This window comes from Schistocerca gregaria, chromosome 7 (genome assembly GCF_023897955.1).
Source record: "Schistocerca gregaria isolate iqSchGreg1 chromosome 7, iqSchGreg1.2, whole genome shotgun sequence".
Classification (NCBI taxonomy): domain Eukaryota; kingdom Metazoa; phylum Arthropoda; class Insecta; order Orthoptera; family Acrididae; genus Schistocerca; species Schistocerca gregaria.
In genome coordinates this window covers 537,414,894-537,559,072 of record NC_064926.1, presented here as the reverse complement: position 1 = coordinate 537,559,072, position 144,179 = coordinate 537,414,894, and the positions used below count along the sequence as shown (strand labels likewise).

The 144,179-nt window shown below is 41.9% G+C and overlaps 1 protein-coding gene across 1 annotated transcript; it reads left to right on the top strand.

Moving 5' to 3' along the window:
- The first annotated feature begins 61,772 nt into the window (after positions 1-61,772).
- LOC126281511 (transmembrane protein 184C) lies at positions 61,773-142,656 on the top strand. Its single transcript, XM_049980534.1, has 8 exons — positions 61,773-62,164; positions 67,811-67,847; positions 78,211-78,413; positions 88,483-88,557; positions 92,914-93,120; positions 103,184-103,286; positions 127,398-127,572; positions 139,337-142,656. Exons 1-8 carry the CDS (start codon positions 61,902-61,904, stop codon positions 139,624-139,626), a joined length of 1,353 nt encoding a protein of 450 aa, XP_049836491.1. The 5' UTR covers positions 61,773-61,901; the 3' UTR covers positions 139,627-142,656.
- The last annotated feature ends 1,523 nt before the right edge of the window (positions 142,657-144,179 follow it).

Here is a 144,179-nt window from a genome sequence, read left to right as displayed (position 1 = left end):
AACCATTTTCCTTCTCACACCTGGAATTCTCAGGAAATTTTTTCTCCGGCCTTTGTTGCCACCCTGTTCCTGGACAGGGGCTTCCGAGCATTGCGCATGGTAGTAGCAAAAAACCGCATGAAATCGGCAGAAGAAATCACTCGTTGAGTTCCACAGTGTCTCCAACAATAAAGCTAGCACAAAGAGTGTGCGCAGGGAATTATAAAGATTGCGGTGCAGCTGTCGAGCAGGTCTCCATAAGCCACAGACTTCACTGGTCAACGCTAACAACACTAGAAGTGGGATCCCAAGTGGCGAATAACGTTGTAACATACTGCTGTCCGACGGAAGTGTTTGAGATTTGTGAATGCCTGGAGAACGTTACCTGCCATCCAGTATGGTGCCATCAGTGAAGTATGGAGGAGTTGGTTTCGGGGTTATGGTGTACTCCACTTACTGACCCAAAGGAAACACTAAATTCGGGAGAATATGAACACTCTCACAGCATTGTGAACTGAGTATAGCAGACAAACAGTTTGGAAACGATGAGTCTTTGAATCATCATGACAATGTATGCAGTGACAAAGCAAACATCTGTGAGTCAATGGTTTGAGGACAATAACATTCCTGAAATGGTTTGGGCTGCCCAGAGTCCTGACCTAAGTTCAATGGTACACATTTACAATGAGTTAGAACGTCGGCTTCGTTGCAGACCCGAGGCTCTGGTTTCGGCTTTCGATACAGAATAGTCTGCCATCCTTCCACACACATTCAGACATTTCACTGAGAGCGTTCCCAGCACACAGAGTGTGAGCACATCCTAAAATACTAAGGCTGTTATGAAAGTAAGGTCCAATCGATTTCGAAATGGAAACCACAGTGAAAATCCGATGTAGCTTTGCATAAATGTGGTCAAAGGTGTCTCTAGTATGTCCAGCGATCGCGTCGTGTCGCTCTTTCCAGTTCTGAGCTCACAGTGAGCATGTAAACATGCCTAGAAAATAGTCTCTTCCGCCAAGTACGAATGCTTGTGAGAGATTTCGCCTGATTTCATGCAGCCCGCACAACGTACCTGTCATGCATTTTCTTCTTCATGACAATTCTCGGCCACACACTACGGGGGCAATGAGGCTGCTCGTGCACCGTTTTTAATGGGAAAAGTTTGATAACCCACAATACACCGCAGATTTTCTCCTATGCTCACATGATTCGCTGGCTATGAAGAAAACATTATGGCACAGACAACAAACTGCAGATCAGCGTAGAGAACTGGCAGAAAGCATCGGCGGCTGCCTTCTCTGCAGTGGATATTGGAAAGTTGGTACGACGCTACGAGAAATGTCTCATCTGAGCACCGACTATGTAGAGAAGTAGCTGGAGGGTGTAGCTAACTGTTGCAAATACAACAGTTTTGAGATTCACTGTGGTTTCTGTTTCACGACCAATCGGACCTTACCTTCTGAACAGCCCCTACACTACCCAATAATAGATGTCCATGTACTTTTAATCAGATACATAGCGCTGTCGAGATATTCTTGCTCACATAGCATATTCCAAGTATAGACTGTAGACGTGTCTCGGTCACTAGCTTCGTTCCTACTGTTCAGTGGCAGCTAACAACTTGCTGGTGTACGCCAGCTATTTTTTTACTCAAGGTCCGGTCGGTCGCGAAATGGAAACCACAGTGAAAATGAAAAATGTACTGATCATTTTTATTTGGGATGGAGCCAGTGTCATGGCAAAATTTTTGAACGATACTGCCGCCATTTGACTGTAATATTTTTTCATTTTATTGTTATATGATCCAGATTTCAGCCTTTGGCCATTCTCAGGTACAAAAACTTATTTACATGTCAAAAGGCGTCAGACTGGAATGAAGGACTTTTATTTCGTACTAGTCTGATGTCTTTTGACATATAAATAAGTTTTTGTACCTGAAATCTGGATTGCATAGCAATAAAATAAAAATTATTACAGTCAATTTGCGGCAGCATAATTAAAAATATTTTGTTTGCTAACGTCTAGCTACACTTTCCAGGTAATTCTCTGTATAGTCGCTGCTCCCATTTAGACATTAATGTGTTACTAACTTTGCAATACCTGCATCATAGAAGGCAGCTGTCTGTGATTTCCACCAATTGCCTATACTGGTATGCAGATCGTTCTCTTTCCCAATATACTGTCTTCAAACCAGCGGTTCATGTGAGCAGAGATGAACATCGGAAGGAGCCATCAAACACTTCCACCGAAAGCATTGTAATAGCATCCGTGTTGCACCTGCAATGTGCGAATAAGAACTGTCATGAAGAATGAAATGCATGGCAGTTATGTTACGTGGGCTGCATGAAATCAGGCGAAACCCCTCAGCACGACTTCACACTCGGCGGGAGACGCTATTGTTCTAGGCCTCTATCTTTATGTGGCCACTGTGCACTCAGAGCTGAAAATTGCGATGTGACGCGATAGATGTGATGCTTTATGCGCTGTTATGCGGCATCGCGTGAGTTCATTACCTTGTCGGTGTTCGTCAGGGGGCGGCGGCCGGCGCAGCTCCATCCAGCTCGCCATCTCCGAAGCAACTCTTTCCTAACTTCTCCTTACTGCAATTTACCGAAGTTGGTTTAAAAAAAAACTGTATGGCTGTGTATTCATCTGACCAATCAGGGTCTCAATGTTAACCTTAAGCTCCGCCTACAAAAATTCTGTCCATCCAATGAGAAACGTTATACTTTTTGTGGTGGGGCAATGTTTTTAAAGTTTGCAACGTAACAGAGACGCGAAAGTCTCACGCTAAAACTTGCAGCTGGTGTGGCCCATTTACTGTTATCGTAAGATCTATACTGTTCTTCAGGAGGGCTCTATCTTTTAACATGGGCTGGGGGGGGGGGGGGGGTCCTGTCGGTTACTTTTAGTGGTGGGGCAATGTTTTAACGTTTGCAACCTAACTGAGACCCGAAAAAGTCTCACACTAAAACTTGCGGGTGGTGTGGCCCTTTTAGTGGTATCGTAAGATCTATACTGTTCTTCTGGAGGGCTCTAGCTTTTAACATGGTAGTCCTGTTGGTTAGCTGGAAACGTGGGTGTCCGTCCCTTATCGTAGGGCCTTCTTGCTTAACACGGTTCTGCTCTCGGCTTCTGTTCTCGTTTCTCTCCTCGGAACTGAGTCTGTCTCAGGGTGGGAAGGTACGACATGCATTTAGGCATTCTTGTGTTAGTCTGTGGTATTCGATTTGCTCACTCGTTACTCGTATTACTTTGGTTAATTTAATGTCACGATTTATTCGGAGCTATGTGACATGCTACTGGATTTGCTTATCGTGTCAGGGTTTTCACGGAAGGTGTTGGATTTGCCTGACACGTTACAAAGTATGGACGTACTCAGCCCGCGTTACTGCACTGGGAACACCGTCAGCTTAATTACAACGACCCGGTATTTGGCGCGTGTAGCCCGGCCGTCGGGGAGCAGTGGCATCCGTCGCGGAGCTGGCAGCGAGTATTGCGCGCGGTGCTGGGCTGTGCGGGATTCATCGGCGTGGCCAGCGGACTGGAGCCCGCAGATAGCCCAGCGGGCCGGCAGATCTGCTGCGCCGCGACGCGCGCCCGCGAGCCGGCGAGGCGGCGAGCGCATACTCAGCGCCGCCGCCGGCCCTAAATCACGGCTAATGGGGCGCGCGGCCGGCGCCCTATTGCCGCGCACTCCAGCGCTGCTGATGCCGCCAGCGGCCGCAGCCGCGCGAGCTGACGAGGGCGTCCAGCCAGAGATGAATGGCAGGCGGCGCCGGGCCGGGATAGGGCCGGCAGCAGCGGCAGCGCGCCGCCGACACAGCTGGCAGTGCGCGGTGCGTCGGGACGTGAGAGCTGGCACACGGCGGGGTCAAGCCCCTACCACGCCGCACCGGAGAAACGAGGCAACTGTCCCCCAATTGAAGCAGCTGATCGCCGCCATTCGCAGGGATGAATCCTAGTACTGGGGTTGTGAATGAGACGCAACAAGAGAAAATTGAAGCACAGATTAAACACATGTTTGTTTAAAAAAGTACTGAGTATTCGAGTCTATTTCAAAAGTATACTTAAATGAAGTCCGCAGCTCGTGGTCGTGCGGTAGCGTTCTTGCTTCCCGCGCCCGCGTTCCCGGGTTCGATTCCCGGCGGGGTCAGGGATTTTTCTCTGCCTCGTAATGACTGGATGTTGTGATGTCCTGAGGTTAGTTATGTTTACGTAGTTCTAAGTTCGAGGGGAATGATGACCATAGATGTTAAGTCCCATACTGCTCAAAGGCATTTGAACCATTTTTTGAACTTAAATGAATGAAGTTTCCTAATTTCCGAAATACGTCTGCATAGAGACGCGAAACTTAAGAATGTGAGGCTCTTTTCTGACAAGGTGCAGCGAGTTTACATCGAGTGATTTGAATTAGATAATTACATGAAACTTTTAAAGTAGCAGACAGTATGATTATTATTTAATTCACGTAATTTTCCTGTCAGGTCCTGATTGCTTTTTGCCGACTACTGTGTACATTTTTGCACGCCTACTTTTGTTTAGCACAGTATTGCCTACACTCGAATTTTGGTATGATTAATTGTAATAACCCATATCACTTTAAAAAGCGTAGGAATTTCATTCGCACATTAGTTTTTAACACTGATAGCACCTCTGAAAGTGGTTGAGTTTGCAACGTTTGATCAAATATTTGACCATTTACGAAGTGTAATCACCACCTGACAACACATGTTAAGTATCTAAACGCAATTATTTGACCTACCTCTGATTCATACTTAATATATATTTGATTGCCTGGAAAAGGAACGTTCAAAATTATACACACCGACAGTATTTCCACGCTGTTTAACCCAGGCCTATATTGCACGATTTCCAGGACACTATACCGTTTTCAAATGAGTTGGAAATCCAAATACTGTCGGTATAGCACCATCCTTCAGTTGACGTCTGTTTACATAATTTTCCATGTAACAATTCTCTCAATAAAGAGAGCACAGCAAATGATTTGCTGTCAGTTGGAATTTCTCTCTCCGAGTAGCAACTACCATTTCCGATTTAGAAAATCATTTGTAAGGGGAGACCTAAACAAAAACAAACGCTCATGATGTATTATTTATCCATGAAAATACTATATACAAGTAATATTAAGTAACAAACAACCTGAAATGACGGAGCTGTGAAATGTAACATTGTTTCCGTCTTCGTCTTTGCTTCCATTATACTGTTACAATTAAAAGCAGCACACGAACGAACCATGTTTACGCACTGTTTCCCTGCAAATGGCGGCATCTATCACGTTCGGGACGCGACACTAGCGCCAATGCGCGGTCTAGTTTTTATTTAATAAGTCTATGGGTGGGATAGGGGGAGGTGGAGGGGGAACGCCTAGCAAACAGACCTGCCGCTGCGTCGTTCCTCAGCGCCAGTCTTCCATCGGCCTGGGAGAGGCTTCATCGCTGGGATTGCTTCTGGCTACAAGCAGCAAGTCACACGCTAAACTGTTGAACATTTTTAGAAGGTCACTACTAACAGCCGTCAAGTAATGTATAAAATGTATATGTAACACCCCACCCGTTGCTTGTCTCATTTTTGCCTCTGTTCGTCCCAGACAAACAACTTACAGAGAAACTTCCTGGCAGATTAAAACTATATGCCGGACCGAGACTCGAACTGAGGACCTTTGCCTTTCGCGGGCAAGTGCGCTAGCGACTGAACTACCCAAGCACAACTCACGCCCCGTCCTCACAGCTTTAATTCCGCCAGTACCTCGTCTCCTACCTTCCAAACTTCACAGAAGCTCTCCTGCGAACCTTGCAGAACTAGCACTCCTGGAAGAAAGCCCGCAGGCTGTGGTTAAGCCATGTCTCGCCATATCCTTTCTTCCAGGAGTGCTAGTTCTGCAAGGTTCGCAGGAGAGCTTCTGTGAAGTTTGGAAGGTAGGAGACGAGATACTGGCGGAATTAAAGCTGTGAGGACGGGACGTGAGTCGTGCATGGGTAACCCAGCCGGTAGAGCACTCGCCCGCGAAAGGCAAAGATCCCGAGTTCGGGTCTCGGTCCGGCACACAGTTTTAATCTACCAGGAAGTTTCATATCAGCGCACACTCCGCTGCAAAGTGAAAATCTCATTCTGGAAACATCCCCGAGGCTGTGGCTAAGCCATGTCTCCCCATATCCTTTCTTCCAGGAGTGCTAGTTCTGCAAGATTCGCAGGAGAGCTTCTGTGAAGTTTGGAAGGTAGGAGACGAGGTACTGGCGGAATTAAAGCTGTGAGGGCGGGACGTGAGTCATGCATGGGTAACCCAGCCGGTAGAGCACTCGCCCGCGAAAGGCAAAGATCCCGAGTTCGGGTCTCGGTCCGGCACACAGTTTTAATCTACCAGGAAGTTTCATATCAGCGCACGCTCTGCTGTAGAGTGAAAATTTCATTCTAGGAACTTACAGAGAAATTGGGAGTGGAACTGTACGCAAACGGTTCAAATGGCTCTGAGCACTATGCAGCTTAATTTCTGAGGTCATCACTCGCCTAGAACTATTTAAAGCTAACTAACCTAAGGACATCACACACATCCATGCCCGAGGCACGATTCCAACCTGCAACCGTAGCGGTCGCGCGGTTCCAGACTGAGGCGCCTAGAACCGCACGGCCACTCCGGCCATGCGAACTGTACGCAAAAATGGATAACGCTAGATTTAAATGTAGCACTGTCACCCCTTATTAATCTGCGGTGGTAGCGTTGACGATGAATCACACCTGTTTTTACTTCCAAACGTGAATGATCGTGAACGCTTAGAGTGTTCAATGACATCAAACACATACACAAAAATAATATAACGCGAAAGGCTGAATTCAGGATCAACTACTGAAAGGAAAGGCTCTACTGAATCACAATAATTTTATTAAAATCTTCAGATCAATGTTGAATAAATCACAATGAACAATTTACAAATTATCCTCCTTGCCAGTGAACTAAGTTAAAATTGGCACAAAACGCGACCTCTTATAACTTTCCTGACCGACTGATATCGACACAAAACGTAAAACACGAAGAACCACTACACCCCGAAGTACCGTGAAACCTCTGCGAAAACAGTAATTGCACGTGATCCAACTATTTAACGTTACTCCTAACACAGGCCGAAGCGGGAGCGATCTCACCGTAATGTTCCTGTTGCAGCGGCGGTCTCCGACGGCGACGGCGCGGCTGTGCGGTTGCCTTGTGGCGTCTCGGAAAGTACTCTCCTACATTACTCGGACAACAGACCGCTCTCCGTAAACTTCTCTATTTGCAACGACCTTCCCGGCAGCAAAGAGCTGGCGCGGCTAACGTCCACTCAGAACGAAAAACCAAGACGGGAGACGACTTGGCTAACGTTCTCTCAGTACGGGAGCCCAGAACGGAAGCCCATTATCGAGCGTCCAGCAAGGTCGCTCTTCACCTTTGTTTTCTCCCATCAACTTTTACCGAGCGATTCACATCACTAGAAGCTCTCAAAATACCCAGTTTGCCAGTGCTGACCAATGTATGGCCTGGGAACAGAACTCTTTTCCTCCATTCTTCTATTTATACAAAATTTCACAAGTAAACTCTGCCCTCGCACGCTCGGAAGGAAAACAGCTGTGGACAATAACACGTTTACTGGAAGTTTTCTCTCAACAGACCACTCGAGGTTTTCCCGGAATGATTCCCCGTCGCAGCGAACACAGATTCTTGTATTGAAAGTTTGTTATTCGGAACTCCTGTCCTGCCCCACTTGAGTTACTCGAAGGCGTAAAATTAGTGGGACATAGGCGAGAGCTGCGCGGTGTGGGATCCTTACCAGGTGGGATTGACGGAGGACATCGAGAGGGTGCAAAGAAGGGCAGCTCGTTTTGTATTATCGCGTTATAGGGGAGAGAGTGTGGCAGATATGATACACGAGTTGGGATGGAAGTCATTACAGCATAGACGTTTTTCGTCGCGGCGAGACCTTTTTACGAAATTTCAGTCACCAACTTTCTCTTCCGAATGCGAAAATATTTTGTTGAGCCCAACCTACATAGGTAGGAATGATCATCAAAATAAAATAAGAGAAATCAGAGCTCGAACAGAAAGGTTTAGGTGTTCGTTTTTCCCGCTCGCTGTTCGGGAGTGGAATAGTAGAGAGATAGTATGATTGTGGTTCGATGAACCCTCTGCCAAGCACTTAAATGTGAATTGCAGAGTAGTCATGTAGATGTAGATGCAGAGGAAAGCCCGTCCAGCTATCCACTGCTGTGTTTTGGTAAACACTTGAACACCCGCAGCCTGTGATGGTACTTGAATTACGCAACCATTACGGCACCTCACCTGAACCTCTCGATACCAGCAATATTCTACTGTATTTCTGTAAAGTAGTTGACATATTTCTGAGACAACATTCAGATCTGATTTCATTAATGTAGAGGTACTTTGATACATCGATATGTTTATGTTGCAATGATATTATTCTTATGTGATTTCTTTCTTTTGTCACTATGGTCTTTGACGTACTTGTAACTCTGATTTTTGGGCGCGTAATCGATTATTAGTTAGTAGACAGAGAGTCGGACCTTGAAAAGGTCAAGTCTTGGACGTCATGTAAGAAAGACGCATAACGTAGTCAGCTTATAAAATGTGAACTTTAACAGTGAAGAAGATGTTTTCAAGTATGTTTTGTATTGTGAAGTGATGTTTTGTGTGTTACGTGATATTGCAGCGAAAGTAATAAAAAGAGAAGTGTAACTTAAATTCGGAGTGCTGATTATTTTTTACATCACCATTGTGCTAACTTTGAAAGGTTTAATCTTCAAGAATGGTTTGTCAAGCGCATCTACAAAATTTTTGAATATAGCAAAATAAAATCTAGGCCTCATTGCATCCGAGCTTGGAGTCATCACCACCTAGATTTTTGACGATTGAGCCGTGATTTTACAACGAGACCAGCGTGGGAAACACGAAAAGATGAGTGTCTAGTTTATTCATTACTACATGAAATGACTTTATTAACTGTGCTCTAATGACACCTGTCACATAATAACTTTGTTGTTGCCCGCAAAAGCAGTGTTTAGCAGCGTGATCAACACCACAATCATTATTAAATGTTGATCTTTGTTGTCGTAGGATTGTTAGAAGCCGCACGCCCTTCAGAGGTTGGCGACCGCCGTGGCCTCTCTACACGGATTACAGAAATGCCCCAGTTCACCATTCATACCGTTAGGCTGTGGCCTTCGGCGGCTAGGCGGAGAGGTAGCCGATCTCTGTCTCTTATACTGCCTTTCCGCAAAATCTTATAATTACAAAATCGCGGAATTCACGCGTCCCGATGCGTTTCCACATAGATTTCCTACACCATAATTTAGAGTATAACTCCAACAAAACCTAAAGTGTCACGTTAAATGGACTCATGTAAGGTGCAAGGCCGTTGCCACCTTACACATATTTGACCATCAGAAGCTTACTTGATAAAAAATTTTTGGGTTTGTGACCGCATTGTCAATTTGTAAAACTACCGACGTTTCGGTCACTGTTGCAAGGTATTTCAGGGTATTTTGTTTACTGCTGATGGAGAAAACTTTGTTCAGCCGTTGTGGCTGACGCTAGGGTGTTCTACTTGCTTCTCCTGATATCGATATTCGGCTGTCTCGCTATCTTTGACTGCTCCCCCTGGCGGGTTTTCCAGGTGAACGTGTGGCGGAAGTGTCACCGGTCGACATTCATCGAGCCAACTTGTGTTGAAAACAAGCCGGCGTCCCTAAAGCCGTCGGCACACGGACTGTGCTGTCGAACGATAACGTTGAGCGTACCGAAGTCAACGTGCTGCTGAACGCTCAGGAATGATGCGACTTGTGCATACGGTACGTGGGCCCCAACTTGATCGCAGCGCAGTTGAGGGATGTTTCTAGTTCGTAAAGCATACTGTTTACTCAACGGGCGCGCGTAAAACTCCCACGTTAGCTCTATAAAAAAGCACATTTCTTCCATCTTCCACGAAAATGAAAGTACCATATCCGATCAATAAGGACACAGGTTTATAAAAGTTCCATTACAAACAGTGCGGTACAAATTTGGAATACTTCTCCGCATAAGATGAACACTATTTCATCATTCCCACATTTTAGTAAAACCCCAACGTCAGTCTTACTTGATCACTGTTCCTACCCAGTAGCAGAATCTTTGCAACATGTGAATTACGGAACGTAAAAGAAAAAGGAGCAAAATATCTTTATACAAGTAGCGCAAACTGTCCTGTAGATTAAGCCAATCGAACAGTCACCCTTCAAAAAAGGTGAACTTATATTTACATGTTGTTGTGGTGTTCAGTCCTGAAACTGGTTTGATGCAGCTCTCCATGCTACTCTATCCTGTGCAAGCTGCTTCATCTCCCAGTACCTACTGCAACCTACATCCTTCTGAATCTGCTTAGTGTAGTCATCTCTTGGTCTCCCTCTACGATTTTTACCCTCCACGCTGCCCTCCAATACTAAATTGGTGATCCCTTGATGCTTCAGAACATGTCCTACCAACCGATCCCTTCTTCTAGACAAGTTGTGCCACAAACTTCTCTTCTCCACAATCCTATTCAATACTTCCTTATTAGTTATGTGATCTACCCATCTAATCTTCAGCATTCTTCTGTAGCACCACATTTCGAAAGCTGCTATTCTCTACTTGTCCAAACTATTTATCGTCCATGATTCACTTCCATACATGGCTACACACCATACAAATACTTTCAGAAATAACTTCCTGACACTTAAATCTATACTCGATGTTAACAAACTTCTCTTCTTCAGAAACGCTTTCCTTGCCATAGCCAGTCTACATTTTATATCCTCTCTACTTCGACCATCATCAGTTACTTTGCTCCCCAAATAGCAAAACTCCTTTACTACTTTAAGTGTCTCACTTCCTAATCTAATTCCCTCAGCATCACCCGACTTAATTCGACTACATTCCATTATCCTCGTTTTGCTTTTGTTGATATTCATCTTATATACTCCTCTCAAGACACTGTCCATTCCATTCAACTGCTCTTCCAAGTCCTTTGCCGTCTCTGACAGAATTACGATGTCATCGGCGAACCTCAAAGTTTTTATTTCTTCTCCATGGACTTTAATACCTACTCAGAATTTTTCTTTTGTTTCCTTCACTGCTTGCTCAATATACAGATTGAATAACATCGGGGATAGACTACAGCCCTGTCTCACTCCCTTCCCAACCACTGCTTCCCTTTCATGTCCCTCGACTCTTATAACTGCCATTTGGTTTCTGTACAAATTGTAAATAGCCTTTCGCTCCTTGTGTTTTACCCCTGCCACATTCAGAATTTGAAAGAGAGTATTCCAGTCAACATTGTCAAAAGCTTTCTCTGAGTCTACAAATGCTAGAAACGTAGGTTTGCCCTTCCTTAATCTAGCTTCTAAGATAAGTCGTAGGGTCAGTATTGCCTCACGTGTTCCAACATTTCTACGGAATCAAAACTGATCTTCCCCGAGGTCAGCTTCTACTAGTTTTTCCATTCGTCTGTAAAGAACTCGAGTTAGTGTTTTGCAGCTGTGACTTATTAAACTGATAGTTCGGTAATTTTCACATCTGTCAACACCTGCTTTCTTTGGGATTGGAATTATTATATTCTTCTTGAAGTCTGACGGTATTTCGCCTGTCTTATACATCTTGCTCACCAGATGGTAGAGTTTTGTCAGGACTGGCTCTCCCAAGGCCGTCAGTAGTTCCAATGGAATGTTGTCTATTCCAGGGGCCTTGTTTCAACTCAGGTCTTTCAGTGCTCTGTCAAACTCTTCACGCAGTATCGTATCTCCCATTTTATCTTCATCTACATCCTCTTCCATTTCCATAATATTGTCCTTAAGTACATCGCCCTTGTATAGACCCTCTATATACTCCTTCCACCTTTCTGCTTTCCCCTCTTTGCTTAGAACTGGGTTTCCATCTGAGCTCTTGATAGTCATACAAGTGGCACTCTTTTCTCCAAAGGTCTCTCTAATTTTCCTGTAGGCTGTATCTATCTTACCCCTAGTGAGATAAGCCTTTACATCCTTACATTTGTCCTCTATCCATCCCTGCTTAGCCATTTTGCACTTCCTGTCGATGTCATTTTTGAGACGTTTGTATTCCTTTTTGCCTGCTTCATTTACTGCATTTTTATATTTTCTCCTTTCATCAATTAAATTCAATATTTCTTCTGTTATCCAAGGATTTCTACTAGCCCTCATCTTTTTACCTACTTGATCCTCTGCTGCCTTCACTACTTCATCCCTCAAAGCTACCCATTTTTCTTCTATTGTATTTCTTTCCCCCATTCCTGTCAATTGCTCCCTTATGCTCTCCTTGAAACTCCGTACAACCTCTGGTTCTTTTAGTTTATCCATGTCTCATCTTCTTAAATTCCCACCTTTTTGCAGTTTCTTCAGTTTTAATCTACAGGTCATAACCAACAGATTGTGGTCAGAGTCCACATCTGCCCCTGGAAATGTCTTACAATTTAAAACATGGTTCCTAAATCTCTGTCGTACCATTATATAATCTATCTGAAACTTGTCAGTATCTCCAGGCTTCTTCCATGTATACAGCCTTCTTTTATGATTCTTGAACCAAGTGTTACCTATATTAAGTTGTGCTCTGTGCAAAATTCTACCAGGCGGCTTCCTCTTTCATTTCTTTGCCCCAGTCCATATTCACCTACTACGTTTCCTTCTCTCCCTTTTCCTACTACTGAATTCTAGTCACCCATGACTATTAAATTTTCGTCACCCTTCACTATCTGAATAATTTCTTTTATTTGATCATACATTTCTTCAATTTCTTCGTCATCTGCAGAGCTAGTTGGCATATAAACTTGTACTACTGTAGTAGACGTGGGCTTCGTATCTATCTTGGCCACAATAATGAGTTCACTATGCTGTTTGTAGTAGCTTACCCGCATTCCTATTTTCCTATTCAATATTAAAGCTACTCAGGCATTACCCCTATTTGATTTTGTGTTTATAATCCTGTAGTCACCTGACCAGAAGTCTTGTTCCTCCTGCCACCGAACTTCACTAATTCCCACTATATCTAACTTTAACCTATCCATTTCCCTTTTTAAATTTTCTAACCTACCTGCCCGATTAAGGGATCTGACATTCCAAGCTCCGATCCGTAGAACGCCAGTTTTCTTTCTCCTGATAACGACATCCTCTTGTGTAGCCCCCGCCCGGAGATCCGAATGGGGGACTATTTTACCTCCGGAATATTTTACCCAAGAGGACGCCATCATCATTTAATCATACAGTAAAGCTGCATGCCCTCGGGAAAGATTACGGCCGTAGTTTCCCCTTGCTTTCAGCCGTTCGCAGTACTAGCACAGCAAGGCCGTTTTGGTTAGTGTTACAAGGCCAAATCAGTCAATCATCCAGACTGTTGCCCCTGCAACTACTGAAAAGGCTGCTGCCCCTCTTCAGGAACCACACGTTTGTCTGGCCTCTCAACAGATACCCCTCCGTTGTGGTTGCACCTACGGTACGGCTATCTGTATCGCTGAGGCACGCAAGCCTCCCCACCAACGGCAATGTCCATGGTTCATGGGGGGTATATTTACATAACATCAAATATTATAGTATATACTTATATTAAACTAATAATAAAGTATCAGAACCTAATAAAAACGCGAATGTTAGGGAAAAAAATTAGGAACCACCACTCCACCATACAGCTCAACACAAGATTGTGACGCTACTCGTTACGCTACACCAACAACACAGCCCTTGCCTCTAACAGTATTATGTTACCCCTTGCTAAAAACCTTAATCATAGATATGTTACTAATTAAAATTTAATTATAACAAATTCTACCAAGAACAATGCTTTTTTGGTGGGTCTTCAGTGTGTCGCTGCCTTCAAATAACCTACTCTCATAATACACAAGTTACAATAATTCTTTTGCCACTAACATGATGTTTCTCAGTATTTTATTGGAGCGAATCACACAGTCAGCAACGCGTTTTCTAGTGATTCTCAATTTGCTGGTGCTCAGAAACGGCATATATACAGGGTGTTTCAAAAATGACCGGTATATTTGAAACGGCAATACAAACTAAACAAGCAGCGATAGAAATACACCGTTTGTTGCAATATGCTTTTGACAACAGTACATTTTCAGGCAGACAAACTTTCGAAATTACAGTAGTTACAATTGTCAACAACAGATGGCGCTGCGGTCTGGGAAACACTATAGTACGATATTTTCCACATATCCACCATGCGTAGCAATAATATGGCGTAGTCTCTGAATGAAATTACTTGAAATCTTTGACAACGTGTCTGGCGGAATGGCTTCACATGCAGATGAGATGTACTGCTTCAGCTGTTCAATTGTTTCTGGATTCTGGCGATACACCTGGTCTTTCAAGTGTCCCCACAGAAAGAAGTCACAGGGGTTCATGTCTGGCGAATAGGGAGGCCAATCCACGCCGCCTCCTGTATGTTTCGGATGGCCCAAAGCAACCACACGATCATCGAAATATTCATTCAGGAAATTAAAGAGGTCGGCCATGCGATGTGGCCGGGCACCATCTTGCATAAACCACGAGGTGTTCGCAGTGTCGTCTAAGGCAGTTTGTACCGCCACAAATTCACGAAGAATGTCCAGATAGCGTGATGCAGTAATCGTTTCGGATCTGAAAAATGGGCCAATGATTCCTTTGGAAGAAATGGCGGCCCAGACCAGTACTTTTTGAGGATGCAGGGACGATGGGACTGCAACATGGGGCTTTTCGGTTCTCCATATGCGCCAGTTCTGTTTATTGACGAAGCCGTCCAGGTAAAAATAAGCTTCGTCAGTAAACCAAATGCCGCCCACATGGATATCGCCGTCATCAATCCTGTGCACTATATCGTTAGCGAATGTCTCTCGTGCAGGAATGGTAGCGGCGCTGAGGGGTTGCCGCGTTTGAATTTTGTATGGATAGAGGTGTAAACTCTGGCGCATGAGACGATACGTGGACGTTGGCGTCATTTGGACCACAGCTGCAACATGGCGAACGGAAACCCGAGGCCGCTGTTGGATCACCTGCTGCACTAGCTGCGCGTTGCTCTCTGTGGTTGCCGTACGCGGTCGCCCTACCTTTCCAGCACGTTCATCCGTCACGTTCCCAGTCCGTTGAAATTTTTCAAACAGATCCTTTATTGTATCGCTTTTCGGTCCTTTGGTTACATTAAACCTCCGTTGAAAACTTCGTCTTGTTGCAACAACACTGTGTTGTAGGCGGTGGAATTCCAACACCAGAAAAAGCCTCTGTTCTAAGGAATAAACCATGTTGTCCACAGTACACTTGCACGTAGTGAACAGCACACGCTTACAGCAGAAAGACGACGTACAGAATGGCGCACCCACAGACTGCGTTGTCTTCTATATCTTTCACATCACTTGCAGCGCCATCTGTTGTTGAAAATTGTAACTACTGTAATTTCGAAAGTTTGTCCGCCTGAAAATGTACTGTTGTCCCAAGCATATTGCAACAAACGGTGTATTTCTATCGCTGCTCGTTTAGTTTTTATTGCCGTTTCCAATATACCGGTCATTTTTGAAACACCCTGTACATATAGGCTTGAAATGAATGCCAATATGGCGCCTCACAACTCTGTACTGAAGGGAGCCGGCGTGCGTGTCACGTAGGTGGCGTTGTGCCATCTCATTGGTTAACGCTCAGACTGAAGCTCGGAACATCTGACATGCTAGATATTCCTCTGCATGGTCGCAAAGACTCCCGAACGTGCTGTTCCACGCTCTGACGTCAGAATCTCGGCACGCTCAACGCTCAACGTTCGGATGCACGCTCCGTGTGCCGACGGCTTAACCGTGGTGCACGGGCCTCGCCGCGCTCGCCATCTCTGTCTTTTGTCGCGCCGGATGTACCATGCCGATCACTGGGCGCCTTGACGTGCAAAATTGTGGTGGGTTCGTCATCTCACGCTGAACAGCTTCCGAGCTCGTAATTTGCAAGCTCCAAGCTATTCTTTGTTTAACTAAGAAGATTGTTGAAACTTATTGTGGCATGCGTAGCTGCCGGAGATTTTTCTCAACTTGGTTCCACAGTGGCTATTTTAAGGAGGCTGATGTTCCTCATTTCTGGAGTGTGTGTTTTAAGTGGTTTTCATGCAAGTTTTAACTTGTTTTAGGACATATTGAGCGCTTGGGGACTGGTTGCCGTTGTGCACGCTCCCGGCAGCCCTAGGGTTAATGGTTTAATCATTTGTCACGGTAGGATTTGGTATATTTATTTAATGTTGAAAGTGCATTAAGGCAACTGCAAGTGATCTCCAAGTTTCGTGCTAGTTTACTGGGAGACGGGTACTGTTAGAGTATTGCTCCATAACAATTTGGGGGATGGTTATTATATATTCCAGTGTGGCTGTGATTTGACTCGTTTTCATTGCAATCTATTTTTGCTGCAGGCCATTTGTTAAGCCTGCTCGTTTCCTGGCGTCGGTGCAGTTATGGATTCTTGTGAAGACTGCTCATTGTGAGGCCAGTCGGACTATATATAAATATATACCGCCTGCTTGTGAGCCTGAGCACAAGCCGTGGGGAGTTAACTCTCTTATTCCCTGCCGGCCGTAGCGTTATTGCCTCCAAATACTGCCGTGGGCCTTATCGTGGTTCTCTAAAGTTAAGTGAGGCCACTTTGTTATTATTAGCGTTTCTGTAAGTTATTTTACTGGTTCAACGCTTGTTAGTCATTTGTGTATCTTTAATGAATGTGCAACTTGTTATTTTTCCTGTGTGCCAGTTTTGGCCCACTTTGCATTTTTGTATAAGCATGTTTCACCGTGGACCTTATGTCGGCAGTTCAGTTTTATTAAGCTTTAAGATCTTGTTTTTTTTTTAACGAAGTTGTTCTATTTTGTGGCTGTGTAACTTTGGGTTGGAAGTGTATAGTGTTACTAGACTTTTGATATATGGTTAAACAAAACGATTCTTTATGATTGATTATTCACCGTGCCTACTAATCTATGTGTTTGGTTGCGGATGCAAAATATGATCCTTATTCGTGTTTATGTTGAAAGGCCTCTGTTGGATTCCTTTCATGTTAATTTCTTAAATCTGTTGTCATTTACAGCATAAATTTCTCTTCTAAATTTACTATGGTGTTTCTGACTATCTGGGAGGAGACTGAGCAGTGAAACGTGTTACTTTTACACATAAACAAGAACGATCTGTCGCACTACTACACTTTAAAACACAGTTTATATGTAATTCATGTCACACACTCTCATACGGAACCTACATCCGCTTTCTTTTATATACTGTATATGATAAGATACTGTCATCCCCCTTCCCTTCTGTGTGAGAGGATGAATGAGCAAATGTATTTCTAGTTGCATGCTGGATGGTAGCAGACAAGCCTGTCTGCTAGAGAACAGTAGGACCAACGTCGGAACAGGTAGCTACGCTTTCTAAAAGCAAAGAGGTTTCTATCCTTAGTATGGTCCTGTCCGTCCCGTGTCATGTTGGTATAGGGAGCTGCCTCTCTGGTCACTTCCGTTTGTATTTGGGAAGCACGCTCGGTAGGAGCGCAGGTGAGTCTGTCCGCGGCGAGCGTCTCAAGTGGTAAGATCTCCGGCTAAGCGCGTGTCTGCTAAGTCCGTAGGACAATGGATTTCTTAAGTTCAGCCTAACTGAAAATTTAATCACCTTTATTTCAGGTTTAGCTTTAAAATATCTAATGTTATTTTACCATGCAACGCAGTGTATTTCGAGTGTGAAGTTCAGAATATCTTCCAGTAGTTGCTTTGCCACTACTTTGTGAGTAAAGTGGAACCACGTGATGATCAGTAACTCTAACTAAGATCATCAATCTTAAATGCGAATGTGCGTGAGATTATAACGTCTCGTCTTGACAATATTTCTCAATATAGCAACTTTTCTTTATGTTCAATTCACGTGGGATGTACTTTGTGAGACCAGTACCACGTGCTTATACAATTGTTTGACCCATCAGGTTAATGGTAAGACGATAGTAACCAGTGCGAGGTTTTTCTTTTGTAAATTGCATTTCGATGTAATTTATTTTAATTATCAGAGTTATTGTGGAGTTACACTCTTTGTGTAAACCAAGTTGACCACGTGAAGCATGTGGTGTAAGCAACAAAGTAGCCCTCAGCTATTCTTTTCGGGAAGATTTCACAGAGAGATAGTATGAATTTAGTATACCAGTGTGTGGTAATTCCATGATGGACAGGATTGCGCTACGAACGTAACTTCTTTGGGTGAAAATTGAATCGGTTGGTTGTGGTTAATTTCCTCTTGCATATGTTTCAACGTTCTTCGTGTGTTATTTTATGAATGCAGTGTTGTATGCAGTCTCGCAATCTTGGCTCCATATTTGAAGTACTCCGTAAGATTACAAACTCACATTTTCACAATCCTAAATAAGGCACCAGTTTAGTTATGAATCATGACATTTCAATGATCAATGTTAAAAGAAATTTCCAAAGATAAACTGATTTATTTCTTTTTATTTAAATTGTCTTTATATATATATCACCGGTTGTCGTAAGATGAGTACTAAAAGATTATAATTGATGTTAGTCTGGTTGGGAATTTGGTAGCTAGACTGGATACCTGGTGAAACAGTTGCGCAGTAATGCAAGGTTAACTTCCTCAGATAGCTCACAGCTTCTAACCCACGGTGATGGTCTTGAACATCAGCACCGCTTTCAGAGCAAATTAAAGCAACAGCCTTACAATGTAATTCAATTAAAGTGAAAATTTGTGTATTGCATCAGTAAGAGAGCAAATGTCCGAATTGAAGTTATAATAAAGACTGTTTTGAGTCAAATTAAAATTTTAAAAAAATCACCAGCTTTTCCATCACCAGTGATACTGAGCTTCCTATTTTCTTTAAATAACTGTGGTGAGATTGTAATTTTGATTTTCTAAAGAATTGAGTAGTACCACGGTTCATTTGTTTCTTATATATGTTGTTGTTGTTGTTGTCTTCAGTCCTGAGACTGGTTTGATGCAGCTCTCCATGCTACTCTATCCTGTGCAAGCTGCTTCATCTCCCAGTACCTACTGCAACCTACATCCTTCTGAATCTGCTTAGTGTACTCATCTCTCGGTCTCCCTCTACGATTTTTACCCTCCACACTGCCCTCCAATGCTAAATTTGTGATCCCTTGATGCCTCAAAACATGTCCTACCAACCGATCCCTTCTTCTAGTCAAGTTGTGCCACAAACTTCTCTTCTCCCCAATCCTATTCAATACCTCCTCATTAGTTACGTGATCTATCCACCTTATCTTCAGTATTCTTCTGTAGCACCACATTTCGAAAGCTTCTATTCTCTTCTTGTCCAAACTAGTTATCGTCCATGTTTCACTTCCATACATGGCTTCACTCCAAACAAATACTTTCAGAAAGGACTTCCTGATACATAAATCTATATTCGATGTTAACAAATTTCTCTTCTTCAGAAACGCTTTCCTTGCCATTGCCAGTCTACATTTTATATCCTCTCTACTTCGACCATCATCAGTTATTTTACTTCCTAAATAGCAAAACTCCTTTACTACTTTAAGTGTCTCATTTCCTAATCTAATTCCCTCAGCATCACCCGATTTAATTTGACTACATTCCATTATCCTCGTTTTGCTTTTGTTAATGTTCATCTTATATCCTCCTTTCAAGACACTGTCCATTCCGTTCAACTGCTCTTCCAAGTCCTTTGCCGTCTCTGACAGAATTACAATGTCATCGGCGAACCTCAAAGTTTTTACTTCGTCTCCATGAATTTTAATACCTACTCCAAATTTTTCTTTTGTTTCCTTTACTGCTTGCTCAATATACAGATTGAATAACATCGGGGAGAGGCTACAACCCTGTCTCACTCCTTTCCCAACCACTGCTTCCCTTTCATGCCCCTCGACTCTTATTACTGCCATCTGGTTTCTGTACAAATTATAAATAGCCTTTCGCTCCCTGTATTTTACCCCTGCCACCTTTAGAATTTGAAAAAGAGTATTCCAGTCAACATTGTCAAAAGCTTTCTCTAAGTCTACAAATGCTAGAAACGTAGGTTTGCCTTTTCTTAATCTTTCTTCTAAGATAAGTCGTAGGGTCATTATTAACTCACGTGTTCCAAATATTTCTATGGAATCCAAATTGGTCTTCCCCGAGGTCTGCATCTACCAGTTTTTCCATTCGTCTGTAAAGAATTCGCGTTAGTATTTTGCAGTCGTGGCTTATTAAACTGATAGTTCGGTAATTTTCACATCTGTCAGCACCTGCTTTCTTTGGGATTGGAATTATTATATTCTTCTTGAAGTCTGAGGGTATTTCGCCTGTCTCATACATCTTGCTCACCAGCTGGTAGAGTTTTGTCATTACTGGCTCTCCCAAGGCCGTCAGTAGTTCTAATGGAATGTTGTCTACTCCGGGGGCCTTGTTTCGACTCAGGTCTTTCAGTGCTCTGTCAAACTCTTCACGCAGTATCGTATCTCCCATTTCGTCTTCATCTACATCCTCTTCTATTTCCATAATATTGTCCTCAAGTACATCGCCCTTGTATAAACCTTCTATATACTCCTTCCACCTTTCTGCCTTCCCTTCTTTGCTTAGAACTGGGCTGCCATCTGAGCTCTTGATATTCATACACGTGGTTCTCTTCTCTCCAAAGGTCTCTTTAATTTTCCTGTAGGCTGTATCTATCTTACCCCTAGTGAGATAAGCTTCTACATCCTTACATTTGTCCTCTAGCCATCCCTGCTTAGCCATTTTGCACTTCCTGTCGATCTCATTTTTGAGACGTTTGTATTCCTTTTCGCCTGCTTCATTTACTCCATTTTTATATTTTCTCCTTTCATCAATTAAATTCAATATTTCTTCTCTTACCCAAGGATTTCTAGCAGCCCTCGTCTTTGTACCTACTTTATCCTCTGCTGCCTTCACTACTACATCCCTCAGAGCTACCCATTCTTCTTCTACTGTATTTCTTTCCCCTATTCCTGTCAATTGTTCCCTTATGCTCTCTGTGAAACTCTGTACAACCTCTGGTTCTTTCAGTTTATCCAGATCCCATCTCCTTAATTTCCCACATTTTTGCAGTTTCTTCAGTTTTAATCAACAGGTCATAACCAATAGATTGTCGTCAGAGTCCACATCTGCCCCTGGAAATGTCTTACAATTTAAAACCTGGTTCCTAAATCTCTGTCTTACCATTATATAATCTATCTGATACCTTTTAGTATCTCCAGGGTTCTTCCACGTATACAACCTTCTTTCGTGATTCTTAAACCAAGTGTTAGCTATGATTAAGTTGTGCTCTGTGCAAAATTCTACCAGGCGGCTTCCTCTTTCATTTCTTAGCCCCAATCCATATTCACCTACTATGTTTCCTTCTCTCCCTTTTCCTACACTCGAATTCCAGTCACCCATTACTATTAAATTTTCGTCTCCCTTCACTATCTGAATAATTTCTTTTATTTCATCGTACATTTCTTCAATTTCTTCATCATCTGCAGAGCTAGTTGGCATATAAACTTGTACTACTGTAGTAGGTGTGGGCTTCGTATCTATCTTGGCCACAATAATGCGTTCACTATGCTGTTTGTAGTAGCTTACCTGCATTCCTATTTTCCTATTCATTATTAAACCTACTCCTGCATTACCCCTATTTGATTTTGTGTTTATAACCCTGTAGTCACCTGACCAGAAGTCTTGTTCCTCCTGCCACCGAACTTCACTAATTCCCACTATATCTAACTTTAACCTATCCATTTCCCTTTTTAAATTTTCTAACCTACCTGCCCGATTAATGGATCTGACATTCCACGCTCCGATCCGTAGAACGCCAGTTTTCTTTCTCCTGATAACGACATCTCCTGAGTAGTCCCCGCCCGGAGATCCGAATGGGGGACTATTTTACCTCCGGAATATTTTACCCAAGAGGATGCCATCATCATTTAATCATACAGTAAAGCTGCATGTCCTCGGGAAAAATTACGGCTGTAGTTTCCCCTTGCTTTCAGCCGTTCGCAGTACCAGCACAGCAAAGCCGTTTTGGTTAATGTTGCAAGGCCAGATCAGTCAATCATCCAGACTGCTGCCCCTGCAACTACTGAAAAGGCTGCTGCCCCTCTTCAGGAACCACACGTTTGTCTGGCCTCTCAACAGATACCCCTCCGTTGTGGTTGCACCTACGGTACGGCCATCTGTATCGCTGAGGCACGCAAGCCTCCCCACCAACGGCAAGGTCCATGGTTCATGGGGGGAGGTTCTTATATATAGGGGTAGACAAAATAATGTGAACTCCTGTACTTACTTGGGAATCGTTTATTAATAATGGGTTGGACCGCCATTTGCCCGTAATACAGCTGTGATTCTTCTTGGAATACTGGCGTATTGTATGGTCTCCAGTGGAACGTTATGGCACTCTTCGATCAGAACCTCTGCTAACTCCTGTAGTGACGAGGGAGGCGGCAATCTGCTCCGGAATCTGCTCTCCAATACCGCCCACGAGGGTTCGATATTGTTGAAGCCCACGGACTGTGCTGGCCAGGGAAGACGCTGCAGTTCATTTGCATGCTCCTCATACCACGATTGTACTGTCCTGGCTGTGTGACTGGCTGCGTTATCGTCCTGAAATGCGGCATCACTTTTGGGGAACAACATTTGAATCATGGGGTGAACTTAATCACCTAAAATGTTCACGTAGTCGTTGCCTGTGACACGGTCTTTGAGAGTAATGATACCATGACGTGGCTGCCCTTACCATCACACTTGACCTCGATGATTAGCAGTTGGAATCAAGCAGTCGGGATTGTAGCCTTCTTTCGCGTTCTCCAGACGTAAACCCGGCCCAATTTTGGAAATAACGAAAACGTTGAGTCATCGAACCATATGATGTGTTTCTACTGATTAGCCGTCCAGGGTTTATGCTCCTGACACCATGTTTTAAGCTTCTCTGCGTTTGTTGTCGTCACTAATGGTTTCGGTATAACAGCTCGTCGTTGAATATTCACTTTCTGGAGTTCTCAATGGACAGTGCCAATAGATAGATGGTCTCCAAGATGGATATTGAGCTCTGCAGTCACTTAAGCCGGCGTAGTTTTGTGCTGTTTTGACACAAATTGTGTTAGCGTACGACGATCTGTGTCATTTAGTTTTGACTTGCGCCCACTATTACGATCATGTCTCCCATATTTTGTGTAGGCTGTCATGACTCTTCAAACAATCGCTCTTGAAACTTTCAGTAAGTTGAGTGTCTTGGTTTCTGATGCTTCATCTAACAGGACCTCCACAATCTGCCCTGTTCGGAACTCTGTTAGGTCTTTCGTAGTACGTCGACATCGGCCTCAGAATGCAAATACTCGTAAACAACCTACACTGATGCCTTGTACGTACTGAACATGCACAGTCCAGCGCGACGTGTGCCTTATCTGCGTTGTCTGACCGTCAGACATAACCATCACTGCTCACATTATTCTGCCTATCCCATGTACCTGCAGACGTGGCTGTTATCCAATTCTGATTGGCTGTTAAGGATGAAGGGGAGGGATTTTAGAAGTTCTTTGTTGGTGTTATTGTTATTTCTTTTCATTGGCGGAAACCCAACGTTTTGATTGGTGTTTGCATTACTGCTTGTGACTGGTGGAAATCGGCGAATGGAAAACCAGGCGCCGTCCAGTCTGCCCGAGCGGTTCTAGGCGCTTCAGTCTGTAACCACGCAACCGCTACGGCCGTTGGTTCCAATCCTGCCTCGGGCATGGATATGTGTGATGTCCATAGGTTTAAGTAGTTCTAAGATCTAGGGAACTGATGACCTCCGATGTCAAGTCCCATAGTGCTCAGAGCCATTTTCTTTTTTTAAACCAGGCGGCAGTTGTGACGTGACGTGGCGTTGTCTTCCTGCTTTCCTGCGCCGGCTGAGGCTCCCCAGTACTCTTGTGTACCTGCGGCCGCTGCGGTCTTCCGCGCGCCTCTGTGTATTGCTTCACGTGAGCTGCCAGTCCGTTACTGCTGGCAGCCAAGACGTCGGAAGTCGGTACTCGTCTTCTCTGTTCATATTGGAGGGTCGCTTGTTGACTTCTATTGCCTTTCTAATCTTCCTCCGGAAAATAAGAGGCTGATTGCTCAGTACTTGAGCTTCACCAAAATCAATCTGTATGCCGCACTCATCCTGGTGTTCTGCGACCACTTGGTGTGTTGTCTTAGTAGGATATATCTTTGGTGTTCAGGTATCATTGCACGTGCTGATGGCTGGCTCCCTCTCGCCTACACGCACTAATCCACATTCGCTCCTGATTTCGTGAACTCCAGCAGCATGCAGTTTGTCAACTGCACCTTACGTTGTGCGAAGAACATCTTTCATTTTATTGACAATGCAGTCGCAAACACAGAAAAATTTTGTTGACTGTGACAATTGTCGCGGAAGCCTACGTTTACATCAGCTGCTTTTTTTTTTTAATTTAAAAGCCAAATATTGACCTATGTCAGTCAAAGACTATCGTAACCGTTTAGGGTTAAAACAGTTTAGACCACAACATCACATCTGTCATTACTTAAAAATGACCACGTCTCATATGTAGAGTATGTCATGAATTCCAGTACAACACACAGGTCTTATAAAGGTAAACGTACTAATAATATGTGTAAACAGAGCAGTTCTAAAGAGAAGATCAGAGGTATACGGATCTGTTTACGCATCTCATTGGCATGTTTACCTTTAAAAGTACTGTGTGTTAATCTGGAATTCATGACATGCTCTACATATCAGACGTGGACATTATTTAAGTGATGAGAGCTATGATATTCTGACCTATACTGTTTTAACCTTCTAGGACCCACAACAATTAATATTAATTTTAGGAAGTTCTTAGCAGAGTACTATTTACAGTTACCAATATGCTGGAGGACAAATGTACAACTTTTAGCTTTTTTTCATTTTGAGTCCTATTTTACAATGCTTTACACATATCTAACATTGGGATTCAAGATAACGGTATCGGCATGGGTAAGATAATGGTATAATTACAGTTTTGCGTTCTGAATCGGTTTATTACAAAAGCTAACATAATAATGTAACAATAAAAGTATTTACATACACTTCTTTTAGTAGTGGAATCTTCTGAAGCAGTTTCTGTCTTTGGTGAAGCACAGAAAAACTTTGCACTTTTGGCACTGAACAAAAATATTCTCTTTCTTGCAAAATTGTTCAAATGGCTCTGAGCACTGAGGTCATCAGTCCCCTAGAAGTAGAACTACTTAAACGTAACTAACCTAAGGACATCACACACATCCATGCCCGAGGCAGGTTTAGAACCTGCGACCGCAGCAGCAGGGCGGTTCCGGACTGAAGCGTCTAGAACCGCTCGGCCACAACAGGCAGGCTCCTTTTCTTGCAAATTTTGCAGCTTCCTCTTGTGTTATTCCACTGAGGAAAGTGGTCAATTTCGTCCTTTAGGAGTTCTAGCTCTGGAGTCACTGTAGCAGCACGTTTCTTGAATTTTTTGGACAATCGTCAGTACTTGGACGTCCTCTCTTGAATTTTCGTTCTACAGTAGGTATCAATGCACTTCCAAGGAAAGCTTGAAACAGTCTGAGGCAAACATGTTTTCCAGACAGGGCCTTGCAGCCTTCTCTGTATTTCAGCCAGCTATTGACAACAGCTATTGTGTGCCAGAAAATATACAAATACCATCTTCTGGATTTTATGGAATATTTGTATAGCGATTTCAACATATCATGAAGATCTGCTCCTCCCATATTACAATTGTACATTTGAACAATGGACGGTCTTGGGACAAGAATACGTTCTTTCTTAGTCCTATCCCATCTTTTTGCCATATCCTTTGGCTCTACACCTGTTAGAGAAGATAACAGTGTAACACATTTGTTATCATACCATTTCAGAACGATGAACTTGCCCGTTGTGTCAACGTGTGAAGCTATAGTACCGCGTCCTTGCGCTTTCATCTGCTTTTCGTCGGGTAGAGTACATTGCTTGAATCTTCCAGCTCTTATTGTGGCTGTATAATAAATACCCCTCTTCAGTAGTCTCTCAGCAACATGATACGATTGGAAGAAATTGTCTACATAAGCCCTAAATAGAGGGTTGTCTTCAAATGCTACCGTTAGCTTCATCACAACATTGTAACTAAGATCTTTTCCAGGTACATGCTTTGTTACCTTAGAAGCTGCACCTTGGTAAACGTCAAAATCATACAAATATCCTGAGGAAGCAGCTCTAGCCCACATTTTGAATCCCTATCTGGTTGGCTTGTTTTTTTATATTTTGTCGAAGACTACTGCGTCCCTTGAAGGAGATAATTAATTCGTCAACACACTGATTCTGTTCAGGCACTTTTCTCAAGCAAGCTTGCGAGAACAAAAGTAATCCAAGGTCGAATTTTCCGCGATTCGAAATGTCAGAACTGTGTAGTAAGTAGCGGCAGGAACACCACCTCAAAATTACGTAGTACTAACACTCCAAACCATCGACTCTCGGAGAGAGATTTTAACGCTGGTCAACCTAATGGTAAAGTATCGAACTATTTTTCTCCGAAAAAATGCAGTGAGAACAATTACTTTTGGAAGCCTTTTATCAGACAAAGCCTGTTATAACAATAAACTGTTTCGCTTAATAAAACGGCCGCCAGCCCAAATCGGACACAGTGTCTACACAAAAAGATGAAGTCAATTTTCGACACTGAATAAATAACTACTTTCACTTGCTACGTAATTTAAACTCAACCACTTAATTTCCATTTACTACGGTCACTTGGCAGTAAGTACTATTAATCCCACTTTCTGTTACTTATGGAATTTATCACTATACTTCAGTAATTATTTAAAGAAGACACTCATATGTTTCAACAAGGATACAAAAAAATATTAAACTTATAGCTATCATTCATATGACCAAAACTATTATTTAACACGACTAAATTTCATTTTTTTAGGACAGTTATTTAACGTTTTACTAACACCAATATTTGTCTGGCTTTCTTTGACATGGAGAAGCAACACGAAAAATTACTGTTAAGATCGTTGCAGTTAAACAATTGCGTTACTTTATTTTCAGAAATGCTATTGAAAATTTATCCTCATGGTCCTGCAAAGCGCTGGCCCTTAAACTGATACATACAGAATTTAGTATTTAATAATGATTTTCAGAATTTACTACCAAATTAGTACTATTGCCAGTAATTTACTATTATTGAAGCTTCAATAAACATCAGGATGCTCGGAATAAATCCGTTTAGGTAAGGACCCTACTGAGGTAAATGAAATAGGAAAATTACGGTTAAACACATAGGTAGATTTAACACTTATATTCCACTGATTGAAGATGGATGGTTCATACTGTGATTCACTTCTAAATAAAGTACTTTGGCTGTTTCTGACGTCGAAGGTGGCGTGAGGCGGTGGCGTAGTAACATTGCGCAGGTACGGCTCTTGATGTACTTAGCTCTGTCCTCCTCTTGATGGCGACGATAAAATTGCAAATTTCTGAGCTATTAATTTATTGCCGTACTGTGCCAATCATGTAGAACACGTCCGAGGCCAAAACCCAGTGTTGCAGGTAAATCCGGGGCCTCTAGTGCTTGACCAACGTTATGCGTGCTCACCACTTGCAGGGCTGCTACCGACTGTCAGCCACTTGCGCGCCAATTCTCACTCGCGCGCCTCACCACCTTTTCCATTCCACCACAGAACGGAGTTCCGTTCTACCTATAATCCCTACACCTTTTCAATTTACACTTCTGCTTACAAAAACCCTAAGTATGAACCACCTACAATTTCATGACAGCATATACATACAAAATTGACATAATTAATTACAGTTGTACTTGAAATATTACATAATTATTTACAAAATACGTTTTAATAGATTTATTTTACAGATAAACTACTCGCAACAAAAGCTTACTCTCGTTATAGTATTTGCTTAATTTTTCAAAATTATTACGGAACAAAAAAATTTTAAAATATGCAGGTTAATGGCAGTATTATATTTACAATTGCATTACAAGGTGGCTTGCAGTTGTCAGCAGTTGTCTTCGTTTACTACCGCAACTCCTATGCAAGTGCAGTAGAATATCTCCCATAGCACAGTACTGCTCCTATCAGACCGTTTCCAGCCGCCGTTCGATGACGATGTTTGTGGAGACGACCATCAACCTAGTGTAGCAAAAATGTGATTCACCCAAATAGTCGACACGTTTCCATTGATCAACGGTCGAATCCTGATCGTTCCGTGCCCACTGCGGTCGTAACTGACTATGTCGTTGGGTCAATATGTGAACGCGTTGGGATGGTCTGATGCGAGGACCCACGTTCAACAATGCACGATGAATGTTGTACTCCGAAACACTTGAGCGTCCACCAGCAACGTAATCTTGCGGCAGAGATGCAACAGATCACCATCTATCCTACTACCTACAGACAAGTCTCCGAACTATAAGTTCTGTGAAGAGTCGTGAAAGACCAACAATTTAGCGCCTTTTGGTCGTTTCACTGTCCTTCTACCCCTTCCCGTATATGCTCACGACAGCAGCACGTGAACATTTGACCAGCCTCGCCGTTTTCGAGATACTCATTCACAGGCTCTGCGTAATAATACCCTGTCCTTTATCAAGGTCGCTTCTCTCAATAGATATCCCCATTTGCATTCCGCATCTTCGCTACACCGATCCCCCGTCCGTGTCTGTTCCCCTCACATACTTCTGTTACTGCGACAAGTGCCTGCAATGGCACCAGGTGGTATCCCACGACGCGGTGGACACTGTGTAAAGACAGTACTTTCCCCGTAAGTCGATAATTTTTTTTTTCTTTTGTGCATTACCTTGTCACAGTACGCATGTATCATTTATTTCAACTATTCTTTATTTGTTAATACGTAACATTGTTTCTTCATTCATTTTGCTACTGTTTAATATTTTATATTGTACGAATATGAATGTTCCGGTTTTATATGCTTTGTAAATCTTTGGTTAGGCTAGGAGAAGTACTGTGTCAGAGAGAGAGAGCGAAGGACTATCGATAGAGAGCGTGCGAGTTGTTGAGGATATCGTGGCCGTTCGCGGGTGGAGAAACGTTGCAAAGTTCGGCGTGAAAGACGGTGATACGCGGAGGAACAATTAATTACAGTGCGTCCCCTGTGTTAATAGGAGATCATACATTATTAAGTGAACAGTAAAACCTGAAAAGTCTATCGTGTGTTTGCAGTGACGATTTTACATACTGTGTGAACTTGTGACAATTAGCTGTGAACCACACACCATTGACGTGTGGAGACATTAACTGTTAGAATTGCGTGAAAGTGGAACAAACCAAACTGTTAAGTAAAAGAACAGTGCTGTGATTTGATCAAGAAACATTTATTATATCATCCAAACTCTCTTAAACGACGACGTAAATTGAACTGATGTTTAACGGACTGTTATAATGATAAACACATGTGACTGTTTTCCTGTGTCAACACGGTGAAAGAACTGTACGAAGTATTGGCATTAACCGGCCACATATCGTAAATACTAAAGACATTGCATAATTCCTACCTACCCGCACCGCTTGATTAATAAACTTTTAATAATAAAACGTCGCTCGCGCAACGACAACGCACACACTGGAACTATTATTACCGCGCCAGTGCTGCCATCTGATTCGACTACAGTAGAGACGTGAACCGCCGCCGTAACTGAAATATTAATGAAACAGGACGATCCATCATTATCTTCACGCCACGAACCAAGATTAACTTCACACATCGTCCGCGCGAACCACCACTGACGTCATCTCACTGCCTGCAGCTACAGTTAAGACATTAAAAGAAAATTATTACGCTCTCTCCCATTTAAAAATCAAAGACAATTGTAGTTAAATTATCAATTTTAAAAATATTGTCACAGTATCAAGGTTCAATTTTGTTTAGTTCCAATAAATATTCTTTCCATTATTTCGTCTTGTTGACAGTGTTGAAAGCCCGCCAAATTAAAGTTCAATTAATAATTCTATTTCAAAATTCTTCTCGGACATTTTGCTGCTCATCATAATTTTATTTTAATGTTTGTGTGTAACTTCTTTTGGAGGGAGTACATATTTTATTTTTTGTGCAGTGAAATAAGCTACCATAAAATTACGTATATTACCAGCTGATGCTGTCCGCCATTACTGCTTGAAAACTGACCAATAGTATTTTTGCACCTATTTTCTCACTGGCTGTCAGCTTCAAAACAAAATTACGTATTTCGTGGGCATCTAGCAGATGCGTGATATATATATATATATATATATATATATATATATATATATATATATATATATATATATTACTTTTGAAGTTTTACTGGAATTATATTGACTTTAATTGTTCATTTGGCCCCCGTTAAAGTGATTTATCGCATCTATATAATAATTGTACTGAATTACATAATTTTTTTTACAAAAACATTGGCATACCAAATTTAGATTAAAATTTGAAACGTCCCCTTAGAAAAATTATACAGGACTCTGCTTAAACTGACACACAATATTTTTAACGCAACGCAATCTGACTTTAAATAATCCCTACAAAAGAATGGCCCTGACTAACATTAACCTATACCTTTCACAAATCACTTACCTCACCAAAAATCTTCGTTACTCGGACAACTGCAATACAGCGAGCGCCACTACTGCCAGCTAAATAAAAGATTCAAACTACCGAAGGCACTAACTACTGATAGGTATAGTTAGCGAATGAAAGATTTTAATAGAGAACAAACAATGTATTTACCTCAATAGTGTTCAAAAGTCATAACGTATACAGCAGTTCATGACATCCACTCTTACAAATTTCAAAACTCCGCCATCTCTCTCCCCATATCCACCACTGCTGGCGGCTCACCTCCGACTGCGCAACGCTACGCGCTGTTAACAGCCAACAGCCCAACACTACAATGGCAGACAACAATGCAAACTAGCCACAGACTGCACACAGCACTGCCAGTGATTTTTCATACAGAGCGCTACGGGCGTTACCAATAAGAAAATCTAAACAGCCTACTTACAAACTGACGTCGTATTGGCCCCACATAAGATTCTGCACTTTCTGACGAAGACTACGCCAATCTTTTTTTTTGTCCATGACTAACAGAGGTAGTCAGATTCCTTGCATAGGTCGTGTTTTATTACTTAAAAGGGGCTTTTTTAAAGTAGAGAACCAGTTTCTTTACAAGTGGTCATAATGTTTTGGTTCTTCAGTTCAAGTCAGTGCGTGAGAAACAGTGTCCTGTAATCGAGTTTCGAAATCGATGAGTTCGTCTACACATGGAGCACCCCTCCTTCAGCATGGCGATGTCAGACCACACACGAGCGCTGCGACATCTGCAAAAGTCAGGCGCCTCGGTTTCACTGTCACCGACCATCCTCCACATAGTCCCGACTTGGCCCCATCCGAGTTTCATCTTATCCAAAATTTAAACATCTTCGAGGACTTTACTCTGACAGTGATGAAGCGGTGCAACCAGAGGAGAGGCTGCGCCTCCGCCAAGAAAGTCAGGCGCTCTACATACAGTATCTGTGTCAACAAAATGGTCTCTCGTCGGCAATAGTGTGTTCGTTGCCATGGTGATTATTTGAGAAATATGTATGTAGACATAAAGAAAAAGGTGCAGACTGTTAATAACCTAAGCTTTATTTAAAAAGAGTTAACACCACAAAAAAATTCGGAGGCGTTACTTTTCAGCCCACCCTAGTGTTATGCTCGATGCTGAGATGCAATTATAAATATTTTTTTAGGTCAGACTTGACGCTCTCCTACAGTCCCACAGTGCCACTGGGTCAGTACACAAACAGGGATATTGCAGTTCTTTCTCGGGACTGAAGGCGTTCTTGCTGAACTTGCTTCAGCTGGTGGGGGAGCGGGCGTTTCATTTATCCAGCTAACGCAGCGGAGGCTAGGCAAGCACCAGGAACGAAGAGAGGGGACAAACTTGCTGGTGAGGGGAGGGTTGGGGACGCCGCTTATACTTTTGTGGGTTTCACGGCAGACCGAAACAAGCGTAAGTTTTGCGTGTGACGCTGCCCCGCCCGAGAACAAGAGTTCCTCTTAAGGAGGGAACTTTGTCGGATATATGGAAAGTTCTCTGCTCCCCCCCCCCCCCTCCCCCCAGCCGCCCTGCTAGCAACTTTGGCTACAGCGGCATAAGTATTAATTCTGCAAGGAAAATTCCCCTGAAGATTTGCAACAAACTTAAACTTGTCGCACGCATGATAAAAGCTCTAACTGTTTCCTTTAGCTCTAAATCGCTGTGAGATCATTTATGCTACCATCAAAATATGACTAGAGAGACCGGCGTAGACGCAAAACGACCAGTGGGTGCCACTTGAGAGATGTTTGATAGCTAACCATCCGGATCCCTACACGACCAAACAATTTCTTGAATTTCGCGTCTTGTCAAGTTATTTGGCAGTTTATTATTTTTACTCGTTTACTTATTATATATTTTCCTTACACACTATTTACATTTTCAAAGGGCGAGTACTGTCCCCTGGTAAGGCTAGCAGTACCGTTTCTCTTTTGAGTGGGGTAAGGACGTCAAAAGTTTAAAAAAATCGAATTTTCAAAAATATGCTTATTTTGTAGCGCACATCTTCCTGAATAATTTGATGTGTAAGATATATATATCTGAGGAGTTATAAGGTACGTAATTTGGTCTTGAGTGTATGAAGGTGCAGTGCCACGCCCCTCTGCACAGCATTCTTCTGTCATACCTAAGTGTATTTCGCTCTGTAAAATTCGAATGTAATATTTGTGCTGAAGATAGTCATACGTAAAACAAAAGACTATCGATATCGATACTTTCTCTGCTGCTGTCGGCATGCATTGCTTTGATCGCTGGTTTTGTTTGCTCTATGTTTTGAAAGGCGTGCAGTGTGATGCTGTGGTATTCGACACAATTTTCATTTTGCTGTGTTGTTTTGTGTTCGTTTGTGGCGTATTATCGCACAGGATGCCTAGAATTCGTTGCTTCAACCGTAAACAACGTCACCACGGCAACAGATACACAGTTAAGGGTGTTACAACAAATGTTACACTAGTGGCTCAAGACTGCAACCTCTCAGAGCCAGTAAACAATTCACCACCGAGTGTTTCTAGAAGGAAACTTGTTTTTAGTGCTAATGGAAATGGAGACTGTGAATCCGAAGGTTCATGTAATATTATTGTTGATGTTAACATACTGTCACAATTAATACTGGACAATGTTGTGTGCAAGCATTGCTTTGGTGTTCAGTGTGTTTCTTTGGTGGAAGATAAGAGGGCCAGGAAAGGCTTTGCTACGAACTTATCTGTGATATGCAGCAAATGCAACGTTGGGGCGTCTTGCACGACATCTAAAATCGCAAACAAAGGTTATGATGTGAATTTGAGGGTAGCATATGGCTTGCACTGTATTGGTAGGGGACAGAAGGCAGCAAGAACACTTTGTGTAGTGATGAATCTTCCTCCCCCTCCAGCAAAGTTTGAGAGTATTATGGCTCACTGATTGAGGCTGTAAAAGAAGTTGCAGAATCTTCGATGAAAAATGGTCGAATTTCACATTTAAAACAAATTGCTTTTGTTGTGTTGTTCAACATTCACTGCTATCATTGTGAATTCTGAATACTTCTTGGTCATACTGATAAATTTTTATGAATTTATTTGTAAAAGTATAAACAGTGGAAATTAAAATATTCTGTGGTGCCTCTCCTGCTATAAGTCGGCCCGTTTGACTTCCTACCCCCCTTAAGGCGGTAGAAGCCTCTCGCTGGCTGTCTCCATTCCCTGCTGCCCTCTTTCGACGTTATTGTATATTAATACTACCGCTTAGCGTCACCTTTTTGCCGCTAGATGGCTCGCGCTAACTGCCTCCAGCTATCGTATTGTAGCGTCACAGTCTGTTGTGTTTCCTGTGGAAACTGGTTCTGCCTCGGTGCCACTGATGGCCATGTGTTGATTAGAAGGAGCGGAGGCCAGTTGATGGCCTGCAGCCGAGCTGTCTGCGTGCTACACACACTGTACCTACACCTGGACTCATCGTTTGGAATGCGATTTCGTATGACAGCAGGAAAATCACTCTTGCGGTTATCCCTCGAAGTCTGACTACAAATCTGTACATCAGTCTGGTGATCCGACCTGTTGTGCTGCCATACATTTACTGCATTTCAGGGAGTGTCTTCCAACAGGACATCTCACACACACATTCCGCTTTTGTAACCCAACCTGCGCTCTACAGAGTGTTGTTGACATGTTGCCTTGGCCTCGGCGATCACCAGATCCTTCTCCAGTCGAGCACATATGGGACATCATATGATGATAACTCCAGTGTCATCCTCAAATACCATTAACTGTCCCTGTTCTGACCGGCCAAATGGAACATGCACGTAACTCAATCCCATGAACTGACATCCAACACCTGTACAACACAATGCATGCACAGTTGTATGCTAGCATTCAACATTGTGGTGACTATAACGGTTATTAATGTACAGCAGTTCATATTTTCAGTGGCTTATCTCGCTCTTACGTTAACCTGTGGAATTGCAATGTTAATCACTTAAATATGGTACTCAGATATTTCTGAAATTTCATTACTGTACGTTTATTAATTTCTGGTGTTGCAATTTTTTTCCGTCAGTGTACATCACACATGCTTAAATACGACAATGCTTTCGCTGAGTTGTACGTAGTTCTTGCGACAGACCAGAAAATGCTTCATTACTCATTTTCCAACAATAAATGAACTACTGACAGGACAACACAATAGGAAAAATGTAATGGTTCAAATGGCTCTGAGTACTATGGGATTTAACATCTGAGGTCATCAGTCCCCTAGAACTTAGAACTACTTAAACCTAAGTAATCTAAGGACAGCACAGACAGCCATGCCCGAGGCAGGATTCAAACCTGCGACTGTAGCGGTCGCGCGGTTCCAGACTGAAACACCTAGAACCGCTTGGCCACACCGGCCAGCAAATGTAATGGCTACTACAATGCCGTAGGGCCTACACATTATTATTATTATTATTATTATTATTATTATTATTATTATTATTATTATTTTTATTATTTGAGTCAGTGGTTCGACACAAAGCTTTGGCCATCTGAAGTCCTGACATTTCCGCCATTTTCGAACTAACAAGTCCAGCAATCAAATGATTTACAAATTCAGTACAGTGCACACATTTTAACGAAGTCAATTTTAAACGAGGCTACACTGTGAATGAGAAAGTGTCGCCAAGGGCAGGGGTGCTGCAAACGAAGCATGTTTTGTGATAAGTGTCTATTGGGCCGGCCGGGGTGACCGAGCAGTTCTAGGTGCTACAGTCTGGAACTGCGCATCCGCTATGATCGCAGGTATGAATCCTGCCTCGGGAATGGATGTGTGTGATGTCCTTAGGTTAGTTAGGTTTAAGTAGTACTAAGTTCTGAGGGACTGATGACCTTAGAAGTTAAGTCCCATTTTTCATAAGTGTCTATTCTCAGTGCGGATACTTACTTTTCTTCTGAGGAGGACTTGAAGGTAGCAATTGCGGTGCACTGAGAATTGCTTCATCGTTCTATATCATTTGGCAAGACGAAGTGATAATTCAGCAATAGCAGGAAGTAATCTGGTCAAGTGACTGGGTAAAGAAAATTATAAGCTACAGTCACACTCCGATTAAAGCAGTGCGCGATGTTATATGTGTGTCGCAGTGCGACCTTGGAAGGTGAGTGCGGAAACTGTCCTTGAGGGCAGCCGCGATTAAATTGGTTGAAGAGAGGGGATTTATCATACCGGCGGAGAAGATGACTGGACGTACAACCAGAATGTTTAAGTTGAGCCAGTGGATGGTTTGCAAATTGCGGAGGGAGCACGATTAACATCTTTACGAATGGAGTTGAGTATACTGGTACAGACTTGAGTGCTTCCAAAACTGCCATTGCCTCCGCTGTAAAAGCTGAAGCGCTTTTAGGGAGCTTCAAGGCTTTGCTGAGTTTGGGTTTGACGGTGCAGAGAAGCACGTCCAGTCCACTCCTCATGGGGAGTTTTGGACCTCTCTCTGTACATAAAAGGAAATGTCCTGGCTGACTCGTCATCGCTCAGCCCGAACCGCTCACGACAGAAACATGAAATTTGGGGAGGGTGTGGAGCTTCTACTGTAGGCACCGTTTAAGAAAGGGTTTTTCGAAAGGGAAGGAAAACAAAGCCGATCAGAGTGCACTTAAATTTTCTATGACATAATGCTTACAGTATGTATTCCAGTGATATGGATAAATTGGGTACCAAGGACAAGCTACAACAATTCTTGGCCAGCTTGGTTCAGGAGAGAATACAATGGCTTTACTACACTTTCCAACAGAATCAGCGCATGCGTCCAGTTTAAAGGCCTGCAACGTCATACTGTTAAGCGGGCTAATATTGCCAAGTTCTCTGTAAACACAACTATTTTATAATTTCCGAATCTGTTGCTCATTCTATTTTTGTTACTTCGCTATGTTTTAATGATAATTTGTATTGCGTGCTTGATAATGGCGCAACGTCGGAATTGAAATTACGGAATAAGAACTTTCGCAGTCATAGTCGGAAAATTACACTGATCAGCCAAATCATTATGACCACTGCCCGCCACGACGTTGGATGCCCCCTGGTGGCGTTGCGATCACAGGCTGTGGTAACAAATGAATGCAAGCGAAGCAGACACGAGTGGGGGATCACCCTAATGATGTTATAGGCTGCAAGAGGGGAAATCCATTGAGACAAGCGACGCAGAGCCTGTGAACGAGTATCTCGAAACCGGCGAATCTGGTCGAACATTCACGTAGCACAGTCGTGAGCATCTAGGAAAAGAGATGGGAAGACAGCGAAACTACCACTAGGCGCTAAATGGTTGGACGTTCACGACTCTTGACAGAACGTGGGGTTAGCAGCCTTGCCTGCTCTGTAAAATAGAATAGATGGTGATTCGTAGCACCTCTACCGCAAGAGCACAATACTCGTGCACGTACAAGTGTTTCGGAACACATCGCACATCTACATTAATACGCCGCAAGCCACCCATGGGTGTGTGGCAGAGGGCATTTTACGCAAAGTACCCAAGGGTGTGTGGCGGAGGGTACTTTATGTGCCACTGTAATTACCTCCGTTTCTTGTTTCAGTCGTGTATGGTTCGCGGGAAGAACGACTGCCGGAAAGCCTCCGTGCGCGCTCGAATCTAATTTTACATTCGTGATCTCGGGAGGTATAAGTAGGGGGAAGCAATATATTCGATACCTCATCCAGAAACGCACCCTCTCGAAACCTGAACAGCAAGCTACACCGCGATGCAGAGCACCTCTCTTGCAGAGTCTGCCACTTGAGTTTGCTAGACATCTCCTTAACGCTATCACGCTTGCCAAATAACCCTGTGACGAAACGAGCCACTCTTCTTTGGATCTTTTCTATCTCCTCCGTCAACCCGATTTGGTACGGATTCCACACACACTGATGAACAATACTCAAGAGTGTTTTGTAAGCCACCTCCTTTGTTGATGGACTACATTTTCTAAGGACTCTCCCAAAGAAACTCAACCTGGCACCCGCCTTACCAACAATTAATTTTATATGATCATTCCACTTCAAATCGTTCTGTACAAATACTCCCAGATATTTTACAGAAGTAACTGCTACCAGTGTTTTTTCCGCTAACCTATAATCATACAATAAAGGATCCGCCTTTCTATGTATTAGCAATGCATTACATTTGTCCATGTTAAGGGTCAGTTGCCACTCTCTACAGTCTGGAACCGCGTGACCGCTACAGTCGCAGGTTCGGGCAAGGATGTGTGTGCTGTCCTTACGTTAGTTAGGTTTAAGTAGTTCTAAGTTCTAGGGGACTGATGACCACAGCAGTTACGTCCCATAGTGCTCAGAGCCATTTGAACCATTTGAATCAGTTGCCCCCCCCCCCCCCCCCCTGCACCAAGTGCCTATCCGCTGCAGATTTTCCTGCATATCGCTGCAATTTTCTAATGATGCAACTTCTTTGTGTACTACAGCATCATCCGCGCAGGAATAGCCGAGCGGTCATGGACTGTGCGGCTGGTCCCGGTGGAGGTTCGAGTCCTCCCTCGGGCATGGGTGTGTGTGTTTGTCCTTAGGATAATTTAGGTTTAGTAGTGTGTAAGCTTAGGGACTGGTGACCTTAGCTGTTAAGTCCCATAAGATTTCACACACATCGGAACATTTGAAAAGCAATGGTCCCATAACACTCCCCTGTGGCTCCCCAGAGGTTACTTTAACGTCTGTAGACGACTCTCCATTGAGAACAACATGCTGTGTTCTGTTTGCTAAAAAACTCTTCAATCCAGCCCCACAGCTGGTCTGCTATTCCGTAGGCTCTTACTTAGTTTATCAGGCGACAGCGCGGAACTGTATCCAACGCCTTCCGGAAGTCAAGGAAAATGGCGTCTACCTGGGAGCCTGTATCTAATATTTTCTGGGTCTCATAAATAAATAAAGCGAGTCGTGTCTCACATGATCGCTGTTTTCGGAATCCATGTTGATTCCTACAGCGTAGATTGTGGGTTTCCAGAAATGACATGATATGCGAGCAAAAAACTTGTTCTAAAATTCTACAACAGATCGACGTCAGAGATAAAGTCCTATAGTTTTGCGCATCTGCTCGACGACTCTTCTTGAAAACTGGAACTACCTGTGCTCTTTCCCAATCATTTGGAACCTTCCGTTCCTCTAGAAACTTTCGGTACACGGCTGTTAGGAGGGTGCACGTTCTTTCGCGTGCTCTGTGTAGAATCGAATTGTAGAACATGGAGCTCCAGAGCAGACTACCCCCACGTGTTCACCCCAACGACATCCTCAAATACTATTGCATTATGCACGGGACCAAAGGATTCGACCGCCGATCAACGGAAACTTGTCGGCTACTCTCTTAAATCACATTTGTTCTACAATAGATCGATGATCGTCTTCACAAACGCCGTCATCAAGGTTAACGGTGGCTCGAAACGTGCAGCGCGCTACCGACACAGGCTCGTGGGAGTGGTAGTATACTATGGGAGACATTCTCCTGCGCTTGCATGGGACCTGTGGTAGTAATCGAAGTCACGCTGACAGCTGCGAACCACCTGCATCCCTTCCTGCTTGATGTCTTGCCCGGCGGCAGTGTCAATTTTCAGCAGTATAAATGTCCGTGTCTCGTGGCCGGAACCTTGCTACAGTGATTTCAGGAGAATTATAGCAAATTCACATTGATATAAGCTTTAGAGTAAACTCACGTTGATATCTCGGCGACCAAATTCGTCTAATGAAAATCCTATGGAACCCATAGGATTGGGGCGCCATCATCGTGTACGCAAATCAACGGTCCGTTATTTACACGATTTATATGAACTACGCGTAGCCAACTGATGCCACATACCTCCATAAACCTACCAACAAACAGTCGGATCCCTGATACGCAAAATAAGTGATGTACCGGATGATCAAAAAGTCAGTATAAATTTGAAAACTGAATAAATCACGGAATGGACAGCAAAACGTCAGTGACTGCGCATGACAATCCTGTATAAAAGGAGCTGTAATGAGAGAGAAAATCAGATGCGCCAGCAGTCGCAGCATGTTGACATTACCTGAAAAGGCGCTTTTAGTGAACCTATATTATGAGAATGGGGAATGTGCTAATTCAGCGTTACGATCCTATCGCCATAGGAAGGGGTTTCGAACGGGTAAAGGTCCGTTGATAAATGCAGCTGCGGCGAGAATGATTTCGAAGTTCGAAGCCACAGGTTGTTTAGATGATATACCCCGTAGTGGCCGACCGAGCACAAGGCGTAATGCTGCTGAGACAGTTCAGGATGAAATGGAGACTGTAGCGGGTTCGTCTACGCAAGGGGAAGTCAGCGTTCGTGCAGTCGCACGTCGCTCCGGCATTCCATACACTACTGTTTGGTTGGCACTGGGGTGTACCCTCAGATGCTATCCGTACAAAATCCATCGGCATCGTGAACTGTTACCTGGCGATTTAGTGAAGCGGAGGGCACTTGCGGTGTGGGCGTTCCAAAAGATGGCGGAAGATGACGATTGGTTGAGTAACGTCTTGTGGACCGACGAAGCTCATTTCACGCTCCGAGGGTCTGTCAACGCCCACAACTACAGAATTTGGGCTACCGAAAATCCTAGAACTGTCGTGGAAACTCCATTGCACGACGAGAAAGTCACGGTATGGGTTGGATTTACCACATCTACCGTTATCGGGCCTTTTTTCTTCGAAGAAATGTGTAATTCTGGTTTTGTAACTGCTACCGTGACGGGTGAGAGGTACGCCGATATGTTACAGAATCACATCACCCCAGCCTGACTGATAAACACCTTCTGGAACGTCCGGTGTTTATGCAGGATGGCTCTCCACCCCATATTGCTAGACGCGTGGAAGACCTCTTGCGCGCGATGTTTGGTGATGATCGTGTGCTCAGCCGCCACTTTTGTCATGCTTGGCCCTTTCAGGTCCCCAGACCTCAGTCGGTGCGATTATTGGCTTTGGGGTTACCTGAAGTCGCAAGTGTATCGTAATCGACCGACATCTATAGGGATGCTGAAAGACAACATCCGACGCCAATTCCTCACCATAACTCCGAACATGCTTTACAGTGCTGCTCACAACATTATTCCTCGACTACAGCTATTGTTGAAGAATGATGGTGTACATATTGAGAATTTCCTGTAAAGAACATCATCATTGCTTTGTCTTAGTTTGTTATGCTAATTACTGCTATTCTAATCAGATGAAGCGCCATCTGTCGGTCAGTTTTTGAACTTTTGTATTTTTTTGTTTCTAATAAAACCCCATGTCATTCCAAGGATGTGTGTCAATTTTTACCTCTCTCTATACATTATTCCGTGATTTATTCAGTTTTCAAATTTATACTTTTTGACCACCCGGTATTTCGATCCAAAGACGGACAAACAAGCTGTTCAGTGGGTGGTCATAATGTTTTGGCTCATCAGAGCATGTCTTTCAAACAATAGGCCGCGGACCTATATCACAAGATATTAAAAACTTTATTAGTCGACTATTTTTGGGTGTAGTCCATCATTATCGGGAAAAAATGTTATCCAACTGGTATGAAATTTCGGAATTGTAACAGACAGGACACTTGTCCCATTTATCGAGGGATTTTCATTCCCCTCCCTCCTCGCGCTGTAGGGAAACGCTCTACATCCCTTTGTTTTTATTTTGAAGCCTGCATTTCTTGTTTTCGGCTCTATTGAGTGCAGTGGACTGTCGATGTGTGCACTTGCTCACCCTGAAAGCAGTATACTGGCGCACACTTGTTTGTGGCAACAGAATAAGATAAGAATATTACTAAATTAAAATGAAACTACTGTTCTATAAACAATGAATGTCTCTGGTACGCTGGATAATGTGCATCATTGACCGGGCGCGACCGCAGAGCCAAAGATACTGTACAGCTTTGTTGGAGTAAGAGAGCGCTGAGCGCACAGTCGTAGGTAGCTAGCTGTCTGTGGCGGAAAGACGATGGAGTAGGCAGTTTCTGTGGTGTGTTGTGTGAAGCCACCAAGAGTTAGATTAACGTAGGTATGTCAGTATTGTTGAACGTGAAAGCAGAAGTCTTCATGCAACCACGGTAAAAAATATTAAATAATTATGATTTCTGTTTTTGCCAGCTTGATAGTATAGGTGAGTTGGTTAATAATTTGTAATTGTTGAGTAACCCCAGAATGTACGTAAACGGTTTTGACAAAAAGGCTAGTTAGATGTTTCATTTTTGTAATGCTTTGAAGATTTATTAACAGAGCTATATGTAATTTGATGATTTGCATTTATGTTGGATTAATGAAGTTAGATAATACTTGCTATTTAAATCTCATTGTTTGTGAATCAATTTTGAGTAATGTAACATCAGTTGTCAGATGTTTTTGAAAAGTCGAACCTAACTTGCAATGTTCAAAGTACTTACGGGCATTCAGCCAGGTTGAATTTTCGACAACTGCCGATATTTCGGCGGATGCACACTCCGCCATTTTCAAGGCTTAACTGCAACGACCAGACGAAGTGCAGAAAACACGAGAGCTCGGTTCTGCGAGTCTAACAATCCGTCTGGTCGTTGCAGTTAAGCCTTGAAAATGGCGGATTGTGCATCCGCCGAAATATCGGCAGTTGTCGAAAATTCAACCTGGCTGAATGCCCGTAAGTACTTTGAACATAGTTTACGCCAGGAGAAGCTCAGGTATCACTTAACTTGCAATATTATTTTGCTGTAAAAAATTGAGTGTTAGTAATTCACCATAATCAGTACCGCCTCCCAGTCCAGGTCATTTATTTTTTAAGGAAGTTGAGTTTTCTTAACTGTTCTCATCTATCAGACAAATGAATTTCATGTGCATTTCAAGTATTACGGCCAGCTTTGCACACTGATGAGCCGGTAGCTAGCATTCATATTAATTGTGAGAGACCAGAATATATCGCGCTATTCCGTTGCTGCTCCAGAGGTAAGATCATTTAATTTATTTGTTATCTGCACAGGGACCAAAGTTGCCAGTTTTGAACAGGGCCAGATGATCCAGTGCCTAAGGAACTGAATGTATTTTGTAGTGGCTCTATTTCGTTATTGTTGTTGGGTGTTTCTTGCCCAATCAATTCGTGTAAAGTTTTGCTAACAATAACACAGAGTAAGCACGCCACTTGCAGTTACAACAAGCAACACCACAATTTGAGTTTTGTATCCATCCCACAGTTCAGACTCACCGGATTAAAACCCAGTCAAGAATCTGCGGAACATCAGAATGCTCATACCATGGATCCTCAGCCGAGAAACACGCGCTGGCTAGTCGGAATGGCTCCACATCCCTGTTGGTATCGTCCAAAACTTCAGTGACTCCCTCCCTGCACGTTTTGTAGTAATGCACGCTGGAAAAGGTGCTTATTCAGGCTTTTCACAGGTGCTGGCATTAATGTGTCTGGAAGGTGTGTAAGTGAAGCCGAGATGAATATGGAAACGTTCTAGCAGCAATATGGGCTGAAGATGGGGTAATCCACTGAGCTATGGACCAAATGATATGGGCAATGACATCCTCAGTCACGTCAATTGGTCCTGGATCACCGAGATTGGACTGGGATCAATCAGAAAGTGTAGCCTCATCAGATGAATCGTATGTTATACAAGAGCGATAGCTGTGTGCAGATCCGCCTTCATTCAGGAGAACAGCTGCTTGAAACATGCTCCGCGCCTTGGCTGTAGGCTTTTGGAGGCATTATTATGTTATGGTAGACATTCACCTTATCGTCCTGGGACTTGTGATAGTAATCGAATGCAGTATGACAACTGAGGGCTACAAGAACATTACTGTATACAACTGAATCCCTTCATGCTTGATTTCTTCCCCTATGGCATTGGCGAATCCCAGCAGGATAACTACCCATCACACATGGACAGAATCTTACTACTTTGGTTTTAGAAGCATGATAATGATGTCTTAGCCAACGAATTCTACTGATCTGAACCCAACGAAACACGTCTGCGACGCCATCGGCGCCAGCTTCACACCCACAGCCCGTAATTGACGGAAACTGCGTGGCCTGTGCGTACACATCTGTTGCCAATAAGGATTATACGATATTGCGGTGCCTGTGCTATTCTGACTACGATGCAAAGTTCCTTTGCACATGTGTGCATGTCCAAAGGTATGGGCACTGCGGTGGCCACAACCGTTACGAAACACAGCAAATGAATTCGCATTTGCCAATAAGCTGTAGAATGGAATGGCAACAACGAACATGTATGCCGGATCGGGACTCGAACCCTGAATTCCCGCTGATCGCGAGCGCTCGCCTAACCATTTGGCTGTCTGTGCATGACTCTCAGCTAGACTCAGACATCTATACGTTGTCAACCATGCGCTGGTTGGCCTTCGACTCAGAGTTCCGATTTTCAGAGTGTCTCTCTACAGCTTTAGATAACTTTTGCAAACATCCGTGGAAGTTGCTTATACAGCGCTTGGCTGGTCGATTGATTTGTGGCAGGTGACCAAACAGGGAGGTCGTCGGTATCATCGGATTAGGGAAGGATGGACAAGGAAGTCGGTCATGCCCTTTCAAAGGGACCGTCCCGGCATTTGCGTGAAGCGATTTAGGGAAATTACAGAAAACTTAAATTTGGATAGTCGGACGTGGGGTTTGAACCATCGTCCTCCTGAATGCGAGCCCAGTCTGCTAAATCTATGAAAATTTGTATCCTTCTCTGTTAGAAATAAAAAATACGTATTCTGTTGTTTTTGGAAATTAAACGTGTAAGGGGAGATAAAAAAATTTAAGAAAGTCTTTTGTTGTAAAAATGTTTAAGAAAATATTTTGTTACATAAAAAAAAATTTTGGAACTAAAACTTTTGAAATTTGTGTGTCAGTTCTCGACTTGAAATAAGAAAATATATGTTAGGGGATGAAATTTTCCGTGGTAACATCTCCACAAGAACGCGAAAGGCATGATTAACCCTTAACGTCCCAGCTGCGGCCTCGCAGACCGCTAGCATTTATTGTTACTCTGCTGTTAATGCAAAAGGGGGAAGGGCGGGGGGTGGCGCTATGCTATTACTGCTTCTTCTGTGTTAGCGGTCTCTGAGGCCGCACCTGGGACTTTGTGTTGTGGGTTCATTAGCCACGTCATCGTCTACTGTTCGTTTTGCGGACCCTGGCTTTGAGGACACCGTTTTCAAACGGTGTGACAACAGTTTAGGAAGTGATGTTGGATCAGATGTCGACAACGCAACTGAAAGCGAACATAATTCAGATCAGGAACAATAAGCAAATGAAGACGAACTTGTTTTGCCAGTTGTGAATTCCTCGAATTAAACAAGTGATCATAGTGATGTAGACAGAAGTTCAGGAAGTGAACCATTAGCTAAACGTTCAGCTAGAAATACTTTCGGTCGAAACCAGTATCGCTGGTCGTCGGGGCCTCTTCCAACGACGGCCAGTGGCTTTATTTTTCTGCATGTTGGACATTAGTGGGATTTTTTAGTTTTCATAGCAGTAATATTATCGTGTGATGTTATGTTCATTTTGTGCAGTTGTCTGTTTAGATGCGTTTTTTTTATAAAAACAAAATTTAAAATTTATTTAAATATATTTTTGTGTGGTATTGACGTAACCTTATACACAAAAAACTGAGTTTCCACTGACGTTTCTGAAAGCAATGCTTATGGCTATTTGAATACGGCGGTCTGTCATACCGCATCTGGAACAGATGGTGGCAGGTGGCAAAACACAATGACATGGGAAGCTAAGGGTTAATCCAAAACCTTGTACTCCAGCTACCAGAATCGCTTTTTGATCACAAGTACATTCAAAGAAGATCACCCTTCTATGGCCTTAATTAGCGTGAAAAGTTTATAAGGTGATGTAATTTGTGAACAACATAAAATTCGATTAAAGAAAAACAGAAAGCAAAATCTGTGTAGACCATACATACTACGCAAGCGAGGCAGTAGGCGCTAAGCTAGTCATTGTAACGTAGAAATAGACTCCCAAAGCAATAGGTCCGCTATTACACTGAAGAGCCAAAGAAACTGGTACACCTCCCTAATATCGCGTAGGGTCCTCTCAACTACGCAGAAGTGCCGCAACACGACGTGGCGTGGACTCGACTAATGTCTGAAGTCGTGCTAGAGGGAACTGACACCATTAATCCTGCAGGACTGTCCATAAATCCGTAAGAGTACGAGGGGTTGAAGATCTGAACAGCACGTTTCAAGGCATCCCAGATATGCTCAATAATGTTCAGATCTGGGAAGTTTGGTGGCCAGCGGAAGTGTTTAAACTCAGAAGAGTGTTCCTGGAGCCACTCTGTAGCTATTCTGGACGTGTGTGGTGTCGCTTTTTACTGCTGCAATTTCCCAAGTCCGTCGGAATGCACAATGGACATAAATCGCTGCAAATAATCAGACAGGAGACTTATGTGTCACCCGTCAGAGTCATATTTAGACGTATCAAGGATCCCATATCACTCCAGCGGTAGACGCCCCACACTATTACAGAGTCTCCACCAGCTTGAACAGACCCCTACCGACATGCAAGGTCCATGGATGATGAGTTTGTCTCCATACCCATACACGTCCATCCGCTCTATACAATTTGAAACGAGACTCGTCCCACCAGAAAACATGTTTCCAGTCAAAAACTGCCCAATGTCAGTGTCGAGGGACCCAGGTGAAGTGTAAAGCTTTGTGTCGTGCAGTCATCGAGGGTAGACGGATGGGTCTTCGGCTCCGAAAACCCATATCGATAATGTTTCTTTGAATGGTTCGCATGCTGACATTTGTTGATGGTCCAGCATTCAAATCTGCAGCCATTTGCAGAAGGGTTGCACTTCTGTCACTTTGAACGATTCTGTTCAATCGCCGTTGGTCACGTTCTTGCAGGATCTTTTTCCGGCCGCAGCGATGTCGAAGATTTTATGTTTTACCTGAGTCCTAATAATGGCTCTGAGCACTATGGGACTTAACATCTGTGGTCATCAGTCCCCTAGAACTTAGAACTACTTAAACCTAACTAACCTAAGGACATCACACAACACCCAGCCATCACGAGGCAGAGAAAATCGCTGACCCCGCCAGGAATCGAACCCGGGAACCCGGGCGTGGGAAGCGAGAACGCTACCGCACGACCACGAGATGCGGGCTATTTCTAATACTGATGGTATTCTTGTGAAATGGTCGGACGGGAAAATCTCTTCATCACTACCTCGCAGATGCTTTGTCTCGTCTCTCGAGCGCCTACTATAACACCACTTTCAAACGCACTTAAATCTTGATAATCTGCCATTGTAGCAACAGTAACCGATCTAACAACTGCGCCAGACACTTGTTGTTATAGGCGTTGCTGAGCGCAGCACGGTATTCTGCCTGTTTACACATCCCTGTATTTGAATAAGCATGCCTATACCAGTTTCTTTGTCACTTCAGTGATTGCCTCGGAGGCGTGGCTTCCTGCTCTGTATCCACGCCCAGAAGGCACTGGAACCTGAGTTACAGTCTCACTCCGCTCTCAGGGAAGCACTAATCTCACTAAAGCTGGCAGCCACGGGGCGGCCTAGGCAGCGATTTTAATTGTTTCCTGCTGCGCCCTTAAACCTCAGTTCTCGAGCGTTCTTTACGGCTGTTTCTTCCAGCTACCCGACGAGGCCGTAGAACATGGAGTCTAGTGCGCTTCGGTGGCGCAAGAGGACGTCGTCTTCTGCTAGCAAGTCCCTCCTGCGTAATTTACCGTCTTTAATGAAATACTCCGTACAGCCGGCGAAGGCGCGCCGTTTTAATTAAGATAACGTTCCTCGAGTCGCTACTGACTCTCAAAAGGCGGCGGCAGCGCAGAGGTGTCCTTCGTTCGACTGTCTTCTTTTGTCTAATTACTTCGGATGGAAATTCGTTCGTTAGGGCGTAATGAGTACAGCCGAGGCCCGCGAAGAATACAAATCCGCTGCAAGTGTTTTATCGCTGATCAGAAGAGAGGACGCACGCGCTGCCTTTCATCGTTTCGAATTCATTACCGCCCTCGTGTAATTGCTTGGAGATTATGAAGGTTCTCCTTCCTGTAGCAGATTAAAAGGTCCGCTTCCCGCATCTTCTCACCAGCTGCTGTTTCACGAGTCACAAAGGTCAGATCCGCAGAGGACGGTTGGTAATAGAACAAATTTTCGACCTCGCTTCCAGAGCTCAAGTCCCCTTGTAGGAGACAAAATTGAGCTCTCACTTACGTGTTTCACCAGCCATACTACTGTCCTCACTTACTCTGAATATCTCGCGAGGATCATTACTATTCTTTTGCTTTCTTCTTTCGTTCCGGTCATTCGCTGATCACGTTATTTCTCCTGTGTCTTTTCCTTTCCCTTAAGTTGCACCCAGTACTCTCGTATTCATTTCCTGTTACCCTTCTCTCTCTTTGTCTCGCAGTCTCGCACGAAATGTTGTCATAAGGTTAATTATTATGGCGCAAAAATAGTTTTTCTTGCTTTTGGACTCTAGAATTTTTATTCTGTTTAGCCATCTGAACACATGTTTACATGGTATACTTCATTGTATGGAGAAAATACATGAATACGTTTTTAAACTGTTTACAGCTCTTTAGGTAGTTTCTTGCAACCTCGTACCGAAGCCTCTCGATCCTTGTATAAACCCAGGTTCTTCTTATTTTTAAATTTCCTTTTCTCTGCTGGGCCCGCAGCATGTATGAGATCAAAATACGAAATTTTTATATAAATTGAATCCCAGTTAACAGCAAAATATCTTATTTAGCTTGTGCTAGTCATATTTCTTGCCTACAAGCTTGGTTAGACTAGTATGCCACTGTCAAATGTACCTGCCAATGTTACAGTTAATGTAGATCACTTATGTCTATGAGTTTTTCATACAAAGTTGTTTTATAATTTTACTTACACCTAGGTAGAATGACGTTCTTAATGCATCTTGGAGTGGATGCTTGTCTGGTGTAAAGCTGTACGTATCAAGTAATTTCGTCTGTATAGTATACTATTTTTGACGATAAAATGACAGTTCTTGCTCCTTCGATGCTCTATGTTCACAGAGTAACTCGTATCTCTGAAGGTCAGGTATCGTGGTTAGATAATAGACATTAGAATTTTGTTGTTGACTGCTCTTGAAGATTGTCTATTGTTTTTGTGTATCATGTGGTTTGTATTAGTTTTCTTTTTGGAAAATTTCAAACCGATTTGAAACACAAAAATTAGATTGAAAACTTTATTGAAATATTAGAGACAGTGAAACGAATAAAAACCACCTGTAGGGGTATGATCTACTCTGTAACCACACAGTAATGTACGTCTGTGTGTAAGCATGGAGTATCATGTAAGCGTCAGAACTGTTATTTGATCAGTCAGACACAGTATTCTATACTACCAACATTACGTGATTCAAACAACTTCTCACCAGACTAATATCCGCTCCAAGATGCATTATGAAAGTCATTCCACCTAGACGTAAGTAAAATAGTAAACCAACCAACTTTATATGAGACATACATAGACGTAACTAAGCTCTATAAATTGTAACATCAAAACGTACAATTGATAATGGCATACTAACCGAAACAAGCTTATAGTGAAGAAATACGACCACAACAAGCTAAATAAAATATTTTGCAGCCAACTGGGAATCCGTTTATACAAAAATGTCAAATTTCTTCGTTTCATATTCTCGTCCATTTGATTTTTCCATTCTGCACAGGGTCTTCCTTAGTTAGGTTTAAGTAGTTCTAAGTTCTATGGGACTGATGACCTTAGAAGTTATGTCCCATAGTGCTCAGAGCCATTTGAACCAACCGACGTGTAGGAAGATTTCACCACGGTTCTGGTCAAAACAGGAGTCAGCATTCAAATACTGCCGACTGATGGTTGAAATACAGCAGACAGAAATCTGGTCCCTGAATGCTAGTCCCTATTTTGACCAGAACCGTGGTGGAATCTTCCTACACGTCGGTCAGGGGCTTGAAGATGGCGTAGTAAATCGCCGAAACTTGTATCATCATCATCATCATCATCGTCATCATCATCATCATTTATGACTGATTATGCCTTTCAGAGTTCAGTCTGGAGCATAGCTTCCTTATAAAATTCCTTCAGGATCCCCTATTCAGTGCTAATATTGGTGCCTCTTCTGATGTTAAACCTATTACTTCAAAATCTAAAATAAGCTTGGAAAGTTAGACGACTGAAAGCTGTCTGATTTAATATCCTGCAGGTCAAGACATGGTGGAAACCGAAGCCGTGGTGCGGGTCGGGGACCCACTGGCAGGCGACGACAGTTAGGCTGTTGGCGCATGCGCTGCCGACAAGGACACAGGACACAAAACAGCTGATCTGAGAACTGTAAAAGATGTTATTCTGGAATGAGAAAAAGCATCAAGGATATAGAAAAGTACATCCGGAAACAAGAGGCAACTGAGTTGCGAAAGGCGGATGTATTAAGTGCGACTGAAAAAGCCGCAGTATTAAAACAGAATCACGATTCTCCCACGGGAGGACACCAGGGCATAGGAAGAACCTATGGGCGAATAAAGAAGTACCGAGTATGGAACGGTATGAAGAAATACGTACAGAAGAATATATCCAGAAATGCGAAAGTTGTCAAAAGAATAATCGCACTAGGAAACATGAAAATGCTTCTAGAGATCACGAAGAAGCGTGGCCACGTTTTTTAAAATCGTGACATTGACATAGTAGATCAAACCAGATGGTCAGAGGGAACGAGTATATTCTCACGTTTCAGGATGCGCTTATGTCAGCTGAAGCCATTGAAAGGCAAGATGCCGACACAGTAGCGAGAGTGCTAGTTGAGATCATTATACTGAGGTATGGAATACCAACAGTATTGTTAAGTGACATGGGAAATAATTTTATGAGGGAGACTACGAACAGAGTATGTAAACTACTGCGTATCGAAAAGATTCAGACAACAAGTTACCACCCTGAAACAAACGGAGCGTTAGAGATGTATCGAACATTAACGGAGATGTTGTGACGCTAAGTAGAAACAGCACATAAAAATTGCAACAGTTGGGTTCCATTCGCGGTTTTTGTGTATAATACAACACCACATACAGCAACAGATTATATATTCCACGGATACTAGAGAAAGGTACAGTGAGATATATTTTTGATGATTACGTGGCAGGGCTAAAGGAGCGCATGCAAGAAATGCACCGATGTACAAGAACGCAGAATGTACAGTGTGAGATAAAAAATAAGGAATATTATAATAGGACCCAGAATCCAAAGGAAATATGTTGTGGGGATAAGATTGTGTTGTTTGATATGAGACTTACGACGAGGCAGATCACGTACCTTATATGCACAATAGCGAGGTCCGTACACGACGGTACGAACAAAGGGGTCTAATGTTGTAATGTATATAAAACGTAATGAATATCTCGCAGTTCACGCAAACACGATGAAGGAATTTTTCTAATTGCAAATGTCGGCGTAATACTGCATAGTAGGTGTTGTCGTATGCTCATTGGGTTATGAGTACAACATACAAGAACCGTACGTGCAAGAAACGAAGTTCCAGTCGTCACTGGGACTGAATTATGACAATATGGGTCCAGTAAACATTTACAGTGTAACGTGGACAATAGTAAGTTATTTTAACTTAATGGAACTGAGAGAGGAATTTGAGCACAGTGAGCTTCTCACGAGGCGAGCAGTCGAATATTGTAAAGACAGCTTGGCATTACTGAATATGAGGGCAACAGTGCCTAACTTGCATTCAAATGGTACGCAGGAAAAATAGAAAAAGGTGGATCTGACTGGGCAATTGGTACGGCATGAATCCTTATAAGGTAATGACGAATTTTAAACTTTGTGTGCGAAGTCAGTAAGATTCTGTTCGGAACCATAGACGAAGATGACGATACGTACGCCAAGACGAAGACAGATGTCGTAGAAGGAGAACAGGAACGGCTACTCCGACTTTCGAAGGAGCAAGTGACAATAGTTAAAGTAACCTTGACTAGTTTTAATCAAACGGTAAGCTCCATTGTGAAAAATGAAGAAATTATCACGCACGGAATGATGCAATTAAGCCGGCAAATAGTAGAATTTGAGAACAGCACTGACAAACGGTGACAGCAGGCCAGAATTTTTATAACCATTAACGAACAGCTGAGACAACTGACTGACATTTTCAATGAGCTGGAATGGGAATACCATATGTTAAAACCAGTGATTGTCAACGCTCAAGAAGTTATTCTGGAGCCACACCTGATCAGTGCAGTTCAGGTCATAAGGTATCTAGACTAATAGAAGATGACAACGAAGACAGGTGGTTCCTTGTCGACCTTAAGGTAGACTTACGATAACAATTAATCAGAATCATTGATCTGGTTGTTTCATCTTAAGTAATGCGTTAAATGTCCCTCTAGTAGAGAACGACGCTTATAACCTGTACAAAATACTGCCATTACCGTGAGAAGTGGAAGAAACGAGACATTTCTTTACATATAATGCTCCAGGGAGAGAATTACAGCTAATTGAGGACGTAAAACGTCAGTATGCGAACTTAAATAACGAGCAGTTACAGTGTAAGATGGTGGATCAGAACCTCAGAATGTGCCAGCAGGTATTTACACTCTTGTTCACGTAAGTATTGGAACAAAACAGATTCTGACCCACCCTGCATTGTTGCCAGATGTATCCAAGATGGCGGCGATGACGTCATCCAAAATGGCGGCGTGTAGACTTGGCAACAGCACATGACGTTATGCAAGATGCCGGCCATGACGTCAGCTGATGACGCAAGTACCATTATCCAAGATGGTGGCTTTTGACAGAAAAGTGACATGCCCCCCTCCCTCCCAAAAATGGCGGGAATTTCAAATTCCAACAGTTATCTCTACTAACCTAAGAAAATCGCAGGAAGAGGTCACTTGGGCTACCTCCACTAACCTAAGTCATTCGACCGCCACTTCTTCCTATGAACCGACGCCAAGTTTGAATTTTGGCTGTAAACAATGTAGATTCATGTATCTCTACTAAGCTAAGAAAATGGCGCAAAAAAAGGGCACTTGGACTAACCTCAGTTACCCGACTGCCACCTCCTCCTAAGGATAGTTGGAAAAGGACTCGACCAGTGCTAGACATAAGTCTTTATTTTGCATGCACCAGTCTTTGTTTAATTTCATGCACCACAGCCATCCAGTGCGTTCACCACAAGGTCTGGACTCCAACTGACTTAGTACACAGTACCATCACCATAGGGTGCTCTCATCTGTGACATAATCCAAGATGGAGGGAAACAATGTGTTCGCCATGAGGTCCAGACTCAAACTGACCTAGTACACAGCGCCACCACCAGAGGGCGCTGTCATCCATGATGTCAGGTGATGGCGCAAGTACTGTTTTCCAAGATGGCGGCAAACAGTGTGTTCACCATCAGGCCTAGTACATATTGATACCACCAGAGAGCGCTACTGTGGACTTGGAATGAATTTTTGGGAATGCCATGCCCACCTGGACTTGAAAGGAAATACTGTAGTTAAAGTCTCCACCACCATCCTCAACCGACGGCCATGTCCCCATACCAACCCATGTTGTCGGGCTAACGTGTACTAACGTGCACTAACGTGTACTAACGTGCAGAGCGCATGATGTCATCCAAGATGGCGGCCGTGGCGTCAGTTGATGACGCAAGTGCCGCACCCCACCTGGCTGGAAGTTCAAATTTTGGCGAAAAAAGGTCAATTGGGCTACATCCGCTAATTAACCCCCCTACCCCAGAAAAATGGTGGGAAGTTCAAACTCCAACACAATAATGCATCACCCCATGGTTATCTCCAGTAACCTAAGAAAATTGCGATATGTCACTTTGACTACCTCCACTAACCTGAGTCACCCTATCACCACCTCATCCTAGGAACTGGCGCAGAGTTTGAATTTTGGCGGTAAAGAAAGGTCACTTGGGATTTCTCTACCAACCTAATAAAGTGACGGTAAACAAAGCTTACCTCCACTAACGTAAGTCACCCGAACGCCACCTCTTCCTAGGGATTGGTGGGAAAATGACAGCCTGCGATGGGCTGCTAGAGGGAGGAAGGGGTGTGCTTTATTTTTTTTTAGAAAATGGAGTATACCTGTCACACTGACACAAAACACTCGCCATGATGTGCTTTGGGTCACAATACACAGTCTGCAGACATGCAAACTACTCGTAAATAACGCAACAGACAAGCTTTCTAATTGTAGACTGTCAAAGTAATGCAATCCACAGCCCACACACATGCAAACTACTACACCAAAATAATGTCAGTACAGACGTGCAAACTTCTCCTCAATAATGCGTTGTTAGAAACTACCGATAACAAATCTAGCAGCCCACCTCTGAATTGCTTCGATGTCTTCCTTCAATCCGACCTGACGCAGATCCCAGGCACTTGAGCAATACTAAGGAACAGGTCACACAAGCGTCCTATCTGCTGTCTCCTTTACAGGTGAAACACCCTTTCCTAAAATTCTGTCAATACACTGAAGTCGACCATTTGCCTTCCCTACCACTGTTTTCACAAGCTCGTTCCACCTCATATCGCTTTGCAACGTTACACCCAGACATTTAAACGATTTAACTGTATCAACAGGGCGCTATTAATACTATACCCGAACATTATAGGTTTGTTCTCCCTACTTATCCACATTAACTTACGTTTTTCCAAATTTAGGGCTAGCTGCCATTCATCACATCAACTCGAAATTTTGCCATCCGTTGTGGCAGAGCGGTTCTAGGAGCTTCAGTCTGGAACCGCGCGACCGCTACAGCCGCAGGTTCGAATCCTACCCCGGGCATGGATGTGTGTGATGTCCTTAGGTTAGTTAGGTTGAAGTAGTTGTAAGTTCTAGGTGACTAATGACCTCAGATGTTAAGTCCCATAGTACCCAGAGCCAATTTTTTAACTCGAAATTTTGTCTAAGTCTTCTTGTATTATCCTACAGTAACTCCACTTCGACACCTTACCGTACAACACGGCATATTAGCAAACAACTGCAGATTGCTGTCCACCTTGTCAGCAAAATCATTTATGTACATAGACAACAGCGGTCCTATCACACTTCCCTGGGGCACTCCTGACGATACCCTTGTCTATGAGAAACACTCGCCGTTGAGGTCAACATACTGGGTTCTATTATGTAAGAGGTCTTCGAGCCACTCACATATCTGTGAACTTATTCTATATGCTCGTAACCCAGTTAACAGCGTGCAGTGGGGCACCGTGTCAAGTGCTTTCCAGAAATCTAGAAATATGGAATCTGCCTATAGCCCTTCATCCATGATTCTCAGTTTGTCATGTGAGTAAAGGACAATCTGACTTTCCCACGAGCGATGCTTTCTAAAACCGTGTTGACTCGTGGACATAAGCTTCTTAGTCTGAAGAAAAAAAAAAGTTCAAATGTGAGTGAAATCTTATGGGACTTAACTGCTAAGGTCATCCGTCCCTAAGCTTACACACTACTTAACCAGAATTATCCTAAGGAGAAACACACACCCCCATGCCCGAGGGAGGACTCGAACCTCCGCCGGGACCAGCCGTACAGTCCATGACTGCATCGCTCTGACCGCTCGGCTAATCTCGCACGGCTAGACTGAAGAAAGTTTATTATATTCGAAATGAGAATACTTTCAATGATTCTGCACCAAACAGAAGTTAGTGGTATTGGTCTGTAATTTTGCGCGTCCATTCTTGTATACTGGAGCCACCTGCGCTGTTTTCCAGTCACTTGCGACTTTGTGCTGGGCGAGAAATTCACGATAAATGCAAGCTAGCGTATGAATTCCTAAGGGGCCAAACTGCTGTCCCTAGACTTGCGCCGGCCGGAGTGGCCGTGCGGTTCTAGGAGCTACAGTCTGGAACCGAGCGACCGCTACGGTCGCAGGTTCGAATCCTGCCTCGGGCATGGATGTGTGTGATGTCCTTAGGTTAGTTAGGTTTAATTAGTTCTAAGTTCTAGGCGACTGATGACCTCAGAAGTTAAGTCGCATAGTGCTCAGAGCCATTTGTACCATTTTTTTTAGCCTAGACTTACAGACTATTTAAACTAACTTATGCTAAGAACAACACACGGGAGGGGCCACGCAATCCGTTACATGGCGCCTCTAACCACGAGGCCACTCCGCAAGGTAGCTTAGGGGCCAAGTGAGCTACAGCTGTTCAACACGGATGTTTAGATCTAAGTACGATAAGAAGCCACCAACAAGAAAGGTCATTTACCACTGGCAGAACAAATTCGTTTCGACGGGTTGCTTGTGTCCGGCGATGAGAACGGACGTCCCAGTGTGAGTGAGGTGCATGTGGAGCGCGTAGGAGAGACATTCACAAGGAGTCCAAAGAAATCGGTGCGTCGTGCACCCCGTGAACTCCAAATGGCTCGAATGACAGGGTGGAAAGTCCTGCAACAGAAGCTGTCCATGAAACCATTCAAATTGGAGCTAGTGCAGAAGCTCCATGAAGACGACAAAGACAACGGTTTTGAGTTTTATTCGCAGTTGCAACAATTGAATGAGGATGGGGATGGTATTGTTGATCGCTTAATTTTTAGCGACGAAGCCACTTTTCATACTAATGGGAAAGTGAACAGGCATAATTGTCGAATCTAGGGTACAAAGCATCCACACGAATGCATTGAACTTGAGCGTGATTCCCCAAAGATAATTTATTTTATTTTTATTTATTTATTTATTTTTGCCTTATCACATCAAAAACTGCACGGGCCATTCATCTTCGTCGAGAGCAGTGTCATTGGATATTCCTATTTGGACATGTTGCAGCAGCGGCTGACGCCTCAAACGCAATCGGAGTCTCCGTTCATCTTTCAGCAGGATGGGGCTCCATCCCATTTTCATTGTGAAGTCCGTGGGTACCTGAACACTGAGCTGCCGCTTCGATGGATCGGCCGTGCTGCAGAAGGGGACAGCTGTTTCAGGAAATGGCCTCCCCGATCACCAGACCTCACTCCGTGGGAACACATTAAAGATCTGGTGTATGTACCACCTCTATCACGTGATGTAGCTGAGCTCCGGGAGAGAATACGGGAAGCGACTGCTACAGTCGACGATGCCCTGCTGGACGGGCATGGCAAGAATTCGATTACCGTATTGTCGCCTGCCGGGTCACTCATGGATCGCATATCGAATGTTTGTAAAAAGAAACTTTCAGAGTTTCTCTTCAAAATGCAATATGTGTGACATCTGCACAATGTTTAGTTATTGCGCAATAAATAATTGAAAATGTTCCCGGACTTTATGTACACTATGTACATTGCAACAACATCAAAAGTTGACGTTAGCAGATGTCCTAACCCTAAACCAGATACTGGGAGAGATAGAACTGTGATACAGTACGTCAGTTACCGAAGGAAATGATGTTACCAAAGAGATTTTCCCGCCATTAGCACAGAGGAACGTTGCCAAGCACAGTACCATCTTACTGCAACAAACGCCGCCGCACATGGAACGATAGCGGTACAAATGAAGAATTGTTAGAGAAAAATCAGGCTGCTGAAACGGACACAGGAGCTTCCTTATAGGAAACAAATGCAAAACCTTTCCCATATGACATACTGAAAGCCTTGGATCAAGACAAGCAGGTTGTTGCAGCATTTCTTGATTTCCGAAAAGCATTTAACTCAGTGCCACATCTAATGGAGTATCAAGTGAAATTTATGACTGGTTTGAGGGATTTTTGGTAGGGAGGACACAGCATGTTATGTTTGGATGGAGAATCGTCGTCAGATGTAAAAGTAACTGTGGGTGTGTCTCAGTGAAGTGTGTTCTACATCTACATCTACATTTATACTCCGCAAGCCACCCAACGGTGTGTGCCGGAGGGCACTTTACGTGTCATTACCTATCTTTCCTGTTCCAGTCTCGTATGGTTCGCGGGAAGAACGACTGTCTGAAAGCCTCCGTGCGCGCTCTAATCTCTCTAATTTTACATTCGTGATCTCCTCGGGAGCTATAAGTAGGGGGAAGCAATATATTCGATACCTCATCCAGAAACGTACCCTCTCGAAACCTGGCGAGCAAGCTACACCGCGATGCAGAGCGCCTCTCTTGCAGAGTTTGCCACTTGAGTTTGTTAAACATCTCCGTAACGCTATCACGGTTACCAAATAACCCTGTGACGAAACGCGCCGCTCTTCTTTGGATCTTCTCTATCTCTTCCGTCAACCCGATCTGGTACGGATCCCACACTGATGAGCAATACTCAAGTACAGGTCGAACGAGTGCTTTGTAGGCCACCTCCTTTGTTGATGGACTACATTTTCTAAGGACTCTCCCAATGAATCTCAACCTGGTACCCGCCTTACCAACAATTAATTTTATATGATCATTCCACTTCAAATCGTTCCGCACGCATACTCCCAGATATTTTACAGAAGTAACTGCTACCAGTGTTTGTTCCGCTATCATATAATCATACAATAAAGGATCCTTCTTTCTATGTATTCGCAATACATTACATTTGTCTATGTTAAGGGTCAGTTGCCACTCCCTGCACCAAGTGCCTATCCGCTGCAGATCTTCCTGCATTTCGCTACAATTTTCTAATGCTGCAACTTCTCTGTATACTACAGCATTCATCCGCGAAAAGCCGCATGGAACTTCCGACACTATCTACTAGGTCATTTATATATATTGTGAAAAGCAATGGTCCCATAACACTCCCCTGTGGCATACCAGAGGTTACTTTAACGTCTGTAGACGTCTCTCCATTGACAACAACATGCTGTGTTCTGTTTGCTAAAAACTCTTCAATCCAGCTACACAGCTGGTCTGATATTCCGTATGCTCTTACTCTGTTTATCAGGCGACAGTGCGGAACTGTATCGTACGCCTTCCAGAAGTCAAGAAAAATAGCATCTACCTGGGAGCTTGTATCTAATATTTTCTGGGTCTCATGAACAAATAAAGCGAGTTGGGTCTCACACGATCGCTGTTTCCGGAATCCATGTTGCTTCCTACAGAGTAGATTCTGGGTTTCCAAAAACGACATGATACTCGAGCAAAAAACATATTCTAAAATTCTACAACAGATCGACGTCAGAGATATAGGTCTATAGTTTTGCGCATCTGCTCGACGACCCTTCTTGAAGACTGGGACTACCTGTGCTCTTTTCCAATCACTTGGAACCTTCCTTTCCTCTGGAGACTTGCGGTACACGGCTGTGTTTGGACCATTGCTGTTCACAAACAATATTAATAGTAAAATCAGGCTTTTCTGCAGATAATGGAGTTATCTGTAATGAAGTACTATCTGAGAGAAGCTGCATAAATATTCAGTCAGACCTTAATAAGATTTCAAAGTGGTGCAAAGATTGACAACCTGCTCTAAAAGTTCAGAAATGTAATACTTTGCACTTCACAAAATGAAAAAAACCAGGTATGTATGTTATGACTGTAATATCAGTGAGTCACTGTTGTAATCTGCAACTTATACAAATATTTGGGTGTAACACTTTGTAGGGACATTAAATGGAATGACGATGCCTCGTCGTCGTTATGTTAGAAGGCGCTTTAGGCCTTCTGTTTTTAAAGCTTGTAAAAGTGTCAATCTTTCTCCAAAAGCTACCGACGAGGCTTCTATACTCTCTGGTGCCCACAGGTGGATGGGTTTTGTTGCAAGATTTAGTTTGGCTATGTCAGTGCAAGGAACGGGTAATGGTTGGATTACTATTGCCTTTGTTCGAGCTAGTGATGCTAAGAAGAGTTCTTTGGACTCCTTTCCAACTCCTGATGTAATTGCTTGGAAGACTTTTAATATTGTACATCAGTCTAATAAAGCATATGGAGGAAGTTATCTGTCTAGTGATGAGCCACTAGTTTTAAGAAGTCGTGTGTGTCGTAAACTTGAAAGTTCTGAATCTGTATATATATGGTGTGGTAAAGCAGATGGTAGACTTCGGTTTATTGGTAGAACACTGGGGAAATGCAATTAGTCTACAAAAGAGATTGCTTACAAGTTCTGGAATATTCCTCACGCATGAGTTTGTCTAGATGCCCGTACACGTCCATCTGCTCGGTACAATCTGAAACGAGGCTCAAACGACCAGGCAACATGTTTCCAATCATCACCAGTCCAATGTCGGTGTTGACGGCCCCTGTCGAGGCGTAAAGCCTTGTGTAGGTCAGTCATCGAAGGTAGGCGGGTGGGCCTTCTGCTCCCTAAAGCCCATATCGATGATGTTTCGTTCTGTCACACTGAACGATTCTCTTCAGACGTCGTTGGTTCTATTCTTGGAGGAGCTTTTTCCGGCCGCCGCGATGTCGGAGATTTGATGTTTTATCGGATTCCTGATATTCACGGTGCACACATGAAATGGTCGTACGGGAAAATCACCACTGCATCGCTACGTCTGAGGTGCTGTGCCTCTTCGCTCTTGCGCCGACTGTAACACCACGTTCAGACTCACTTAAAACTTGATAACCTGCCATTGTAACAGTAGTAACCGATCTAACAACTGTTGAACACGCATGCCTATACCAATTTCTTCGGCGCTTCAGTGTAATAATACTGCGTACGGCCTAATGTAGTTACTGCTGTGTCGTCCTGTCAATTAATTCATTTTCCTGTTATGAACGACAATGAAGCAATTTCTGAAAGGCTGTAGGTACTATTTTACAAATTGGAGAACACTTTTTTGAGATATTTAGCATTTCCTACGCGAATACCTCACTTTTGTCATCAGCAATCTACGAGACAAGGCACAACATATGTGTTAGTGGGTGGACCATATGAGGAACCTGTAACCTCCACCAGATTAATGCCACTAACTGACAAAAAGTAATTGATGATAACTTATATAATCACTCCAGAATGAGATTTTCACTCTGCAGCGGAGTGTGCGCTGATATGAAACTTCCTGGCAGATTAAAACTGTGTGCCCGACCGAGACTCGAACTCGGGACCTTTGCCTTTCGCGGGCAAGTGCTCTACCGTCTGAGCTACAGAAGTTTTAATCTGCCAGGAAGTTTCATATCAGCGCAGACTCCGCTGCAGAGTGAAAATCTCATTCTGGAAACATCCCCCAGGCTTTGGCTAAGCCATGTCTCCGCAATATCCTTTCTTTCAGGAGTGCTAGTTCTGCAAGGTTCGCAGGAGAGCTTCTGTAAAGTTTGGAAGGTAGGTGACGAGGTACTGGCAGAAGTAAAGCTGTGAGTACAGGACGTGAGTCATGCTGCGGTAGCTCAGATGGTAGAGCACTTGCCCGCGAAAGGCAAAGGTCCCGAGTTCGAGTCTCGGTCGGGCACACGGTTTTATATAATCACTATTATAGTCTTACAAAATTGTGATAGTAGTAATCATCTTTTGAAAATAATTTAGTTTCACGACTGAAACAGAATCAGATCTTATACTTTTTATCCCTCAGAAAATATAAAAAGTAAATTTTGGCCCACAGGCGGTAATTACCCCCAGGTTGAGAGCCACTGATCTGGATACAGATACAGAGTGTAGCTGTCTGTATACACAACGACTAACAACTCCCGTAATATGATTTACTTGATAGAGAAGGCTTATTCCTGAATCTTTATTTGCTTATCTGATCTTTCCAAACGAAACTTGGGAGCCGCAAAGGTATTATTCTTCGCGGTCCTCGAATCTCACTCCAATCATCACCCGGCGCAGACCTGAACAAATCGGAACCCTTCGCTCAAGTAGCACATTTGCTTCAGCATCCATTCACCGACCTTTGAGAACCTACAACATCATGGTTAAGTAGCAATAAGAACTCCACAGTTAAACAAGAGCGAACTATGCAGGTGACAGCAGTGTGAACGAAGTGCACTGTGTTAGCAATAGACCGTAAATTCTTAAACCGTCCTTCCTCTTTTTTATTCGGTTAGTCTTCGTGTCACCCGTGTTAGCAATAGACAGTTAATTCTTAGACTGTCCTTCCTCTTTTTATTTCAGCCAGTCTTCGTGGCACCAATGTGCCTGCACTCTTCGCGCAGGCTCACCTCGGCGGCACCCCACTATGGCCTGTTAAGGCCACGAAAACAGTAACAGTAAAATGAACAGTAAAGAATAATGGCTAACTTACAGCGTCCAAACCAATTCCGCATACTGCGAGAAATAGCCCATCCAGAAAATCCTCCGCCTCTTTTGCGGACGACATACGTACATGTCTCGTGCGGAGTGGTTCTTAAAAAACCCGCGTAATCAATCAAGTGCTAAGTACTTCGGTGTCGCCATCTGGCGGCGATTCTGTAAATCGGGTGAAGCGTTGTTGAACTTCGTTTGTCGACATTAGCTATGGCGGATGGCAGTCAGCTGCGGATAATACTTTGACATTTGAAGTTGCTCGATATTTGTTTGCTACTGTGTATGTAATGATAGCGAAAAATGTGTGGGGAGTCGGCCCGCGAATTCTTTCAGAAATGGCGGATGTGGATAAGACCTGTCGTAGTGGTTATATATGTTATTGTAATAGTTGTAGTACTACCAGTACTTGTTGTAAATGCTATGAACAATGGTTTCACGAAGGAAGACCAAGGGACACTCGTTGGAGGAGTCTTTGCATTAATGGCCTTACCCATCTCGATATGGGAAATCATTCAGCATATGGTATTTTACACAAAACCGCATCTACAGAAGCACATTATCAGGTAAGTCTGTGTTTACAAACGTCTCCTGTCATCTAATGAATGGAAGACAATAACGAACGGCAAGTAGGATTTTACACGTTTGTAATGTCAAACCTAATCCGTAGTTTCAAAATGCCAGGTGAGCAACTTGGATAGTTTTTGCCATCATAAAACTGTAATAATTGAACTAGGGCTGATGATTATTATTATTTTAAAGTAATATCTATGACCTAGACAACTGTTACTGTGTCTTTCTTGGAAGTAGGTATGTTTAGTAATGCAGCTTAATGGCCTGTACCATTTTGAAACATAGCATACTCAGTGCAGGTTTTTAAGGCCTTACAGCAGTCTCCCATTTGCTTACAATTACTTGATTACAGTGTACTGGTACCCCCACATAAACAAACTGTGAGTGCCATTTTCAGGTAGATTATACAAAACATAAATGACAGAATACTAGTAGCTGATATTCCCTGTGACTTATGAAACTCATTTGAATGAACAGTCCATTGTATTTTCGTAGAGGAGCTCTAGCATTGTGGTATGCGACCACTTCCTGATTACTGGGTTTCATCCAGTCTAACAAAAATAATGCACTGTGTCACATGAAGAAATCCAGGGATTGCATAGCCTCCTCAGAATGGCGAATAATCACAGCTGATGTACCCAAGGGACAGTATTCATTCTGCTACCATAGATTCAATAATCATAAATCATTCTATTTGTTGATGATGCAAGTGTTATAATCAAGCCTAATGCAAAAACTTTAGCTCTTGAATATGTGGATAAAATGCCCATGACAGTTAAGTGGTTCTCTGCACAATGTTAATAAAATATAATAGGCAGAACACACAGCTCAGTATTGCACAAGACCTGACCACACCATTATAAGAGAATATTTATTCAGCTTTAAACATGTTGACATGCAGTTATTGTTGTCGTGTAAATGTTACATACATTTAGTTCTAACATTGCACTATTCAGTTATCAGTTATGTTACAAAAAGACATTAACTATAGTAATGCACACTGTTATACATACTGACCTTTGTTCATAAATCTAATATGGTATGCCAAATGAATCAACAGGTCACATTAAGAACTTCATAAAATATTATAATTCATAATTTTATATAGGGGATGTACTCCAGAATCAAAATTCAGTCATTTATTGTACACACGTAAAATCTTTCACCTTATAACATGCTGTACCCTTCATCCATTGTATTATTGTGATATGAAATTTATTCAGATTCACTAAGTGGCTATTTTTAGGTAGTTTGTTAAAATGTGTAAGACAAAGACACATACAACTGATGTGGTACTTTGCAAACCTGACATTTGGCATATAGATTACATGTCCATTTCTTGTGTTATGTTAGTCTATTGACATCCTAAGATCAAAGTTAACCACGCTTTCTTTAGTGTATATTAGGTAACTACAGTATAAACATACATGCAAGAGACTGTCATAATACCAATTCCCTTGAAATAGTGTCTACATGATACCCATGGCACTAGTCCCACAATGTGTATGGTGTCTCAATTTACCATTTAAATAAAGGCTTTAATCTATGTGAGTTTCCCCATAGCAGAATTCCTTATGTCAGATGGGAATGGAAAAAAGCTGAGTAGATGTATAGTAAGAAAGTTTCATTAACATAGTCTAGAAATAATGGATGAGGAAAAATCAGTAAATGAAACAGAGTAGATGTCTTAGGTTTTTACAGAAGGCTTCATTGTATTATTTACATTCCATGGGTCCAAGGGAGTGTGGTCTGTGGGACATGGAAAGAAGTCAAAGACATACATTTAATTTAATCTAAGTGCAGTACAATGAAATGGGTTTACACTATTGTTTTGCAGTGCTAATTATAATTCTAAATTAACCTGTGAAGATATTCTTCAATGGAATAAAAGCAGTTGCCTAATAGAAAGTGGGTAATTCAGTCTTTAATTTTCTCATAAATTCTCTAGATAACATTTGATGTGCTGCATTGGATTCTTGTATACGTCTCTACCTGTACCCATGACTGTTTTCTGTACTCTCATTGACGTCTTTGTAGAGATTGTTTTTATCCCTACTACACTTTTAACAGTTTTCACTCTTTCTTGTGAAAAGACAGTTACTGGTAATGACCAATGACATTACTGAATATATGTATTGTGTAGTACTTGTCAAAATACCCAGCTTTTCGAAGAGGTATGTGTGGGATTGATAAGAACTTGTTATAGTTACTCTGAAATGTCAAAACTCTACAACTCCTCCCAATTTGCATTCAGAACCTGTCTGTTACACTTGAGAGACTGATTGTTGTTGTTGTGGTCTTCAGTCCTGAGACTGGTTTGATGCAGCTCTCCATGCTACTCTATCCTGTGCAATCTTCTTCATCTCCCAGTACCTACTGCTGCCTACATCCTTCTGAATCTGCTTAGTTTATTCATCTCTTGGTCTCCCTCTATGATTTTTACCCTCCACTCTGCCCTCCAATACTAAATTGGTGACCCCTTGATGCCTCAGAACATGTCCTACCAACCGATGCCTTCTTCGAGAGACTGATATGAGTATAGAAGAAAGTAATTTTTATTTTTCACTGATAACATAATATGTTTCTGTTGCAATTTTCATAAAGCAGAATTATATTTTAGTGCCACCGTGCTCCATTGTAATCATTCAGTCAAATTGTTGGATCTCATATTTTATGGATGTCTCTCATGGCTACCAGCATTTCAAAAACCTTAAAAGTTAGATCACTCAAAGCATTTTTAAAGTGTATCATTGGAGGAGATGTCTAGGGTGCAGACAGGTCTTGTCTACAACAATGCATCAGAGTCTTCATCAAGTACTATATAGACTAAATTTGTACCATCTAAGTTTCAGCTGGAATGTTGTATGTAAAGAGGCTGGATGTAGTAAACCATTTAGGTCTCAGGCAATCAAAGGAGACTTATAACTCTGTGGGGACTTAACTCCATGGGGTCACCCGGAACAATATCGCTGCCCTGAGGTAGCTCAGCTAACCTCTCTAGACCTGCAGTTAGTTCGCTCTGATCGATGTTTGTGACAACATATTTTTTATCTTGTAAGAGAACAAAATATATTTCTGTGGAATCATACAACCCGTTAGTTATTATATGTAACTACAGTCCCGAGTATCATGCTTCCTACAGCCCTATTCCAAGCCTCTGCATGGAATCTAGTGAACCATCACTTTCTACCTCTTTGAAGAAATGGTGATTAGGGTTGTTGGTAATTAGGGTTGTTCTGCTGGTACTAACACGCATCATCAGTTTTAGTAGAAAATGCAGTGACACAGTGTAAGGTCTCCTTGCAGTCAGTGGTGTAACTGGTGTGAATGTCAGCTATTGGTATAGGGAAAAGAGAATTGCAGGAAGAGAATGAGAATGAACATAAACACTTAAACTGATTTGCTTGACCAGGTACTGGAACAAAATAAGAGCATTGTAGCTCTACTTGAAGTAAGGTATTGTCATGTGTCCAGAATGAGATTTTAACTGTGCAGCGGAGTGTGCACTGATATGAAACTTACTGGCAGATTAGAACTGTGTGGCGGACCAAGACTGGAACTCGAGTCTCGGTCCGGCATGCAGTTTTAATCTGCCAGGGAGTTTCATATTGTCATGTGACCTGTGGCTTCATACTGCATCATAATTAACTTCAGAAGTCTGCATTAGTGCTGTTAAAGGAAAAACTGTTAAGACACCCAATCATGAAACTAAGCAGCAGGTTCATAAAGAGAAAGTCCATCACCAGATACTTTGGCACCTTTTTGGACAAACGACAAATCACAGTGCACATATTGAAGATTTGTGCAAGAGAGGTGGTACAAGATGAACAGAATTATTGGTTTAGCCAGTTGTGATTATAAACTACCAAGACAAATAATAAAATGAATCATAAGGCTATCCTAACTGTGGTAATGGGATACTGTGTGAGTGCTTGGGTACCTAGTTTTCTGCCAATAACACCAGCATAGGTGGTTAATAGGGTCCAATGCAGAATACTTCTGTGGGTGATAGAAGCTTTTGATACTGTGTCAGTTGAGGTATTGTAGGTAATACTTTGGATATGCCCACTCAATCTCCAGATAAAAAAAAAAAAAAAAAAAAAAAAAAAAAAAAAAAAAAAAAAACGGTGATACATAGGCTGAAGGCACAAATCAATTACGAATTGCAGAATTTAATTGGCAGGTGGAAAACAGGCAAACACCAAATCCAAAATAAGACCCCCTTCCTATGATGGAAACTATGGGATGATACCCAAGGTTATGGGCCTTAGGCCACCTACTGGCAAGGAATGGGGCACAGTCAAACTTATGAACATACCTGTGGTGAAGAAGGTGCACCAGAAAATACTTAGAGGGGGGGGGGGGGGGGGGGGGGGTTGTCCTCTGTATGCCAATGTTGCCGATACCAGTTGACAACAACTGAAACTGAACTGAACCATCATGTAAGACTTGACATCAAGAACATACTATGTTGCAAGACAAACTTGCAGATCTTTGGACAGTACTGCCAATGCTGTTTGAGGAAAAGGCTTGGATAGCGTGTCATCTTATCACTCAACCCCTATCTGCTGCACATTGGGTGGGTGTAAGGAAAACCTTATGGAGTCAACAGCTGCAGCATATGAACCGCCAACAGTACTTGCACGGCAGTCATAACGATACCACTGGAGTGGAAACACAGCTGTGGTTTGTATCTTTGCCACCCAAGGAACTAGAACCAGAGTGATGTGAGATGGTGTGTGGCTGTGCTCCACATCAGCAACTGTGATAATCTTTCAGGAAAGGGGAGTCATCTCTTGCAACTGTGGAGCCAGCAGACAACAGAAGAGGCAGATTCTACCATAGAAAACTCCTCAGGACCCAAGGAACCAGTAGGACATGCCTTCTGACCAAGGCATGACTGAATGTGTTGTGGACAGTAGCAGACAAAAAATGGTGTCATTCTATTCATAACCAATTTCAGTTAGTTATAGCATATGTCAGTTGCCCATATGAAGGAAGAAAATTGTAGGACAGTAATAAGTAGATATAGTTGGGTATGACAAAATCATCATTAATTGTAAAAAACTTCCAAGGTTAGGAAGAAGTATTGTGTTAACTTTAATAGTGCATTTTCTATCATTGGATGCTGATGTACAGAGAAAGGAATGTCTGTTGATTAGTAATAATTTGAGTCCAAATTAATACAGCTTGTACTTAAATCATAGGCAATGTGCTACACTGCAATAAATAAAGAAATAAATACGCACACCTTACTAAAGTTCCTCTAGAATGAGCCACATGTGACAACTCTGCAACAGTGTGTCATATTTTAACTGATCCTTATTTTGGTGATGACAGGAGAGAAATAAATGGTTTGGCTAGAGGTATGTCCACTGTTTTAAGTGACTACTGGGTTAATGTAAGACATATTTTCAATTTTTTTGAGGAATTAGGGCCCTGAAACCAGCTGCTTCATCATCACTAAACATTGAGAGATGGTGTGTACTTGTCCTGTTGCTTGTATTCCATCTATAATTTTCCAGTGTTGTATGTTTTGTGTAATTTTCTTTCTCTGTATCTGTCACTATCTGTAAATTACATTCTGGCTTTTGTGTTTCAATTTATGTAACTGACTTCTCCATTGTTTCTGGTTGCAGGATACTATGGATGGTTCCAATATATGCACTGAATGCGGTAAGTATATTTGGAATCAGTTTTAGTGACTAACTCACAATATTCTGTGTTGGGATTTGAACTAAAAAAGTCCTGGAACTTTTTGTTTCTTAATAACATGATAGCCATTGCAGTGGGAAACTATTAAAAAAAAAGCACAAAAAAATGTAATTGGATAATTCTCTGTAATTGGCACTGGTATTTCAGTGAGGTCTTCAACCACCCTCCCTGATGAATAATAATAGTGTCTTAACCACTGCTGTACCTAATTCACAAAGTAACTTTTCATTCTTAAACAATTAACAAGTTACTAGGAGTAACCAGATGTGTTATTTGCCTTTTGAAAAGGAGAGAGATAAGATTTTCATCATCATGTGTGTTGATTACATTGTTAATCATCACTGTGATGAGAGGTATAATTATCCTTACGGTGCTTGGAAAAAAGTTGTTGTTACATGTAAAAGATTCTAGTAAATTAGAAACTCTGGAGTTATAGCTCAGATTGACATGCAAGACCCCCCCCCCCCCCCCCCCCCACACACACACACACACACACACACACACACACAGCCGCAACTGTTTGTGAAAATTGGAGCACGCGGGGGTAATCATCTTCGAGTCACTTCAAAATTAGAGTATGTGCAGAACATAGGAATCATAGTAAGTGATTATGGTTGCTGAGAGATGGCATACATGTTGGCCCCGCAGTGACCTCTTTTGTGTGACCAGATACATCACTGTTGCAGCACACACAGTAGGTGCAAAGGTGTCAAACAAAGTGGAAACAGTGAGCAAGTGCTGGTATAACTACCAGTGTCAAAGGATGTAATATCAGCATGTCAATGAGTTCAAATGTGGCAGACTGATTAGTCTCTAGGAAATGGGTTTATCTTACTGTGACACTGTGGCTCATACAAGCCACAGGCTGACAGGGACATGTGTGTGCATGCATGGGCTCCCGTATGCTCGTGTGCGTGTGTGTGTGTGTGTGTGTGTGTGTGTGTGTGTGTGTGTGTAAACAATGGATCGGAGAGGGTCATATACCGAGGCTGGATTCCACAATGTGAGCACAGAGCTGGTTGATCGTCATGTTTACATGACCTGAACCAATGGAACAATGTCAACAGTGTTAGGTTGATGTTGGATTACTGCAACACCTTTAGACAACTCTGTGTTGAGAGTTTGATACCGTGTGCTGAGGGCTAGACTATTGGCATGCAAGACACAGCGTCTGCTTCTACTGACTAGAAACCACAAGCCCCTCATACTGCTTTGGGCATGTGAACACCGTCACTGGCATTCTGAGTGGTGTAATGTATATGTTTTTGTAAGAGTTGCACTTCAGTTTGTCCAACAGTGATGCTGTGTACATGTTTCATGCTACTCTGGTGAACGCCGTGGAACAGACTGCATTGTTGAGTGGCATAATGGACGAATGACAAATGTGAATGCCATTAGCTGTAACATACAACCTTGTCTCTTACATACTGAGAGAAATCTGTACACCAACCACTCATTAAGGTAGTTTTAGAGCCTGAGGCATTTTTCCCTCCTGCAGACAGCTACACATGCCACATTTCAACAGGACAAAGCCTGCCCCCATGTGGCAAGAAATGTGCGAGCCTTCTTTGAAGAATGACCTGCATGACTGCTTCCCTGGCCAGTGGGTTCACCTGTCAAGTTGGCCAAACATGTCTGGAATGTGCCCTTGTGGCAATATGTTCATTCTTGCCCTTTTGTAACCACTTCCGGAGTTTCATGGCTGCATGTACAAACCATGCGTCAGTGTCTTACCCAAGAACATATCCAGGACCTCTTGGATTTAATGCCACATCATCTAGAAGCTCTAATTGCAGCGAGTGACTACTTAACACCATTCTGAAGCTTGGCAGGCAAAGTGCACATACAATTCTGTGACACTAATCATTTTTATACTGTCATGCCCCTAATCTGTGGAATACATTTTATTGTAGGATTATTTGAGTACACCTGATACTTTTGTCCCACATGTAAAAATCACAGGGGGAGAGATCAGGTAACTGAGGTAGCCATGAGACTGCACTGCCTCTGCTGATTGTCCTCTATTTACAAAACACATCATGCACTCATAAGAAGATTGTGAAGGAGGTGTGTGCCACTATTCCGTCTTACTAAAAATATTCATACAATGTAAGAGGACTCTGGGTGTCAAAATCATAAAAATATATTCCATTTCAGTATATTAGTCAATAACTTTTCTTCTATATATTTAAAATAGCATAAGGGCCATTCCTTGTCAAGTGGTCCAGTTTCAGAAAAGGTTCCCACATGACTGTCATGGATTTTGATGAAGCTTTGTTTGAGCATATGCATATGTTCCCAATGAAAACTGGTTAACTTTTACTTTTAGTTATGTCGATATACTCATTTATTCTATCCCATAATGCAGCCTTTGATACTGTACAACTGTTCCCCCCCCCCCCCCCCCCCCCCCCCGGTACATGGGTGGCGCTTACGGATACCTGAGCTACAACCATTCTTATTTTCTGGGCTACTATACCTTACTGTTCCTCCTCCTTCCCTGCCCTTAGTCCTTTCCCTTTGGCCCTTCATTTATATGTCTTGGTGTTCTTATTTATGTCAGCCTGGCTATCCTTTTGACTTCACTTCATCTTGTGGTTTCCTCTTCCTTTTCCACCTTTGTGTTTTGGTTGCCCTCAGGGGCTTGATGTCCATCTCTAAATCTGAAATCTGTAGTGTGATCCAGATGGGGAAGAACTCCCTCCTTAGTGTCTTTGGCATGGGTTTCTCTCCTACTCCCTCTCCCTGCCATAACCCTTTCACCTCCTTGCTAGGTCACCAGCTCAGTAGCCAGTCCGTATGGGGGGGCTGCTACGTACCCATTTTTCTGAGCCCTCTGACACCACAGGTATCATACTACTGGTATCTGCACTGTGAACGCCTTGTGCAAGCCTGTGGTTGCCCATCTTTTTGAGGCATTGGAACTCCTGCCAACAACCATCGTGCCAGGCGGCCTTTGCTATGGCTGAGTGCACTCATGACGTGAGCCCCTGTTCAGAATAGGGGGTACCAGGACGGACATGTTGAACACTGGCCACTCTTCTGTGGTGACATTTCTTCCTAGGAATGCTTCTGTCTCAGTTCCTGTTTCTGCCTTTCCCCTCTTGGCTACCCCTGGGAGGAGGGCCAGGCTTGCTGACTTGGGGGAAACCCTTTCCATGGTTCCTCATCTGTACCAGGACTGACAGGGAGACTTTTACCGCCATGAAACGCCTTTTCTTTGTGGAACACATTGAGGAAATGTTCACTGAAGTTGAGTCCTTAGGCAGGATGAGATCTGACTCCTTCCTTATAAAGACAACGTCTGCCAGTCAGTTGGCCTTCCTCCATTCTTGCAACCATTAGCAGACATCACATTGAATACCACTCCTCACAAGTCTCTCAAAATGACACAGAGTGTAATTTTCCATAGGGACCTTCTCAAGGCCGATGATGAACTTGGGGTTAATCTGGAACGACATGGTGTTCATTTCATCTGGTATGTCCAGAGAGGCCGTAAGGACTATCAAGTAAACACTAGCATTTGAGAGGGATACCGTGCCTGAGAAAGTCAAAATAATTGTATATAGATGCGACGTCAAACCATACATTCCACCTCCCATGCATTGCTTCTGTTGGCTCAAGTTTGGCCACATGTCCTCCCGATGCGATGCCACTTCTATCTGTGGTGACTGTGCTACCCTCTTCTTATGAGGAGCCCTTGCATCCCACCACCTAACTGTGTAATCCGCTCTGATTTCTATGCTCCCCACTTACCGGAGTGTCCAATGTACCAGCCTGGGTGCCCTAACACATCAATTACGGATGAAAATGTTGAAGAATTAAAGCAAGTGGTTCTGGAAAATCACTGAATCACCGTCAGAGAGGTTGCTGATGATGTCGGCATATCCTTTGGCTCATGTCAAGCAATTTTTTGGATGTTTTGGACATGAAAGATGTAAGCAGCAGTTTGTACTGTTGAATTTTGACCAAATTATGATGTCAAACGGGAAAACGCCAGCAGACAGGCACAAGAACAAAACACACAAACACACACACAGAATTACTAGCTTTCGAAACCGATGGTTGCTTCTTCAGGAAGGAGAGGGAAAGACGAAAGGATGTGGGTTTTAAGGGAGAGGGTAAGGAGTCATTCCAATCCCGGGAGCGGAAAGACTTCCCTTAGGGGGAAAAAAGGACATGTGTACACTCGCGCGCGCGCACACACGCACACACACACACACACACACACACACACACACACACACACACACACACACACATATATCCATCCGCACATACACAGACACAAGCAGACATTGCTGTCTGCTTGTGTCTGTGTATGTGCGGATGGATGTGTGTGCGTGTGTGTGTGTGCGCGAGTGTACACCTGTCCTTTTTTCCCCCTAAGGGAAGTCTTTCCGCTCCCGGGATTGGAATGACTCCTTACCCTCTCCCTTAAAACCCACATCCTTTCGTCTTTCCCTCTCCTTCCTGAAGAAGCAACCATCGGTTGCGAAAGCTAGTAATTCTGTTTGTGTGTTTTGTTCTTGTGCCTGTCTGCCGGAGTTTTCCCGCTTGGTAAGTCTTGGAATCTTTGTTTTTAATATATTTTTCCCACGTGGAAGTTTTTTTCTATTTTATTTAAATTATGATGTCATGTAGATATCGCTCCATAATTGCTGAATTAAGTCAAAAACAATCCAAAACTTCTAAAGTTTAGGCTTTAACAGATGGAGATATGTGGGTAAATATGTATGACATTGAAACCAAGGCCCAGTTGTCCCACTGGAAACTCTGAAAAGCCAAGACTGAAAAAAATTCAACAATTTTGAACACATGTAAAGCTTCTCCTCACTGTTTCCTTCGATTACAGTGGAACAGTACATCACGAGCCTTATGGTCATATGGTCAATAAGGAATACTAGCTGCAAGTTATGCACTGCTTGCATGAACTTACCTGCAGAAAATGGCCAGAATTGTGGCAAAACTGTTCATGGAAACTGTATGATGATAATGCCCCTACTCTCACCACAATGCTTGTTCATGATTTTTTGACAAAAAATAAAACCATTATGTTGCATCAGCCACTGTATTTGCTGGACATGGCCCCCTGTGACTTCATTCTATTCCTAAGACTGAAGGGAACAATGAAAGGACATAGTTTTGTTTGCAATTGATGAGATAAAAACAAAATTCCTGAAGGAGCTGGACACCATAATGAAAAGTGTGTTCCAGAAGTGCTTTCAAGATTGGAAAAAGTGCTGGCACAAGTGTGTTAATCTGTGTGGAATTACTTTGAAAGGACAAAGTTGGCATTGATGAATAAATAAAGATTCTTTAAGAAAAAGAAAAATACCCATTACATTTTGATTATACCTTGTATATAAATACTTTTTGGTCAAAAGGTTCTGGACACCTATTAGTGGACATTACTACAGGGTGTGTTCACCCTTTGCATTTATGACAGTTTCAGCTCTGCTGGACACACTTTTAATAAGGTATCTGAAGGCCTATGGGTGAAGGGCAGCCCAATCTTCCTCAAGAGCTGAAACCAGAGAAGTCAGTAATGTTGCACATTGAGGTTGGAGTGAAGTCGGCATTCTAACTGATCCCAAAGATGGTTCATTGGGTGAACCCAATGAACCGTCTTTGGGATCAGTTAGAATGCCAACTTCACTGTTGCATCGTAGCACTGATTGCAGTTTGGTTAGCATCTACTATGAACGAGAGAGGTACTTCTAAAGCCAGATGTGCTATACTTTTTTCAGCTGCTTTGAACACATTATCCATTGATTCTGTTCACTGCACTGGCATTTTGCCATTAACCTTACGACCAGCTAAAGCTGCAGTAAGAGACTCTTGGAGTTTGCTGCATGAAGTTGGTGACATCAGTAAAAGTTAACAACTCCCTGGAATCTTCACACTTCTTTAGCAGTTTCTGGATGTACAATACTTAAAATAACTTCGACTTTCTCCAGTAATGGCAGTGATCTGGCTGATGATATGAGATGGCAAAAAACACTTTGAAGTGTTCAACATTATTCTGTATTTATCAAGGCACTTAAATACCTCAATCAGGTGCTGTTTGTGTTCATCTGGGGTTGCTTAAAAAAAATAGTCTTCCATCAAGATATGCAAAGCAATACTGCAAGCCCTGTGAAACTGAATCTATAAATCTTTGACATGTCTGGGCAGCATTTCTCAATCGAAACATCATAAACATGCTTTCACATGTATCAAACGGCATTTTAATGTCAATTTTTGGAATATCTCTATCAACAACAAGAATATGTGTGTATTCCCTTGCACAGTGTTGTAAGTTAAAATCTTTTTCCCAAATAGTGCATAATTATAATCCCTCAATAAAGGAACACAGTAGCAGTCCAGCATTGATCTAGGATTCAGGGCACAGTAATCATCACATGGCTGCCATAAACTGTTCTTTGGTACTAGATGTAGGGGTGATGACCAAGATCTGCTAGAGAGGCAACTGATGCCTTCCTTCAACATGGCATTAATTTCTGCCTTTACACCTTTGCAACAGCTTATCAATTAGGGGCAATATGTCGGGATCTGAATGAAGTCTGTGGTAGTGTTGATATAATGTGGTGTTGTACATATATTTTGTGGGGCCCAGGAGGCCTATTGATTCCAGGAAAGTGTTCCAAGTTTGACGTACCCATAGCCCTTTGAATCAATTTGGCATCATATAATGCCCCATTCTGATGGAATGCATTGGCAGATAGATCAGTGATGTTGTCTGTTAGACGAGCATTGGTGATGTCTGGCAGTAGACTATAATGTGCTAAAAAAAATCAGCTCCAATTTTAGGTTTGGTTACATTCACCACAGTGAAATTTCATGCCATAGCATATTGTAGTCCCATGACGAACTCGGTGTGCTGCATTCCAAACACTGCGATGGTTGAATTATTAGCCGTATAAAGTCAAAACAAACTAGACCTAGCTGGTTGGTATTTGTATAACTGGGTCTGCGACAAAATATTTAGGTGAGAACAGTGTCCACTAAAAACATGCATCCTGTCTTGCCATCTGTGATTAAGAGATGCAAGGACGACGACTAACTATCTGGAGTGATTACTTCTGCCTGTTGTTTACCACTCAGCAAGGTACACGGTACAGTATACTTCTGTACCTGATCTCCAAACTTCTTGTGGTACCAACAAAGGTCTGTCCGGGCTGAATCATTGGCTGATGGAGAGTTCGCTGTGGAACGACTTCTCCATCTTCTGCCGAACCATGCTCTAGCTATGCGGTCGCAGAAAAGTTCACCCATCTGCTTACTTAGCACATCAATCTTGTTCACAAGACTGTCACAATCCACTCATGTTACCACCGAGGTGCTATTACATGCCATTATAGTACCATGGCAGGGAAATGGTATGATCACAATCTAAATCCCAGTCCACCAGGTCCACTACAGAGTCAAGCAACGTGTCCATTTTTGATGCTATAGTGGCCTTCACTTGTGCTGGCAGACGGCTGCTCCACAATGTGTACAGTAATGCATCAGACATCATGTACATGTCAATCTTGCTTCTTAAGTGACGAAGGTACTGGGATGGCTTTCTGCCGCTGATACGTTCTGCATGAGAATCTGCCACACTCATTCTTCCTGTAAAGTGGACACCCTTTGAATTAACTTAGCCTTCAGCTTCGCAAGAGTCCATATCCAGAGGTGAAACTATAATGTCTCGAACCTTGGCTGTGTAGCGGTGGTCCAGTTGACTAGACACCAGTGCAAATTTTGTGGAATTGGTTTCCCGTCAGCATGGAGGAAACTTGCCTCTACCTACTTGAACCATAGTGCCAAGCTGTGTGGCCAAAACAGGGGTAGCCGAACTGCAAGTCTAGATATTGTTGGTGTGTCCATCATTTAACTAATTTATGATTCATGAAGGAAGTTCGCCCCAATACTTCTATGTCACTGATTTATTTTTTCTAGCTGTTATCACATCGGGATCAGCTGTGTCACATGTCTGTGGGCTTGCAAACTCAATATTGTGTTTTGGTCATAGCAAGAATGAGATATGAATTAATATCTCATTTGGAATACCACTTTATTCTTATAAATCACATTCCTTCACATTCAACATATTAACAATAAAATGTGATGAAATCACTAACAAACAGTGTACACAATCACAAGTTTTGGTGGGTAACCAAGCGAACAAATACACAAGGCAAAGCATACAGCACCAACAGAATTAAGGTCATGGAACTCTGCATTGCAGCAAGGAGAAACAATTTCAGAGGCCAGCATGTGAATCTTGTTAACATTTGCCAAGTAATTAACTGATCTTCTCACATCTGCTGTGGCTGTCACTTATCATTACTACAGGATATTAAAATAATGAAACAGTTGTATTCTGTTTGCAGTAAACCCTTTCTCAGTAAGGTGGTACAATACATGAAATACCAAACAGGCTTTCAGAAGGAAGAGGTAGGGCATAAATAACAATCAGGCCATCCAGATTTAGATAATTTTTAGTTTCTCTAAAGCAGGTTAAGCAGACACAAGAATGTTTTCTTCAAAAATTGTTGTAAAATCCATACTTGCATTCATGCTTCTGATGATCCTAATGCTGATAAAACATCAACTCCTGACTGTCTTTCTTTCGTTTGTAAAGAAGGGAAAACAGTCATGGGCAATTTGTTTTGCTGTTCACTGTGCACATGTGACAGAAAAGCTTAAAAATGCAATAATTAAGTTGTTGAAATAAATGCATTTCTTGATAAAAGATCTGTTTTTGCTGCTGTTGTTCTTGTAGCCTTCAGTCCAGAGACTGGTTTGATGCACCTCTCCATGCTACTCTGTCCTGTACAAGCCTCATTATCTCCAAATAACAACTGCAACCTACATCCTTCCGAATCTGCTTAGTGTATTCATCTCTTGGTCTCCCTCTACAGTTTTTACCCTCCACGCTTCCCTCCAGTACTAAATTGGTGATCCCTTGATGCCTCAGAACGTGTCTTACAAGACTGCCCCCCCTCCCCTCTTAGTCAAGTTGTTCCACAAATTCATCTTCTCCCCAGTTCTATTCAGTACCACCTCATTAGTTATGTGATGTACCCACCTAATATTCAGCATACTTCTGTAGCACCACATTTCAAAAGCTGCTGTTCTCATCTTGTCAACACTGTTTATTGTCCATGTTTAACTTCCATACAGGGCTACCTTCCATACAAATACTTAAGACTTCCTGACACTTAAATCTATACTTGATGTTAACAAATTTCTCTTTTTCAGAAACGCTTTGCTTGTCATTCCCAGTCTACATTTTGTATCCTGTCTACTTCGACCATCATCAGTATTTTGTTCCCTAAACACCAAAACTCATTCACTACTTCAAGTCTGCCATTTCCTAATATAATCCACCAGCATCAGCTGATTTAATCTGACTACATTCCATTATCCTCATTTTGCTTTTGTTGATGTTTATCTTATATTCTCCTTTCAAGACACTGTCCATTCCATTTAGCTGCTCTTCCAAGTCCTTTGCTCTGTCTGACAGAATTACAATATCATCGGCAAACCTCAAAGTTTTTAGTTCTTCTCCATAGATTTCAATTTGTACTCCAAATTTTTCTTTTGTTTCCTTTACTGCTTCCTCAATATACAGATTGAATAACATCGGGGATAGTACACAATCCTGTCTCACTCCCTTCCCAACTGCTACTTCCCTTTCATGCCCCTCGACTCTTGTAACTGTCATCTGGTTTCTATACAAATTGTAAATAGCCTTTCACTCCCTGTATTTTACACCTGCCATCTTCAAGAATTTGAAAGAGAATATTCCAATCAACATTGTCGAAACCTTTTTCTAAGTCTACAAGTGCTAGAAACATAGGTTTGCCTTTCCTTAACCTATTTTCTAAGATAAGTTGTAGGGTCAGTATTGTCTCGTGTGTTCCAGCATTTCAACGGAATCCACACTGATTTTTCCCCGAGGTCGGCTGCTATGAGTTTTTCCATTTGTTTGTAAATAATTCGTGTTAGTATTTTGCAACCATGACTTATTAAACTGATAGTTCGCTAATTCTCACACCTATCAACACCTGCTTTCTTTGGGATTGGAATTATTGTATTCTTCTTAAAGTCTGAAGTTATTTCACCTGTTTGATACATCTTGCTCACCAAATGGAAGAGTTTTGACATGGCTCCTCTCCCAAGGCTATCTGTAGTTCTAATGGAATGTTGTCTACTGCCGGGGCCTTGTTTTGACTTAGTTCTTTCAGTGCTGTACATCTTACAGTCACTTACTTGGTACTGTTGTATTCATCTTTTAATCTAGTTTTTGTATGTCTTTTGTCTGTTACAGTGGATAGGTCTTCTCTGTCCACAGCAATCAATTTATTATGATAGTCTCAGAGAATGTTATGAAGCATATGTTATATACAATTTTATGACATATCTTTTAAATTATCTGAATGCTGAGATGGATCTGGAGGCCAATTTAGAACTGAAGCCGCAAGTGCACCACATCTTCCCCCTGTGCTGTCTTGGTCCGTGGGAAATGGGATGGTAAGCAAAAATATATTATTCTAAATTATTTTATTCTCTGTTGTAATGTGATAGTCATAACTGTCACCACCCTCGTGCATTGTCTTTGAAGTCCTCAATATTGTATAATTGTGAGCTACTTTAGTATTTCTCAGAAAAGTTTGTAAAGTGATAATTATTAATATCAGTTCACACCTTTATTTTATAAAAGAGTCAAAGAAAAACATTCTTATGTTGGATATTTGTGCATAATATATCGCAGTAGTTCAAAAATGCAAGCAGGTCATGCTTTAAAAGCTTTCAGGATGAAATTTCAATAAATCTGCAATCTTAGACAACATGACGCATCTCAGTTGCATAAGACCTTCCCCGCCAAGAGAGCTCAGACTGGATAAATATTTCCATGGCTCTTCACGAGACTTCTTTGGAGCTCATTAGTCATATTAAAACTGCCCCCACCACCTTTGGATCAAAGGGACGCTTGGTGAGCAATTGCATGCACTTGTGAACAAAAGTAATATGCCAGTACAACAACAAAATGAAATTCCAGTACCAGGAAGTGTTTATAGTTGTAAAGAGACAACAGGGAAGTTGCGAAGCTATCACAACTCTTTATTCAGAAAATATTGTCTGGAATGGCTGGAAGCTGGAAACAAATGAAAAGACATAAAAACAGAGCTTTGCTAATAGAGACCTCTACCTCGCATCAAGCAGTGTCACTTTTAAATGCCATGCATCTAGGCAAATACCAAATTGTGATTGAAGTGCACACCATGGTAAATTACAACTAAGAGACTAGCTCATGCAAGGATGTTATGGATACAGAAATATGTGAGTAATGGGACGGATGTACTTTGTGACAGGACAAAGAACAGGGTGGCAGTGACTGTCAAGCTCACATACCACCCCTTACCTGTGCCCTTAACCACAACACTGCAAGTGATGCTGTTATATATTGAGTCTGAGTTACCCGGTGTGCCTTGTGTACCTCCCTGCCACACAAGCCCATTGATTGTGAGACCCTCAGGCAACTTGCTGCTGAACTCCCCTCCCCTCTGCTTCTTTCAGGAGATTTCAATGTACATAGTGTCCTATGGAGCTTCGCCACTGCCTGCACTTGCAGTCACGAAATTAAGAATTTCACTCAAACTGAGAACATCATGTTCATGAGTGTGGTTCATGCTATTTGTTTCATCACTGCTACACGTTGTGCACAGCTAGACCTCCCAATTTCTTCATTTCCTCCTTGCAGACACTTTTCAGTGGGAAGTGGATTGTGACATCTGCGGAAGAGGCAACTTCTCCATCTGGGTCCACGTGCCAGGCAGGGCTGATGAAATGGGTAGTCAGAAAGGCTGGCTGAATGCTTTATAGCCAGTTGGCTGATTCCGAACAGCATGAGAGTTTCAAGGACTAGGCCAGTCATGTGCCAGCATGACCTGTGAAGCTGCTGATGTATGCAACCCAGAGTTGCCAAGAATACTTAGAAGGCAACCTGTTCTTGGTGGGATGAAGAGTGCCATTCTGCTCTGTGAAGGACAAAAACACACATAATTTTAAAGAGTGTATGAAGAGGTCACAGGAAGAGGTCCTCAACTCCATCAATAGATCAATATTTGCGAGTAAAGTAAGGGAAGCCATTAGGAAAATTTCCAGGCAGTATTGATGACCGTCAATAATGGCTCTACAAGATTAGATGTGTTGTGTAACAACTCCAGGTGACATGTTCTGAACAAATGCTGAATTTTATAAGAATATTATCCAGCTTTCTTTCAATATCAGACAATACAGGGAGGGGTGTTTGTGATTTCTGTAGAGCCAACATCACCAACATTGTGGACTGCAGTTGCCCTTTCTCCCTGTGGGAGCTGGATACTGCATTTATCGCAGCTTGTGACACTGCATCTGGTCACAACCAAATAACTTGTGACTTGCAAAGACAGTTAAATGGGCATCGAAGAATTTCATTCTAAAGTCTTTCAGTGAACTCCTGAAAGAAAGCGTTTTTGATAGAAATTTCAAAATCAGGAAAGGACTCGCTTGTGCCAGCAATTGCCTTAGCTCCAGTCTCATTAGCTGCCTGGAGAAGAACCTTGAACACATCATCAGCTGGGACCTTAATATAGGTATGAGACATACCACTCCACACTCAATAACCAGACCCATCTGGAAAGCTTTCATGTGCAAGCAACACTTTTTTCATGTATTCTTCAAACTGGAGATAGCTCAAATTATAACCTGCAAGAACAACATTCTGCTGCACAAACGGGGTTTCCATGGATATCTCCCATCTTTAAGCAATGTTTTCTGCTGGAATGATTTATTTTTTTAATACCATGTTAAAAATGTCATATCTGAATGTTTTAAATAGGAAATGATGTCCATCATGCTAGTGTTTTAAATGTAATGACATTCACCATAGCCATAGATAGTATAATGTGACAAGGAGCCGTGTATGTATAATGCTCCTTACTCATTGACAATTTCTCCACCTTTTGTGCAACTGCCACACGTGCAACAATAATATGTTAGTTGCAGAAAACTGTCAGGAGGATGGAGAAATCAGTGAGTGCCACAGGTTGTAAGTTCTCTTCTGAGAAAACTATTTTTGTTATTTTTAATTACTCATGTTCTTCTTTTCATTTACCTATTTTAAAACTAAGGGATACTGTTCCCAACTTCAATTAAGATGCCTCAAGATTTAAAAAAATCTTTCAAAATGATTAGTCAAAGAACTTTTGGAGTAAAACCAGCAAGCCTACTCCAATCTTTTAAAACTTTCATATGGTCCCAGCTCATTTATGCATGTCAGATTGCAGAACAGCAAGCCCTACTTCAAAATACTTGACCTAGTGTGCCCTGAGAGGATTAGATAATCAACTGAGGGCTACCACACAAGCCCAATTCCTAGCTTGTGAGCAGAGATATTGCTGTTTGTTGTTATGGTGAGCACTGTGCACACGGTGACTTATCCTCATGATGTGCCAAGCATATGGGGTCTAGTTTGTTCCAAAATCACCAGTATCCACCTCTATTGCCCAACCACCACTGGAACATTTGTTCAGTAACTATCCATGGACAACAAGACCTTTGAGATTTGTGTAAAGGAGACCCAGCAAGGGTACTTTAACAGTCACATCCCCCCAATTGAGTTTTCAGGATAAGGCTCACGGAACATTGTTCTTTGCTATCCTAAGGGCAGTGGAACAGATGAGATGACATTATGGAAAAGCTTTTGTCAACAAACAGAAGTAGTCAGCAGAAAGGATGGCCCCCACATCTATGTACATACTCTGCAAGCCACTTGTACCACTAATAGTTACTTCCTTTACTGTTGTACTTGCAAAAATAGTGAGGGGAAAACAACTGTCTATACACCTCCATATGAGCCTTGATCTATCTAATCTTATCTTCATGATCCTTATACAAAATGTTCATTGGCAGCAGTATAATCATTGTGCAGTCAGCTTCAAATGCTGGTTTTGTAAATTTTCTAAGTAGTGATCCTCAAAAAGAATGTCGCCATTCCTCCAGTGATTCGCATTTAAGTTCCCAAAGCTTCCCCATAATACTTATGTGTTGTTGAAACCTACCAGTAACAAATCTAGCACCCCACCTCTGAATTACTTCAGTTCCTTCCTTTAATCCGATCTGGTGCAGAACTCAAACAGTACTCAACAAGAAGTTATACTAGTGTGCTATATGCGGTCTCCTTTAGAGATGAATCACACTTTTCTGAAACTCTTCCAATAAATAAAAATTGACCATTCGCCTTCCCTACTACAGTCTTTGTGCTCATTCCATTTCATATTGCTTTGAAACATTAAGCTTAGATACTCCATCAACATGATTGTGTCAAGCAGCACACTACTAATACTGTATTTGAACAGTATGAGTTTGTTTTTCCTATTCATCTGCATTAACTTACTTTTTTCTACATTTAGAGCTAACTGCCATTCATCACACTAACCACTAACTAGCAATTATGTCTAAATCATCTTGTATCCCTCTAGTGTCACTCAACGATGATACTTTCCATACACCACAGCATCATCAGCAAATAGCCACAGGCTGCTGCTTGTCATGTACAGCAGATCACTTTCGTATATAGAAAATAATATTGGTCCTATCACACTTCCCTGGGGCACTCCTGACAATACCCTTGTCTCTGATGAACACTCGTTGTCAAGGACAACATACTGGGTTCTGTTACTTAAGTCTTGAAGCCACTCACATACCTGGGAACCTATTGTTTATGCTTGTACCTTCATTAACATTCAGTAATGTGGCAACTTGTGAAATGCTTTATGGAAATCTAGGAATATGCAAACCACCTGTTGCCATGCTTCACAGGATCTCATATGAGAAAAGGGCAAACTGAGTTTCACATGACCAATGCTTTCTAAAATCATGCTGATTTGTGGGTAGAAGCTTTTACCTCTCAAAGAATTTCATTGTATTTGCACTGAGAATGTGTTCAAAGTCTGTGCAGCTGACCAATGTTAAAGATATTGGTCTTTAATTTCGTGGGTCCATTCTTTTACCCTTCTTTTATACAGGATTCATTTATGATTTTTTTCCTGCCACTTGGGAATTTGCACTGGGAGAGAGATTCCCAATAAATGCAAACTATGTAAGGGGCCAGAGCTGTAGAGTACCCTCCATAAAACCAAATCAGTATTCCATCAGGACCTGGCGACTTATTTGCTTTCAACTCTTTCAGTTGTTTCTCTACAACTGCCATGGTTATTACTATATCCTCCATATGAGAGTCTGTGCGGTGATCAAACAATGGTATGTTTGCACGAACAATTTCTTGAATGCGAAATTTAAAACTTCATCTTTACTTTTTCCGTCTGCTACTGCAGCACCAGACCAGCCAGTGGGGACTAGATGGAAGCCTTGGACCCACTTATCAATTTTATGTAGGACCAGAATTTTCTTGAGTTCTTGGCAAGATTTATTGCTCAAGTTTGACAGTGGCAGTTGTATGTTCCATGTGTCGGTCTTTTTTACAGATGCACAAATTTCTATTAATATTTGCTTATAATCATTTGCACCTTCTCATTTGAACTGAGAATGCAATAGCCTTTGCTTTCTTAGCATATTCAAATTTCATTGCTGAACCAGAGTGGGTCTTTTCTGCCCTTACTCTACTTACTTGCAATTACTTCTCCAGACTATGGTTTACAGTCCGTTTAAACTTCGCCCATAATTCCTCTATGCTCATAGTACTGAAAATAAATTATACAAATTCATTGTCTAAGAGGGATGCTAACAACTGTCTATCTGCTCTTTCTAGCAGAAATACTCTCCTCGCCTTCTTGATTGATTTATTAACTTCAGTGACCAAAGTTGCTATGATGAAATGATGTTCACTAATCTCTGTCTCTATACTGATGCCTGTTTGTAGTGTGAGATCTAAAATATTTCCATTATGTGTGGGCTGTTGAACTAGCTGCTCTAGACACGTTTTCAGTGAAGTGTTTAAAAGAACTCCACAAGACTGCCTGTCTGTACTGCATGCAATGCATCCATAGATGTCCCAGTCTATACTCAGTAGGTTCAAGTTGTCTCCAACTAATATTGCACAGTCTGAGTATTTTCGAACTACCAACCATAGACTTTCTGGCAATGACTCCAAAACCATCACAGCAGAACTAGGTGGCCAGTGAAAAATCCAACAGTTAACATGATTTCATCTAGACCAGTTATACGTGATCAGATAAGTTCACTGTCACGGACAAATTCGACCTCAGTAGAGACAATATTTTTGTCAATTGCAATGAACATTCCCCCACCTACAGTGTCTAATCTCTGCTTTTGATATACATTCCATGAATTGCTAAATAACTCAGAGCTTCATACTTCAGATTTCAGCCAGGAAGAATTTTAGTGCAAGGTGTTTCCTGGAGAGTAGTAAATGTGGGAACTTTGTTACAAATACTTTGACAACTTACTGATAAAATTTTGATAGTCAAAGTGTCTTTACTTTGCTGATTTCACTATCTGCTAATTTTTTGACAAGTGTTCATCCTAGGACCTCAATGTATTACCTAGCCAAAAAAACTCCCATATGTGCTCCATAGGTACTCTGCTACCTGAGTAGCTGCTTCTTTTGTGCAGTGCACCACTGACCTATCGAGGGAAGCCCTACCTTTCCCCACCCAGTAACACAGGTCCAGAAATATGCAGCCAAGACTGTGACAGAGTTGACGAAGCATTTGGTTAAGATCCTCCACCCAGCTCCAAACCAAAGGACTTTGACCAACTCTGGCAACAGTGTTGCAAATTGTGAGCTCTGCGTGCACCCTCCACACAAGGCCGGCAGCCTTCACCACGTCCACCAGCTGTCTGTATGAACTGAGGATGGCCTCAGAACCCAAGTGACAGGTGTCATTAGTGCCAACATGAACCACAACTAGTAGATGACCACACCCAGTACACTCAATAGCCACTGGAAAGGCGTACTCTGCATCTCGGAGGAGGCCCCTTGGTGGACGTACCAAGGGCACATTGGCTTTCTTTCCAGCTATGAACCCTATCTGCCTAAGGGGCTTCATAATGTGCCAAACATTGGAGCTCCCGATAACTAGTAAACTCTCCGCCTTGTGTATCTGCTCGGACCTGCTGAAAGAGCGGCCACATGTCCACTCACAGGGTGAATGGGTGAGGCCAGACAGCCAACCTCCACACTGACCCTCCACCTCGAGCGATACAATCACTAACCCTGCCACTCATATTCCTGTGAGGGTGGATCCACTTCATCGGGTACACGGGAAGGTGCCTCGGCAGCAGAGCCCATTGTTGAAACAAGTGACACATGAGGCATCTCGTGCAGTGTACCAAATTCTCTACCACTGCTACACCCTGAGGCGGCATCCTGAAGACGACTGACCGTGTCCAAAAGTACATTCAGCTGTTCGCAAACAGCAGCCATCTATCCCAGTATTACTAACTGAAGAACTGACTATGAAAGCAAAGCCAGAAATCTAGATATGCAAATTGCTAACCTCCTGACTTGTCGCCAGTGGAGGCTGATGACTTATGAGCTGTGAATCTGACTGTTCAGCACAAATGAAAACTGCGCTACAGCCAGCCTGACAACACTGAACAGTTACAAAAATGCAAGAATAAACCTCTTAAATAGAGAAAAACATGCACAAAGTTTAAAGACTGTACTTATTAGAAGAAACAGAAGCAGCTAAATATATAACTTGCCCTTTCCAGGTGTGTACCATATGCCAGTAGGAGTGTGTGACAGACACTTACTAGGCTAGAAAGGAATGATCTCTGGCTCTTCAAAACAAACAGGTGAATAACTAGTTCACTGCTGACTGCCTGAATTTCCACATAGTAACAAAATGTGAGAATAAACCTCTTAAACATAGAAAAAACACACACACAAAATTTAAGAACTATGCTACTAAGAAAACACAGAAGCAGCTAAATAAATAACTGGCCCTTTCTATGCATGTACCAGATGGCAGTAGGAGCTTGACTAACCACCCTTGCAAGAGCCGGAAAAGCGGATAATTTTCCTGTGGGTACCAGGCCGTGGGAATCCACTGAAATGTACTTGCTGTTGCTGCCAAGAAAACTTGCTCTCTCCAACCTTGACCTTGTTTATCCACCCTCTAAGTCGCCATCACATAGCTGACAAGATGGGTCATATGTTGTTGGAAGGCTCAGCTGTTGGAAATGTGAGGTGATAAACTGTGGTCATTCAAAACTCGAATGTGACCATGGCTTACCTCCTTCCAGCCACAGTGAGCAAAGTGAGTACCCCTTGAAACATAATTTTTGCTATGATGGGAGGACCCCCCAGTGTGTGAATGCATGGAACACAGGCATCCATACACCACATTTTAATTGAGGTTGTTTTATTTTATGAACTGAAGGGTGGTCAGTATCTTCCAGAGGATGTGTCCATTATTTTAAAAGAGAATAAGACATGTTTTCAGGTTTTGTATGTTGCCTGACCACCTTACCATAAACTGGGAGGATGATTTTAGCATTCTGCATTGTTTTTATTTAGGTTTCATGTGTTTTTGTTTTTTTTTACCTCCCTTGTGTCAATATTGTTTTTTAAATCCTGTTCGATGTTTTCGGTTGGTGTTCGTTTTTGGTTTTAAATTATTTATAATTTTAATAGTTTTTAGAATAATAATTAAAACAGTAATTTCTCTCCTTGTAAAAATCTGTTTAAATAGCTGTAGATTCTAACTGCACCATGTTATACACCTACCAGTCTGTTATCCACATCAAGAACAACATTTGTAGTTATCTCACGAACAGCAGCATTCACAATCTTAGAAGAAGATCCAGACTAAACTTACATTTACCGAGAGTAAACAGACAAGAAACACAAAACAATATTGTCTGCAAGGGTATAAAATTGTAGAATAAATTGCCCAAGAAAATTAAACAGAAAACTAAAATCCAAATATTTAAACATCAGTTAAAGCATACCTCGTAAATAATTCATACTATAAAGTCAAGACTCATTTAGATAACAAGGAGTAGGGAACGATAAAAAGTACATTGTTTAATAATAAACAACTGTCATTCTAAAGAAAATAGTCATATTTTAATGAATTATACTGCAAAAGCATATGCCCAGGGTCTGTGATGGATAATTATAATCTCTTACCATTTTCTCAACATCAGCATCTCATTCATCATGGTGAGGTGCGGCCCCAGCTTTTCCTGTCAGGCCATCAGGCCATATGAATTTGATAGAATGGCATAAGTATCATCAAAGTCCTGACACTAGCTGAAAGGGGAGGAAGGGCGCATTTGTGTGTGTGTGTGTGGGGGGGGGGGGGGGGGGGGCAAGGAGGGATTGGGGGGGGGGGGGTGATTTGATACAAATGAATAGAATAGTTTTTGGTAAGATAAGGTTACTGTATGCAGCATTAGGTTTTTTTTCCGTTAAGATGAAATGTCTGACATTCTCTAATTGTTTTCTGTAAGGGTACTGATGAACCTACAGTTTAGCATCTTAAATCATTATCATCATCATCTTTAACAGTCTCTGGCAGTACCAAATTTAAAAGGCTTCTTATCATTTCATTTCTATCCTACAAGTGTAGCTTTTCTTGTATCTTATATCTAGTCTAAATCAAATAATGGAAAGCCAAGAATGGATTAATGACTATTAGAAGGACAGATCACTAGTCATCATATAGAAGAGATGCTGATTCGCAAACCAGTACAACAAAAAAGACTGCCAAACATGTGAGTCTTTGGCCAAAATGCCTTCTTCTAAAATAGACCAGACACCCCCCCCCCCCCCCACACACACACACACACACACACCACACACACAGAGAGAGAGAGAGAGAGAGAGAGAGAGAGATTCACATTCATACAAGTACAACTTACACACGCACGACCACTATCTCTGGTTGGCCTGGTGGCTAGAGACAGTGGTTGTGTGTGTGTGTGTGTGTATATATGTGTGTGTGTGTGTGTGTGTGTTGTGCTTGCATGAATGTGTCCATGCATTGTCTACTTTAGGCCAAAGGCTCACATTTGGCAGTCTTTTTTGTTTAGCCTGTATATGATTAGGTGTTTTATCTAGTCTGGGGAGGTGTAAATTCTGGCCAACACTAATTTTCATATCAAACAGGTTATGTAAATTCCTAGCCTGAAATAGTGGACAAAGCCAAAAGCTCATGAGTGCAAGAGGGAGAGTAGTGGAATTTCTTTTTTCAAAATAGCTGCTTTTTTACTAATACAGACAATACTCTGATTTATAAAATGGTAAAAAATATAATCTAAAAGTAAATCCCATATGTCACAATGTTGAGTAGATTAGCATTAGTTGTAATAGGTTGTTAGTATACTTCACAGAATCAGCCTGCAATGGTGGGTTCTACATGTTGTTACACAATTTGACTCTTTTTGCACACACCAGAAGGCTCTTGGCTATGATGGAATTTATGAGAGAAAATATGTGAAGGGGTGAATGCATTATATGTATTGACAAAATTTCATAAATCATCTTCGATATTTCAAAATTTAATTTAATATTTTTATGTCGGTTCTTGTTCATTTGCTAATGTTAGTGTTCTTATTTTTGCAGGGAGTTCATTCACATGTGTAAACATGGAATCTTACAGTATACTGTGGTACGGCCTTTAACAACATTCATCTCTTTGTAAGTATATACAAATCCAAATATGTATACTACATAACTTCCTTGAACTGAGAAAATGATTCTATCAGCAATTATGGAGTTATGTCGTGACTGACAACAGTGTGAATATTTTGAAATAAAATGTACTTTTGTGACCAAAATGAAACAGCGATCTGACTCTAGAGATTCTGATTTTCACCCAGATCTACCATGTCAAATGTAAAATAATATGTTTTTCATTTATTAGGAATGTTTCAAAGTAGTGTATAAGATTAGTTGTTAAGAGTATCATTGTAGTGGCTATATTCTTAAAGCATAGAAGTACTGTAGCAAATATGAAAAGGCAGCACATAGATTAGTGGTCCTCAGTTCCTATTTGAGCTATGAACATGGGGTAAAAAATTTTGGTTCACCCCAGACCAGTGGTCATTTGTATAGCCATTTGAACTTTGTCTCACTGTGGCTGTTACAGTATATTAAGCAAGGTTTGAATGATGAACTGGAGCTGGTGTCCAGGCTAATTGTGCAAATCAATTCATTTTGCAAAATATTTTAATTGGACTGAAATTAATGCTCAGTAATGGCACCATTTGGATGTTATGTGCAGAAACCCTTTTTTTCTGGAAGGTTTTTGAAGCACGGCATTTCTATACTTTAAACTTGTATGAATTGGTTCAAATATTGCACAAAGGTAGATGAATAGATAAAGTCAAAAAGATTTTTTTGTGCAATGGTCATTATCCATCATTGGGATGCAATGGATGAAAGTCAAAATAAATGTAATATTTGAAATTCATTCTTACATGTGAACTGAATGCATCGGAATGGTTGAAATTGAATCAAATAAATACAAATGCATTCTTGTGATACAATTGAAATGTTTCTTTCAAAATGTAGCTTCATTCAGATTTTACATTCAAAATACACATTTTTTGTGAATTTTTTGCTTGTGTGAATCGGTTCAGATTTTGTAAGGAGGTATGCAAATACATTTAATTAATGGTTGTGCTGTTGTTTTCTGAGGGCATTAACCATTGCCAATCATAGGCAATGTGGTTCAAAAGACAATAAAAAGCCTATACCTGATTAGTCATCGCCCAAGTCAACAAAAATCTACTTTGGTTGCCAACCTATAGTGATCTAATGTCACAATTATGGGAGAGAAAAATATGGGAACCCCAATGAAAACTGCTCTTATAGCACAAAAAAGTGAATATGTCTTGGGCAGAGTTAAGAATGTGAAAGAAGGGAACTTGTTTTTTGACTTATCTGTCAGCTTCAGAGACAGTTAAATCAAAACATCTTGTCATATTTACACTTTTTTGTGAGTTAAACTGACTTATACAACACAGTGTACTCTCTTCACTGCAAGGTGTTGGCACGCCTACATTTTGCAATTTATAAGCTAAAGTCCCTGATCCTGTGCCCAAAATGCAGATTTGCCAGCAATAGTAAACAGTGTATATAATCATATGGCTTAAGAGCATACATATAATAGTTAAAATTTCTTCTGGGGAGATGAGATTGTTTGCAGATGGATTTGTTCTTGGGAGGATGTTAAACATTTTTTTTTTTAATATCTGGGTTGAGAAAGGGTGATTTTTTTCCAGAAAGGGCCAGTTCTGACACCAAACTTATCTCCTGTTACATGTGCAGTGAGGGGTGTAAGTAAACACATGTGATTCTAGAGAGTTGGATGCATGTACAGTAGGAAGTATCCAGAGTGGGGGTGCATCTGCAATAGGAAGGAAGTATCTCAGAGTGGGAATGCATGCATCCTAAACTATAATGACATGTTGTGTCACACTGCACGTCATGACAAATGCCATGTTGTATGAGATGATGGCATATGACATCAGATATCATGTTACTTTACTTGCATTATATTACTTGGTATTATTACTAATATCAACAAGTAAAAGATCACAAATGTGTCGAGATATTTGATTTAAGTGTCTTTGAAGTTTCCAGAAGTAGTTCCCATCTTTACATCCCTAACTCTGCCCAGGACATAGCCACAATTTTTGTGAAACAAATACTAACAAAGAGATAGAGGGGCTGGCCAGTACTTACCTCAGCTCAGTACAGCTGATAGATACACAAAAAACAACCAAAAATTTAAGTTCCTAGCTTTCGGAATAAATGTTCCTTCATCAGGGAGGAGAGAGGGGAAAGAAAGGGAAGAAGGGAAAGTGGATTTAGTTACTCACAACCCAGGTTATGAAGCAACAGGGAAAGGAAAACAGGAAGGGTAGCAAGGATGGAGGCATGGTTGTCAGAGGGAAGCCAAAGATTTTCTACTGTAGGTACTGTGCCAGCTTCAAACCAAAGAGGATGCATACAGAAGTAAAGAGGTATATAGTATAAAGGTGTAGGATGAAAAGATGCATGACTGGCTAAAGAGGAAAGGGAAAGAGGAGAAGACTGAAGAGTAAATGGGAGTGAGGTTGTTTAACGTAGGTTCAGTCCAGGGGGATGGCAGGATGAAAGGATGTGTTGGAGTGCAAGTTCCCATCTCCGCAGTTCAGAGGGACTGGTGTTGGGTGGGAGAAGCCAAATGGCACATACGGTGTAGCAGGCTCCTAGGTCCCTAGAATTATGCTGGAGGGCATGCTCCGCTACTGGGTATTGGACATCTCCTAGGTGGACAGTTCATCTGTGTCCGTTCATGCACTCAGCCAGTTTAGTTGCTGTCATACCAATGTAAACAGCTGTGCAGTTCAGGCATGTCAGCTGATAAATGACGTGTGTGGTTTCACACGTGGCCCTGCTTTGAATTGTGTATGTATTACCAGTAGCGGGGCTGGAGTAGGTGGTTGTGGGGGGATGCATGAGGCAGGTTTTGCAGCGGGGTCGGTTAGAGGGGTAGGAACCGCTGGGTAGAGAAGGTAGTCTGGGAATATTGTAGGGTTTAACAAGGATGTTACGGAGGTTAGGGGGGGGCAACGAAAGGCAACTCTGGGTGGTGTGGGGAGAATTTTGTCAAGGGATGATCTCATTTCAGGGGTTGACTTGAGAAAGTCATATCCCTGGCGGAGTAATTTATTGATGTATTTGAGGCCCTGATGAAGGAACATTTATTCCGAAAGCTAGGAACTTAAATTTTTGGTTGTTTTTTGTGTATCTATTAGCTGTACTGAGCTGAGGTAAGTACTGGCCAGCCCCTCTATCTCTTTGTTAGTATTTGTTTCACATCTTTATATGAGATTTTCCATTAATTATTTAGACCACCATTTTTGTGGTATGATAGGAGCATTGTTCATTCTGATTACACTGTAAACAATTGTGGAATAGAAATTTTATTAGCTATGTTAGAAATGTGTGTCAGAAATAAAAAAAATATGAATTATAGAGCTCCTGTGTCTATAAAAGGTGGCTTTACACATTTTGATTGTTAATGTACAACTTGGCTCCTTTCACATTTGTAAACTTCTTCCTTCATGACGGGGTCTACAGACTATAATGATGAATAAATTGATGATTGGTTCTGATCTTAACCAATTAGTTTTGCTGTCTATCGACTGACATTCTGTTCTCAAATTTGTCCCCTGTACCTCCCGTACATAGTTTCTTTTTTGAGTAATGGTGCACTGTCGCTATTTCTGTACAAATCTTTCTATTGAAAATACTGTACATGGTGTAGATGATGTAGCACTAGTAGGAGAAACTCAGAGTAATGAACACAATTTCTTTCGGTACAGTAGTTTTCAGGGCAGTGGGTAACATTGCTAATTTTTGAAATTAGGCAAATCAGTGACATGGCTCTGGACTCATACTTGAGTGGAGAAATGCTAAAATTGCCTCCAGTGTGGCGTTTTAGGTTTCTTGTGGTGTCCCCTAGACCACTTTCAGTAAATGGTGAGATGGTTTCTTCAGCAAGTCACTGACAAATACTTACCCTACCTTCTTAAACTGAGCTACACTTCACCTCTAATGAGATTACACTCAATCATTCATTTAGATAATAAATAATCATACTAATACAATAATGCAAAACTGTGTTGGAAGGTAAAAAAATTGTTAGGATAAACATCTACCAAGATTGTGCCTTTTATCAAAATGTGAGAGAGAGAGCACGCGAGGCACGCGCGCGCCCACACACCCACACACACACACACACACACACACACACACACACATTCTATTTGTGTTAAATATTTTGGGCATAACTCTTGTTTCAATTAAAATAGTCCCACCCAAAGTGAGTGATTGTTCTGTGTGTTAAGATGGAATACTTCATTTTCTTTTTTTCATTTTTATGCAAACATAAGAAATGTATATCTCTAAACTATTGTACCACAAGCTTTGTTATGAATTTTAGTTGTATTGTGCAGTGGGTAATATGATACTTACAGACTGTATTACATGTCTGTGCAGTATTTGTGAGCTGAATGGTGTATACAACGAGGGTGAATTTCGAGCGGATGCTGCATTTCCCTACATGATAGCTATCAACAACTTTTCACAGTTCATTGCTATGTACTGTTTGGTGCTATTCTACCGTGCTAACCGAGAGGAGCTTAACCCTATGCATCCTATTGGAAAGTTCCTGTGCATTAAAGCTGTAGTGTTTTTCTCATTCTTGTAAGTATATTTTTTTCTGCATACCCAACAGAAATTTTATTGTTAAGTTAATGAAAATATTCATAAAATGTGAATGATTTAAACATGTTTAAGTACTGTAACACAAGAATGTTATACTCTGAGACACCAAAGTGAGCTAGTCCAGGTTTAGTATCCCACACTGAATTGATGTTTGTTTTTCTCTGACACTAGCCAGTCTGCATTTGCTATACCAATTACAGGTGATTTCCATCACTTGTTTTGTGAATGCCAAGGTGACCTCTCATCTGTATCTTAGAGAGACAAAAAATAAAAAAATAAAAGTAACTCCACAATCAGGCCTAAAGGATCACAAAGTATTGGTCAATCACTGTGTTAGCCTCTGTCAGATGTTGACATTTGGTCATAGTATGGACCAACAACCAACGACAGAAGAAGAAAGCGCGATTGATGTCCTCTCTTGCCTTCCTATCACAGTGCAGAGATGAAGATGCTACACTGAAGTTCTTGAAATGTAAGCGTCTATTCATCACTGCCCTAGCACATTGTATCTATGACAGAATGGAACAAACAAATTCATACAACATGGAGAGTCTTGGCAAGAATGGATCAGAAACTTTTGGACATGTTCTATCGACTAAGTAGCAGAATGCATCAAAACGAGTGGAACTAAATCAACAGCATCACACACAGGAGCATGCAGAACGAAGTCAAAACATGCACTGAGTGACAGAAGAAAAAGTTAAAAAGATGCTGGAAGCAGACTGACAAGACAATTCCTGACATGTCATGCACTGTGGTCAACCTCACTGAATGACAATTGACCAAAGAGGAAGTGCCTGTTCTTCAGAAAGGAAGGAATTTCGCTGTCATCCCAAGAACTGTGTACCTGACCGAGACTCAAACTCGGGACCTTTGCCATTCGCGGGCAAGTGCTCTACCATCTGAGCTACCCAAGCATGACTCACACCCCGTCCTCACAGCTTCACTTCTGCCAGTACCTTGTCTCCTATCTTCCAAACCTTACAGAAGGTCTCCTGCGAACCCTGCAGAACTAGCACTCCTGAAAGAAAGGATACTGCGGGGACATGGCTTAGCCACAGCCTGGGGGATGTTTCCAGAATGAGATTTTCACTCTGCAGTGGAGTGTGCACTGATATGAAACTTCCTGGCAGATTAAAACTGTGTGCTGGATCGAGACACGAACTCAGGACTAGCAGGAGAGCTTCTGTGAAGTTTGGAAGGTAGGAGACGAGGTACTGGCAGAAGTGAAGCTGTGAGGATGGGACATGAGTCGTGATTGGGTAGCTCAGATAGTAGAGCACTTGCCTCCGAAAGGCAAAGTTCCCAAGTTTGTGTCTCGGCCCGGAACACAGTATTAATTAGCCAGGTAGTGTCATATCAGCTTTGATATTGGTTCTTTGTTTACGAAAGCGTCGCTCTGAGCACACCAGTTCCATTTTCCCGCAAGACATCACAAAGGTGTTCCATGCATGTCTCACAACAAGCCACTTCACATGGCATGGCAATTTATACGAACAGCTGGAAGGTGTTGCCAGGGGTGGTCCTCTTAGTCCAGTGATGGCCAACTTCATGGAACATTTCAAAGCACAGGCACTGGACTCTGCAACTTGTAAACTGAAGGTGTGGTACAGATATGACAATGTTACTTTAATTGTGTGAAGCCATTGTGAAGAACAGCTAGGTGACTTCCTAAGACACTTGAACAGCCTCCAAGCCAACATAAAATTTACCATGGAAGTAGAAAAGGACAAAAAACTACCATTTCCAGATGTGCTGGTCACGAGGGATGGCGAAAACCTGGGACATAGTGTATACCGAAAACCAACACACATGGGCTAAAATCTACATAAACTGTCAAACCAAATCTACATCTACATCCATACTCTGCAAGCCACCTGACGGTGTGTGGCGGAGGGTACCCTGAGTACCTATATCGGTTCTCCCTTCTATTCCAGTCTCGTATTGTTCGTGGAAAGAAGGATTGTCAGTATGCTTCTGTGTGGGCTCTAATCTCTCTTATCTTATCCTCATGGTCTCTTCGCGAGATATACGTAGGAGGGAGCAATACACTGCTTGACTCCTCGGTGAAGGTATGTTCTCGAAACTTCAACCAAAGCCCGTACCGAGCGACTGAGTGTCTCTCCTGCAAAGTCTTCCACTGGAGTTTATCCATCATCTCTGTAACGCTTTTGCGATTACTAAATGATCCTGTAACGAAGCGTGCTGTTCTCCTTTGGATCTTCTCTATCTCTTCTATCAATCCTATCTGGTACGGATCCCACACTGCTGAGCAGTATTCAAGCAGTGGGCGAACAAGCATACTGTAACCTATTTCCTTTGTTTTCGGATTGCATTTCCTTAGGATACTTCCAATTAATCTTAGTCTGGCATCTGCTTTACCGACGATCAACTTCATATGTTGTTGTTGTTGTGGTCTTTAGTCCTGAGACTGGTTTGATGCAGCTCTCCATGCTAATCTATCCTGTGCAAGCTCCTTCATCTCCCAGTACCTACTGCAACCTACATCCTTCTGAATCTGCTTAGTGTATTCATCTCTTGGTCTCCCTCTACGATTTTTACCTTCCATGCTGCCCTCCAATGCTGAATTTGTGATCCCTTGATGCCTCAGGAAATGTCCTACCAACCGATCCCTTCTTCTAGTCAAGTTGTGCCTCAAACTTCTTTTCTCCCCAAGCCTATTCAATACCTCCTCATTAGTTACATGATCTACCCATCTAATCGTCAGCATTCTTCTGTAGCACCACATTTCGAAAGCTTCTATTCTCTTCTTGTCCAAACTATTTATTGTCCATGTTTCACTTCCATAAATGGCTACACTCCATACAAATACTTTCAGGAACGACTTCCTGACACTTAAATCTATACTCGATGTTAACAAATTTCTCTTCTTCAGAGACGCTTTGCTTGCCATTGCCAGTCTACATTTTATATCCTCCCTGCTTCGACCATCATCAGTTATTTTGCTCCCCAAATAGCAAAACTCATTTACTACTTTAAGTGTCTCATTTCCTAATCTAATTCCCTCAGCATCACCCGACTGAATTCTACTATATTCCATTATCCTCGTTTTGCTTTTGTTGATGTTCATCTTATACCCTCCTTTCAAGACACTCTCCTTTCCGTTCAACTGCTCTTCCAAGTCCTTTGCTGTCTCTGACAGAATTACAATGTCATCGGCGAACCTCAAAGTTTTTATTACTTCTTCCTGGATTTTAATACCTACTCCAAATTTTTCTTTTGTTTCCTTTACTGCTTCCTCAATATACAGATTGAATAACATCAGGAACAGGCTACAACCTTATCTCACTCCCTTCCCAACCACTGCTTCCCTTTCATGCCCCTCGACTCTTTATAACTGCCATCTGGTTTCTGTACAAATTGTAAATAGCCTTTCGCTCCCTATATTTTGCCCCTGCCACCTTCAGAATCTATAAGAGAGTATTTCAGTCAACATTGTCGAAAGCTTTCTCTAAGTCTACAAATGCTAGAAATGTAGGTTTGCGTTTCCTTAATTTTTCTTCTACGATAAGTCGTAAGGTCAGTATTGCCTCACGTGTTCCGATATTTCTACGGAATCCAAACTGATCTTCCCCGAGGTCGGCTTCTACCAGTTTTTCCATTCGTCTGTAAAAAATTCGCGTTAGTATTTTGCAGCTGTGACTTATTAAACTGATAGTTCGGTAATTTTCACATCTGTCAACACCTGCTTTCTTTGGGATTGGAATTATTGTATTCTTCTTGAAGTCTGAGACTATTTCGCATGCCTCGTACAATTTGCTCACCAGACGGTAGTTTTGTCAGGACTGGCTCTCCCAAGGCTATCAGTAGTTCTAATGGAATGTTGTCTACTCCCGGAGTCTTGTTTCGACTTAGGTCCTTCAGTGCTCTATCAAACTCTTCATGCAATATCATATCTCCCATTTCATCTTCATCTACATCCTCTTCCATTTCCATAATATTGTCCTCAAGTACATCACCCTTGTATAGACCCTCTATATACTCCTTCCACCTTTCTGCTTTCCCCTCTTTGCTTAGAACTGGGTTTCCATCTGAGCTCTTGATATTCATACAAGTGGCACTCTTTTCTCCAAAGGTCTCTCTAATTTTCCTGTAGGCAGTATCTATCTTACCCCTAGTGAGAAAAGCCTCTACATCCTTATATTTGTCCTCTAGCTATGCCTACTTAGCCATTTTGCACTTCCTGTCGATCTCATTTTTGAGACGTTTGTATTCCTTTTTGCCTGCTTCATTTACTGCATTTTTATATTTTCTCCTTTCATCAATTAAATTCAATATTTCATCTGTTACCCAAGTATTTCTACTAGGCATTGTCTTTTTACCTACTTGATCCTCTGCTGCCTTCACTATTTCATCTCTCAAAGCCACCTACTCTTCTTCTACTGTATTTCTTTCCCCCATTGCCGTCAATTGTTCCCTTATGCTGTCAATGAAACTCTGTACAACCTCTGGTTTAGTCAGTTTATCCAGATCCCATCTCCTTAAATTCCCACCTTTTTACAGTTTCTTCAGTTTTAATCTACAGTTCATAACCAGTAGATTGTGGTTAGGATACACATCTGTCCCTGGAAATGTCCTACAATTTAAAACCTGGTTCCTAAATCTCTGTCTTACCATTATATAATCTATCTGATACCTTTTAGTATCTCCAGGGTTCTTCCATGTATACAACCTTCTTTCATGATTCTTGAACCAAGTGTTAGCTATGATTAAGTTATGCTCTGTGCAAAATTCTAACAGACGGCTTCCTCTTTCATTTCTTAGCCCCAATCCATATCCACCTACTAAGTTTCCTTCTCTCCCTTTTCCTACTGTCAAATTCCAATCACCCATGGCTATTAAATTTTCATCTCCCTTCACTACCTGAATAATTTCTTTATTATCTGCAGAGCTAGTTGGCATATAAACTTGTACTACTGTAGTAGGCATGGGCTTCGTGTCTATCTTGGCCACAATAATGCGTTCACTATGCTGTTTGTAGTAGCTTACCCGCATTGCTATTTTCCTATTCATTATTAAATCTACTCCCACATTACCTCTGTATTCACCTGACCAAAAGTCTTGTTCCTCTTGCCACCGAACTTCATTAATTCCCACTATATCTAACTTTAACCTATCCATGTCCCTTTTTAAATTTTCTTACCTACCTGCCCGATTAAGGGATCTGACATTCCACGCTCCTATCCGTAGATCCTCTTGAGTAGTCCCCGCCCGGAGATCCGAATGGGGGACTATTTTACCTCCGGAATATTTTATCCAAGAGGATGCCATCATCATTTAACCATACAGTAAAGCTACATGCCATTGGGAAAAATTACGGCTGTAGTTTCCTCTTGCTTTCAGCCGTTCGCAGTTCCATAACAGCAAAGCCGTTTTGGTTAGTGTTACAAGGCCAGATCAGTCAATCATCCAGACTGTTGCCCCTGCAACGACTGAAAAGGCTGCTGCCCCTCTTCAGGAACCACACATTTGTCTGGCCTCTCAACAGATACCCCTCCGTTGGTTGCACCTACAGTACGGCTACTTGTATCGTTGAGGCACGAAAGCCTCCCCACCAACGGCAAGGTCCATGGTTCATGGGGGGAGGAACTTTATATGATCATTCCATTTTAAATCACTCCTAATGTGTACTCCCAGGTAATTTATGGAATTAAGTGCTTCCAGTTGCTGACCTGCTATTTTGTAGCTAAATGGTAAGGGATCTATCTTTGTGTGTATTCCCAGCACATTACACTTGTCTACATTGAGATTCAATGGCCATTCCCTGCACCATGTGTCAATTCGCTGCTGATCCTCCTACATTTCAGTACAATTTTCCATTGTTACAACCTCTCGATACACCACAGCATCATCTGCAAAAAGCCTCAGTGAACTTCCGATGTCATCCACCAGGTCATTTATGTATATTGTGAATAGCAACATTCCTATGACACTCCCCTGCGGCACATCTGAAATCACTCTGGAAGACTTCTCTCCATTGAGAATGACATGCTGCGTTCTGTTATCTAGGAACTCCTCAATCCAATCACACAATTGATCTGATAGTCCATATGCTCTTACTTTGTTCATTAAACAGCTGTGGGGAACTGTATCAAACGCCTTGCGGCAGTCAAGAAACATGGCATCTACCTGTGAACCCGTGTTTATGGCCCTCTGAGTCTCGTGGACGAATAGCGCGAGCTGGGTTTCACACGAGCGTCTTTTTCTAAATCCATGCTGATTCCTACAGAGTAGATTTCTAGTCTCCAGAAAAGTCATTATACTCGAACACAATATGTGTTCCAAATTTCTACAACTGATCGACATTAGAGATATATGTGTATAGTTCTGCACATCTGTTTGACGTCCCTTCCCTGAAAACGTGGATGACCTGTGCCCTGTTCCAATCCTTTGGAATGCTACACTCTTCTAGAGACCTACGGTACACTGCTGCAAGAAGGGGGGCAAGTTCCTTCGTGTACTCTGTGTTAAATCGAACTGGTATCCCATCAGGTCCAGTGGCCTTTCCTCTTTTTTTAAAATTGTTTCTCTATCCCTCTGTCGTCTATTTCGATATCTACGATTTTGTCATCTGTGCGACAATCTAGAGAAGGAACTACAGTGCAGTCTTCCTCTGTGAAACAGCTTTGGAAAAAGACATTTAGTATTTCGGCCGTTAGTCTGTCACCCTCTGTTTCAGTACCATTTTGGTCACAGAGTGTCTGGACATTTTGTTTTGATGCACCTACCGCTTTGACATAAGACCAAAATTTCTTAGGATTTTCTGCCAAGTCAGTACATAGAACTTTACTTTCGAATTCATTGAACACCTCTCGCATAGCCCTCCTCACACTACATTTCGCTTCGCATAATTTTTGTTTGTCTGCAAGGCTTTGGCTATGTTTATGTTTGCTGTGAAGTTCCCTTTGCTTCCACAGCAGTTTTCTAACTCGGTTGTTGTACCAACCGAGCCAGAAAAGAGGCACGATTCATACACTCGTAACGTGAGCAGGACAGAATATATAAGTCGCACCACCTAAAACGCGAAATACAACGCTTGGAAAGTGTTCTGAGGAGCAATGGGTACCCCACAAATGATCTTAGAAGTGTAACAGAGCCAAACACTCGGCAAAGTAAGAAATCAGAAAAATAAATGAAACTTCCTGGCAGATTAAAACTGTGTGCTGGACCAAGACTCGAACTCGGGACCTTTGCCTTTCGCAGGCAAATGCTCTACCAACTGAGCTACCCAAGCACCACAAAATGTCCCATCCTCACTGCTTTACTTTACAGAAGCTCTCCTGCAAACCTTGCAGAACTAGCACTCCTTAATCTGCCAGGAAGTTTCATATCAGTGCACACTCCACTGTGGAGTGAAAATCTCATTCTGGAAACATCCCCCAAGCTGTGGCTAAGCCATGTCTCTGAAACATCCTTTCTTTCAGGAGTGCTAGTTCTGTAAATTCAAACTGACAAGGAAGATCAAAGAATATCTTAGATCAGCAAAGGAGAAAAGGGGCCCACTTGCAATGTCAGGAATATACCAGTTACCATGCACATGTGGAAAAGTTCGTGTTGAAATTACTGGATGATCAATCAACAACAAGATCAAAGAACATAAGCGACATTGTAGGTTGGGGTAGGTGGAGAAATCAGCCATAGCACAGCACACGCTGAGTGAGACTGACCATGTAATAAAATTCACTGGCTTGGAAGTTCTGACTGTAGGGAAGTACTATCACATCCACTTGTTCATAGAAGCTGTAGAAATACTTACACACAGGAATAGCTACAACATGAAAGAGAAAAGCCTTAAGGTAAACGGATCCTGGCTTCTCGTACTGCAGCTAGCGACCGTTGTAGGTAGCAAGAGAACCGCACCGGAAATGACTGCGGAGGAGCTCTTTGATGTTGGCGCGCCAGGTACATATAGCCTGCGGGTGCGAGCTTGGCTCCAGTTCATCACCGGCAATGGAGGGTGAAGCTTTGACAATACCAGCCACTCGTGCTGATGAAACAACAGTAAAATCTCAGACTAAAGTCATCCAAACAACCCAAAGAGGCAGTTTGTCAACAAGTGGCCACGAAAGCCTTAACAGTTTTGTGTAGTTTTGAGAGGTGTGAGGCTGGCACTTCACAATCCCAGCCATTGTCAGCTTTACAGACCTTGAAGCCAGTGCTTCTGATTCAGGTAGCCCCTCTGTTGGCCATAGTGAGACTGATTGGATGCCAATCCAGTCTTCCAGCCAAGGCAAAAAATCTCTGGCAGTATCCAGCATTCAACCTGAGTCCTCCACATAGCAGTTTAGTGCACTTACCTTCTTTTTACAACTGTGCTGTGGAGGCTGGCTTCAAAAGGCAACTCTCAAACAATTAAACTTGATCAAAGTTTGTGCAATTTTGCAAGCAAATGATATACAAGAATTACCTTCTCTTAAGTCAAGGTAACCTTGTGAAGTTAGGAAGGTCCTGGATTTGCAGGATCAAATGCTAGTTCCATGTTGGTGGTGGTGGTGGTGGTGGTGGTGGTGGTGGTGATGGTGGGGGGTGGGGGACCTTACTGACAATCACATATAAAAGGTGTGTCCAAAAAGTAAGATGACTTTATATTTTTATGAAAAAATATTTATTTATTCATCAATATTCATGTTTCCCCTTCAAAGTAATCCCCCTCAGATACAATACACTTGTGCCAACATTTCTTCCTATCCGTGAAGCACTTGTCATAAGCACTTTTTGGTACAGCCTTGAGTACTTCCAGCGATGCAGTTTTTACTTCCTCAGTCATTGAAAATCTTCATCCTTTCATAGGTCTCTTCAGTTTTGGGAACATGAAAAAGTTATGGAAGACCAAATACGGTGAATATTTTGACCAAAAAATCTCTCACAAGCAACAGTGAATGAGCAGGTGCATTGTCGTGATGCAAACACCATGAATTGTTTTTCCACAATTCTGGAAAATTATTACGTATTGCTTCTCGCAAACAGTGCATAATGTCAAGGCAATACTCCTTACTGACCGTACGACCTAGAGGAAAAATTCATTTTGCAGTACACCACGGTAATTGGAAAAAAAAAAAAAAAAACAGTGAGTAAAACTTTGACATTTGATCGAACTTGGCGTGCTTTTTTCGATCTTGGCTCTCTGGGATGCACCCATTGGGGCAATTGGGCTTTGGTTTCAACGTCATAACTATAAGCTCATGTTTTGTCACCAGCTGTGACCCTTTTGAGCAAATCAGGATCATCACTGACATCATTCAAGAGCTCCTGTCACACGACAGTTCTTCTGATGAAAACTGAGAAGTTCTGGAACAAACTTTGCTGACATATGTCTCATGCTCAAAACATCCAAAAAAATTGCATGACATGAGCCAACTGAAATGCCAACATCCTCAGCAACGTCTCTTATGGTAATTTGAAAATTTTACAAAACGATTTTCTTCACAGCTTTGACATTATCATCTGTTTTGATGTGCTGGGTCGTCCAGAGCAAGGTTTGTCATTGACATGTTCTCAGCCATATTGGAAGAGCTTGTACCACTTGTAAACATTATTTTTACTTAGACCAGTCTCATCATATGCCACTGTCAACATTTCCAGTGTTTTAGGGCACTTGATTCCATTTTTAACACAAAGTTCAATGCCAAATTCTTAACTCCAATTTTTATAATAATTTAAAATCAGCGAGCATATCAAAACACGTCTAACCTTTCAATATGTCAAAAACATAGAAAGTATGCTGCACACTTGCAACTATGAATGTATGTTTGGGACATGTGTACCTACATAATAAAACAAAAAAAAAAAAAGATTGATAATCAAATGTGCATTGCCTGTGCAATTTGAAAAGTCACCTCACTTTTTGAACATCCTTCATATGACATATATAACTTCATAGAAGTTCTGTTGTGATCGGAATGAAATAATTCACTGTGAATAGTTATTAACTTTAGTGGTTGCTGAAAAATAGTCGACAGATTCTGTTAGCTTTTCTTTAAGTGTACTAATTTTATCTTATTTTTATTCTTTTCTTTTATAGCCAAGGAGTGATTATAGCAATACTTGTGTACACTGGAGTTATATCATCTGTATTTGATGCTTCAGATCATGATACCATTAAGGACATCTCATCAAAATTGCAGGTGAGCTAAAGTGTAATTAACAATGAAGGAAATTGTTTGTAGTGGATGCATTATTTAGTTATCAAAGGATAGTTTTGCTCCTCAGTCTTTTTTGTGTGAGGGTCACTCATATAAAATTTGATGCTCAAACTACTTACATTCTTGTTGTATACTGGCAGTTAGTGTGTCCAGCTGGCTACAGTCTCTTGTACTCTACGTCACTTATTTAAACTAACACCACTCATCCATCCTAGCGGCAGCTGCCAGCATTAATTTCTGCCCTCAGCATATTATTATGTGTGTGCAAGAGTAGTCAGTGCATGTTACATGAAACAAAATATTAACACTCCAAAGAGAGAGAGACCAAACTGATTTTTTTCATTTCAGAAATTTGAAATTTGTAAAAGAAGATGGTCTAATCTGGGACACTATGACTGTGGGATTGTCGTGCCCCTAAACATTCTCTCTTTTAAAACTGCTCGACATGTTGAAAACCTAGAGTCTTAACCTGCTATCCTTTAGAAATTATTTTACTGCTTGACTGAAAAGCTGTATAATTACATGAACAAATACATCTGTAGCTTGTTTATTAAAAGCCATGCAGTTCATTTTTACAATTGATCTTTGGGTTCAGTAAAACTTTTCCTGTTAGCCACAACGAGAGACCGCACTTGTAGTGTGTATCTTTACACTGGCTTGTTCCTCACTGTAATAAACAAAGATATACAAAATTCTCTTCTACTGACGATATGAAACCTATGATATTCATACTCATGAAGCTATTATGAAACACCGTGGAAATTACCAATTCAGATCCAGCCATTTATGCATACTTACAGTACTTTTATTTGATGTGTTTCCAGAATTGTGTCAATATACTGAACATCTTCCCATACTGTAAATCTAAACTACAGCCTCATGCTTCACCACCAGACAGACAGAAAATCCGTCTTTCTTTGTAGCCACTCTCCAAAAAGCTGATCATGATCATCTGTCCTTTGCATAGCAGCCAAATTTGCCTCAGTTGATACTCAACTTTCTTTTTCATTCATTTATTCATTCATTCACATGCACAGCATGTTCCATAAATCCCATAATGAAGAAGACCATTCAAGTATGTGAAACTTAACTCAGTTATACATTAATAGGTCATGGCAGGCTATTTATGTACATTATGATAACAACAAAAGATGACTCATTCTAATGTACTCACACTGATTATTGTGGGAATTACTAGTTGATTGGTTTATATTTATAAGTATGTTTGTTATGTGAAAAACCTTTACTTTGGAGAAGACCATTGCTCTTCCTCTTAAGCTGCTCAGCTGCAGTTTTTATTTAATATGTCAAGCAAAGCATTTATGTAACTGTGCACAAAACATTATCAGCTGTTTTTTTTATATTCACAAAGTCAAGATCTGCATAATACAAAAGTAATTAAGTGGATTTATGTCCTTGAGTCCAAATATTTTGATAAATCGTGGGAATAGTGGATAATAAGATATTTTTAATTTTGTTTTTTCAGTATGTGGGGTATTTTCCATTTTCTGCTTGTTGTCCACGACCTACATAGAGTCTTTTCCACCAAAATATGAAACTCCAGTTTGAACTCTAAATAATGATGCATAGTCCATATGGAGATTATTTTTCTTCTAGCACTGTGACTGTGAATTTTGCAGTTTATCCTAAATTCATTCTTGTTACCGCAAATAGTGTTATGGAGCAATTGTACTGGTGTATAAGAGTAAGAATCCTTAGTTTCCTGAAGAGGCCTACGCAAAATGCTTGGTTACCAACTTTATGCAGATTCTTGTATACAGAGATGTAGAATAAATACTTTTCTTACCTTAAGTGCATTTCCTCAGTTGATTAACCTGTAGTACAATATAGAATGCAAAGTATTCTCTCATGTGCATTTCAACAGAATGAGATAGATTTCAAAGATCATGGGAAGGAGGAAGATGGATCAATAATTAATGTCACTTGCTTAAGTCCACTGTGATAAATGGGTGTCACCATTGAACATTTTAGTCTCTCAAGAAGTAAACCTCAGCAAGTCACAAAGATAACTCAAGGAGATCAGCATTAGATTATAGTGCAAAGGTTGAAATGCCATCATAGGCAAAAGAGTTACTGAGTTACTGCTTTTCAGCAACCTAATTATTTTTGTGATCTCCTTTTTACAATTTATTTGGCAACAGTGATGTCTGATGGTGGACTATGCAATACCTATCTAAATAAATCTAATGGGTCTGTTTGTAGTGGTCTATTAGAAAAATGACTGACTTTAGGAGCCAAGATTTGAATTTAAGACCAATTATCCTCACCAAGTTTATTAATTTCATTCCTAACAATGCTCCAAGATGCCTTTGCTTTATTCTCAGAACTTATAATTTTGTACACATAGTACATGGTTTTTACCTTGTTGATGACAAGGTGAAAAATTTTGCCATACTGCTTAAAGTGAGCCATTATCTTGATTGGAATTATCCTTGCCATTGAATAAAACTCTCTGTTCCTGGCACAGGACACTTTGATACTAGATATTAGCCACTTTTTCTCTCAACTTCCACTGTGATTGTCCCTATTCATTGTCAAGGAAAACTGGAGTCGTAGTGTTGTAAGCAACTTGTTAGCAAAGAATTAAATTTCCTATGTGCTATATGCTCTTGGTAAACTTCTTCCCATTATTTATCCAATAAATTCTCTTTGACATGAGTCAGCATTTATAATTAGTGAAACTGAATTTTTTCTTCCTTAAGTTAACTTAATTGATGGGCTGGATTTATAAATTAATTACCAGTCACTTTTCTTCTATTCTAGTTGGGACTATTAGTAAAGCCGGACATCAGTAACTCCAGATACCTTCAATCAGTACTATCCAACAGGAATCAAAATTGAAATTGCACATACTATCACTATGCAGATATTTCTACAATGTCTCGTCAGTATACTCTCTAATTGCCTGGTTGACTTTTTGGAGGCCTGCTTACTTCCAGATTCATTGTGTTTTATGTTCCTGAGCCTATTAGTAAGTGCTGTGCTAAAGGAGCTGATCAGCACATTAGTCATATAACCACTCCCTATTCTGTATAGTTTGCCTATAGTAATGTGATAGCAACTTGTGCAAAAGTACACCTGGTCGAATTCTGTTATTTCAGACTATTTTGTTGTGCTATAGGTCATCTATAGAAAGTCCTTTATTTTTTCAGTTTCTTGCAGTGGTAGAAGAAATTCATCTTTATTGCTCATTAAATGTCAGGTATGCAGCACATAAATTCCATTTCTTCTTATAAGATTTCAGCTGTATATCATTCAGCTGTCTTCAGAGTAAGCGAAAACATGAAGATGTTCACCTTTCTTATTCTACCATCTTTTAAGTTTTGATGGAAAAAATGTTATGATTGGCACTCTTTGTGTTGTCCAAGTTGTTGTCTCTTGTTTCTTCACTGATTCTTGCAGTTAAGTTTTATCTATTAAGCAGTTGTATTTCTGGAAACATTTAGTATGAAAAGGACCCAGACATAATACTGGAAACCTCAGGGGCATGATAGACAGTGCCCTAATTACATTGAATGCTTCTGGAAATTAGTAACCTCGTAGTGGAAACTATATGATGTGGTAATCAATGTGCAATGTTCGTCACCAAGGTCTTTCCCCAGAAAGACTAAATCATCAAACTCTGCACTAAGCTTAAAAATACAAGTTGCCTGATATCCACTACTCAGAGAGTTCTATACTACTTAGACATTTCCTTCCTATGACTAGGCCCTAGCTAGGCCTTTTCTTATCAATGCTTTCCTGAACTTCTTGAGTTCTGTACACACTTACAAAAGTATACACAGAATGAACAACTGTGGAAACTGCCATAGAGTAGCAAGAAACGGTCAACTACGTGAATCTGCCTACAATTGTGGAGCAGCAATGCCATTTGGGATCAACGTGCAGCATGTGCTGGAGTCACTTGGTACAGGACAAGTACAACCCCAAATCCAGGTTTTAACTGCCTGCCACCCTGGTTGCTGTAGAGGCTCAGAGATTAATTTTAATTTAATGTAGCAAGAAAGACAAGGTTGCATTCCCACATATGTTTTTAATACAGTATAACCCCATTTGTATATTCCCGGAATTAACGTTTTCCCGCTGTTCATGGCATTTTTTTATCGCTCCCGTCAAATTTCCTATGTCCATACCCGATTTTGCGTCAGCATATTTATAATTTTCCCACAATTGATGCATTATGAAAAAATGTTTGTGGAGAAGAAAATGACGCTGGCTGTTCAGTAGTGTTTACAAATATTATGTGTTTAAGTTTCTTGACACCAGAGCACTCTACTCAATGGATTTGAACCGGTAAACGTGTAAAAGTTGGAACAATTCATGCAGTATCTCCCGCCGCTGCCAAGCTCTCCTTGGCACGGTGGCTGATGGGAGTAACTAGATTCGTGCAAATAAAGATATCGTGATCAATCACAACAATTTCCAAACTGTCTCTACTGTGCAAACGCAGGTTTGTGATTGTTGTGACAATTGTCAAACCATATTTACCGTGCTTCGGCATTTGGCCACTTGTAGTGCTAGTTGACATTGTCATGCACTTTGCATTGCTCAGATGTTTTTAGTTTAAACATAGCACTGGTTACCTTTTTTTTCATGCTGAGCAAAACATGTTCCAAGAATTTATTCTCATTGTCAAGTGCAGTATTTACGTATGTATTTTTCTTGATATTACACAAATAGTGAGTGAGTGTTTGCGTGTTTGTGGTTTTCTATGTAACTGAGGAGGCACAGTACTTGATAAACTTAAAAAGATGACTACCGTAGTTACTCGAATCTAAGCTGCACTTTTTTTCCGGTTTTTGTAATCCAAAAAACCACCTGCAGCTTAGAATCGAGTGCAAAGCAAGCGGGAGTTCTGAAAAATGTTGGTAGGTGCTGCCACAACTAACTTCTGCCGTCGAATATATGTAGCGCTACAAAGGCATGCTTTGTAGGCACAAAGATAAATTAAAAAAAAAAAAAAAGGTGGAAGATGAGTTTTTTTTTCTCCACCCCGAGTTTTGACCACTGCATTTTCATACATTATCCAACGAAGTAAATACAAATTCCGTATTGTTCATCTTCGAATGTAGCAGCATTTCTATGTACTACGAAAATCCGACTGGCAAAACTGTTTGGGTTGTTTGTCAATATAGCCAACTCTACGTTTCTGAATTTTTTTCCTACCAGTGAGAAGAGATGGTTGCTGATAGGAACCTGATGAAATGTGAATCACATGCAGTATTCTCTTCATCATAAGAATAATATGAATATAAACATTTTGCCATGTATTTTTTCGTGTTTGCTGCTATCTCATTTAAATCCTGTCTGCCTAATAAACTACGAAACTAGAGTGAGACAACAGCAAATGCGGAAGAATATACGTATCGTGTCATGTTTATATTCGTGTTATTCTTATGCCTAATAGTGATACAGTCAGAAATGAAGCAAGGCAACTGACTAGATTTTTAAATCTAAGATGACTCTAATTTCTGTGTGGAGTTTGATGTACTAAAGAAGCGGCCGCAAAGATTTTCAAACGGAGAAAAATTTTCGCCTAACTCTCGTTCAGAACATGTTCTATCATACACAGTCTATTATTCGGTTCTTATTGATCATTATCAAAGAAAGCAGCAGTGTAAGTAACAGCAAATAGCAGTCTCTTGCCATTGTTTCACTAATGAGACGATTCCCCTTTTCTTTTTATATTGTTAGCGGTGGTAGCTCGCACAAAAGCAAGCCATGTCGCAAGTGGTGACAGGCCTTCAACACGCACTATTAGAATGCGACAAACAGTTCATGACACAGTACAGTAAAGCATTTTCAGCTTAGAGTGACGTAAACACCTATAACAAAGAAAACAGCACTTACCAGATCAAAGCAAAGTAAGCGATCGATTCAGACCAGACGAAGCACATGAAAATGGAAGGGTACCCGTATAAATACAGACAGAGCGCCTGACACATAGCAATGGCTACCCTGGTAAAGCTTAACTGCTAAGCTTACGACTCGAACCAAACCAAACTACTGTAGCTGTATCGTCATTCATTCGATGTAAATTGTGTCTCATATTACAATGGACCAATTTTGTTTCGATTTGAAGGTGCGGCCTAAAACTTTTCTCTCCCCTTGAATTTCGGGTCTCAAATTTCAGGTGCGGCTTAGATTCGGGAAATTTTTTTTTCCTTTATTTTGAGTCTCATTTTTCAGATTCGGCTTAGATTCGAGTAAATATGGTACAGTGCAAAGAGATGCAGAATAACACACATTCAAACACCACACAAAATATTTATGTACATATTTGCACTTGACAATGAGAAAAAATTCTCAAAAAGTGCCATGCCGAGCATGAAAAAATATGCAGAATTTCATTATTTAAATAATGAATGGTGGCTGCAGGCTTTCAAAAACATTTTGTATGACATGTGAAATTGAGTCAACCTTTCCTACTTCCTAGACAGTTATCAGTTCCTGTTACATCAGCGGTTTTATTAGATAATAAACCTTTATTATATAATAAATAAGTCCCTGACAAGTTGTGGCAGAGCGCCACATATATGTATTTAAGGAAAGTGGTTTTGTATACTGATGAATAATTCGTCATGTGAGGCTAGAACTGTTAAAGTGTGACATGTTTTGTGCAGTGAATATTAACATTTGGAAGAAAAAGAAATTATTTCTAGAGAACTAAAGATACTGATATTGAACCTTCTTTATTTTATCTGTGTTGGTCAATGAAAAAGATCAGAGGCATTGTATCATGTTACTCACTCTCTTGTCTTCGATTCTTGTATGGATGATAGACGCCATTGTACACCAGATATAATTGTGTTTAAGTTCTGTAAAACTGTTCAGTATATAAATAATATTTCCATATAATAACATTTCCTTTTTTGTACAGCTCGCTTCTCTCATATTAGTAAATCAATATTTTGTGTAAATTTGTTGTTTTGGCATATGCTCCGGAGGGAACCAATATTTCTCTTGCAGCATAGGTCAGTCATTATGCCGGCAAAACAACTATTCTTATTAAATCATTTATTAAATGTAAATCTAAATGTAGGAGACTTCTCTGTTTTTCCCATTCAATATTCTAAACCCAGTAAAATTAAATTAAAGCTTTAATCATTAATATTTTTGTTGCATTGAGTTCCGTAAATTTTCGATGGACCACTTAATGACAGATGACAAGAATCTGCTTAGCTTTGCCTTCCTGATGATGATGATGAGTCCCATACTCCGTTTACCGAGCGTAGGGGAGCGACGCGGGAGACCCGCGCCGCCATACTAGGCAAGGTCCTAGTGGAGGTGGTTTGCCATTGCCTTCCTCCGACCGTAATGGGGATGATTGATGATGATGATGAAGACGACACAAACACCCAGTCATCACGAGGCAGGAGAAAAATCCCTGACCCCGCCGGGAATCGAACCCGGGACCCCGTGCTCGGGAAGCGAGAACGCTACCGCGAGACCACGAGCTGCGGACTTTGCCTTCCTATGGCAACTGGTTTAATTATGTACCAATTTTAAAATGACAATTAATACCTGAGATATTTCTGTTTTCATGATAAGTAATAAATTGCTTTGATTATTTTTTTTATTTTTTTTTTTTTTTTTTGCCTTCCTAGTGAAAAATAATCAAAGCAATTTATTACTTATCATGAAAACAGAAATATCTCAGGTATTAATTGTCATTTTAAAATTGGTACATAATTAAACCAGTTGCCATCAATCCCCCTGAGAACTAATTTTTATTACAACATTCCACATAATATACACAGATTTTTAATAATAATACGAGCCACACACACAAACTTAACCATAGAAGGTGGTGAGTGGCACAGTGGCATACAGTGTTTCAAAAATTGTTACGTACGCACTGTGTATTGAGTTTGTCGAACAGTTTCATACTAACCAAGATCAGAAGCCAAAGCTAATTATGACCATTTCTCTTTAAATCAAGTACCACAACAGAAACAGGAAATTACCATTTTATGTCATATTATCACCCAACAAAAAAAATATTATTTTTTATACGACTGGCGCCCAACATTGAGCACCCCAAACCCACAAATGCTTGTAAGTGTGTGTGTGTGTGTGTGTGTGTGTGTGTGTGTGTGCGTGCGTGTGTGTGTGCACGCATGTGCGCCGTGCGTCCACACACACACACACACACACACACACACACACACACACACACACACACACACGGAGCCGTTGAATCTTGTAGTAGGCATACCCGTGTATCTATGAATCACAGTCTTCTTTACATTCAGACACACAGAGAAGAGTTTCCATGCAGTAGCATTTTGTCTACAAATCTTCGAAGAATGTATTGTGTTCTACAGATGCTGCAGTACAAGTGAATAAGAGCTTGCTTAGAAGTAAGTCCCCACGAAAGCAATTGGTCTGAGCAGCAATATGTGATGCTTCCTGTGAACCACGGAATGTAGAAGATGACCAGGTTTGTTCCACCAAAACACACTTTGACAAGTAGCAAGAAGAATATACTAAACAAGGTAAGGGCCAGCACACAGCCTTTGAAGCCTTGATGAACTCATTGTTGCACAGAAAATGAATCAAACGTTCCTCTGCCAAATACCAAACCATCCTCCATATCTTTGTGGAAACTCTGATCATCCTCAGGAGTTTTGGAGGACATTCTACTTCACTAGTGAAGTGTACAGTCCCTCTGTGCTGGCTGTGTCAGGAGCCTTGTGTAGGTTGATGAAAGCTATGAAAATGGGGTCTTCTGCTCATACCCCATTTCCAGAATTTGCTGCAGTGTCAACAGTCAATAACTGACCTCAAAACCCTTGCTGAGACTTGAGAGTTCACATGCTTAGCAAGCTTCTCCAGTCTGCCTAGCACCACATGGGCAAACATTTTTCCAATGACACTCAGCAGTGAAATTCAGTGGTAGCAGTTGCAAGCACCATCACCACCTTTACCTTTGTGTGGTGTGATGGTGTTGGCATTGCATTGAGCATTTTCTGTTATGCAGTACCCTCATCCCAAAATTTGAATAGGATTTTGTAGTGCACTTGGAGGAGTAGTGTCAGCTTGATAAGTTCAGTGTGGATATCTTCTTTACCCAGGCGTGTCCCACATATAAGACATGCAACAGTTCTTTGAAGCTCCTCCTTAATAGGTATGGTTTACAGCTCTTGGAAAGTTGATGTTTGAGAAATTGCACCTTTTTTTGCGCTGGTTTGGTTGGACATGAATAGATGATCGAGTACTGATCCACCTGTCATTGCAGTTGTCGATTACAATCTGTGATGGCCGTTCCATTGAACGACTTGAGTGGGGCAGTCTTCTCAGGATGAGTCCAAGAACCCTATTGATGCCTGAGTATACTCTATTGGTGTTTCCGGTGTTGCCACATGCCTGTACCAGTTGCTAAGCTACTGCTGGCATGGCCCTCCATGTCATGTGACACAAACCCTCTCACCCTCATGAACATTGCTGCATTAAGGAGGTATCTTCTAAAAGCATATTGAACATAAAAAATAAATAGCATACATGTTAACTTCAAGATGAAGAATAACAATATTATGTTATATATAGCTGATAATTCCTTAAATTAAATCACCACCATCATCATTATTTTTCTTTGTATTAGGAGGTCCATTGCAAATCTATTTCCTGCAATCCATTGCTTCCGTCTTAATTTTGCTGTATGTTCTGTCATCCATCACATCATCCAGAATCTAAAATCTCCTCATGATGTAAGTTCTCTGATTGCCTGGTTGTCAGATCATTTTGTTTGGTGCCCTCATGGGTTCAGCATTGATTTACTGGGTACCAGCTTGGCGATCCCAGAATTCCAGAGCTGGGGACTGGTAAGCACCGCCAATCCCCTGTCACTGTAAGCACTGGGTATGCTTCAGCGACATCTGGGGAGCGCGGTGTTGGAACATTGTGTCTCTTAGGAAACAGTCAATCTTGGCTTGACCGCCAGGATCGTGATGAGGGAATAAACCTCTATAAAAATAAACTTCAATCTGAAGGTGTGCTGCACACTGACGGGAGGCATGGCTGTTGAGGTGGAACAGTCATTAGCGGGCAGCCTCTGGGGAACCTGTTGCACTTCAGTTGTATAACGCTAACTCAGGTATGAGGGGCTCTGTTTGAGTGGACCCTTATTTCCCTAGCTGCTCGTGGGGCTGAGATGGAACCCTCAAAATTATCTTCTTCTCCTCCCAGTGGGAACGGTGTACCGCCTGGGAGTATTCACACTCATGCATCCAAAAGAATGAGAGAGACTAGTCCTCCTGATAATAAGAATACTTTGGACTGCAATAACAGGGCCCATGGAGTCGTGAATAACAATGTGTTTCTGGTGATAAAGAGGAATGTGGGGACATTTGAAAAAGTGTTCCCCTTTTATATCCATAACAGTTTTTAGAGCCTTGCTGGAATATTAAAATCTATAAAACGATTGTGTAATGGCTCATTGTTGGTCAAAACTAAAAGGTCAAAGTAGGTAGACTTCCTTAAGAAATAGCAGAAACTGGGTACTGTGATGATATTGTTGAGATGCACACCCCTCTCAACTCCAGTAAGAGCGTCATCACTTACCGAGATATCGTGGATATGGACATAGCAGAACTGAAGCAAGAATGGGCATCCCAGGGAATAGTCGATGTGGAGCAATGAATACATAGGGATCAACTGAAAAGACTGCCACTTTTATAGTCACATTCAATTCTCCGACACTGCCTAAACTTCTTATATGGCAGGGTTCCTTTCATGTAATGTTCGGCCTTACATTCCAAACCCTATGTGGTGCTATAAATGCCAGCATTTCAACCATACAATCACCAGGTCTGGGAATGAAGTGATCTGTGGGAACTGTGAAAAAGCCACTAAAGATGCTGGGACTGACTGCCCGTCTCCGGCGATATGCACCAATTGCTCTGGGAACCACCCAGTCTGGAGCCAAGACCACCATGTTTTTGCTGAAGAATGCAAAACACAGGAGAAAAGTGACCAGGCAGATCCTCTATGCCTAGGTCAAAGAAGAATATAACGCAACAAATCCCCGTCTTTGCCACTTCAGTCTTCCATGGTACAGAAATCTATTCCCAAGGCAGACACTTCGACACAGACGACGCCTAGTGTGCGTATATCCACCACAAGCACCTGTACTAACACATGTATATATCAAGGGGAAAAGAGCAAGGACAAAGCATTCTAGGCAGCTGTGCCAGGAAAGACCAACAACAGTTCTGCAGTGAGCATCCAGAAGGTAAGAGAAAAGCAGTGCGCCTCTCAACGCCCTCTTTCCCCCTCATCCTCGAAGGACAGTGTGAGCGAAAGGCTCATGATGTTCAGGTCAAAACCTGTCCCAAGCACCATTAGACATCATTCTTTCCTACCTGACTGATGAGGAGAATATCATGGAGTTAGATAACTTGGATCCAGGCAGCCCCTCCACTCACCCTTGCTCTTCAAGTGCTTCACCTCCCCAGTAGTGCAAAGATAGGGGTAAATTAAAACCACATGGATGACATGGCTTCCATACTACAGTGGAACACGAATGTGTTCCGGTCTAATGTGGAGGAACATAAACTCGTAGCACAGGCACGTCCTTTGTGGTTTTGTTTACAAGAAACACATTTTAAAGATACAGATGTCCCTGTGCTACAGGGATATACGCTATGCAGCAATGACGACTTATCAGGGGAAAGGGCCAAGGGAGGTGTCGCAGTGTTTGTCACGAATGCGCACTACTCCTCTGCCCTCCCTTTGGCTACTGACCTGCAAGCATTGCAGTTCAGATTCATGTGTGTCGAAGAATCACTGTTTGCTCAATGTATTTACCTCCACAAGATGCACTAGACTCTGAGGATCTCAGAGATTGTATCGCACATCTCCCGTGACCATTTCTCCTGCTGGGAAACTTCAATGCCCATCATGTTCTGTGGGGCTCGTCCAATACTTGCCTTCGGGTTTGGGTTTCGGAGGGCCTCATGATGTCTCATGGGCTGTGCATCCTCAACACAGGTACTCGCACATATTTCTCTACTGCTACTGCGTCATTCTCAGCCATCGACCTCTTTTTCTATTCTCTCACCCTCACTCACTCTGTTCAGTGAGAGGTCACTGACGATCTTCATTCTAGTGACCACTTCCCAATCCACCTTCACCTACGAACTGGCTTACCATCTGTAGTTAAGCACCCAAAATTGATGGTCAGCAGGGCTAACTGGACAAGTTTCAGCTAGCTGGCTCTGTTCTAACAATGCGACAGCATCCAAGGATGGGTGGACCACATCACGAGTGATCCATTGTCCCACTGACCTCTCCATCCCACAGTCCTCAGGTCATATTATGAGGCGACCAGTACCTTGGTAGACAGGTGACTGCCATTCTGCAATCTGGGAAAAGCATGCAACTCTTCAACATTTTAAATGCCTACCAATAGCAGAAAACCTTAGGGCCTTTTGAGTCGTGAGGGCCAAGGCTCAACGATTCATTAGGGAAAGTAAGTAAAGGTCATGGCGAGTGTCCTGGACTCCATCAATCATTCCGCTTCTCGTATAAAAGCAGCTGTTTAGCAATAGTAGCAGTGCTGAAACAGGGATGCTTCCAAACAACACCCAGAGACATCACTTAGACACTGGCCAGACATTTTGCACAAACTACTGTCAATGCAAGCCAGGATCAGGCATTTCGTTGCTATCATGTGACTGTGAAGAGCGAGAAGTTGAACTTCAGGTCCAACAGTTCTGAGGCCTACAACTCCACTTTCTCCTTGTGGGAGCTCAAATCTGTACTGACTTAGATTCGTGACACGGCATCCAGTTGTGACCAAATCCAGTACTGCATGCTTCAACTCCAAATGTTTTAATCTAGTACGGCAGACAGGCAACTTCCTCAACTTGTGGAGGGAGGCAATTCTGCTCCCTCTTCTCAAACCAGGATGAGACTGGATGTCCCAGTAGTTATCAGAATATCACCTTAACTAGTTGTGTAGGAAAGACCCTGGAGCGAAAGGTTAACCATCGTCTGGTCTGGTGTTTAGAGACCAGGCAACTGCTTAGCTGTTCTCAGTGTGGATTCCAAACATTTCGGTCCACTGTTGACAATCTGACCTTCCTAGAGGTGGCTATTCAGCAGGCTTTCCTCTGTAAGCATCATTGTATCAACATATTCTTCAATATAAGTAAGGCATACGGTACTACTTGGAGACACTGTATTCTCGCACAAGTGCATCAATGGGGCTTTCATGGCCACCTCCCCATCTTCATATGTCTTTCCTTTTTCAGCAGTTTTTTAGGACCTGAGTTGGTGACAAACTGTCTGATCGATTTGAACAGGAGAATGGTGTTCCTCAGGGCAGTGTTTCAAGTGTTACCCTCTTTACCATAGCCATCAACAGTATCACATCTATGGTAAGGAGTCCTGTACAGTGCTCCATGTTTGTAGATGATTTTGCTGTTTCCTGTTCCTCCTCCAGTTTTGCAACAGCGAGCCATCAGTTGCAACTTACAGTGCGGAGGTTAGAGAAGTGGGCTGCAAAGATGGGTTTGCAGTTTTCCGCAGATAAGTGTGTATGTGTTCATTTTAATCATTCTCGTCATCTTTTTAATTTGCCTGCCTTGAATGTGGGGGACACTGTCCTGCATTTTAGGGACACAGTGCGGTTTCTGGGCCTCATTTGTGACTCCCAATTGCTGTGGTTGCCACACCTGCGAGACCTGGAAGTCAGAACCCTGAAGGCACTGATCACATCATCAAGTGCCTTAGCCACAGGTCTTGGGGAGCAGACAAGGTGCATCTCCTTCAGTTTTATCAGGCTTTCGTGCATATGCAGCTGGACTATGGTTGCACAGTGTTTGGGTCAACAAGGCCCTCTTACTTCAGATCATTGATGCTGTCCATCATGGGGGGCTGGCCATGGGTGCTTATTGGACCAGTCCCATACCGAGCATCTGTGCTGAGTTGGGAGAACCACCTCTTACCATCTGGCACCAGCTCTTCGTGGTGCATCCGGCAAGTAAGTTCCTTGCAACTCCAATTTCACCTGCACACCATACAGGTGCTTGTCCACCTCTGGAATGCCTTTTTTCCAACCATCCATGAGCCACAATGCCATTTGGGATGCACATGCAGTGTGTGCTGGAGTCACTCGGTGTGGAGCCAGTACAACCGCAAATCCAGGGTTTTAACTGCCTGCGCCCTGGTTACTGGAGAGGCCCAGAGTGATTTTAGATTTGGTGCGGTACACGAGAGATTGCACTCCTGCTTCCATTTTATAGTGATATTCTCTGATATTTTATGTGAGTACCATGACCATGTTGCTAGTTGTACGGATGGGTCTAAGCAGGGGGACTCTGTTGGTTGTTCTGTCGTTTCCCTATATTGTGTCCTCAAGATCAGACTGCCTCCAGAATACACCACCTTTGATGCAGAATTACTTGTGATCTGGTGAGCACTGGAGCAGATGAGACATTCTCCCAGTGTTAGATTTCTTGTCTGCTCAGATTCTCTGAGTGAGTGCCCTTACTCTCTCCAACGTTTGTACCCAGAATATCCATGATGCTCTCCTACAACTATAACGACTGCGGAAGGAGGTATCTTTCTGCGGAGTGCCTAGGCACATCGGAATTTGGGGGAATGGGAAGGCGGATTGAGCAGCCAAGGAGGCGAGTCATGATCCTTTGGTATCTCAGTGTGCTATGCCTCTGCATGCTAACACTTCACTGTTGAGGTACAAAGTCATGTGTCAATGGGAAGACAATTGGCTGGCAGTGACTGATAACAAGCTCCATGTCATCAAGCCCACAACTCAACTGTGGAGTACTTACTTCCAGCCACGTCAGCGAGACGAGGTCCTTCTTACTCGTCATCGCATAGGCCACAGCCCTATGAAACACGGATTCTTACTCTGGCGAGAAGACCCTCCAATGTGTGGTGCTTGTGGCGTGCAGATCATGATGGGCGATATTTTATTGGACTGCATTTTATTTGCCGACCAGTGGACTGTGCTGGCAAATCTGCCATCTATTTTATGTAATGCTCAAACGAATGTGGTTAGGGTTTTAAAGTTTTGTGAATTGTCCAACGTTTATAACAAGATTTTAGGGAAATGTTCTTAATGTGTCAATGGGTGGCTGGCTAGTCCTAGACCTTTTTTTTGTAAATGGTCAGCCAGTCACATGTCCCCATGTTTTTCTTTTAGTTCTTCTGTGTTTTGTTTTCTCTGCATTTTAATTTCTGGATTAGCTCTCTTCTCTCCTAATTGGTTTCAGTGCATGTGAGACAGAATGACTGTGTGGTCATTTCAAGTGCATGCGTGTACAACACTTTTAGCTCATCTCCACATTCATTTGTTTTCATAAGTGTAAGGGCACTGATGACCTCACCGTTGGGTGCCCATCAGATCCACGCGTGAGAGTGTGCCCCCCCCCCTACACACATACACACAGCCTTGCTAAGATTATAGCCTCACTCTCAGTTGATGAGGTCATTCTTGTTAAGAATTTCTGTGGCCTCTTTAACAACACTGTCCCAGTATTTGGAAGTCTGTGCCAAGATCCTGGTATGTTTGTACTCTATCGTGTGATTCTCGGACAAACAGTGCTCTGCGACCACTGACTTGTTGATATACATCTGTTGAGTGTACCGCTTGTGATCTTGAAATAATGCATGCCCTGTGAACTAGTGTTTTTTAGTACCCTATTTCACAGGGTGGTCACAGTTCTCTGTATTCAAATACAGGTCAGAGTGCATTTTCTTCAGATACACATCGTGGCCCAGGATGCCATCAGCTCTCCTCTTGATCATGATGTTCAAGAATGGTAAGCTTCCTTCTGCTTTGGTCTCCATAGTAAATTTGATGTTGGGATATATGGAGTACAAATTTGTAAGGAGTCAAGAAGGTTGTCCATTCCATGGGGCCAGATGATGAACATGTCATCCACATAACAGGAAAAACAAGAGTTTCCTTTTGAAAGTCACCAGGGCTTCCTACTCAAAGTACACCATACACAGATTTGTGACCACAGGTGAGAGTGGGCTGCCCATAACATCTCATTCCATTTGTTCATAGTATTCGCCATTAAACAGAAAATATTTTGAGGTCAGGACAAGCCTGGAAAGGTTGGTGGTCTTCTCATCAAATTTCTGACCAAGAACCTCTAGTGACTCCCATAGAATAACGAAATGATGTCCAAACTCAACATGTTAATTGACTCTTTTGTCCTGAAGTTTTCAAGGTGTTTTACAAAATCCACAGAATTGTGGAAATGATGAGTGCATTTACCCACATAAGGACTTAGTATTTCCTTCAGGTGTTTTGCCAGCAGGTGCCCTAATGTAGCTGACAATGGGATGCAATAGTGTCTTGGTGGGCACAGCTCCTTGAGGTAACAGTTTCTTGTCCCCCCCCCCCCCCCCTCCTCTCTGGTCAATCTGTCTCCTTGAGAGGAACTCTAGTCTTGTTCACCACTTTCTTTGTGGCATCAATGTTGACCTTCCTGTAGGATTCATCATGTAGTAGGCTCTGCATCTTCAAAATGTAGTCCTTGTGGGAAAGAAAAACAGTAGCATTGCCTTTGTCAACAGGTAAGACAACACTCTCAGGGCATTCTCTCAGGTCCCAAATAGCCACCCACTCTCTGCTGGTAATGTTTGACTTTGTACACTGAGTTATCATCAGACCATGGCAGGTTTCACGACGTACTTCTTCCGCTGCTTCAGGTGGTAGTCATGCCACAACTTGTTCAACTGCGCTGATGTCCACAACGAGTGTGTACTTAGGGGTTGGAGCAAAGTTAAGTCCTTCCTCTACAACTGAAATCGCGTTGTCACTCAGCTCCATGTCAGTCACATTGATGACCGTCTTGCACGGGTCTTCCAATGACAGTTTGTCAGACATGTGAGAAATTTGATATTTTATGTCCTGTAGTCTTTCTATGGGCAGAATCAGCTGCTGTGCAGGTAACACCACCAATCCAAGCTCAGTTCCAGGAATTAAAATGATTGGCCGGTTGTAAATGTAGTCTGACACAGCTTGTAGAATTTCTTCATGTTGCGATACATCTCCTCCCTGTGGAGGTACATAATGTGAAATCTCCTCATTCCTTGCCACCTCATTCCTTCGACGTACCCCTCTAAGACTGTGTTTATAAGCCCCTCATTCTTTCATAATATATGCCGAGATCAGTTTTGTTTCCTTTTTATTACATTCACTATTGTCTTTTCTCTTTTACTCTTCTCAGTGCCTCTTCATATTTCACTCTATCCATCCAACTTATTGGTTCCATCGTCTGCTATGACATCATCTCAGTCTTGCTCTATCTTTCTTCCCCATTGTCTGTGTTTGAGCATCATATGGGAGGACACACATTTTATTAATCTTTTCCTCAAATCTCTTCCTATATTGCTGCAAAAAAATTCTCCCTTTCCTACAAAATGTCTCTTTCACCTTTGCTATCCTGGTTTTAATTTCTATGCTGCCCTTTTGGTCAGTTTCCATCCTGCTTCCAAGGTACTTACAGCTTTGCATATGTTCTAATATTTCTTCATTCAGTGTTACCTTTACCTTTTTGTTTCTTGCTGAGACTATTAGTTTTGTTTTCTTTGTATTGCTTTTCTTTCATAAATCTTTCCTTCAGCTCAGTAGTATCCACTACATTGTGTAACTCTTTTGTATATGTTACTAGAAGGACTATGTCATCTGCAAACCTCAAATGCCATATTCTTCATCCTCCAACTTTTACCCCCTTGTTGTCTAGTGGGCATTGGTCAATTATTTTTTCTAAATACAAACTGAAGAAGACAAACAACATCCTTGTCGTACTCCTTTTTCTAGTTCTATTGAGTTGTACTTCCTTCCTTCACTTTCACTGATGCTTTTTGATTTAAATACAATGAATTTACAAGCTACGCAGTTTTCCAGCCCATTCTGTTTTCCCTCATTGTTGTTGCATGCTTATCTCAAGCTGCATTATCAAATTTCTTCTCTAGATCTCATAGTGACATACTCTTCTCAAACAGGAATTTCCTTGAGCTATGGGATCTCAAAATATGAACACAATATTCAAACATAAAATTACCATAAAAATAATTACCAAAAGCAATAATTGGATTCATTGCAATGGTGTTCTTAAAAGTAGAACATTGTGACGTTCCGTGTATATATTCTCAGATTTGGGGTATTCGACTTCTCATAATTATGAAGTTGTGCACCTGAAATTTGTGTTCCGATCATGGCCGTGCAGATCCATTGGACTTTGTCGCTGCTGCAGTCTTGAGTAATACATGAATTGACATTTTCAGAGCTGTATGGGACTTTTAAAACAATTTCCATACAGTGTTGCATAAAATACAACAGCTTCTAGATACAACTTTACAACATAGGGAACATGACATTAGAGTGCGTATGTCAGTTCGACAGCTCGTTACAACAATGAATGTGGTGTAAGATTCTTCTGTGTCTGCATGGATCTCCCACAGTTTTGTTATGCTGCTGGCATTCACTCTGGGCTTGCAACACCATTCAACCTGTGACAATGGTGCTTGAAACATGCATGTACACTGAAAGGTACTTCATCTTCTGGAGTTACTGCAATCACCACGATACCTGGAAAAAATTATAGAACAAAACCCCCAGCTAGTTTCAGTCTCATAAATATTAAACTGCTATATCTCTTAAAGGTCATGACCGTCATTCATTGGGAAGGTAGACATAGGCTTACATATCACTCTACCTGAGTGATATGGAACACTACAGTGCTGCAACTTGTAAATACCTCCACCAAGAAGTCGTGTAGGTTTTTATTATTATCATAAGCATCAATTGCAAGAAGTCTAATTTACATTAAAACAAAAAAATACCTTTCTGCAACTATTTACACTATACAAATGTTAAATGTACCAAACTTCACACAAATTTATTAGATTCAACCAGTGGATTGACGCCACTAGGGAAATGTGGACACTTATTTACAATGTGGTTCATTGTCTGAATGTCACCAAGCTCATATGTACTGTCATTGCAGAAATCCCACTTGTGCATGTTGTATTTGCACATATATCCTTCAGTCTTGTATCTGTACTCTCACCTCCTTGGATGATGAAAGCCTGGAACTATAACATTTGGGTTGTCAATAAGTTTGTTGTTCCAGATTTTTGTGGCTTGTCACTCAAATTTCCACTAGTCGTCTCGGTTGAACCCACTAGAGAGCATTTGGAATTTGAACCCACTAGAGAGCATTTGGAGTTTGAACCCACTGGAGAGCATTTGGAGTCCTGGTCTTCTGGATTTGAGATGTTTCCTTGAATTGTGCTGGCAAAAATTGTTGAGTGGCAACTTTCAAGGAAGATGAGCTGGACAGATGTTTGATAGTATTGGCAGTTAGCATGTAGGTTAGATCTGAATGTACCACTAATGGTTCTTGTAGCTGCATTCAAACGAACATCAATTTCACACGGATGAGCATTGCAGAGCCAAAGTGGTATGCAGTATTCTGGTCCAGAATATATCAGTGCAGGGGAAGGTCCATGGAGAACTGAAGTATTTGCTTCCCACATTTGTAAGTTGTAATAACACAACATGTCAAATATGCTTGTGAAAGTGATCAGCATGTGATTAAAAGTACAGGATCGTTTTAATTAAACTTTCCCAATTTGAACCAGTGTAGATGGAAAACTATTTATGATATAGATTCCAACTTCATAGGAATGATGTTCAGACTTTGAACTGCATGATTTGTGTTGTTAGCAATGTTAGTTTCACCATTAGTTGATGTATGGTTGAAACACAAGCATCAGTGCACATTACAGTCACAGACAGTCAATATTGGTTCAAACAAGATGAGCTGGGCTTTACTTGTAAAGTTGTTTTCTCAAAACAACAGTAATAGTGCTGCTGCTCTTCACAAGTATTGATGCATTGAAGGAATACAGAGGGGTTCTCTTTCTGCATCGGGGTTGAAGAACAGGATTTGAAAGTTTGAATTAACTGTAATTTGGGAATTGCTCCTGGGAGAGGCTGATAGCCAGTTGTGCCACAAATTATTTAGGAAGTTGCTGTTTCTATGGCTGAGTGCCAGACACATTGTGCACAAGCCGTGTCATGACAGCTGAACATTCCATGACCCACTGTTCGAAAAGTGCTGCAAATAGTTGTGAAACTCTTGTACAGTTCTAGGCCATGGTGGATGCAGATGGTCATCACATTGAGCAATGTTTGTCAGCTGGAACTTAAAAATATTAGGCAATAAACAAATGTTACCCTCTCATGTTGAAATTAAGAGTAAAACAATGGAAACCACAGGATGAAATATAACAATACCAGAGAAAGAAAGTTGCTACTCACCATGTAACAGAGATGCTGAGTCATGATTGGCACAACAAAAAGATTCACTCAAATATAGCTTTCGGCCATTAAGGCCTTTGTCAGCAATAGACACACACACACACACACACACACACACACACACACACACACACACACACACACACACACACAAAACTTGCACACACGTCTGCAGTCTCTGAGAGCTGAAAAACCACACTGCAAGGAGCAGCACCAGTGCATAATGGTAGTGGCGACTGGGTGGGGGTAAGGAGGAGGCTGGGGCGGGGAGGGGGAGGGATAGAATGGTGGGAGTGACAGACAGTGAAGTGTTGTAGTTTAGACGGAGGGCAGGAGAGAAGGTGTGGAGGGGGAAGGGTGTAAGTAGCAGAAAGGAGAGAAACGAAAAGAAATTAAAAGACTGGGTGTGGTGGTGAAATGACAGCTGTGTAGTGCTGGAATGAGAACAGGGAGGGGGCTGGATGGGTGAGGACAGTGACTAACAAAGGTTGAGGCCAGGAGGGTTACAGAAACGTAGGATGTATTGCAAGGAAAGTTCCCATCTGCGCAATTCAGAAAAGTTGGTGTTGGTGGGAAGGACCCATATGGCACACGCTGTGAAGCAGTCATTGAGATGAGGGATATTGTGTTTGGCAGTGTGTTCAGCAACAGGGTGGTCCACTTGTTTTCTGGCCACAGTTTGTCGGTGGCCATTCATGCGGACAGACAGCTTGTTGGTTGTCATGCCTATATAGAATGCAGCACAGAGGTTGCAGCTTAGCTTGTAAATCACATGACTGGTTTGACAGGTAGTCCTGACTTTGATGGGATAGGTAATGTTAGTGGCCGGACTGGAGTAGGTGGTGGTAGGAGGATGTATGGGACAGGTCTTGCATCTAGTTCTATTACAGTGGTATGAACCATGAGGTAAGGGACTGGGAGCAGGGGTTGTGTAAGGATGGACCAGTATATTGTGTAGGTTCAATGGACGGCAAAATACCATGGTAGGAGGGGTGGGAAGGATAGTGAGCAGGACATTTCTCATTTAAGGGCACGACGAGAGGTAATCGAAACCCTGGCAGAGAATATAATTAAGTTGCTCCAGTCCCAGATGGTACTGAGTTATTAGGGGAATGCTCCTCTGTGGCCAGACTGTGGGACTTTTGGAGGTGGTGGGGGACTGGAAATATAAGGCACGGGAGATTTGTTTTTGTACAAGGATAGGAGGATAATTACAGTCAGTGGAGGCTACAGTGAGACCTTCAGTATATTTTGAGAAGGACTGCTCGTCACTGCAGATGAGACGACCACGGGTGGCTAGGCTGTACGGAAGGGATGGAATGGGTGGCAGCTATCAAAGTGGAGGTATTGCTGGTGGTTAGTAGTTTTGATATGGACTGAGGTACTGATGTAGCCATCTGTGAGGTGTAGGTCAACATCTAGGAAGGTGGCTTGTTGTGTTGAGTAGGACCAGGTGAAGCAAATGGACGAGAAGTTGTTGAGGTTCTGGAGGAATGTGGATAAGGTGTCCTCACCTTCAATCCAGATAGCAAAGATGTCATCAATTAATCTGAACCAGATGAGGGGTTTAGGATTCAGGGTTTTTAGGAAGGATTCCTCTAGATGGCCCATGAATAGGTCAGCATAGGATGGTGCCATGTGGGTGCCCATAGCCGTACCACAGATTTGTTTGTAGGTCATGCCTTCAAAGGAGAAGTAATTGTGGGTGAGGATATAGTTGATCTTGGAGACTAGGAAGGAGGTTGTGGGTTTGTAATCCATAGGGCGTCTGGGAAGGTAGTGTTCGATAGCAGTAAGGCCGTGGGTATTAGGAATGTTAGTGTACAGGGAGGTGGCATCAGTAGTGACGAGCAGAGCACATTGCGGTAAAGGGACAGGAACTGTGGAGAGTCAGTCGAGGAAATGGTTGGTATATTTTATAGAGGAGGATAGGTACTGGGTGATAGGTTGAAGGTGTTGGTCTACGAGAGCAGAGATGCTCTCAGTGGGGGCACAGTAACCGGGCACAGTGGGGATCCTGGGTGGTTGGGTTTATGGACTTTAGGAAGCATGTAGAAGGTTGGAGTGCGGGGAGTGGTAGGGGTAAGTAGAGAGATGGACTCTGCGAAGAGGTTCTGGGATGGGCCTACGGATTTGAGTAGTGATTGAAGATCCTGCTGGATTACTGGCATGGGATCACTGTGGCATGGTTTGTATGTGGAAGTATGCGACAGCTGATGGAGTCCTTCTGCCACGTAATGCTTACGGTTCAAAACAATGGTGGTTTTGTCAGCAGTTAGGATTATAAGGTCACAATCAGTTTTAGATGGTGGACTGTTGTTTTTTCTGAGACTGTAAGATTATTTTGCATGTTGAGGGATTTGGGGAATGACGTTGAAGCAAGGTTCGAGGTTAAGAAATTCTGGAAAGTTAACATGGGGTGGTTTGGAGGCAGTGGGGGTGGATCACGGTTGTATGGAGGAGTGAACTGAGTTAGGCAAGGTTCAGTTGCAACTGTGCCATATGGGTCCTTCCCACCAGAACCAGCTTTTCTTAATTGCACAGATGGGAACTTTCCCTGAAATACATCCTAAGTTCCCATAACCCTCCTGGCCTCAACCTTCGTTAGTCACTGTCCTCACCCATTCAGCCCCCTCCCTGTTCTCATTCCAGCACTATAGAGCCATCATTTCACCGCCACTCCAGTCTTTTAATTTCTCTCCTTTCCGCTACTTACACTCTCTCCCCTCCACACATTCTCTCCCCTCCACACATTCTCTCCTTCCCTCCGTCTAACCTGCAACACTTCACTGTCCACCACTCTCACCATACTATCCCTCCCCCTCCCCCCCCCCCCCAGCCTCCTCCTTACCCCGACCCAGTTGCCACTCCCATCATGCACCGGTTCTGCTGCTCGCAGTGGGTTTCAGCTCTCTGAGACTGCAGACATTAAGAAGTGTTTCTTTTGGTGATTTATTCATTATTTCTCTTCTGCACGTTCTAATGAATATTTCCACAAAGTCTCATTGTGCTACAATCATCAATTTTCATGGGGGCCTTCTTAAGTAGTGAAAGTTTAATTAGAGCCTCCCTGTATCACCACCACCACCACCACCACCACCACCACCACCACCACCACCACCACACTGACAGTTCACTTCACGATGGCAGAGAGAGAGAGAGAGAGAGAGATTTTACTTAAATTTGTAAAGAAAACTGAAATTAATAACTCTCAACAGCATTTTGTGTAATGAAATAAAATGCTACAAAAAACTGCTCAACACAGTTAAAGAGACAACTAAACAAAACAGCTAGATAAAACAGACCTTCTAGTAAATACATACTTATTACAAGGATTAGTAAGAAACCACCCAAAAGAGGTGGTAAGAAAATAAAATGATAATAATACACCTTTGTCATTATATGATTATCCATTTTATTAGAAAAATCTGATAATGCTTGAGGTATAATAGTAATCCTCTTTAAAACTTTCTTTTAAAACATTCCACTGACTTACTAGATATGCTGACTGTTATTCAGAAGGACAAATGTAAAAGTGTGAAGAATATGATGGAAATATAGCAGTATTAATATGCTCCAAGACGTAAGCAATGCACTTGGATAGGGCGGGTAGGGGAGGAGGGGAGGGGGGGGGGGGTCATGTGTCAGTCACTTTGAGTATCAACATAAATTTATTATTGTATCATCTCCTTTGATGAATTTAGTATTGTAAGCTAAGCATTTAAATAAGGTGCCTCTAACAAGGTTATTATTTTTAGGATTTCCTGATCTGTATTGAAATGTTCTTGGCTGCCATTGCACATCATTATTGCTTCTCATACAAGGATTATGTCAATCCTAACTCTGAACAGCTGTCATGCTGCACAGCTTTCCTTGCAATGTGGGATGTATCTGATGTTCGGCGAGACATAAAAGAACATCTAGAGGTAGTAGGTAAGTAACTTTAATTTTGTCTGTCTTATTCATAATGCAAAAAAAATAGTCATTTGTATCATCACTTACCAGAAAATGAGAAGGAAGAGTAAGACAAGACACAAAAGAAATTGATATTAAAAGTTGTTGGATATGTGACTTGTATCATACAGTACATGCAGAAAAAAAGACTAAAGCCAGGCATAAGAGAAATAACAATACTGAAAATAATGGAATGTGAGACATGTATCATGTAGCGCATTCTATATCAAAATTGTGATTAGGCTATGTATTGCCAAAAGGAAATACCACTGACAAATGAGAAATTTGGAGACCATATAAACAGAATCAAGACTTGCAGTGTAGTTTGTATAAAACATAAGAGATGGATGGCAATTTACTTTTAAGATCTTCTCTGACTCAATTGAAAATTCAGTGCAAATAACTATGACAATCCCTTGCCCCACAGCAAACCTCATGATCATCAGCAAAGCTCACACAAAGTCACTGTAAGGAATGTGTGAAATGGAGGCACCATCTAGTGAGATGTTATGTACACTACTCATATACTCAAGTATAGGGTCATCTGTTGTTTTCCTTTAATGCTGCAAGTATTGTTTCTGTCTATATGGTCTCCTAATTTCTCATTTGTCACTGCTGTTTGCTTCTAGCTGTGTAAAGCCAAATCATCATTTCAGTGTGGGGTACGTGTCACACACTCTGTGACTTAGTATTACTATTTCTCTTATGCCTTGCCTTACTCTCCCTTCCATCAGATACATTGTATACATGTCATACATCCTGATGACCTTTACAATTAATTTCTTTTGTGTCTTACCTTACTGAATCTCCTGTATCTCCATCCCCCCCCCTCCCCCCCCCCCCCCCCCCAAATTTATGGACATGTGTGCCGTGACTTTGAATTGGTGTTAACATGTGTTTTATTTTAGGGTTGCAGAGAATTGTACATTATGGTAATTGGTGATTTCTTGTCATGGTCTGATACTGCATCCACATATGATTTTCTGTCGATTGACATTGTATCAGGTATGACCATTAGTTTATATTGTGCTGTATGTGTGTTGTCATGAACACACAGTTCCTATCATTCATCATTTCAAGATTCACATACTTTCAGCTTCTGTTTTACACTGTCCCATGACCGCTCATCAGTACTACTGTGATAAGTTTTTATTTTATGATTTATGTGATCTTGCAGATCTCTTTTTCTTTTCATTTAAAAAAAAAAAGGAAAGGAAAGAGTGGAGCTCCTCAACATCCCCAGCAACATGGTGACTGTCTCAAAAGATTTACTGCCACCTCCATGTTTGTTAGTTAATAATCAAGGTCTGTAAGGCATGTGGGACCATTATGTTATCCATGCATCTGGGTAGGATTACTCACCAACATAGTCGCATCTAGGAGATAGATAGTAGATGAAAAGCAAATGAAGGACAGTATTTCAAGGGCAGAGGAAGAAAAGTGCCAAGGCAAGTACTGTTGGGCTGGACATCTGCGAAGTCTCCTGGGCCAGCTGCAGCATCTTGTACCTGTAACTGCCAAGATTGTTATATAAGTGGTTGACTGGTCATAAATCTATCAATGTATAAGAGTTTTGGTTGGGTTTGGTTGCGTTTAGTGTGCAATACCACTTCCCTGTGTTGCCGATTGGCCAGCTAACTTACAAATGGCGGCGCCAGTTAATTTTGCTGTGCTGTTGGGGTTCACCAATGTTTCTCATGTTTGTGTGTTGGTGTTATCCATAGGTGGTTAATGGTCCCTAAGTAGTAGTGTTTTTGGGCCATCATATTTCCACTTTGGATGAAATGATTGCTCGATTGTCTCATTTTCTTGTACAGTCTAGTGGTAAGCTTTTTGAATACCTCTGAGAGAGTCTCAAGGTGGTATTCCCTATGAAGGTCCTTGGTGTGCGTGTATCACGGATCATTATTTATGGTACATAGCATGTTGTTCTGTATAATCTGCAGGCTGCACAGACATGTTATAGCTGTGAATTCCCAAACTGAAGCTGCATATGTCATCAGTAGCCCAATTAGTGTTGTGTACATGGACTGCGACACCCTCCTATTTAGTGTGCTTGGGGTAAAGCTGTTGAAGCCTTGTGTTTGCTCAGTTGGCTACATATTTGATGTGGTCCTCCCACGTAAGTTTCTGTTCCAGCCAGATACTGAGGTAAGAGGGTGGTTTGGAAAGTTCTCAGAATCACCACGAGAGGTCAGCACTAGTGCAACGAGTTGTTCACATGATATTCATTGGACTGTTCCCTGTAAACACATGCCACATCAGTGCTCTTGGAAGAGAGCTGTGGCGATGATGTGGCTCTGTTGGTGTTCCCACAAAGTGATTTGCGAAGATGGAAAATAATTGAGATTCAAGCAGCGATTAAGTACTTTGTAAAGGAAGGTATGAAATTTCTTGTGCTTGCCAGATGTCATCTGAAAAGGTATATCACATTTTAACTTAAGAATTAGAAATGAAAAAATTATATTCAAGATGGGTGCCATGACTCTTGACACTGGGTCAAAAACATGTGCCATTGCCATGGCAAAATTACACTAACTAAGGTATGAGCTGTTGCCACATGTGCTTATTCAACTGATATGTCTCCGCCAGACTTCCATCTCTTCCCAAAACAAAATTTTTCTTGGTGGGTGAAGATTCACTTCAAACAAAGAATTGATAGCCGGAGTTGATAACTATTTAGCAGGCCTGGAGGAAACTCATTTTCAAGATGGGGTACCAAGACACTGGAACATCGTTGGACCAAGTGCATTAATCTACAGAGAGACTACAGTTCCGAGAACTTTTCAAACCTTCCTCGTATCTGACTTCCTTACAGAAACATATTGGGCATGTGTGTAGTGTTATTTGTCTGCTGTTTTGGTTTTGTGCAGGTGTTTTGGTTTGCGTGTGAACAGAACAGCCTCGCACTTGTCGATGTTTACTTTAGCATGCCATTTTTCTAATCAAGGCTTAACAGTCCTGAGTGCTGGCTGTAAGAATGAATTACTGTGTCATTCGCATAGATGGCTATCAATGTGTTTTGTGTAGCTGGGAAGTCATTGATGTAGAGGATAAACAAGAGGGGCCCCAGTATGCATCCATGGGGTACTCCCACTTGTATACTGTTTTGTGTTGACTGTGTACCCTGAATGTCAATGTGCAAGCATCTGTTGGTGAGATTAGTGTACATGAGATGTATGAATCCATTGGGAAAACCAACATCAGTGAGCTTGCGAATCAGACCTTTGTGCCATAGATGATCGAAGGCCTTTTCTGTGTTCAGGAGCAGATCTTCTGTTGCTTTGTTGGTGTTGTGGCCATATATGATACCTTCAACTACACAAAGGTGTTGGTGTGCTGTTGAATGGTGATCCCTGAATCTGAATTGCTCCGGCCTCAGAGTGTTATTAGTGATGCAATGCCTAGTGAGCTGTTTTAGAATTACCTACGCAATAACTTTGCTGAGCAAGCACAGCAGGCTGACCGGTCAGTAATTTTGTGGGAGGGAGTGTTCTTTTCCTGGCTTCCTGACCATCAGGACCTTGGCTGCCTTCCAATAGTCAGGGAGGTGTTGGTGTCACAGGATGGCATTCGCAGTGTGTGTTAAGTAGTCAACAGCTTTATCTGAGAACTCCTGGAGGACACAATTTTGAATGCCATCAGGAGCAGCAGCTTTTCTAGCTATGGTGTGTCTGATGACCCATGAGATCTCACATGTGCTAGTTCATCTCATTTCATTGCGCATGGGCCGTGAACAAGTCATGTGGTCTCCCGGTATGTTTAAAGTGTGAAAGCTGGGCCAGAGCAAACCAAATTTGGTACTAAATTTCTGGCCATCATTTTAGCTTGCTCCACTGCATGTATGCTGGTCTGTCAGGTCCTTGTAGAGTTGGTACGTAGTGTTTCTCCTTGGTGAAGTGACGTGCTAGTTTCCACACACCAGGCTGTGTGGGATCTAGCCTTGCAAGTGTGTTAGTCCCACTGTTGTTGTTGTCTTCAGTCCTGACACTGGTTTGTTGCAGCTCTCCATGCTACTCTATCCTGTGCAAGCTTCTTCATCTCCCAGTACCTACTGCAACCTACATCCTTCTGAATCTGCTTAGTGTATTCATCTCTTGGTCTCCCTCTATGATTTTTACCCTCCACGCTGCCCTCCAATGCTAAATTTGTGATCCCTTGATGCCTCAAAACATGTCCTACCAACCGATCCCTTCTTTTAGTCAAGTTGTGCCACAAACTTCTCTTTTCCCCAATCCTATTCAATACCTCCTCATTAGTTACGTGATCTATCCACCTTATCTTCAGCATTCTTCTGTAGCACCACATTTCGAAAGCTTCTATTCTCTTCTTGTCCAAACTAGTTATCGTCCATGTTACACTTCCATACATGGCTACACTCCATACAAATACTTTCAGAAACGACTTCCTGATACATAAATCTGTATTCAATATTAACAAATTTCGCTTCTTCAGAAACGCTTTCCTTGTCATTGCCAGCCTACATTTTATATCCTCTCTACTTCGACCATCATCAGTTAATTTACTTCCTAAATAGAAGAACTCCTTTACTACTTGAAGTGTCTCATTTCCTAATCTAATTCCCTCAGCATTACCCGATTTAATTTGACTACATTCCATTATCCTCGTTTTGCTTTTGTTGATGTTCATCTTAGATCCTCCTTTCAAGACACTGTCCATTCCGTTCAACTGCTCTTCCAAGTCCTTTGCCGCCTCTGACAGAATTACAATCTCATCGGCGAACCTCAAAGTTTTTACTTCTTCTCCATGAATTTTATAACCTACTCCAAATTTTTCTTTTGTTTCCTTTACTGCTTGCTCAATATACAGATTGAATAACATCAGGGAGAGGCTACAACCCTGTCTCACTCCTTTCCCAACCACTGCTTCCCTTTCATGCCCCTCGACTCTTACGACTGCCATCTGGTTTCTGTACAAATTGTAAATAGCCTTTCACTCCCTGTATTTTACCCCTGCCACGTTTAGAATTTGAAAGAGAGTATTCCAGTCAACATTGTCAAAAGCTTTCTCTAAGTCTACAAATGCTAGAAATGTAGGTTAGCCTTTTCTTAATCTTTCTTCTAAGATAAGTCGTAAGGTCAGTATTGCCTCACGTGTTCCAACATTTCTACGGAATCCAAACTGATCCTACCCTAGGTCCGCATCTACCAGTTTTTCCATTCGTCTGTAAAAAATTCGCGTTAGTATTTTGCAGCTGTGACTTATTAAACTGATAGTTCGGTAATTTTCACATCTGTCAACGCCTGCTTTCTTTGGGATTGGAATAATTATATTCTTCTTGAAGTCTGAGGGTATTTCGCCTGTCTCATACGTCTTGCTCACCAGCTGGTAGAGTTTTGTCATGACTGGCTCTCCCAAGGCCGTCAGTAGTTCTAATGGAATGTTGTCTACTCTGGGGGCCTTGTTTCGACTCAGGTCTTTCAGTGCTCTGTCAAACTCTTCACGCAGTATCGTATCTCCCATTTCGTCTTCATCTGCATGCTCTTCCATTTCCATAATATTGTCCTCATGTACATCACCCTTGTATAGACCCTCTATATACTCCTTCCACCTTTCTGCTTTCCCCTCTTTGCTTAGAACTGGGTTTCCATCTGAGCTCTTGATATTCATACACGTGGTTCTCTTTTCTCCAAAGGTCTCTCTAATTTTCCTGTAGGCAGTATCTATCTTACCCCTAGTGAGATAAGCTTCTACATCCTTACATTTGTCCTCTAGCCATCCCTGCTTAGCCATTTTGCACTTCCTGTCGATCTCATTTTTGAGACGTTTGTATTCCTTTTTGCCTGCTTCATTTACTGCATTTTTATATTTTCTCCTTTCATCAATTAAATTCAATATTTTTTCTGTTACCCAAGGATTTCTAGCAGCCCTAGTCTTTTTACCTACTTTATCCTCTGCTGCTTTCACTACTTCATCCCTCAGAGCTACCCGTTCTTCTTCTACTGTATTTCTTTCCCCCATTCTTGTCAATCATTCCCTTATACTCCCCTTAAAACACTGTACAACCTCTGGTTCTTTCAGCTTATCCAGATCCCATGTCCTTAAATTCCCACCTTTTTGCAGTTTCTTCAGTTTTAACCTACAGGTCATAACCAATAGATTGTGGTCAGAGTCCACATCTGCCCCTGGAAATGTCCTACAATTTAAAACCTGATTCCTAAATCTCTGTCTTACCATTATATAATCTATCTGATACCTTTTAGTATCTCCAGGACTCTTCCATGTATACAACCTTCTTTTATGATTCTTGAACCAAGTGTTAGCTATGATTAAGTTATGCTCTGTGCAAAATTCTAACAGACGGCTTCCTCTTTCATTTCTTAGCCCCAATCCATAATCACCTATTATGTTTCCTTCTCTCCCTTTTCCTACTGACGAATTCCAGTCACCCATGACTATTAAATTTTCGTCCCCCTTCACTACTTGAATAATTTCTTTTATCTCATCATACATTTCTTCAATTTCTTCGTCATCTGCAGAGCTAGTTGGCATATAAACTTGTACTACTGTAGTAGGCATGGGCTTTGTGTCTATCTTGGCCACAATAATGCGTTCACTATGCTGTTTGTAGTAGCTTACCCGCACTCCTATTTTTTTATTCATTGTTAAACCTACTCCTGCATTACCCCTATTTGATTTTGTATTTATAACCCTGTATTCACCTGACCAAAAGTCTGCTTCCTCCTGCCACCGAACTTCACTAATTCCCACTATATCTAACTTTAACTTATCCATTTCCCTTTTTAAATTTTCTAACCTACCTGCCCGATTAAGGGATCTGACATCTTAGAGCTGTTCAGGTAATCACTAGGTTTTCCTCGGCATTTTTACACCTCAGAGCATCTTTGCATGTGTTGCACCCTCTGTAATTCGCCACATGTGCTACACCACAGTTGGCACGTTTAGTGGTTGTGCATGGGCCTGGTTTGCAGTGTTGTACTGTGTGGTTGCCAGCACGTTTGCTACATTGTGTGACCACATGGCCAAACCACTGGCATTGTTGGGGGGGGGGGGGGGTGTATATTTCACGGTGGTGTGTATATTTCGAACACTATTAGCGTATGAAGCGGGAGTGTCTGCTTCAAAAAGCTGCGGGAGTGAGCCATGTTGGCCAGCTCCACAAGGTAATTTGGTTGTGGTCTGTGTGTGAAGAAACTGTGCATCCAGCTCATGCTCATGCAGCCCCAGCTGAGTGTAGCAATTTCTGCCTGTATGATGTCATTTGGGATTGTTAAGTCAACTCTTTTCAGGACATACATTTGTGTTTATTTGTCCTGGGTTCTGTACATGTGATGTTCTACTCCCTAAGCTTTGAGGAAGCTGAGGAGGTTTGTGTAATCTGTTTTGTTTCCCACGTACAGTGATGCACAGTCCCTGGAATGTTTTGTGTGGTATGTGGTGGGGAAGTGTTTTCTATTGGCTTAGCTTGCTGTGGCAAGTGTAGTTTCATATTATGGCCAGTGGAAAGCTGGCCAGTGTTGTTGTGGTATTCTGTGTGGTGGCATGTGAAGAGATGCGTGTATTAGCTGCTGCAGAATGTTTGTGGTGTCCCTTGTGTTGCTTGTGTTTGGAACCAGTGTTGGTAGTGTCATCAAAAGCAGTCAACAGTTGCCTTGTCAGCTTGTGGGCTGACATGTTTGTGCATGTTATTCCTCTTTGCGATATGAACCTGCCAGCTGCCAAGGTTCATTTGTTATCCGTTCAGGGACTGGGTGTTGTGTCGTCTTCATCATCATTTCATCCCCATACGGCGCGCAGGTCGCCCAGTGTGGCATCGAATGTAATAAGACCTGCACCAAGGTGGTACAACTCATGCACGCACATGGCCATTGCTTTCTCTGGGTGCTGTGGTGTATTGCTGCAGTTAGTAGCGATCTTGGCTGGTGTGGGTAGTGGGGGTAGAGAAGAGGTGTGGAGCAGGGAGGAGGAGGGGGAGGGATATGCTTAGGGAACTCCAATTGGAATCTTTGGAGGAAAGATTATGTTCTTTTTGAGGAGCACTATTGAGGAAATTTGGAGAACCAGGATTTGAGGCTGATAGCAGAATAATTCTACTGCTTCCAACATACATTTCATGTAAAGACCATGAACATAAGATTAGAGAGATTAGGTCTCTCCCTCCCCAAAGAAAAAGTACATATTTTATGTTCCAGGAAGGTCCTTTTGAGGGACTGCAGTTTTCCAGGTTTTACCAAGACCTTCTTTAGCTTTCTTATCTGACAGTAATGATCAGAAGTACTTCACAATTTCCTTGTCAATATCTGCAAGTACATGGTCCAAAGCTGATACTGAAATTTTTGATATCTTCGTAGCAGTGTTTACCATTTGTGCTATGCAAAAAGTGCTAAAAATGAAACTTCCTGGCAGATTAAAACTGTGTGCCGGACCGACACTCGAACTCGGGACCTTTGCCTTTCATTAGTAAATGCTCTACCATCTGAGCCACCCAAGTAAGCCTCACGCCCCATCCTCACAGCTTTACTTCTACCAGTATCGCGTCTCCTACCTTCCAAACTTCACAGAAGCTCTCCTGCAAAACTTGCAGAACTAGCACTTCTAGAAGAAAGGATATTGTGGAGACATGGCTTAGCCATGGCTTGGGGGATGTTTCCAGAATGAGATTCTCACTCTGCAGCGGAGTGTGCACTCTGCAATATTCTTTCTTCCAGGAGTGCTAGTTCTGCAAGGTTCGCAGGAGAGCTTCTGTGAAGTTTGGAAGGTATGAGATGAGATACTGGCAGAAGTAAAGCTGTGAGGATGGGGCGTGAGTCGTGCTTGGGTATCTCAGATGGTAGAGCACTTACCCACAAAAGGCAAAGATCCCGAGTTCGAATCTCAGTCCTGCACAGAGTTTTAATCTGCCAGGAAGTTTCATATCAGCCCACACTCCACAGCAGTGTGAAAATCTCATTCCAGTGCTAAAAAGTTTAGGACTCTTGCTAAATTCGCCCTCAACACCTGTGTTAATATTCATGTCTACATATTATTATACTAGTAAATAAAATAGAAAGAAACTTCCACATAGGAAAAATATATTAAAAACAAAGATTCCAAGACTTACCAAGCGGGAAAGTGCCGGTAGATAGGCACAATGAATAAAACACACAAACACACACACAGAATTTTGAGCTTTCGCAACTGGCGGCTGCTTCGTCAGGAAAGAGGGAAGGAAAAGGAAAGATGAAAGGATGTGGGTTTTAAGGGAGAGGGTAAGGAGTCATTCCAATCCCGGGAGCGGAAAGACTTACCTTAGGGGGAAAAAAGGATAGGTATATACTCTCGCGCGCGCGTGTGCACACACACACACACACACACACACACACACACACACACACACACACACACACACACACACGCATATCCATCCATACATACACAGACACAAGCAGACTAGTTTTTTTTTTTTTTGGGGGGGGGGGGGGTTCAGACTCTTCCAGGACATTGAATAGTTTTTTAAAGATTGTGTCGGCATTGCATCAGGAGAGTGGCGCGTAAGCAACCGCTTGCGCGTGTGCGCTCACACACACACACACACACAAACACACACACACACACACACACACACACACACACACACACAAATAATATTTTCTCATAGATATCTAGCTTTGTTAGTTCAGTGGCTGCCAGTTCAAAATGTATGTCTACACCAATATTAGGGAAAGGGTAGATTGCTACACTCGCCATAAAGATGACTCACTGAGTTGCAGACAGGCACAACAAAAAGACTGTTACACATCTAGCTTTTGCCCACAGCCATTTCAAATTCACTACATTTTATTACGGATGGACAAGGATATTGTGGAAGACGGGTGAGTGGATGTCAAAACACCACTATAGAAGGGGTGGAAGGATCTTGGGTAAGATGTCCCTCATACCAGGGCATGACAATAGGTAATACCTACCATCATGCCCTGAAATGTGGGACATCCTACCCAAGATTCTTCCCACCCCTCCTAAAAGTAATATTCTGTTGCCCACCCACCCTACACAACATCCTAGTCCATCCCTTTGCCACTCCCAATCCCAACCTCTTGCTGCAGTGATAATATCCCTGTAGAAGACCCAGGTGCAAAACCTGCCCAATCCACCCACCCAGCACTTCCTCTTCCAGTCCTGTCACAGGCTTCTCCTACCCCATCAGAGGCCGGGCCACCTGTGAAAGCAGCCATTTCATATACCAGCTCTGCTGCAATCATTGCGCAGCTGTTTATATTGGTGTGACTACAAACCAACTGTCCACCAGGAAGAACAGCCACTGCCAAACTGTGGTCAAGATCATGGTAGACCACCCTGTGGCACATAATGCAGCTGAACATAACATGCTTGACTTCAATGGCTGCTTCTGAAACTGGGACCTCTGGATACTCCCTTCCTCCACTAGCTTTTTTGAATTGCAGTGACGGGAGTTATTCGTACAGCACATTCTGTGCTCCCAAAATTATCCCATCCTGAACTTATGGTAACTTATTGTCCCCACACTCTCCATCCAACAGTTTCTGCTCCCTCTATCCTGTCACCTCCTCCCTATTCATGTCCCCTCACCCTCATTGTGTGTCACCCTCTGCCAATGCACCCACCCGTCTTTCCTCTTCCCTGTTCCTCTCCTTTTCTGCTCCTGTCCTCTTCCCCACTCTGTGCCCTACGGCCTCCCAACACTGTGTCTGTCAGTCTTTGTCATGCCTCCATCTAGTCCCTGCATGCTTTACCAGATAGCGCTCTTCTCTCCCCCTACCTGTACCCTGTTATCCCTACCCTTTCCCTACCCCACTCCAGATTGATGCTGAACTTGACAATACATTCCAGTCTGAGTTGTTGTCTGGAACACAATGTGTCGTCTATATGATGTTGATATTCCAACTTACATTTTCCATTGTCTAATAGTGATCACATCATCTGTAGTTTTAAAATGTGTGTCATCTCTGATGTGAATACAACATCCTCCACCTATTGCAGTAGTTTTTCAGTAGCAACTTGCACATTCTTATGACAATAGCTCTATACGCTACAATTCATTATCTCTACACCAGTGCCCTGTAATGCATACCAATTCAAGTTGGTGTACTTTATTTTTAATGGACTGCACATTTTGATGGATAATAGATAATTTTGAACAAGTATCTGTGGTGTCTATGTTCATGCTCATGATCAAGAAAAGAATAAACTTTTAATGGAGGATAATCAGCTTCATGGTTTACCGGAAAAAGAGTCCTAGTCCTCATACCCATGACAGCAGATATGATTTGACCATTATTGCCCCATGCCAACTTTCTATACTCTCACCAATTAACTTCACCAACCTCACTTTTCCATTGATGTTGGAGTCCAGGCCGTACCTCAGATGAAAACTGCTTTGACAGTCATAACCTTAATTCAACATAATAAAACTTGGTTCTGGCATGACATAACAGACACTTTTGGATGTAAAATTGTTTGAAATTTCCATCCCTTTCTTTATCAATCTCGTTAGTTATTTTTATTTTATCAGCTTTCTTCATGTGGTTAAAGTTTTAATATTTTGTATCTTTTTGGGGAATTACCTGCCGTTTCTCTGACATATCTTGGAAGTTGGAACCACCTCCTATTGCAGTGGCATAACAGAATGGGTTCCAGCAAGTTCTACTAATTAATACAATTTTGCACACACATAAGAAAAAGAACATTTGTAAACACTTTAAAATATGCTGTTCCAAAGTCATGATTGTGCTATCTTTTATTCCAGGAAGTTCACTCAGTCGACGTATAAGAGGGCGTGGTGCATACCGGTATGCTGCAGGCAGTGCGTCGGAAAGTTCGCGCTTGTTGGTTCCAGCACCTGAGGCTTCACCAGCTGCCGACACCAGTAGGAGTGCTCCTGCACGCCTGATTGAACAACGCACAAGCTATGAGAGTATTTCATCTCCAGATGCTACCTCTCCTAAACAAAGTGCTCAGCCTGTGGATGAACAAGATCCACTTATTGATTTTAGTCCAGATGAAGCACAGCCTGCTTCGAAGTTCCCTCAGTCCTAGTCATCAGATTTCACTTTCCAGAGAGAGGGAAGTGTAGTGAAAAAAGACATTTAAGTAAGAATTCAGAAATTATACATAGAAGAGCAGGATATATAATGGTAATTTTTAATTTAATTGAGTTCATTGCTGAATTTTTTATTGCATGTGCTCAACTTTTAGATGGGTCTTGTTTAATATGCAATTTCTTTATTCTATACTAAACAAAATAACTCTGCCAAGTAGTGGAGCTAAATAAAGAAGTTCCTGTAAGAAATAGACACTCCTGATACATTTTGCACTATTGCCATTGTTAATCGTCTTGAATGGCATAATACACAAAATGCAAATACTTGTTACGTGATTGAGCATTAACCATTGTATTCATCTGCTGATTGCAATTTGTTTGCAATATGACTGATGTATAGTACATATTTAGCCATCGTCACCCAAGCCAGTCAGTAATGTTATGAAATCCAATGATTTTGCAATGATGAAAAAGTCAAAATATGCCAACAAAGTCAGTTCTCTTTATTAATGATGACGCAACATTCATACAGTTTTATGTACAATTTACTGCAGTTTCTTTTCTAATAATTAATCTGTCATTATCCATGAGCAATATGACAGTAGAAACTCTGTGCTGAGGAATAGGAACCTGTAATAGACACTAAATCGAGGAGGAAAATAATACCATCCAAAGCACTTAGAAGTTTGGATAGCTCTGGGAAATATAGTTTGTATTTTCACTCATCGTCAGTAACAAATTTAGATGAAATATAATTGATGTCACACACAAAATTGATCAGTGGCAGTAAGAAGTGCCACTGTTGGTTGTTATGAAAACAGTAAGTCACTGAGACATGTTGTAATGGAGCTGAGTAAGTGGCATACTGCTTGAGAACAAAGGGCAGGCACATAAGCTGCTCCATTGCAGCAACATTAAGAGGATGAAACAAGTGACAAGTGAGTCAAACTAATAGTTTCCATATACATGTTCACTAGTTTCTTGGATCACATCCTTTCCATTATTGTTGCAGACCGGTATGTCAGTAGCAGGATCAGGAGGTAGCACTGGTGTGTGTGTGTGTGTGTGTGTGTGTGTGTGTGTGTGTGTGTGTGTGTGTGTAAGCAAGCTCGTGCACCATCAAATGCTGCACTTGCTGTAGAGGTAGACGTGAATGGTAGAGTGATGTCAGCACTAGGGAGCGGGAGATACATCTGGAGAATAAAAGAAGAATATCGTGGTAGACACACAGCTCAAATAGGCGCAGAAAGAGAGATGAGTGAGGGTCGGTTGGAGACTTTTCAGTTCTCAGTAAAAGGTAATTTTTTCTACTCACTGTCACCCTGCCAACCTCACTACTTGGCATCAGACTTTCCACTAAACAGTTATTTTTAAGGTATTTTATAGAATTGACATAATAATTGATATTTAATGTCCATCATCGGGCAACTTTAAAAAAAAATTAAAGTGTAATGTTAACGTCATTACACAAAATACAGATTTGGACTAAAAACACTTTCTACAGATTATCAATACTAGTATTACAGGACTGTTACTGTTTTAACATTGGATTTTGTCGCCTGTGATGTAAATAGTTCTGTAATAATTTGTTACTTTTACACAAGTGTCTGCAGTACTTCAATATTTCTGGTTTTATAGTCTGATGTTTCAATGAAACCCATCATCAGATAACATGCCAGTGTTGCTAGACTGACACAGTGTGTAAGTATAGTATTAAACAATAATGCATTGTATAAATTATACAGTGAGACTGGTTTCTTCCCCTGTACTTTGGTAGTGGAGAAAAATTGAACACTTTTCCACAGCTTTTATTTTGATGATGTGTTTGTCATTCTGGTAGTGAAGATCAGTGAAATGTTTCAGAATTTCTGAAGTCACTACATTCTAACACTTTCATTGGTGAAACTTAGAAAATTAACTGTAATTTAGCATTGATCTGATGCTAAGTAATTTGATTTTACAATTTGTCTTAACACTAGCAGGTAGTGCTATGTAGAAGAGTATTTTGATGAATGTAGCCGGCCGGAGTGGCCACGCGGTTCTGGACGCTACAGTCTGGAACCGAGCGACCGCTATGGTCGCAGGTTCGAATCCTGCCTCGGGCATGGATGTCTGTGGTGTCCTTAGGTTAGTTAGGTTTAATTAGTTCTAAGTTCTAGGCGACTGATGACCTCAGAAGTTAAGTCGCATAGTGCTCAGAGCCATTTGAACCATTTTTCGATGAATGTATTGGCTGTACTTCGTCCAAGTTTTATATATTAAGAGTTGCTTTGTGCAGCTGTGAGATGTTAAAATATTTCCATTGATTGTGTTGCAATAATGGAAATTACTGGATGGAGCAATATGTAAAATAAGGGAAAGGCAACCCCTCACCTACAGTGGATCGATGCATGAAGCACAGTTACACGTAACAGAAAACAGCCTTCACACTAGCTCTTTTGTGAGCAATAATTCACTTATTCACACACAGAGACCCAACCAGACACTCATGTGGCCACAGCAAATCTTGCCATCTTTGGGTATCTTTGCAGGAAAATGAGCTAGTGCTCTAAAGCTAGTGTGAATGCTATTCTCTGTTATGTTTTACTGTGCTCCAAGCATCAGCCTGCTGCATGTGACTGGTTGTCTTTCTCTCATTTTAGACAATGTTTATGCTGGTTATTTGAAATCCAAAGTGTTTCATTTCTCCACATAGCACCATTAGAACAACAGTAAATTGGAATTGAAAGCCTGTGGTCGCATATATTAGAGAATAGTTGAACACTGACAGAGGTTGACTGATTGTTCAGTCAGATCTGTTTTTTTATAAAGTGATAAGTCAGCTGTTGAACTACAACAGTCAGCTATATGCATTATTAGTACTTAAAACTGCATTTTTTATATGCAGGAAATGGAATTTCTCCTTGCTTTTATGTCTGCATTTCTGTTGCAGCTGTATCAGCATACAATATATTTTATACTGTGATATTTTTCAAAGAGAACACTTGTTGTAATCATGTAACAAAATAAATATTTTTCAGAAATTATTTTATTGGGCTGTCTGCAGTTATAAACTCTTTTGCACAAACACCCAACACATTAAGAGCAGTGTGGCTCCAGCTGCCAGAGACTGTGATCTTGTATGTGCGAATTGTGTGTGTGTGTGTGTGTGTGTGTGTGTGTGTGTGTGTGTGTGTGTACTGTCTATTTTTGACAAAGACCTTGTTGGGCAAAAGCTACTTTCCAACAGTCTTTTTGATGTGCCTTTCTGCAACTCGGCATCTGAGCTATGTGAAGAGTAGCAACTATCCTTTCCATTGTGTTATAACGGCATCATACCCATACATAAATGCAGGGCAAATGTTAATACCCTCACACATGTGCCATTTTAAATACAGTAGTAGATAGATGTTGCTTATGTTTCTTCGACCGGGTAAGTTTTTTTTTCTATTTAGTAGTTTGGTGATTTTATACAATATACAGTTGATATAAGGCAAATGATTTTATACAATATAATATGATATGAGACAAGATTAAACCTTAAAGCCCACGTTTTTCAACCAGTTAATTAAGCTGGATGTGAGAGTGAACAAGTCATCTGGAATCCCAGGGTATGAATGAAGTGGACAGCGTTGGACTAAATGTTCAATTGTCTGCTATTCTTGATTACATTCACACATTGGTGAACTGAACCAGCCCAATTTGTACCTGAAGTAGCTACAACAACCATGTCCAGTCCTTAACCTGTTGAGGCGGCACCAAAGTTTCCTTGGTAGGTCAAAACATATTTAAAGCAGAAAGTCCAATAAACCTAAAAATGTTTTGATATTCCAACTATATATTTGTACACACAAGTTATAACTTCCAAAATATCACTTATTTTAACCAGTCGACAGGTAGTGGCCGTTATGTGCCAGACCAGCACTGTAAATGTTAATAAAGTTTCTCACAAGTTAAATTAACAAGAAGATAAAGTAATATTAGGTAAGGATTTTGTAAGTCTAAGGGAAGAAAGAAGGGAACAGTCAATTCCTAACATATCCCCACCTGTCCTGTAGGCAAACACCATCTCATTAGTGACTTTGTTCCTGGCTAAATCTGGGAAGGATTTTATATATGTGCAGACATGTTCAAATTTTTAACCTAAACGATTATTTTTGCACTCTTTAAGTTTTCTGGTGAAAAAATAGGAGAGAAAAGTGTAATAATTGATTTGTTTAACAATCAATACAGTTTTGTGTAGGGAAAATGCCACAGATATTCACACATGCAGAGTGTGCTGACATGGTGTTTGTCTATCGTTTGTCCAAAGTGAATTCCAGAGCTGCTGTCTGAGAATGCCAACACTGATTTCGGAATCACAGAGTGCCAGATAGCAGGGTGCGTAGCAGGGTTTTTCGCTGATTGCGTGAGCACGGTATGCTTCCCAACATAAATGTTGTGTCTGAACGTCCCATACAACAAACTCTTAGTGAAGCTGAGAACATTCTTCAAGTAGTGGAACGCAACCCTACTACTAGCTCTAGAAGAATTGCTGCCCACTTGGCCGGCCGCGGTGGTCTCGCGGTTC

Bases quoted from the DNA above. Each gene is read 5' to 3' on its own strand.
- LOC126281511 (XM_049980534.1), top strand. From the start codon at position 61,902: ATGTGTGGGGAGTCGGCCCGCGAATTCTTTCAGAAATGGCGGATGTGG. The intron at 67,848-78,210 runs GTAAGTATATTT...TGTCTGTTACAG, and splicing joins CAATATATGCACTGAATGCG to TGGATAGGTCTTCTCTGTCC. The intron at 103,287-127,397 runs GTGAGCTAAAGT...TATTATTTTTAG, and splicing joins ACATCTCATCAAAATTGCAG to GATTTCCTGATCTGTATTGA.